This window comes from Papio anubis, unplaced genomic scaffold (genome assembly GCF_008728515.1).
Source record: "Papio anubis isolate 15944 unplaced genomic scaffold, Panubis1.0 scaffold46, whole genome shotgun sequence".
NCBI lineage: Eukaryota > Metazoa > Chordata > Mammalia > Primates > Cercopithecidae > Papio > Papio anubis.
Window position 1 is genome coordinate 70,843 of NW_022164783.1, and position 144,179 is coordinate 215,021.

The following is a 144,179-nucleotide window of genomic DNA, read 5'->3' on the forward strand; positions in this document are numbered from 1 at the left end:
CTTGGGAACATTTACCTTTGAAAATTAGTCAAACTGAATACTTATGATTTGACAACTTTTCATCATATGTTATGGTTCAATAAAATGTTTTAACAAGCAAGAGAAAAAAGATGAGAACTTACACTAAATGAGGAAAGGAGTTCATTGGAGGCCAGTCTCCATCTTGAAATTGGCTATAATTTTTTTTTTTTTTTTAAGACAGGGTCTTACTGTCACCCAGGCTGAATTGCAGTGGTCTTGAACTCCTGACCTCAGATGATCCACTTGCCTCAGCCTCCTGAAGTGCTGGGATTACAGGCATGAGCTAACAGGCCCAGAGAATTGGTCATAATTCTGATTTCAGCTTCAGCTTCAGCCTTCAAAGGGCTGAATCACCAAATGCTCACTCTAAAGTCACTTCTGGCTTCCCTGGTATTGTTCATCATCCATGATCATATGACCAATAACCATTACTTCTGATTGTTACACTGAAATATTGTCAGTGATATAAACGAGGTGCGTCATTAGATTTTCTTGCTATTTTCAAATAAAAATCAGCTAGTTAACTTACATCCTTTTTGAGCCAAGGAATTCTTTAAATATAGGAATTTAAATAACAATACAAGGCAGAATAATAGAGATTCAATTATATCATAATTCTAGTCCTTGTCGAATTGTTTGGTGTATTAGCATCCATTACATTTAAAAAACAAAAAACCGTTAAGGAGTGTATTTAAATTGTCATTATTTAATTCCATTTAGGCCAAAATTCTTTTAAGAAAAAGTCTTATTTATAAGGGAATTCTTCATATCTTGTGAGGGCAAATTAAAAGCAGAATGTCAAATCCACCATATCAAAATTGCATGAGGAAGAAAAACTCCACAGTCATGTACAATAACATTCATAGTAAATTATCCTTGATCCAGACAAAATGAAAAATAAAAAGAATATGAAGAAAAGAGGAAATTATTAGACACAAATGAGAAATTCAAACATATTTTATTCTTACCAAACTTCAAAACAACTGACTTGACGAGACAATTTTAGGAAGACAACCCTTACAGTCTCCCTCTTCCCCCAGCCCTCATGAAAGCTAAACTTTTAAACAAAAAAGCTTGTTAAAATGATGCTATATCATATACTATGAAGTATATTACATTTTCAATATTTAAAGATGAAAGGTTTTTGAAATTGATTAATCTGTGTCCTTAAAACAAAGTTCCTCCCAGAAAATATGTTACTAAAAGCCTTTTTTCCTGAATTATATTCTGTTCTGAACATAAGTCTAGTAATATTATTAAGTATGTCAGTTTAAAGTGAGTTTCTATGTAGTGCCGAAGGTTCCTGCACTATAATGACAACCACTACGAAAATTTTTTTTTTTTTTTTTTTGAGACGGAGTCTCGCTCTGTCGCCCGGGCTGGAGTGCAGTGGCCGGATCTCAGCTCACTGCAAGCTCCGCCTCCCGGGTTTACGCCATTCTCCTGCCTCAGCCTCCCGAGTAGCTGGGACTACAGGCGCCCGCCACCTCGCCCGGCTAGTTTTTTGTATTTTTTAGTAGAGACGGGGTTTCACCGTGTTAGCCAGGATGGTCTCGATCTCCTGACCTCGTGATCCGCCCGTCTCGGCCTCCCAAAGTGCTGGGATTACAGGCTTGAGCCACCGCGCCCGGCCGAAAATTTTAATAATAAAATTGTCACAATGATTTATTTTAAAATAATGTATCATACTTATTCTTAACTCCTAGAAGTTTATTCAGTGATGGTGATATTTGGCTTTCATTGAGTACTAATTTTAACACTAATGCAGTGTTTCGTTTGGGCAATACTTGTATTTTTGCTGCACATGTAATTTAAGCATATGTAGAAAGGTGAACGTCCCTGGAGCCAAGGTCTTATGGTCAAAGTATTTGATCTTCTGAAAGTCTCAACTACACCCACCTTAGAAGAAAATAAAATAACCCCCACTCAGGGCCTTTGCATTGACTGTTTGCTCTGCCTGAAGCACGTTCCCCCAGGACTTTGCATCACTAGTGCCTTATTATCATCCAGGAACTAGATCAAAGTCTCTTTTCCAGAGGCCCACTCTGACCATTCTGGTGAAAGCAGAAATACATCTGGCCCACAGTGACTTTATTTTCCCAGGTCCAGCACCCTGTTATGTCTGCTTCTCTGGAGATTTATCACTAATTGAAGAAACTGTTTTCTCTCACATTTGTTGTCTTTCTGTCTAATCAGAGGACAGCAGTGGGAATAGACTCTTCTCCTTCTTTCCTTCTCACTGGCACACTGAAAACTTCTATGCAGTAACTCCCACCACTGTCTAAGTATTCTACCCACCTGCGAGAAGAAGACGCGCTGACTCCAATATGACAGTTTTAAGACCAAACAGGATGGGCAGCAAGCCTGGCTCTACCATTCCCTAACTCGATGACTTCGGACAAATGATTCAATCTGTCCTAACTTTCTTGAAAACTAATTTTTAATAGCAATGTTTTATTCATTAAGCTATGCAGTTAGGTATACAGTCATATTAATTGTTGCATATATAATGGAAATAATATTCTTTCTATGCATGTAATATTTAATTTAAAAATATGTGAAGCGCCAGTACAAGATAACATAATTGCCAAAGGCTAGCATCCTCCCTACCTCTTTTCCTCTGTGCATTTTCAGCATGCTACCTTTCCCTGTCTAAAATGTCCTCTTGACTTCCAGCCTACTTTTCTACCCAGTAAGTTCCTACTCATCTTGTAGCCCTTCAAGGAAATCTTCCCTGCCCCACTGGAAAAGCTAGTTGCTTTAGACTTCCTTCACACCTTGTATGTGCCACATTAACCTACCATTACTGTCTGCATGCTCATCATCTCCACTCAACTGGAAGCTCATCCAGAGCACGCAGTACACCTAAGCCATTTCAATATTCTTAGGACTGACCCCAGTCTCATTTATATAGCAGGGACTTGGTGTTGACTATATTCACAAAGCAATGCACTGATGATTACCCATGTAATCTGGGACAAATTACTTAATCGCTCTGTACGGCACCTCAGTTGCTCCCTTCATGACCTACCTTATTGTTCTATTGTACCTATTACCTATTGTTGCTCCCAATATTGCCTCTTATTGGTCTATTAGGAAGTATAACTTTAAGAGCTCTGTCAGGGTGGAAGTTTTATGGTTTTTGTTCACTGATGAATATCCAGTATTTTAAACGATGCCTGACACACACAGTAGGCACCCCATAAATATTTTTAGCATGATCATTTAGTTAATCCATGTAAAGTGCTGGGCACAGCGCCTGACCTATATGTGCTCAATCAATATTAGCTATTATTAGTAACTCTTGCTATTCTCGTTAGTGTCTGCCTTGGTGAACACACACAGCAGTTGGAAAGGTGATCCCCCTTTTAAGATGATAATTCCCTGGTCACATAGCAATTCCCTTAGTCAACTGCCCCAAGCCCTTCCTTCTTCACAGACACCCCACCGCCACCTGCCTTGATTCCCAAGGAGCACAACCTCTTCTGAAGGACTCCAATCCACAGTGTTAGGAACCCTCACTGGACCCTGGTCATCCTGAGCCCCCAACTAACAAATGAGTTCCCTGGGGCTTTTTATGGCACTTCCCTCAACAATGCATAGTGGTTCCATCTACTTAATGAGCCTTATGTCACCTTATGAACCCCTGCCTTTAATATATCCTTCCCTACATACATACGCATACACAAACTCCATATTCCCATCTCTCCCTACCCCTACCACAACTCCTTTCTTTCCTTGCAGAATTCTGCTGATAATTTACTAGATACCGTCCTTGGGGCTTGGCTCAATTCAATCCACATGAAGTTCACAAACATGTATTAAGACAATCTATTTTTGAGGTATAGAAGGTACCCCAGGTGACTAACACAAAGTTCTTGTGGTCAAGGAGCCCAGAGAAGTTGAAGATACCTTCACAGTTATCTCAACCTTCAGCATTCCCCAGAGAAATGCTGCCCTCTAGGAAGTTCTCTCCAAGGAATCCCACCCCTGTCCTGTGTATTTCTTTAATCTGCAACCCTCCTGGGGCTGTGCATTGCACAGGGGGCGTGCCAATGAGTTCTGCACTTGTGCCCAATGCCCTTAGTAAATTGACCTTCCCTGAGGACTTTGGAGCCCTTGGAGGATTCTCAGCATTTGTATCTCCCAGGAGCTCCCAGGAGGCAGTTGGCACTTGATGGCTGTTTGTAGCTAAGGTACTTAGGCTGATTTTATTTAATCTTTAGTATCAGGCTGATATTTTTAAAATTCCAATTTATATAAAAGTTTTAATTCTAGTTTTTCATTTCATGGCCTGTCTTCTTTTTGGCCTCCTCAAAGCCTTTATGCAAATCCACTTGACTTTTCCATCACAAATTGTGGGTGTATTGTTTCCCTAGAATTGAAGGGAGAATTTATTCAAATTTGACCTAAAGCTATAGAGAATAAGTCACTAGCAAAAGTTTCCCCAGACACAACTATGTCTCTACCCAATACAGTAGCCCCAGAGGAATTCTTATGGCCTAGTTATATCCTCCAGGTTAGGAGGGTGGGGGTAAGAGTCGGGGGAGTTCCACATCGAATATGCTGACACTGCACTAACTATATAGCAGGCACCCTGTAATGACACCTTTGGATAACACAGAAAATGATTGTGTTCCAAGGATGAGCTGTAATGAGAGGGGAGGGTACAGAGAGCCACGGGGGGCACTGTTCCCAATCTAACAACACAACTGGGGGCAGGGGCAGGTGTGTGCTTGCTTTCAAAATAATAAATACTGCTATGGTGTTTCCGCCCAAGGCTTTTGAGGAGAGGATGAAGTTGGAAGAGCAAACAGGCATAGGTGGATTTCTAGCTCTCCTTCAAAGGTGGAAGTGGGAAGAGCAGCTTGACCAGTCTAATAGTGCATGACATTGTTCTGTCACTGACAAATATTCTACCAACAGTTTATAGACTTCCTCTTCACTGATGTTCTATTACTTGGGCAAATGACTGGACCTCTTTCAGCCTCAGTTTCTTTATCTGCAAAATGGGGATAAATCATAACACCTAACTGATTTAACAATCACATGCACAGGTAGATACACACATAGGTAATATTTTGATAAATGGATAGATGGAATGAACTTACATACCTGGCTCATAGTAAGTAAATAGTAGAGGTTACCCCTCCCCTGTTTCTCAAGTTCCCCCAACTTTTGATGGGAAAAGAAAAAAGCAAAATCAGCCCATTTGGAAAGGCAGTGAAACCCGATCTTTCACGTGCTATATGAAGACAAAATTCGTTCAGTTTAAAGAAAGAGCTCAAAGCCGCAAAGCATCATTCTATAATCCTTTACAGAATGGTGACACTTGGCTGATTTGTCAAAAATCCTTCTACATACCCACACTGGGTACTTTTAATGAATGTCAGCTTTTAAGAATCAATGACATTGACATTACTCTATGGAGCAAAGACTGACGACCCAACTTACAAATTCCCTGATGCCTGTATTAGCAAGGTGGCAAGATGAGTTTTCTGTTCACTGGTCTTGTTCTGCTGTCAGAGTCTGGGGGACTTGCATTTCAAGCAATATATCTAATCTCTTTAAATTAAATTATCTTTCTTTTGCCAGCCAGAAATTTTTTTAGAAGAATATTATCAACTAAGTGGATCAGAAAATGTGGGTTTAAGACTTGCTTCCTGGGTGAAATGATATTAAAATGAATGTTATTCCCTGGATAAATGATGTGTTGCCAGGGTCATACACTACAGCTGTTAGAAACGTTTTTAAAAGTTTGAAATCAAAGGAGGAGGGAAATATGAAATTAGAGGGAATTTCCTTCTTCAAAGGGATAGTGGGTGTAATTTAGCTTTTATCAGAGCAATGATAACTTTTCCCTCCTAAATTTGTCTTATCTACTGATATTGTTTAACTACTGATATTTAATTGTTAGAATATGTGTCAAATATTTTTCTGTATGAAAAAGATTCTCTGCCGGGCATGGTAGCTCACGCCTGTAATCCCAGCACTTTGGGAGGCCAAGGCAGGCAGATCATCTGATGTTTGGAGTTCAAGAGCAGCCTGACCAACTTGGCAAAACCCCGTCTTTACTAAAAATACAAAAGTTAGCCAGGCATGGTGGCAGGCGCCTGTAATCTCAGCTGCTCAGGAGGCTGAGGCAGTGAGAATTGCTCGAACCTGGGAGTCCGAGGTTGCAGTGAGCCGTGATCACACCACTATACTCCAGCCTGGGCAACAGAGCAAGACTCCATTAAAAAAAAAAAAAAAAAGAAAGAGAAAAAGAATAAGATTATCAGTTAACTAGTTTACTCATAAGCTGTTTTTACACTAAAATCCCCACATACCTACCACAGCTTTCTAAACAATTCCAACTTCTGCCCTCAGCCTCATCCCCTGCTCATATGACCTGTCCACAGCATACAGTTTGTTGATGGTTATAGTCACAAATATTGATTCCTATTTTGGTGTAGTAAATATCGTCTTTGAGTTCTCTCAAAACACATAATTACATTTTTTTGATTACCATGTGTTTCAAAGTTAAAATAAACTAAGTCAAATTTACTTAAAGCCTTGCATCTAGTAAGTGATAGCAGTAAGATTGAAATCCAATCTTTCCTGACACCCTAATGTAAAGCCATGCAGAAGTCACCAGCAATTCTCATTTTTACCTTTAATTTTAGGCTGCCTTCATCAGTGACGTCTAGACCAGGGGTCAACATGCCTTTTCTGTAAAAGGCACAGTAGTAAATATTTTAGGCTTTGTAAGCCATATGGTTTTTGCTTCAACTACTCAGCTCTGTGATATAACGCAAAAACAACCATAGACACTAAGTAAACAAACGAGCGTGGCTGTGTTCCAGTAAGACTATATTCATCGAAACAAGCAGCAGGCTGGATTTGGATCATGGGTTTTGTTTACTTCCTCCTTGTTTAGACCATATTTGTCAATCATGGCTTGGTTAGATTCATAACACACATTAGCCGTGCTTATACCTTATGTCCAGGACAAAGTTGTAAATGTATTGAAGTTCATAGCTGGTCTCACCCTGCCTTTCCAGCCAATCTAAGTTATCCAGCCCAATCCTAACATTAGGGAGTTTCTTTAAAGATACCTGATAACTGTTGAAGGAGGGAGGAAGGAATGTATATACCTCAAACTCTGGTCACTAGTGTCTAAATGGTATCTAGATAGTTTGAGTTCTACAGATGATAATACATACATCTCTGTTTTGAGCAGCTTCCAAAGATTTTAAAATGTTTCACTAATTTTCCCTTGAATTCACTCAATATTTATGTGAAAAGAGATGTTACAGCTAGTTACTATAGTAAATTAGATTGCTAGATTAAAATCACCAAAATTTATTTCTTGATTAGGAAATATCAAGGGCACACTTACTTTTAAGTAAAACTTTCCAGTAAATGAAGACTGAGATGATATAATGAATCCTAAAAGAGATTTTACCATGTTTGAATATTGTGGGCTTATGGAAAACCCTTAATGTGTTATGTCTTTAAAGGCAAGACAGAAAGACATTTTTACTACACTTCACCCCTCTCTCTTTCCATACCAGTTTGAAGAAAGCTGGGTTTAATGTCTGGCCATGGATATAATGTCTCAAGATATTAAATACGTTGTGCAACTTATGGTAACTCATGCCATTTTACATTTAGAAACTACTAAGTAATTAGTAAATGGCAGGCAATATTAACTCAGCTACCATCACTGTTTGTTCAGAAACTTCCAGTTCTCTAATCTAGTCAACTCCAACCCACCATTGAGAAATAGACAATAGCATTCACCCCACAACACAGTAAGAAATAAAATAACCTTGAAAAGGTGGAATTTTTTCTCCTATCAATGAACTTATACATTAGAGATTATAGTGCTCTGCAAGGTAATTATTTCTGAAGGCATATAATCTATCATATGTGGATTTATCCCCTCCAAGGGAAGGAACAAAGCTATTTCCTACCCCAGGTCAATAACACAACATATGACTTCCCCATGACCAAGGAGAACATGGATGAATTTTGAAGGTGAGATCAACAGCTCTTCAAGAAGAATATGAAATTCTATATGACTTTAGTGAAAACATCAGCTTTCTTTCTTAAGGTAATAAGAGAGAAAGCCAAGGGTATGGCAAGAATGACAGGTATCTCCATAGCCCACAGAGGAACATCAAACCACAAATCAAGAATAGTCAGGGACTGGAATTTGAGCTCAAGTTTTAGACTCTAGTGATTGACACTAAATGTAGATTTTATGAAACTTCTTAAATCTGAAAAAATTGTTTAGTGTGGAAACAGTACAATGTAGTTATTAAGAGATTAGGCTTTAGCCCCAACCATCCTTTCGTTTCGACTTTGGTTTGGTTTCAACCTTTCAACTTTGAGTGCATGTCCCAGCTCAGTGCAGTTTCAGCTGCGTGACCTCTAACAAATTACATGAGTACTTGCAGGCTCATTTTATAGATGAGGCTTTAATCTAAATGAGAGGGATAATCACAGTACTCCCCTGAAAGGGTTATGAGAATGAGTAGAATGATGCATCAAAAGCACTTGTCCAATGCCTGCAGCACAGTAAGCATATGGTAGATTTTATGAGTTACTTGCAACCAGGGTGAAATAAGGTCAACCAAAATTTCTGTCACACCGAAAGACTACATAATGCTTCAGGGCATCTCCTCTATGAGACTGACCTGACTGTGTCTGCCAGTGCTTATTTCTTCTTTTCTGACCATTGACAATTTATGCATCAAGATTTTATTGAGCACCTGCTATATTCTAGGGGCTTTTCTCACCAATGACACCTCTGTGAGCCTGAGTACTCCGAGTTATTACCTTGGAGGGAAAGAAAAATAGCTAAAGGCAGAATGTACAAAGGCTCACAACAGAGATATGAACACAATGCTACTGGAGGGAGAGTAGAAGAAGATCAAGGAAATCTAACTGGGAAAATCATGAACAGCTATCTGGAACAGGTGATGTTTGACTTGGGCACTAAAGGATGGATACGATTTCGACAGATGGAGATAAAGTAGGAAGAAGTAAATTCCAAATTGAAGGTTCAGTTGTAGAAGGGAGCAGAAGTAGGCAAGTACTGGGTCCACTTAAAGTCCAGTGCATGGGGTGAAAAGGTGGGAATAAAAGAACGTTAGTAGGAGTAGCTGGAAAGTCAGCGTGGGGCCAGAGCATGGACCCTAAGTGACAAGCTGACTCAGAAGAATCTGCTCTCCAAGAGGTTTGCTTTCTGAAGAAACACCCATCAGTGGTCAAGCAGGATGAAGAATGAGACAAGGCTAAAAATGTTAACAGTGGGAATCCACTGAGCAGAGTTTCTACAGAATAACAGGACTAGAAGCCAAATGCAGTAGATTGAGGAGTTAGAAATTGGTAAGGAAATGTGTTTTGTCTTTTTTGTTAAGAGTCTGGCTCTTAACAAAGAGCCAGTTGGAAGATTAGAGGACAGGAGACATGTAGAGTTTTTTGTTTGTTTTGTGTCAAGGAAAAGGAGGACTAAGTATATTTTAGTCTGAAGGAGGAGAACCAGAAGAGGCTGCAAAAAGAGAAAGAAATAACATATAGTAGAGCTACCTCCCATAAAAACATACATCATACTAGCCATTGAAACTTCCTTATTTTTGAGAGTTTAAATTCTGCAAGAATGAAGTTATTTCTTCTTCAGGCTTAGGAATGAAACCAGGATGACGAGTGCAAATATTGAATTATTCTGTGGTTAGAAAGGGGTAGGTTGAGAGCTGTTGAATTTCATAGACTTGAGTAGTAAAAGTGATGGGTCTTAATCTGCTCAGAATACAGGGACTAGAAAGACAAGTCTGGAAGCCTGAAGAAGGGTTGGTTCAGTCACTATGGAGAATCCAGCAGGTAGTTGACAATAAATCTATGGAGCCAGAGACCAGCTGTGGCAATGTAGACCACCAATATTTCGTGGACCACATTACCACTGCTTTCATAACTTTTTCTAGACATGGGAGATAAGAAAGCAGGCAATAGAGGATACTCAGATTGGAAGCTGTCAAGGAGGACAGGTGGACATTATTGGTAGTGAAAAGGGGTAGGGAGCAAGGAATTCTACTAGAAAAAGAAGGCATAGATGGCCACGGGGTTTTGGCCAGAAAGGAAGGGAAGTGGATCCAGAAGAGAGGTGATGGAGTAGGAGAACAGGGAGAGCTCAAGGGACTATGGTCTCAATGCTGAAGACTAACAAGTCTCACATGAGTGAGGGAATAGAGAAATGTGGAAGGTGATGGAGACTGCCCAAAAAGGGAAAACTCAGGCTTCTCGATCTTTTCTGATCCACAAATTTCTGGTACTGAGAATGTTAAAATGTTAGGTGGTCAAAGCTGGCTTGTATTAATTTCTGTGCTTAATATGTACTATCAAATATGTAAATACTTCTCAATGTAATAAGATGACAAGTTTCTTGAGGGCAGGTACAGCACAGTCCTTTTCTCATAATGCTAAAACATGTAATAGGACAAAATTTTATCATCAGTGACCATTAATTATTGATGACTTGAATTTATGTTCATTGAAAATCATAGTGCTTGCCTTCTCAAAGCCACAACTCCCCTTTTCTGTAACTGCTGAAACTTCTGCTATGAGAGAAGAAACTAGGAGATTACCTAGCCTCCTTCAGAGGCAACTGAATTCCATTTACGGCACGTAGGATGAAAGATACGCTCCTGGGTCGGTAGAACAACTCTTAGTCATTTTAACCCATCTGGGGATTAAGGAACATATACTGCTGTAATTGAGCATGGATTTTAGAAACCAATAGCCCTGGGTTCTAGTCTGAGCTCAGCCACTTATGTACAACATGACCCTCTGTCATCTACTTAGCTTCCCTAATCCTCAGGTTTCAAGCTGTCAAAAAATGTATAACCCTCATGGGATTTTTGTATAAAGCATTTAGCATACAACCTTCTACACAGTAAGCTGCCAATAACAATGGTGGCTGTGTAGAAACATGTACTTCAATGCATGTGCTACCTGAAAGATTTAAGCAAAGTTCTAGAGAATTTTTGCATGAGAAAGAGAAATCTTATATCTCTATAAATCTTAACCTCTTTTTGCATCAGTTTCTTCATCTGAAAACAACAACAACAATAATAATACCTACCTCAGAGAGATGTCATGATGATTCAAAGAGCTAATATTTGTAAACTGTTTAGAATAGTGTCTAAGGTTCTGGGTATCAGCTGTCATTTGTAGTTTCCTCTCTGCAGGAAGGTCTTTGAGCCTAATCATGTTAGATATAAATGAGTGGCCAGCATTCTATAAGATCTGGACTACAAGCCAACCTCTCAGAATGGCTTGTCTGAACAAGCTGCCATCCTTGTTACCTGGATATAATAATCTAAAAGAAAATTACAAATTCTTCTCATTATTAACTTCTTTTCAATTTCCACCAAAGTCATTCTGGCTCCTCTCCCAAGTTCACTGCACATATCTCCCCAGTTCATCTTTGCCGGGCTTCAGTGTCTTGCCCTCCCACGGTGGCAGATAATCTGTGTTTTGTCTGATAGTTCCAAGAAAGATGAGCAGTTCTACCTTTGAAGCTCCTTCTGTTTCTCAAACATGGGCATATTAGTGGGCCCATGGAGGGGTATAGTTGAAAATATCAGAATGCTTGAGTTTGGGTCCATTCTGCAATTTTCTGGTTGTATAACCTTGGGCAATTTACTTAGCCTTTATGGACCCCAGATTTCAAATTTATGAAATGAAGATGGTGCCCACAATAACTAGACTTACCTCAGAGAACTCCTTTGAGTTGCAAATGAGCTAATTTGTATAACAATATCTCACAGATGTAAATTGTTACTATAAACATTCTCACTATTCCATCTTATTTTTAGAAAATGGGGCATGTTTTGTTTATTAAAACAAGCAAAGTCCATCCAACACGGTGAGAAAAGTGAGCCACCCTCAGCCATTTCTGTGGCAGGATGGTAAAGTAGACAGTGATCATTCCTGGTTCACATCTCCCCACTTCTTTTTACTCCACCTCAGAGAAGGTGGAAGGGGATGCCATCTTCAGCCAAATTAGCCCAAAGGACTATCACAATCCGTTAGTGGACTGACAACTGCTACTTTTGGGTCAACCTCAGAGCTGAGTTGTGAAGTTATGTAACAAGAACAAGAATAGAAAATAATTTGAAGAATTAAAGAGAAAAGGGAGGTTAGCTTCTTTTCATCCCTGAAAGAAAAACTACATAGGCTACTCTTATCGTAATTGCCAAGTAGGCACATTTCAGAGAGGAAATGCTTTACTACTTTGTCCACTCTCCTTCTATTCCCATGCCTCAGCTGCCTTTCCATTCTATGTCTTGACTCTTCCTGGATTTTTTCTGGCTCCCAGAACTAGGTTTTTCAACAGGCAGGCCAAGTATATGTTTTTGGGACATTCACAAAGCAGGGACAGTGACATAAAATGCTATGGAAATACTATATTGTAATGGAAAAAAGTCAAAATTGAATTCAAGAAAAGTGACATCAGCAAGATGGTGGAATAGAAAGTCCCAGCCTTTGTTCCTCCACAGAGATACTAATAAAACAATAATACACAGACTAAAACACATTAATGAGAATTCCAGTTAACTTCAGTTAAGAAGTCACAGTGCCCCAGCAGAGCACAAAGATGAAGAAAGCCACACTGAAATGGGTAATAAGAGCAATTTCACTTTATCCATGTCAGCCTCTCCCACTAGCTGGCATAGCATAGTGCTGGGAAATAATCCCTGCTTGTGACTTCTCCCTCTTCAGGGAAAGAGAAAAGAAGCATGCGTGCAACATTCCAGTTTTTTGGAGGACTTCCCAAGGGAATGGTTTGTTTCACTTCACTCAAAATCCTCATGGAACCACATAGTTTGGATGCCTGGTGGCTGCTGAGACCAAAGGAGTTTGTCCTTTGTTTGTAACTTTACAACCACAGAACTTGCAGTACCACAGTAACAGAGGAAGCAGAAGATTATGAACCCCTGAAAAAGAAACTGGCAAGCCTCTCTGAGAAATTGCCTGCAAAGGCCCAGAGAAATCACACAGCCCCAACCCCACCCCCAACAAAAGATCCAAAGGCCCTCAGAAACTGTAGCCAAGATGATCAGTGAAGGTCTTCTCCTACACAAAACATATACATCAAAACTGGGAGAGATGGCAGTATTTTCAAATGTGCAAATCCCACAAAAAGTTATGAGATATATTAAGGAAAAGGAAAACATGGCCCAAAGATTGGCACAAAATAAGTCCCCAGAAACATCGTAAAAAAACGTAGGTACATAAGATACCTGAAAAAGAATTTGAAATTACCTTATAAAAATGCTCTATGAGCTCAAGAACATTATTTATGAACAAATGAGAATATCAATGAGATAGAAAATATTTTAAAAAACAAACTAAAATTTTGGAAATAAAGAATGCAATAACTAAACCAAAAAATTCACTAGAGGGTTTCAATGGCTGACTTGACCAAGCAAAACAAAAAAGAAGAAGTAATCTCAAAGATAGGTAATTGGAAATTATACGGCAGAAAAACAAAAAGAAATAATGAAAAGGGATAAAGGAAGCCTAAGGGACTTATGTGACACCATCAAGTGGACCAATGTGTGCAATATGGGAGTCTCAGAGGGAGAAGAGAGAGAAAAAAGTGTAGAGAACTTCTTTAAAGAAATAATGGCCAAGAACTGTCTAAATCTGGGGAAAGAAATGGGCATACAGTTTCAAAAACCCCAACAGATATTGACCTAGGATGAAACCAAAGACATTCACTCAAAACACAATAGTCAAACTGTCAAAAGTCAAAGATAAAGACTGAATTTTGAAAGCAGCAAGAAAAAAGTGAGTACTCATATACAAATATACCACGAAATTATCGGAAGGTTTCTCAGCAAAACTTTACAGAATGGTAGGGAGTGGAATGATATATTCAAAGTTCCAAAAGAATAAACTGCTAAACAAAAGTATTCTATCTGGCAAAGCTATCCTTCAAAAATGAGGGAGAAATAAAGATATTCCCAGTACATAAAATCTGAAGGCATCTGTCATCACTAGACCTGCCTTACAAGAAATGTTAAAGAGTCCTACAAATGAAAACATATAGATGCTAAACAGTAACACATAAGCCTACGAAAATATGTTTGCAGACCTAATAGGCATATACAGAACACTTAGTAAACATTCTTAAGTGCACATGGAATATTCTCCAGGAGAGATCACATGTTAGGTCATAAAACAAGTCTTAATGAATTTAAGAAGACTGAAATTATACCAAGTATATTTTCTGATCACAATGGAATTAAACTAGAAATTAATGGCAGGAGGAAAACTAGAAAATTTGGAGATATGTGGAAATTAAATAACATACTCTTGAACAATTAGTAAGCCAAAGAAGAAATCAAAAGGGAAATTAGAAAATATTTTGAGACAAATGAAAATGAAAACAAAACATACCAAAACATATACAATACAGCAAAAGTAGTGTTAAGAGGAAAGTTTACAGCAATAAACACTTTCTTCATCTGTTTGGGCTGCTGCAATAAAATGCCATTAACTGGGTGGCTTATAAATAACAGAAACTTACTACCTACAGTTTTGAAGGTTGGACTGTCCAAGATCAAGTCATAGGCAGATTCTGGTGACAGTCGGCTGCCTCCCGGTTCATAGACAGCTGTCTTTTTGCTGCAACCCCACATAGTGGAAGGATCTCTGGGTCCTTCCAATCTCTAGGTCCTTTTTTATAAGGGCACTAATCCCATCCATATGAGTTCCACCTTCATAACCTAATTATCTCCCAAAGTTCCCACCTTCAAATACAATCACATTGGGGATTAGGCGTCAATGTGTGAATTTGAAGGAGCCATAAATATTGTCTACAATGAACACCTACATTTAAAAGGAAGGAAGGTCTTCAATAAACAAACTAACTGCACACCTCAAGGACACAGGAAAAAAAGATCAAACTAATCCCTAAATTAAGATAAGGAAAGAAATAATTAAGATTACAGCAGAAATAAATAAAATATAGAATAGAAAGAGCAACAAAATGAAGACTTGTTTTTTAAGAGATCAACAAAATAAAAATCTTTAGCTATATTAACTAAGAAGAAAATAAATAACACTCCAAATCAGAAATGAAAGAGGAGACATTACAACTGACACCACAGAAATTAAAAGAATTATAAGAAATTACTATCAACAATTATACACGAAAAAAATGGGATAACCTGGAAGAAATTGATCAATTCCTAGAAACATACAACCCACCCAGACTGAATTGTGAAGAAATATAAAATCTGAGCAGACCAATAACGAGTAAGGAGATTGAATCAGTAATTGAAAACATCCAGTGAAAAGGCCAGGACCTGATAGCTTCACTGATGAATTCTATCAAACATTTAAAGTAGAGTTAATGCCAGTCCTTCTCAAACTCTTCCAAAAATGTGGAGAGAAAATAACATTTCCAAATTTATTTTATGAAGCAGTATTAACTTCATATTAAAAGATAGAAAAAGACTCTATAAGAAAAGAAAATTGCAGGCTAATATCCCTGATAAATGTATTTGCAAAAATCCTCTACAAAATACTAGCAAACCAAATTTAACAACACATTAAAAGAATCATATAGCACAATGAAGTGGGATTTATTTCTGGGATGCCAAGATGGTTTAACATATATATAGAAATCAATTCATATTATACACCACATTAACAGAAGAAAGAATAAAAATTACATCATATCAACAGAGGAGAAAAAGCATTTGACAACTTTTCATGACACAAAAACAGTCACCAAACTAGGAATAGAAGGAAATTACCTCAATGTAATAAAGGTTGTATATGAAATGTTCACAGCTAACATCACATTCAGTGGTAAAAACCTGAAAGCCTCTGCTGTAAGATCAGGAAGAAGATAAGGATGCCTACTTTTGCCACTTCAATTCAGCATAGTACTGGAGGTTCCTATCCAGAGCAATTAGGTAGGAAAAAAAAAAAAAGGCACGCAAATCAGAAAGGAAGAAGTAAAATGATCTGCTTTAGAAGATGACATGATCTCATATATAGAAAACCCTAAAGATTCCACACACAAAAATCTGATAGGACTAATCAATAAATTCAATAAACATACCCAAGTCAGGATACAAAACACACAAAAATCACTTACATTTCTATACACTAACCAGGAGCAATCCACAACAGAGATTAAGAAAACAAGCCCATTTATAAAGGAACCAAAAAGAATAAAACACTTAGGAAATAAACTCAACCAATAAGATGAAATTGTTATACACTGAAAATTATAAAACCTTGCTAAAAGAAATATTAAAAGGCACAAATAAATGGAAAGACATCTTGTGCTCGTATATTAGAAAACTTAGTAGTGTTAAAATGGTCATACTACCCAAAGCAATCTACAGATTGAATGCAATTTCTATCAAAATCTAATAGCATTTTTAACTGAAACACAAAAATAAAAAATCTAAAATTTATATTGATGTCCACAAAGGACCTGGAATAGCCAAAACAATCTTCAAAAAGAACAGCAAAGCTGGAGGTCTCATAATTGCTGCTTTCAAAACATATTATGAAGCTAGAGTAATCAAAACAGTATGGTACTGGCATAAAGACAGACATATAGTCCAATGGAACAGAATAGAGAGCCCAGAAGTAAAACCACATATATACAATCAACTGATTTTCACAACAGTGCCAAGAACATACAATGCAGAAAAAACAGTCTGTTCAACAAATGGTGTTGCTAAAACTGGATCTCCATATACAAAAGAATAAAATTGGGCCCTTACTTTATACCATTCTCAAAAATCAGACCAAAATTGATGAAGAACTTGAACATAAGACCTGAAACAATGATGCTACTAGAAGAAAACATTTCTTGGATATGACACCAAATGTACAGGCAACAAAAGCAAAAATAGACTAATGGTACTACAGCAAATTAAAAAGCTTCTTCCTGCACAAAAAAGGGAACAATCAATAGAACAATGAGACAATCTATAGAATGGAAGAAAATATTTTAAAACCATATGTCTGATAAGGGGTTAATATTCAAAATATATAAGAAACTCCTACAACCCAAAAGAAAAGCAAACAAAGACACAGAAAGCTTGATTGAACAATAGGCAAAGGACTTGAATGGACATTTCTCCAAAGAAGACATACAAATGGGCAACAGGTATGTGGAAAGCTGTTCAGTACCATTAATTATCAGGGAAATGCAAATGAAAAGCACAATGAGGTCTCACCTCACACCTGTTATGATGGCCACAATCAAAAAACAAAAAACAAAACAGAAAATAAGTGTTGGCAAGGATGTAGAGAAATTGGAATACTTACGTATTTTTGGTGGGAATATAAAATGGTGCAGCTGCTATGGAAAACAGCTGAAGTGTCCTAAAAAAAATAAAAATAGAACTACCATATGCAATCAGGATCTCAAAGAGATATTTGTACTCCCAAGTTCATTGCAGCATTATTCATAATAGCCAAGAGGTGGGAACAACCAAATGCCCACCAAAGAATGAACAGATAAAGAAAATGTGATATATATATATATATCTCACAGAATATTATTCAGCCATAAAAAAGGAGATTTTGTCATATGCTACAACGTGGATGAACCTTGAGGACATTATGCTAAGTGAAATAAACCAATCACAGAAGGACAAATACTGTCTGATTTCATTTACAGGTATCAAACTCACAGCAACAGAAAGTAGAATGGTGGCTGCCTGGGGATGGGGGAGGAAGAAATGGGGAGTTGCTGTTCAATGGGTATAGAGTTTCAGTTAGGCATGAAGCAAAAGTTCCAGGTATCTGCTCTGCAACATTACAACATTGTCCTTATAGTTAACTATAATATACTCTATATTTAAAATTGTATGACAGTAGATTTTGTGTTTTCTTATTACCACACAAACCCCCTACAAAACTAGGTTCAACTTGCTTACCCTAATTGTCTAGTATAGGATGCTGTTTATTTTGCATTGCATACGGAGGGCAGGGACCACTGTATTTTCAGTGCTTGGGGCTTCCATGTGGTAAAGCACTGCCTCTGGCCTGCTTCCCCCAGTCTTCAGGCCCACTGGTCCCTCAGGGCCTTGTTTCAGAATGGTGAAGCTGATAAATAAATGATGCCAAAGCATTTGTGACTTCCAGGGCTTTCTGATGGGAGCCCTACCCAAAAAACACTCGTGAATCTTAACAGGTGACTTCAAAGGCATAGATAGGTAAAATCAAGGGAGAATTCCAGGCACCTTTATAGGTCAGAAAAGTAGATAATTGTAGGGGCAAGTCTTTCCACTTGCCCCAAATCTTACTGCATTAGTGGCTGTGGTTAATCCCGGAGTCTGTCCTTACAGACTATTTTCATTTAACTCTCCAATAATAAGTTTGCCACTAAAGCTGGTGAGTAAGGGTTGGGGAAACACATCATCCGAGTCCTTTACTTCCACTTGATCTTCAGTTATCCACAGAAAGTAACCCTAGGCACCTTTCCTACTGTGCTGTTAGTTTATTTTCTTTCTATAGTCAGTACCCAAATACATAATTTTTCCTCTTCTTAGTTTGTAAACGGCTCAGTCACTAGGAAAAAAAAAAAGCACAGTGATTACTAATGGGAGATGCCACTAAGGTTCCAGCTGTGAACAGGAGAAATCCAAGATGACCCATCATCTAAATGTCAATGCAAACACCATGCCATTCAGAATGAAACAAGGAAGCCTGCGTGCAGACAGCCAGAATACATTACCAATTGCATATTTAGCTCCAGAACTCGTGAATCTTTGCAAAGAAATTTAGGGCCTTCTCGCTTGATTAAATAGCCGGTGATGGAGGATTCAGTTGTTCCCCACAATAGTTGCATGCAAATAATAGATTCCCATGGGCTGCAGCATACAGAGCCCTTAGGGGCTGTACATTTTTAAGTAATTCTGCCATTGTTTTTGCATAGTAATTGGAAATGTACATTCTATTGGAATGTGATTCTTATTAGACGAGAAGGTAGCTGCTCTCTGCTACAGGATTCTATTCATTTAGGGTCACCAGGACTTAAAAACAGATGAAGAGTCTGCATTTATGCGCTAAATGAGGATCTGCCTTAAACACCAGCAAGTTTCTAGCCTGTATTAAAAGCTAACTCGCACTCTCTACTTTCATCTGCCTCTTTTCCCAGCTTCCTATTATTTATTTAGCCTGATTCTGCTTTGTGAATAAGTGACTCCCTAATGACTGAGTAGTAACTAGAGTTAAATTAGTCATGTAAGAGTGGCAAATTAGTAAATGGCACCCCAGCTACCAGAGAGGAGCCATATCACTCTATGTGTTTAAAGGACTATTACCATTTAGGAGTCAGGAGCTGTCCTGTGCATACAATGAGTCCTCAGTGGTCCCACTCACAGTATGACATAGGATTTGGCCAGGATGGCAAGCTAGGGGGCGGGGGAGGCAGTCATTTATCTATATCCTCCCACTCATTTCCCCTGTACTTCTCAGATGTTTAGGTGAAAGGTGGCCTAGGTCAGGGTCACCGAATAAAGCTGATGGTCTCATAGGAAAGATCAAGTCTGTGATGCCGTTAAACTCTGCTAACACAAATGAGGACACTCAGCCAGTCATTTAGAGGAGGAAGGGGAATAGAAGTTCTTCGCATTCTTGTTATGCAAAGGATGGGGCTTGGGCCAGCAGCACCTGCATCACCAAGGAGCTTATTTCTTAGACCTAAGAGCTATGGTCTTTAGCCCCTCCTCAGACTTCCTGAATTGGAATCTGCATTTTCACAGACCCCAGGTGGTTTTCACACACATTGATGTTTGGGAAGCACTGTCTTAAATCTCTAAATATCAGCACCCAAAACACAGAGACCCTGTGAGTTTCAGTCAATCCTATATTAGCAGTGTCTGAATCAGTGCCTGGTGCATAGTAGACACTCAAATATGTGTGGAGTGAATTGAATGGGAATGAAGAAAGAAAAGGAAAAAAAATCTTCATGGCAACATAAAATAACTTCTGTAGCAACAATAAAAAAAGGAGGGAGGAGAAATCAAGTTCTAAAGTAAAAATGAAAATCAAAGAAAGCAGCCAGAAATCATCCAGGGAGATGCACCTGGCTGGTGGAGATGGGCTGTGGCCCCACCTGCTGGCCAGAGTCGCTGGAGTGCCATCCTTGTCCACGACCTTCATTCATGAGTCTCTGCCTCTCCCACACTTTGCCTTAGGAGGCTGGCCCCTATCTTGCACACTCAGGCCTATTAGCCATGGTTCTCTCTCCCATACAGCCCAATCAGGTTACTTCAGAGCCAAAGCGTAAATGGACCAATGTAAACTCTTTGCAATGTGTTCAAAGTTCTGAGCTCCTGGTTTAAATGGAAAGAAGGTCAATGATGATTTATAAACACCAGTCTCCTGGGGGCTTCATGTGCCCAGAGCTTGAGCTTTCCACTTAGGACCCAACATGTTTAGAGAGAGAAAATAAGTCACTGTATTTGGATAAGCAAAAAACAAAACAAACAAACCAACAAAAAACAACCACAACCCCTGCTTTGCTGCTCAATTCCTTTTCATCTGGTCTTAAGAGAGTATAGCCACCTCTTAAAAAGGCAGCAAATTTAGTGTATATGAGACTGGGGGATATGGGGGAGAAGGGTATATCTGTTCAGAAAAGTATGGATTTTCCTTCACATAAGAAAATGAAATAGAATAATTCAGCACCCAAATCCTGTTAGTCCAAAGATCGATTGTTTTCTAGATTTCTTAATGAGATTGGACTGAGAATTACAAGCTGAGTAGATGTACTGTAGTGAGGTGCTTTTGATATGATAATTGATAATATTTATTAGAATCACATGGGCACTCTGCTGAACTCTTTATATGCAGTATCTCCTGCAGTCCTCACAACAACCCAATAAGATAAGAATTATTACTATCACCTTTTCACATGTGAGAGCTGCAGCACAGAGAGGTTAAGCAACTTACCAAGAGTCACACAGCTTGGTAAATATGTAGGTAGTAGAAAATATAGGACTCAAACCCAGGTCTGTGTGGTTGCAAGCCAGTGCATTTAACTGTTCCGCTATCCTGCATCTCTCTTATGTTTCCTTAATAAAGTGAAATTGAATGAAATGTGGAAATCAAAGCCAGAGAGAGAGCACAAGATGGCAAATTACCCCATATGGGTAGGACTTATACACTGTATAAAGAGAAAAGGCTTTTGAGGAGGATGATGATTTTAGATAACTATTCGCAAGGTTGAATTCACCTCTTCTGACTACTCAGAGACAATTTTTTAGACTTCAAGAGTTGTTTAGCAAATGGATCTTAGTGACCCAGGGAAAGAAAAAGCTGTTCTTAAGAAGGAAAAAATGTATTATTTTCCAGTGGTGGATTAGGAGCTACCATTGATTTGAGAAGAGGAATGGTCCCTAAAACCCAGCAAGACAAGACAATAAGAGACAGTCACAACTCTGTCTATACCTGGTTTTACTAGGCTCGTTGAGCCAGGGCCAGTTGTTAGTATAACTCCATGTAAACTGTAATCACCACTTCTCTGATGTGATCAAGCTCACGGTGGAAGGGATCCTGCTGTCTAATGTGACTAGCCTCTCCGACTTCATTTTCATAGCTGAACTGAGGTAGATCTCTTCCTGCAATGCAGTTTAATAATTGTTTTCAGCAATCCTAGAAACTAAAAGTAGCATATGAAAATTTGCAATGCATATAATTATATTATGATTGGAGACTCCAAAATAAGTCATGGCATTTATTTATTCATGCACTACATACTCTGTGGTCCCCTGGGAAAAGAAATGTTTAAATTAAGATGTATTATAAGACAGATTCCAGTGTCTTATGCACTGAATTACAACTCACTAGCGTGTAGCTTTTACACTATAATTGCTCTCTCACTCTGACCTTGACTCTGAACATTTTTACAAAATATTTGTCCCCTAAGCCTCACCCCAATTTCAAGAAGCCCATATCATCATCATCACCATCATCATCATCATCATCATCACATATAATTTAATTTCACTTTTAATTCATCTCTGGCCAAGAAGATCTAGTAACTTGACAGGGGAGAAACATCAAAAGGAAACTCACAATACATGCAAATATAAATTAAAATCCACCTTGCTTTGTTATAATTTTCATTCTAAAAACATGTACATAATTCATGATGGAGGATGGGGGGACTAGTAGATGCAGGGCTGGAGACAACTTTTTAATAGTGAACAGTGCCATGAAAACAGTTTTTTTTTCTAATGAGCCAAGAGAATGAGGGAGAAACTCAAAGAGGCCACGTCAGTTTGATCTTTCACTTCTACATCTTTGGAAAAAAAAAGAAAATAAAAGAGAAGTTTCCTCTTTGAACTTTCTGAAATGACCCTACATTTAATGAACTATAGTGTCAAACATTTGAAACGTTTAAGAAATCTTGCTCTTTTGTTTAACACACAAGGTGGTGTTAGAAAAAAAATACTCAGCAGATAGTCACATTCCTAACCTTACTTTTCTATGAGGAAAAGAAAAAGGCATTGAACTCTATGGGGGCGCCCGGACTGCTGTTTAACTGCACTTCCACCTTGCCCAAGGACGAGATTCGCCTTCAGGAGGTGAGCCCTTGATCCAGCCAAAGGGGAATGGCCACTGCGAGAGCGGGTCCCTTCTTTTACCTAGACACAAGTGCAAACTTAATGAATCCTCTCCCCTACCACATGCCCCAGACGGTGAGGGGAAAGCGGAGTGCACCTGCTGCATCTCCCTTCATATCACGTTGCTGATATGAAAAATAGTTTGCTATTTTGGAACCCCCTGGCAGCCAGAGTGAATCGCCGAGGGCCCCAAGCTCGTTTATCTTGTGTCAGAAGCAAAGCCAAATGAACGCCACCTCGCCCAGCACCTGAAGAATGGGAAGAAGCTCAGAGACAGTAAAAATAACCAAGGGCTCAGGAAACAGTGCCGAGACAAGCGGCCTGTACAGGTTAAGTAGGGCTTCTCACAACCCACTCTGACTTTTAGAACTCTACACTTTGGGACAGGAAGGGGAGTGCTTTTTCAACTAAGCAGACTTTGTGGGTCTAAGGTCTAGGATGCAGGGGGCCGTTCCTGCCCAGTTTCCTGCAGTTTTGGTGAGCTGTGGCTGTGATGGGGAATAACTGAAACCCCCGGTGGCATCTGGTGTCAGCTGGACTGCGACTGGAGATGGGAAATAGATAGGTGCCATTCCTCAAGAACTGGGCAAATCAATCATCCATCCAATATCACACTCCCTCCCCTTCCACAAACCAGAGAATGGCTGAGGCTGAGATCATGTGATTGAGAATGATCCAAAAGGTTTATTTCTTTTTAAAGTGGAGAGACAGAGAGAGATCAGAGATGCTGGGGAAGGCTTATGGCAGAGGCAGAGTTGGTACCAGATTTTTAAGAATGGATAGAATTGAGATGGGTGAAGAGGAATGATGAAGGTGTATCAGTGGGGGGAAAGTAAAGACAAATAGATAGTGGTGAGAATGAGCTTGCTCCTTGCAGAGTTGAGCAATTCTAAGGAAGGTTCGAGGGGGCATGTTCAATGTGCAAATTCTTGGGCCTTGTGCTAGACCTACTGAATCAGAATCTCTGTAGCCCAGGGGTCTATGTTTTACAAATTCTCCAGATATTTCTTTGCACATGATAAATTTGAGATGAGGGCTGAGGACAGAATGTCAAGACCTGCCCAAATGGAGGAGAAGGTGGCCTGGGGAGACCCATGTTCTGCAGATATGAGGCGCAAGCTTGTTGAGTGACACAGATTGGCGTGAGTCCTTACCTTCCTTCCTGCTTGGTTCTGTCGTGTCCTGATTGTCATCCTGAGGAATAAGTTAGGCTTTATGAAGTGATGAGGAAAGTCACTTCACAAACATTAAAAGCACAACTCAACAAAGAGGCAGGTCTTTTTGGTTTTCTTCAGTCCCAAATCCTGGGGCATTGCTAGGTGTGTGGCAGGCATGAGAAAATATTTGAGATTTTGTATAAAGACTACTGGCCTAAGATTTTCATCGGTCAGCAAATTCACTTAGAAGTTGAAAAATATGTAATTTTCTAAAATGTATCTCTTTTCAAAACAAAAGCAAATCCTAAAAAATAAAACCTCATGAGATTATGATCATACAATTCCTTTCCAATAATTGAGTCATAGAGATTCCAAAAATATGATAAGTCCTGGCACATAAAGAATGTGCAGGTCCACAGAACAGTGTAGAAGCTGAAATTGACCTTACCTAAGCCTCTAGTCAGCCTGGTTGGGTTCATGAGGAACCTTCTACCCCTACCCCATATCATCTCAAACATTGAAAGCTCTCATGTTGAGAGGCCTGGAAGCCGCCAAACTTTTTTTTAGAAGAATCCTATGGCTCCACAGGAAGAAATTCTCCCTCAGAGAAAATACTACAGTAATGTGTCTAGAATAATAATAATAGACAAATCACTCGATTGCTGCTTTAGTTCCTGACATGTTGAAATTGAAAAAATAATAGTAACTCCTTTTACGATCGTCAGGTTACTTAAGTGACTTAATAAACGTAAAGTGGTGGCTGGGCGCAGTGGCTCACGCCTGTAATCCCAGCACTTTGGGAGGCCAAGACAGGTGGATCACGAGGTCAGGAGTTTAAGACAAGCCTAGCCAAGAGGGTGAAACCCCATCTCTACTAAAAATACAAAAATTAGCCAGGCATGGTGGTGGGTGTCTGTAGTCCTAGCTACTCAGGAGGCTGAGGCAGAGAATTGCTTGAACCTGGGAGGCAGAGGTTGCAGTGAGCTGAGATTGCACTACTGCACTCCAGTCTGGATGACAGAGTGAGAGACCATCACACACACACACAAAAGCAAACTGGTTAAAACAGTGACTGGCATATTTAAGTGGTTTATTTTACTTGATTCTCACATAAGCCCTAGAAAATCTGCATGACTGTCATTCCAGTTTTACAGATGGGGAAAATGAGGGTTGGCAGGATTAAGTAACTTGCTAGTGGTCATAGAGCCATTGTTCATATGCAGGGATCATGCTTTTAACCACTTGGCTATATTGCCCAATCAACACCAACATGACTATGCCCTGAAAATAGAAACCCAGACACATGTAAGTGGGAAATAATCCACACAATTATATAATAATATATACTATGAACAACTGTAGACAGCACTTTTCCCAGGGCGATCTAGGCACCTTTCTACAAAAGTAAGAAGGAGAGCTTAATGCTGATGATGGTTGTCATCTTCCATAACTCCCTAAAAAAAATCAAAGTCCGCTTGGAGACCTCCCTCTGTTATTCAGCTACTCTACCAATTCCTTATGTAACCTAATCAGATCACTCGAATCCTGGCACCCCAGCCAGCTGACTCTCAGCTGAGCCAATATCAAAAAAAAATTGTGTTTTAATGATGCCACCCTCTCATGGGACTTGTCCTGGAATTTGAGCCTGGAGGGAAGTCTCTTCCTCTAGGCATTGAATTCAACTGTCTTTGGTGGCACAGCTACCATAGTGAAGGTGTGATATTCTGCACTGCAGTGGACACTTAACGCCTTCTCTCAAAGCATCCCCCATGTGAACTGCCATTGTCACTCATGGGTCTTTCTATTAAAATTCTACCTATCTTTCAAGGACTGAGACAATGCCTACTTCTCCTCTTCTTTCTAGAATGGTATGTGGTATGTATATGTATACCACATACTGCCATTTTTCTGAATATAAACCACTTTAGAGTAGGGTCAGCACTGATAGGAGAGGTGAAATGGATTTGCTGTTGTTGATTTGGGGCTGAAAATCTTATTTTACAATTATTTACTTATGTATTTATTTCTTTTTGAAACAGAGTCTCATTCTGTCACCCAGGATGGAGTGTGCTGGTGCCATCTCAGCTCACTGCAAACTCTGCCTCCCAGGCTCAAGAGCTCCTCCGACCTCAGCCTCCTGAGTAGCTGAGACCACAGATGCGTGCCATCATGCTTGGTTAATTTTTGTATTTTTGGTATAGATGGGGCTTCACCATGCTTCACCTATCACCTGGGCTGGTCTCAAACTCCTAAGCTCAAGCAATCCTCCCACTTTGGCCTCCCAGAGTGCTGGGATTATAGGTGTGAGCCACCGCACCTGGCCTACTTATTTATTATCAACTTATTTATATATTACCAACTTCTTTGTACTCCCCATAGCACAGCACAGAACACAGGAGCTGCTATTAATAATTAGTTCAAAGCAATTTAATTCATGAGCCATGTCCTCAGGGAGCTTCTATTCTATTCAGGAGGCCAGTCATAGATTCTGGAAAAGTTAAAGATTGAACTTAAACATGAATACAAGAACTGGCACAGAGCATTACAGCATTGCCCCTACAATAGTCAATCAGGTGTGCAGAATAAGAGAAAGGAGTCCTTTCGACAATTTAGAAGGGTACAGGGGAGAAGTGGACCTAACCTTCACCCCTAGCAGTGAGTCAATTTGCACAGAGAGGATGTAACAGCTTACCTGGAATTGATGGTAAGAAGATCAGACCAGATAAATTGCTAAGATCTTTCCCATCTGAGAGCCTATCATTCTGTGGACCAGACCTAAACTAAAGGATTCAGTACCAAATTGTGTCTCTGAGGTGGATTTTTTCACAAAGTTTGAAATTTGACATTTGGGACACGTATCTAGCAGATGCAGATTTTTACCAGCTTGTGCTGTTGATTCCAAAAAATTCATCAGTAGATGTTAAAATCTTGAGCTAAATAACTTATCTGAGAGGAATGTTGTAGTAAGACTTCTCAATAACTTAGTTCTTAGGGTACAGGAATTTGCCTGATCCTTTTCTGAGAACAGGTTGGCACTGAGGAAGGACAGTAATATCTGGTCATTATTAAGTGCCTGCTGGGAAGTAGCACTTTTAAAAATTTAATTGACACTATTTTATTTAATCCTCACAACTCTATCAAGTAGCCACTATTATTATTCCCATTTTTCAGATAATGAAATTAAATGAGAAATTAAATGATTAGTAAGCAGTGGAGATGGAATTCATGTACAAATCTCTATCTCCAGAGCCTAAACACTTGTCTCTAAGTTACATTGAATGAAAAGCATTTAAAACAAAAAATGTGAGTGTTATAGACGAACAACCACCACCACCACTGAGCATTTGTTATGTCTCAGGCTCTGTGCCAGGCATTTTATGTATATTATATGTGGTTCTTACAACCCTATAAAGTAGAAATTATGTTCACTTGTAATAAATAGGAAACCCAGGTAAGTAATTTGCTAGCAAATGTTCCTTTTAGGATGCACGACCAGATGCTTTGGTGCCAAAGCCTTAATATTCAAATTCTAAATTTGCAATTTACTTTCTGTGGCCTTAAGCATGTTCCTCCTTTAATAAACTTCAGTTTTTCTTATCTTTTGAAAAAGAAGGGACAAATATTCCTACCATATACAGTCACTGTATATGTATATTAACTTAACTTGGAAAGGTGAATGTGTCTAACAAAATGCCTAGTGCAGAATGACTGTTTAGTAAATGCTGTTGAATCATGGAGGTAGAGGTTTCAGAAGGGGCAGTACCTCTGAAAGGAAAAGATATCACAAGGAAAAAGATAACATAGAAATCATAGAGGAAGTCAGGAACTACCTCAGGTCTGCCAGGAACCAGAAAAACTGAAGCCACAAATATATTGACCTAAGAGACCTTTAGTGACCTCAATAAGCAAAACATGGTTCTAGAATTACTCAGAAGAACAAAAAATATCTTACAGGCTCCCAAAACCTTGAAACAGTAAATATGCTGGGTTCATTAACACTAGAATTTAATACTTTTCTACAATTTCAGGTTGACGTTTCAGCATTCCTGGTGTCAATCATGTACTGTAATTAAATAGTGTGATAACAGTGAGATTACATAGGCTAGAAATAAATGTGGGTCTTCGGTGAATGATCCAAATCTGATATAGTTGAAAGGTACGAGAAGGCATTGAGATCTTAGGGCATGGAGCCCCTCTTCAGCTTTAAGGAAAATCTGCCCAAGTCAGCAGAAACAGAAAGTTTACCATCTGCTTGTTGGCTTCTGACATGGTTATTTCAGTTCAATTCCAAAAGGAACGTTGTTTTCAATAAAATTATTTATAGAGTATCTCAAAATTATTTTTATTTGTGAATAAATAAAACAAGATGTTATTTAGCAAAATTTAGCCCATTGGTTTCAAATACTGTGTCCTATCTTTCTGCAAGCAATACAATCTGGGGACAATAACAATCCTTGGATTTGGGGACCAAGGACATGCAACAGGGCACTTCAACTTTTTCAAATGTCCCAAACTGCCATTCCTGTGGAAATAGGATGCATAAGGCGTACAGCAAATGTAGCCAGAGAACTGGAATAAGTCTGGAACAAGTGGCTTGAGGCAGATCTTCAATCCTATTGAGTTCCATGGTGTGGATGAGTCACACGTGCTTCACAAATTGGAAGTATTGCTGCAATGGAAGAGGATGGCTTTTTGTAACCAAAGTCAGGTAACGCAAATCCAGATGCAACGTGTATGCTTCGGGTATTCAGATTACAGGTAGACATTCACAGGAGGACCACGTGAAACAAGCTTCAAGCTCAGAAATCCCTCACAGTTCTGTAGACAGTGCCTTCAATGTATCACCTTCTCCCCACCACAGGTTGCAGATCTCCTTTCTTGACAGGGTTATACAGAATGACTAACTTGATTTTCCAGAACAGGCTAATATCCACTTCTGGAAATAGTTAACCTGAGGGAAACTTTGTGTAAGGTGACTGTGACTGTTTGCAGAAGGTATAGCCTGGGTATAGCTTGTGTTGGTATGGATTGTCTGTGAATTCTTTGCAGGTGTTTTGTTCCTGGATCCTTACAAAAGCTACGTGCAGGCAACAGTTCATGGATACTGGCCTATGGCTATTCTTCCACTATCATACACAGAACTTCATCTTACACAACCAGTGGTTTGCCTAAGGAAGATTAATTCATAATAAATTTGTTTCTGATACTGAAACACCTGAACTACTTGAACACCATTATTTTATCCTTGACTATACCTTATTCTTATAATTCAGACTTGCTTCAAAGGTTCGTTTGCACTCAAGCCTTTTGTTCTCAGAATAAATAGAGTCATGCATGACTTAACGACAGACATATATTGTGAGAAATGTGTTGTGCAGTTATTTCTTCCTTGTGAGAAAAGCATCAAGTGTACTTAAACAAACCTAGATGGTATAGCCTATATCTAGGCTATATGCTATAGCCCATTGCTCCCAGGCTACAAGCCTGTACAGCATGTTACTATAGTGAATACTCCAGGCAATTATAACACAATGTTAAGTATTTGTGTCTAAACATTCCTAAGGAAACAAATATGGTATTATAATCTTATAGGGCCACCATTGTATATGCAGTCTGTCATTGGACTGAAATGTCAATGTGTTCCATGATGGTGCTCCTATTACAGAAGAATGTTAAAATATAATTCTGAATGCTGCTGTTAGACATCAGTCTTTATGTCCATGTTTCTTCAACCATTTGGTAAATTCCTGATGAAAAACAAATGAGAACACCACTCTCTGAGTTTTTGTATGTATATAGTACTTTGCCACAACCTTTATACTTGAACATCAGTGTGGTTGGGCATCAATTCCATTGCTTATTATTTATGTCCTTGAGTATTCTAAATACGTTTCTTCATTGTCTTCAGGTTAAAGCGCTGTTTTTGAAAAGACTGATGACAAACTGATTTTTTTTAAATACGTTTCTTCATTGTCTTCAGGTTAAAGTGCTGTTTTTGAAAAGACTGACGACAAACTGATTTTTTCCCCCCTCTCTTGTGAATGCCAGTATCTACATCTGGGTGCTCATAAAGAAATCTTTTCTTAAATTTTTAAGCCAGTTTGGCCACTGTGAATTGATTTTCTCAGTAATAGCATGCCCTTTTCCAGTGTATATTTTCTATTTACTTTTATTTCAGGAAAGCTTGATTGAATTATAGTTTTTAATATTAATTAATATTAATATTAATTATTTTCCATACTTCAGTTTCTTCTTTGAAACTTCTTTGAAAACTCCTATTATACACGCATTGGATCTTCCCTGTCTAGTTTCTGTGTCACTGTCTACTATAGTAGTTTGGTTAGTATGGCTCAATGCTTGGCATTTGTAGGGATATCTTTTCACTTGGTTTTGTTGTAGATATACCGTACATGGTGTTTTGGCTTTGTTATCTTACTCTGACTTTTTATAATGGGTGGTTCCAGAGATTTAAAAACTGTTGCCTTGACACTGCCATTTCCCAGAGTCCTCTTAATACCATTTTAAATAATATAATTCTGGAAATATAACTACTAACTTTAAAAAAAAACTACTGACACATGCAACATGGATTAATCTCTAAAAGAGTATATTCAGTAAAATGAAACAGACATGCAAAAAAAGCATATGCTGTATGATTTCTTTTATAAAAAGTTGATGAACAGAAAACTAATATATGCTGGTATAAACTGGAATATGGTTATTTACGTAGGAGAGGTAATTAACAGAAAAGGCCATGGAGGAACTTTCTGGGGTGATGAAAATATTGTATAACTTGATCTGGTAGTAGTTATATGGGGACATAAATGTAAAAACTTTAGCTGTACATTTTATATTTACATACTTCATTCTACGTAAATTATACCGCTGTTGAGATATAATAATTAAAATGCATTTAAAAACGTAATTCAGTGCCCCCAAAGGAATTTCAAACTACATTCTAGTTTCCTTCAAATTAGCCCAACACCTAGAACCTAATAGGGGTTCAATCAATATTTGTTAAGTGAATGAAATAAGGAACCACCCACTGAAGTTACAAATGACCTCATCTTTCACTACTATGTGTCAGCATCTTTTCCAAAATTGAATCTCTCCATCCAAAATTGATCTCACCATTAGACAATATGCTGATAACCACAAAAGGCCACAGTCATTCATTCTAATTTAGAGAATTTGGATCATGTATCTACCATATTTTAGGTAGTATTTTAGGCACCACTAGGTATAAAATTATGAAGTCAACTATTCCTTGCCCTCAAGGTTTGATATGGTTTGGCTCTGTGTCCCCACCCAAATCTCACCTTGAATTGTAATAATCCCCACATGTCAAGGGTGAGACCAGGTGCAGGTAATTGGATCATGGAGGCGGTTTCCCCCATACTGTTCTCGTGATAATGAGTGAGTCTCACAAGATCTGATGGCTTTCTTTATAAGCATCTGGTATTTCCCCTGCTTGCACTCACTCCATCCTGCTGCCCTGTGAAGAAGGTGTCTGCTTCTCCTTTGCCTTCCACCATGATTATAAATTTCCTGAGGCTTCCCTAGCAATGTGGAACTGTGAGTCAATTAAACCTCTTTCTGTTATAAATTACCCAGTCTTGGATATTTCTTCACAGCAGTGTGAGAGCTGACTAATACAAGGTTCTTATAATATAGTCCAATCTTTTAAATAGTACTTAATCTATAAATCTTAAATAGGAAGATCTTCTCCTAATAGATAAGAAAAAGATGGCAAATTACAGACTTTGTAATCATTATTACCAAAAAATATTTGTCAATGCACAGCTACAAAAAAATCAGCCAAATACTAGACAACACTAGGAAGGAAATACTGAGTAAGAATGAGAATTTGAATATTAGTAGTGCTAGTTGGATGCTGGTGACAAAATACAATATTGGGAGGGGAACATTTGCTTCAATTCTCAGTGCCCCAAAGACTAGCAATTTTGGAAACAATGGAAAACAATACCCTGGACATGGTGTTCTCATGATGACTACCTTCAGCACTGGCTGGACCATCAGCCAGGTGCCTTTGAGTATTCCCATTCTTGCCTAATTAAACCAGTGACATCAGGATAAATAACAGTACATGGAGTTTTCATAAGTGTAGATTCAGAGCAAATAAATAAAAGGCAATGTTTCTTCACACAGCTAGGAATCAAAACAGGGAACTTATTGATTCAAAATGACATATTAGCTGAGATGATACCCTGTAAATTAATAGCTGGATAATATAGACTTAGACTAAAGATGTAGGAGAGGTTGTTTGATTTCTGTTCCTACCCTCTTGATGTTAGCATTGACAATCTTCAATATGCTGTTGAAGCAAAATATACTGTTAGAGCATATTTTGAGCTGAATGGAACATGTGTCCCACCCTGAATCCCGTGTCTTGTGCTCAGTTAACACTCCAAGGGTGACATGAGACAAGAACTCTTATGAGAATAGGAAAGAGTAAGTTAATATTATTCCTCCTCCCATCAGCTCCTAGAGCCTCTTCTGAAAGGCCAAATAAGCATCTTTTACATTCGACCATTCTCCCTGAACATTAAAATATTCAATATGGGGATAACAAATAAGAAACACCCGTCAAAGGCAAAGGTATCTTTGGTAACTTCTCTTTTTCTGGCTAAGGGGCAAAGTAACTTGGAAAAATGAGCCAATAGATTAACAAGGTTCTAAATCATTCTTAAGTCAGTACTGCAATTAATTTACTGTCACAAGCCACCAAAATATTTATAGCTATTTTTCAAACCTTAATGCAGATAGAAAGTAGCTTTTACAAATAGCAATTAAATACATCACTGATGTTAATTATAATAATTTGCATTAATAGAGAGGAAGTAATTTTAGATTTCCTAGCCAAAGATCACAGACTGCTGACTATGCTGCCTACTCTAGGTGAAAAGTATCACTTCAGTCATGTACCATGAGAGTCAAGTGGCTGATATGGCTTTTAGAATTTATGACTGATTAACTCAGCTAGTTACTACACTTCTAAGGAAATTAATTTTAATGATGTGACATTCACTTGAGTCAGTTAGAACTAGTCTATCTATCCAAGGAGAGAACAGACCTATGCTCTCATCTTGATTCTTCCACTTTCTAACTGTGATGAGCCTGGATACTTGACTTCAGGGAGCCTTCATCCATCAAATGGGAACAATAAGATCGTTTTAGCTTCCCCTGCATTCCTTTGATATAACTTCCAACTCTATATAACCCTCTGATTCCAACATATTCTCGCTCAAAAAACAGGGTCAGCCACCTTGAAATTCTGGCCACAAGAGATGCTGGGTGAGCTTAATGCAACAAATCCTTACCTTCATTGTGAAAGCATTTCAAAGCCATCTTTCTGTTCAGAGACAGTGTTCTGGGCTGGAAGGAATCGTTCTTTCCTAATTGAAACAATGGAGTTAATTAGTGGGAAAAAGATGCAATTCCCCAAATTAGGTTCTGGCAAGGACATTTTGATTCAGGATTGCCAAGAAATCCTTAGTGGCCACAGAAAGGCCATTTCTACACTAGCAAAGCAAAATGTACCTTGGCGAAAGCTCCACAGAGTAGTAACAATGTAGGTATTTTCTCAAAACATCAAGCCACACACTGGAGTGTTAAGAATATAACTGCCAAAAAATATTTTGCATATATAATTCACTTAATCACAGAAATAATCTTTGCTAAAACACAAAATCACCCCCAAATAATTGTTTATTTATTCAGGATGACATAGACCATCATTACACCATGTTAGGGTTATTGGCACACTCTCATTAATAGTTCTTCTTGAAAAACAAAAGTATAACCTCACTGGCCTTGATTTACAAAGGTATCTCATCTTTACAAAATGAAGAGATAAGAATATATGATTCTCAGCAGCTGTTTGGTGGTAACAATAACACTCAAGTGTGAGTTAGTGGACAGACTATGGTGACTTTTATAGTTAATATTTAATGATCTTACACTGACATCCAGAATATACAAGTAACTCTAACAAATAAACAAATCAGCAAGAAAAAAAAATCCCATCAAAAGAGGACAAATGACATGGATAGACATTTCTTAAAAGAAGATTTACAAATGGCCAACAAATATATGACAAAATGTTCAACATCGCTAATCATCAGGGAAATGTAAATTAAAACCACAATGAGATATGACCTTATTCCTGCAAAAATGGATATTATTAAAAAGTCAAAAAACAATAGATGTCAAGGTGGATGTGGTGAAGAGGCAGAACTTGTGCACTGCATAAGAACTGAAAGTAGATCTACCATTCAATCCAGCAATCCCACTACTGGGTATCTACCCAAAGGAAAAGAAGCCATTATATCAAAAAGACACCTGCACACATGTGTTTATTGCAGCATAATTTACAATTGCAAAGATATGGAACCAACCCAGTGCCCATCAACCAATGAGTGAATAAAGAAAATGTGTTAAATATACACCATGGAATACTACTCAGCTGTAAAACAGAATGAAATAATGTATTTTGCAGCAACTTGGATGGAGCTGGAGGCCATTATTCTAAGTGAAGTAACTCAGGAATGGAAAACCAAATGCCATATATTGTCACTTATAAGTGGGAGCTAAGCTATGAGTATGCAACGGCATACAAGTGATATAATGGGCTGTGGGGACTCAGAAGGGAGGCGGCAAGGGATCAAAAAACTATACATTGGATACCATGTATACTACTTGGGTGATGGGTACACTAAAATCTCAGACTTCACCACTATACAATTCATCCATGTAACCAAAAACCACTTGTACCCCAAAAGCTATTGAAATAAAAAAATATATAAAAAGAAAAAAATACTTAACGATCCTACGGTATGTGCAGGCATGGTGTTAAACCTGAGAGAGAGAGAAGAGAGAAGTATTTACCTTCTATGGAATCAACCATATATTTAGAAAGACAATGTCAATAAGGAATATCATACAACAATGTATAATATACATTAGTTCATGTTATACAGACTATGAGTCAAAAATTCTCCAGCTCTTTCCCAAGTAGGAGCCCCTTTTCATTTTCTTCAAGTCTTACAATTAGCTATAGGAAAAGGAAGAAGAAAGAGCCATGGCAATGTTTCTTTCAATCAAATATACAAGGCTTTGAGCACAACCAGATTTTGGAAAATCCTGCCATGGGAACTTATGCAACAGTAAAATGGAGAATGGAAAAATTGTGAAAAGTGAGAGAGATTGGAGGAAGACTCATTGAAGTCTGGCTGTAACCAAAAGTTCCCAAAACATGAGGTTCAGCCACCTAGTGTCTTGCCAAGTCCTATTTAAGGGGCCAGAAGGACCAGGAAAGACGTGATGCTTTCAAAGGCCAAGCCAGGCCAGAAGAGGTTGCCCAGCAGGCTTGAGAGCTTGCTGAGAGAGATCTAGAAAATAGATCTGTTTAGAGGGAGAGATCAAGGAAAGCAACCAAGAAATGCACAGAGAAATGAGACCAAGTGAAGCTCAGCTTCAAAGGACTGGGTCACAAGGTAAGAAGTTGGTAAGACCAGAACAGGAAGTATTAAAGGCAAAGTAAGTTAGGCAATTAATTCAAAACCGAGATCCAAACAATGGTAGGGTTTGAGAGTCCTGTTCCAATCTAGTGCCCACTTTGCCGCTTCCATATGCATGTAACATTTCAAAGAATAGAGAAACATTGAAAAACCAGAAGTAGAAAGTCTGCAGAATAAAACATTTTAAAAATAAAATCAACAGCAAATGCAACCAGATTTATCTAATAGGACATTTTGCAATAAAAATCTTTTCACTATCCCAGCCAATTCTTTTCTAGTCACTTTTTTAGACTTCTTCATTGTTTTGGGCTGTTTTATGTCATTTTTATCAAAACTTATTTTCCTAACCTGCCTTCTATGAGAACTTGAATATATAGAAAACCATATGAATTATATTCCAACAATATTATCTAGGTAAAAGGACATCCAAATATAATGCAAAAAAATGGGCCAGATGGAGTCAGGAGGGACCTAGCACCGCTTTTGTCTCATGACATGGACCCTAGCATTTGACCTCACGATTGCCTCATTGTTCTACCATTTTCATGTGCAATGACTTCATTTGATTTGTGTATTTTCTGTATATTCTCTGCAAATCATTCAACTAGCGACCAATTTCTGACTTCCACGTTATAACCATCAGAGTATTTGACGTAACTTAGGTCATGTGGTTAACCCAATCCTACCTTCATTTTATACCTGCAAACCAGAGTCTTATGTAAGGTTCTGTGTAATGCTCAAGGATAGAACCTACAGAACGGATTAGGAGGGTTCCAGTTCATCACACCCAACTTGAAGCTATATGTCTTTTAAAATGCATTTTATAGTATTTCTAGCACCTGCAGAAAAATCATCAAATACGTCAAAAATGATTGAATTTGACAGGTTTAGTGCCACTAATTAAGCTTAATATTGACTATAACTTCATCATAAAGTAAAATCACCTTTGTTTCATTTGCTTAATGTCAAGGCTCTTCAATTAAACATATATTGAACATCTACAATGTTTCAGGCCCTGCTAGGTACTGGGAGCATTAACTATGAATAAGATATTGTTGCCATCCTCAAATCATTCCCAGTCTAGCAAAGGGAGATGGATCCATAAACCCATGACTAAACTACAATGTAAGGCTATTGTTGCAGAAAGAAAAAGAGAAATATATATATACACATATAATTCTTTAAAAACAAAAATAAGGAAGCAACTTTTAAATTCTACTGGTATCTGGATGGGAGAAGGAAAGGAAAACTACAGGGAAGGGAAGAATATCTGTCTTTTATTATTAAATTATTTTGTCATCTGACCTATCAGACTTACTCATTTCTATTTATTCCATGGACCTAAAATTCTTTATATATTACGCTATACAAGGCACTTTTTAATAAATTATCCTATTCCAAGATCACAAAAGCCTTCTGAGTAAAACAGTTGAGAGATTGTACCCATTTTGTAGATCAAACCATGAAGAAGAGAGAGAGATGAACTCAAGTTTGGGAATCAAAGCAATCAAGTCTAAAATATACCTAATTCTGCCCCTTTTTGAGTTTCCCTTGGAAAGAATGGTAAGGAGAAAAACAAAACCCCACGAGTCTAGATTCTGTGAGCTGTGAAAACAGATTCTCCTCCTCTGCCATGATCAACCATCAAACCCATCCTCACCCAGCCAGACTTCTGTTAAATGCTCGCTGCCACCCCGGGTTGTAAATTATTTAAATAATTAACAAGCGCTCTAGATGTAATGCTGTGAATGGCCTTGTGATCTGGGAAGACAGTTACACCTTTGGAGATCTTTAGCAAATAAACTGAAAACTCGGCTCTGTGAATTTTCTTTCTGCCATAATTAGCAGCAGATGGACGACTTTTATGGAGCCACCTGTCAGCAGGAAGACTCTCCTTACAGTTTCTGGTTTCTAGAAGGAGCAGGATTAAAATAGACCAGCGCCGTTTGCTTGAAGTACTCTTAAGGGCCCCAGATGTAATCGGATCTGCCGGAGACTGACAGGATTCAAGAGGCAGCCACTCCTCATGGCGCTGGCTCACCTGTGAGGCACGAGGCAAGAATAAGACAGAACATTATTTCTCAGCAAGTCTGGGCAGCCGATCATTTCCGAAAACTTGGAGAGCAAGCCGGGAGTCAGCCTGTGCTGTAACGTTCCATTTTACTAACCTTTTTATCCAATTTGAAAATACAAATAGAGCTCTCAGGGTGTAATTAGCGGCAATGACTCTTAATACCTGCTTTCCAAATTTGACCTTAATGGACATTCATTAAAATGGGCTCTGACTTCATAGCCACGTTAGCAGAAAATGGAAAAGTCCATCTATCACTGTCAGTTCCCATTTTCTGCATAATCATTCCTGGAAGAAAGAGGCCTGCAAGTGTACATGGGGGTGGTGGAATTAGCTAAAGAGGAATTTCAGAAAACCATGGCAAGAGCTGGTGTTTGAGTTTCCCTGAGGAGCTCTGGTGCCTAGAGAGCGGTGTAGTGCAGAGTCCCGGCCTGCCATCAGAGATGTGGGTGCTCCATCTTGGCCTTGCTGTGTGAGCTGAGGGGAATCCGTGTTTTTATCACGTCTATAAAACAAAGATAATCATACCACACCTACTGCACAAGGTTTTCTGGGGATCAACTGGAATAATGTATACAAAAGTGCCTTGAAAAGCAAACATCGCTATGTCATTGCAGAAGTTTTTTTGTTTTTTTTTTTAAGAATGACAGTATCGATGACAATGAGAAGAAGGCAATAAAACAATCATAGGTTTTGATAAGTTCACTCAGGGGAAATGAGGATGCGCTGATCCTGTGCTTGCAGAATACATTTCAGATGGGTTCCTTGTATCAGTTGTAAGTGAATGAGGCGTGTGTCCAATACAGGGAGGGCTGAGGAGGGTGGGGTGGGGGGTAAGACTGAGTGAGCACCTGAACGCGGAGCAGAGACTGCGTGAGGAAGGAGAGCACTGGACAAGGAGTCCCAGGACACCAGACCCTGCCGGGCCCTGACCATCACTTATTATCATTTTAATCCTATGATTCTGTGACTTTCTGGTATCAATTAAAATAAACAATCATTGTTTTATGGAAGGGGCAAAAGGCAGGAGGGTAATCAAGGGAGTTGAGAACAAGTTGGTTTCTGTTTTAAATAGGCACTAGAAGAAGCTATTTGAGGCAGATACTAATTATGAAGCTTCAAAGTAGATTCCCTTCCCTGGCCCATAGACTTCCTAATTCCTTTGTCAATGAAGAGTTTAGGCCCACAAGAACAAAAGAGTTCCCCTTGGAGTTTGAAAGAGGCAAATGTTGAGGAAATTAAAGGAAAAACAATTCTACACAGTGGGTGGGCAAGGGAAGGAGCTAAAGCACTGAAAAGGAGACACAGGATTTAAATTCACCTAAAAATCTCCAGGGTGAATTTTTCATCCAATTTAATTTGGATAATTGAAGAGCCATCTGCTCTAAGTCACGCTGCCTGAACCTTATCTGATGTGAGATTTGTTTGAAGCTTCTGACCCTCGCTGCAGCCTCTCCAAATTCAGTTTCAGCCTCCGTTCACCAAGCACTTGTTATGTATCAGGCCCTGTACTAGGTGTTTCCAAGAACCTTACTGACTTTAATCTTCTTAATGAAAATACCATAAGGAAAGTATTTATAGTTCCAGTTTTACACAGGAGGAAACTGGGGCTCAAACAAAGTACTTATCCAGAACCAAAAGTTAGGATTTAAACCTAACTACCCCGAGTTGCAATCCAATTCTTTTTCCATTGCTGTATAGGTGATGGCAGCAAAACCTAGTTCTCCCTTCTAAATGACCATTGTTGAAAGCCATTTCCTGATTTGCTGACATGCAATTGTTTTCGATTGTTGCTTGGTTATTTTACCTATTTCAATGTCACTTTCTATCATTTAAGTGCAATATTACTTTGTACACATTTTGGTTATTCGGTGCTCTATGGTAATCGTTGTGTCCCCTGGGCTTAGGATTAAAGCAGATATTTGTAAATGTCTGATGAAAGAATGAATGATTAGAAGAAACTTAGTCTACAACGTTGCTCAGATGTGAGGATCCCAGATATGAGACTGAGAAGAACCAGGACTCAGGTGCATTCTGGCAACTGGCCACCTGCAAGGCCCGCAGACGGTATGCCACCATTTTGTTTTGGGCTTCTGGCCCATCTGAGCCACGACAGAGAACAGAAACCATCACATTCACAGGGCACAGCTGAACTTACGAAAAGCCCCTGGTTTGCCTCATGTCGGTGTTCAGAAATGTGCCTTCCCAGCTCCTTGTGATGGGGGCTATGTCCTTAAGTGACATGCGTTTTTCTCCCTGTTGTAAAAATAGCTGAACTTGACATACTGTGTTCATTTCAGTTTAATGACAACTTCAGTTTACAAAAAAGTAGTGCCAACTGCAGGCTCAAACATCTTTGTTTGTGTAATGGCAGCATGTAAATGATGCCAAACACAGTCCAGAATCCTGTTCCTAAATTGATTACATTCATTCTTGTGGAAGGAAAGAATGAAGTAGCATTTACTGAGCACCTATCATGCGTCAGGAATTTCACATGCATTTTGTCATTTAATTTGATGAGGAAGATGTTATTACCTCCATTTTAAAGATGAGAATACTGAGACCCGGAAAGGTTATCTCATTTGACCAAGGTCACTTGATAGTGAGTGGCAGATGTGGGATTCAAACCCAGATCTGCCATCACAGTGGAAGCTCCTTCCAAACCCCAAAAATCCCCCTGCGGCTCAGATGCCAAAACAGAGCCCAGACGTATTGAGGAGCGATTAGGAAAGGCTGGACGGAGGAGGAAGGAGAGGAAATCGTTTCCCATAAGGTCATAGAGATCCTATGTTCAGAACCAGGAGCTATGCCAAATGGTTTAGATTCTGTGCTAACAGCTGTGTCACTTTGGAAAAATGGCTTCACTACCCCTGGCCTTAATTAAGCTCCCCACGTGGGATGGAACAGTGTTGGTGGTGCTGAGACTTTCTCTAACTCCCTCCTTCTGCCTCCTCCTGGGAGAATATCCCTCTTTTTCAAGTAGGTGAGCTTTGGTGTCCATTGTACTTACTGCTAAATGACATTTCCATAGAAAAATGTAAAGCTTTTTTCATATCTAGCTGGCCCCTATACCATTTGCCACTAATGGACCTGAAAGTGATGGCCCTGACCAAAGGTCCAGCTTCAGCTCCACCCTTGGAAAAAGAACAGAGTAACAACAGAAGGCAGAAGGGCTGAAGAAAGGGAGGCTCCTGGCCTAGGCTGTCCTGATGAATGGAGGGACATGAGGGTGGCAAAGGCTGAATGAAGCTGGGCAGATCTCTTCCATTTCCCTACCCACGGCACGGGGCTCCCAGGATGGTGCCAGCCTCCTGCAGGGGCTAGGGCAAGATGATAGTCGTCGTAGGATAAGAAACCTGTACTCTACACGCTGTCATATCATACTACGTCATTCTCTCTTTCCTTTTCTTCTAGTAAAAATCCAACTTACTGTCCCAAAGTAAGGGGAGGGGAAATTTGTCCATACAAAGAAGGTGTCACCTCTGAGTATTCTTCCTCCCTGCATCTTAGAAGATTGTGGGTGCAACTCTTTCATGATCTTCTCCAGACTTTGAAATGACATTGCATTGTATCTGCCACCATGGTTTTGGCCAACTCATATCTCTGCATTGGAAAACTTCCGCTATGCTTCCAAAAGGCAGAACAGAAAAGGTCTTGAAAAACTGGTCGGCTTCTTTCCTCCAAATCACATCTGAAGGGAATGGAGATGAGGCGTTACCTTTTCACTGGCCTTCTGCCAAGAGAAGCTGACTAAGGGAGCCATCAGATGTCTCTCTACAAAGGCTGCGCTCCAGTGGGCATACTCTCTTGCTCCCTGACGCCAAGGACTTCTCATTCAGGAATAGCCTCCTCTGAGGAGATGCTTCCCCTGCACTTCTGGAGCTTCAGGGGATCGCTCTGCCCCATGACTGGATCTCCCTTCCAGCGCACAAAGGGTGCCCGCCGCTGAGCTGCAAGAGCTGATTATTTCTTCATAAAACAGGAGATCTGTGGAGAGGCTGGTGGAGAGGCAGAGCAGGGGGAGAAAGGGAACATTTGTGAAGGGGAACATAAATAGTTAATTTGATGATGATTTAGAATGACTGTGGTTGCTGTTTGAGATAAAAAAGCTGCAGTGAGTTCAGAAAATACTAAAATAGGGCCTCATACAGGCATTTCATCTAGATTTAATAAGACTGATTATTAAGAGCATATTTCATGATGATTAAGAATTCTGACAGTCTCCCATCCACCAACTTTAATGTGCACCACAAAAATTAAAATACTTATTTATACAACTAACCTGCTAATAAGTTCATTTTGAGAAATTCTCTGAACTTGTACATGCTTTAACTTTTTACACAGGGAAGACAAAGACTCTGAGATGGTAGGATGTGGAAGCCAGAGGCAAACATATGAGAAATTGCAGTCAGAGTCCCCTGCCCGTAGCTGGGTTATCAAAAAAAAAAAAAAAAAAAAGTCAAGTCCCCCATCTCCCTCCATCTCTTGATGGACACACACATGCACATAGACTTGGGTCTGTCAGCTGCCACCTCACTTCCTCTCTACTCTCTCAGGGCTGGGGGCACTGAGGCCCATCCCCCTGGCCCATTCCCTTGCCTCCAATCTGCTCCTAAGCTGATCTTAATTGGAAACAGGAAGAACCAAAATAGCCCATACCCTGCTTCAGGAAGTTCCTAGTAGAGAGACAGTCTCCTCACTCCCAATCATTGAGCTGCTTCCTTTGCAAGAATGCCTGCCTTACTTTCACCACTATTCCATGAACAAGGAGCAAGCTCTGGGGCATGAAAGCCCCTACACACAGCTGCTGCCATCTCCAGGGCTAGCCCATAGCTGAGTCTGCAGGACCAGCCTCCTACCTCAGTCCACGCCAACTGGTCTGGCTGGCTTCCTTGACTAGTCCCCAGCTTGAGGCTCCATTGTGAACTCCAGCGTGCTTGATGGAGGCCCTAGTTTTTTATGTCTCCCCTCCCAGAGACTTACTTAGCATCCCCTTGTACTCCTAGGCACTGGCTGGCCCCTGCCAGATATGGGCAGATCTCCACCCATTTGCTCAGTCAAGGACTAAAGAAAGAAACACTCAAGTCATCCAGATTTTGAATACTAGCCCTGCCCCACAATGGCTGTGGGATTTAGGTAAGTTCTTTAATGTTTCCAAGTCTCATATTTTCCCTAAAAAATAGCGCCTACCTCATAGGCTGTTGTGAGCATTAAATAAATTGATCTCAGTAAAAATGTTTAGCACAGAACCTCCTGATACACAGTAAATACCTGATCAATGGTACCTTTTAATATGACTAATGATATCATTTATCAATGATTAATCTAATACTTGGCCTCCCTTGCTTAGTGTTTACGGCTCTATCCTTTGCTGAGCTGTATTTTGGATTGGAAATCATTTCTTCAGCCACCATCTCACTGCAACATGGCTTCCTGCCAGCCTTCACCATTGTAATGTTACCAAGGTCCCAGCATGGTTTGCATCCTGGGACCAACTGAATTACTATCACAAAAGGGTTCTTTCTTCTTTGCTATTCCTGTCACCAATCTGCAAACCATGGGCCTCAGCATTGGCTGAAATGTCTTGACTTCTCCCATAGGACCTCACAGAGTAGAAACTTAATGCACTTTGACTGTTGAAATGTATTTGGGCTTTCATGCCACAGCACTGGGCCCTGGTGTGCCAACTGCTGCAGCTCTCCCCAGTAAACGTTCCTTTCCTTCCCCAAGTTCATCTCCTGCTCCTTCTCGGCATACTGTGATTCTTTCCCATGTTTCTTTTGGCCTCGTCTATGCCTGTGCACATCCAATGATCTCCCTAGCCCTGGCTGAGCCCAGCTGGTGGCATCCAGAACTGTATTGGGTTAAATGGTGGTCCCCAAAAGATATGTCCATAACCTATTTGCCAGAACCTACAAATATGACCTTCTCTGGAAAAAGAGTCTTTGCTGGACTCTTTGTTTAGGATCTTGAGATGAGATCCTCTGAAGCCCTAAATCCAATGACAGGTATCCTTATAAAAGAAAGGCAGAGGGAGATTTGCCACTCAGACATGCAGGGAGAAGGCTACATGAAAACAGAGGCAGATGCTGGAGACATGCATCCCCAAGCCAAGCAACCCCTGGAGCTACCAGAAGCTGGAAGAGGCAAAGAAGGATTCTCCCCTAGAGCCTTTAGAGGAAGCCCTGCAGATGTCTTGGTGTTGGACTTTGGGACTCCACAATTATGAGAGAATAAATTCCTATTGTTTTAAGCCACCCAGTAGATGATCATTTGTTATGGCAGCCACAGGAAACTAATATAAGAGCTAAAGACATGTGGGTCGTTAGTCAGTAGCTGTGGTTACATGAAGCTACGAAATGCCCAGTCTTCCAGTTCACCAAAGGCTGATGAAGGACAGCTGAGATAACTCATATGAGCTAGATCAGAGGGCAGGAAACGCTGCTACTAACCTGGATTCTGAGGAGTAGAGTATGACAATGGCCCATATGTATACCTTGTAAAGAAGGCCCCCATGGGGAAAACATGAAGGTTGACTTAGAAATATTTAGATAAATGGTGTCCATTTGCTCTCTTGCCCTAATCCCCACAGATGTTAGGACAGGCTGGCTGTGGAGACAGCAGCCAAGCTCAAGTGTGGAGTTCTGTACACCAGGGTTTTCCTCTCCAGTGGCGTTACAAGTTTGGGCGAGTGAGTTTACATCTCTGAAATTCAGTTTCTTCATTGTAAAATGGGACAATTGATCCTTTCCTTGTGAGTTAAAGGTTAGAAACAGCAGAGGACCTAGCTCTGTACGGATACCTATGTTTTTCACCAACACGCAGTATAAGGAATATTTTTTATATTATCAATATTTTCAGGTATAACAAGACCTCTCATTTCTTGTACTTCGTTTTTTTCTCGCTCCTTCCAAAGGAAAACTAGAGAGGCTAGTAATTGAAAAAGTGATAAAGTACTAATTCTACATTAAGCATTTAAGAAGGAGGCCTCTGTGGACTTCACCCATGGCCATTATCATAGAATCATGAAATGTTAGTGCCAGAGAGTCTTTAGTAACCACCTAATTCCAGTCCTTCATTGTGCAGATGGGGAAATGGAGGCACTGGGGGAAGGAAGTTGCCCCAGTCATTCAGCACTTCTGTTAGTTAACTAAGCTGGTGTCAGCGATTGTGCCTCCTGATCCCTGGCCCTAAACTCATTTTATTCCGTCAGACTGCGATGATGCAGCAAGCACTGTGCATGGTTCTGTCTCCCAAGGACTGAGGGAGACTCTGTCTGGCATGGTTAAGGCCAGGTTAACATAAAAATTCAGCTTTGTGAGCCAAGGTCCAAAAATCCATTTTAAGACTTCCCTCTTGAAAAGCAAAGATTAACATTTCTGTTGAAACATACCTACCCTACATTCATCAGAAGCAAAACAATTTGTTGTTCTCTTGTAATTTATATCAAAGACTATTGTGGGAGAATTAGTTGGGTTTCATCTTTTTAAATGTCAGCCCACATGACCCATATCTGTGTAGGCATGTGAATATAGGGTTATAACAACATTTGAAAGGATCTTAAAAAAGTGTTTTGCCACAGTTAAAGTGTGATCAAAACACATCAGTTCAGGAGTCACGATATTTATCATTTTAATATTAATAATGCCATTTTGCATAAAGCACCATACAAGAAATAATTCTATTAGGACTATAAAGATTTCCATGCTGGAAAAAAAGGGGTAAAATATTCAGAATGTGTCAGAGAGACAGAGAGAGAAAGAGAGAGAGAGAGACAGAGAGAACCAGCAGTGCCACTAACACAGAATCCAATTTCTTTTCTTTGCAGATATTTAAGGCAACCATGCATTCCCAAAGATAGGGACAGAAATCGACAAGGAAAAGGAGCAATTTATTTATGAGTCATCTATCCTGCAAGTCAGTAAATGAAACCTATCCAAAAAGAAACTGTGTCTTATGGCTTATGGCCCTGTAAATTAAGCTTACTCAAATTCTGACAGGATACTTAGAACGAAACCTTCTGAATTAGGAGCTGGTCAAGGGGAACACACGGATGGCATTTCCTACAGCCTGATATGACATACGTAAGCCGTATCTTTATATGCAGGACAAAATGGATATAAAAGGAAACTTAGTGAGAAACACAAGCATCGTCTCAGTGGGAGCAGGGAGAGCTCTTTCAAAGAGCTTCTCTGGGTGGGTTGTTGAGAGCCAGGCTGTGTGGCAATGGAGCTTTGGTCACAGGTTTTAGAGACAGAATGTACAAGTTTGAATCCCATATCTGGCCTGTGCTGGCTATGTGAGCATGGCTAAATTATTTCAGCTCCCTGCTTCAGTTTCCTCTTCTAGACAGTGGGAATTATACAAGCACCTACCTGACAGGGTGGTTATGACAGTTAAATGAGATAAAAATCTGTGCAGAGTTTAAGCACCACGCTCAGTAAACATTAGTTAGTATTATTATGATGATTTGGGTTTCACTCCATTATTCCCCAGAGGCAATACGGTGAATAGGTCAGACAACCTGGACCTGAGAGGTGGCACCATCATTTATTTAAGCAATGAAATTCTAGTTTCCGGTTCTTCATCTGTAAAATTGGAATAATGCAACAACATGGACATGGAGGCAGTCAACCCTAAATCCAAATTGTAGACCTGCCATTTATGAATTGCCTGCCTTCACCTCAGCCATAAAATGGGTACAGTAAATCTTGCTTTGCAGCTTTGTCCTAGGAGTAAGTAAAACACCACATGTGGGATATACCCTAAACAAATCAGACACTCAACAAAATCTACTTCCCATTTTCGTTTTCCCTTCCTTCAGGCACTTCAAGGAGAGAATATCTTCCTCAATTCTCAAACAACACACGTTTTTAAAAAGTACTGTTACATATACAGAAAATATCTCAAGAATTTCAAAACAATACTTATTTCCTCTTATATCTTCACCTTCAGAGTGTGTCCTAGGAAGAAACGCTCAGCACGTGTTTTTGCTTTATTTCCGTGGCTTGTGTAAGTATTCCAAGTCACAATGTATATTTAACAAACTGGTCTTCCAGCTCCCTTCACAGAATGGTTGCTTTCTTCTGCAGAGGTTCAACCATTTAGTACCATTCAAGCACATTCTCCACGCCATACAAATGCCATCCCAGGAAGATGTTTAAGATTTCTCCATGAAGTGGGAACTTGAAAGTTTAGAATTGTTCCAGTTACCAACTAGGTTTTAGAGACCAAGAAATCTCAAACTTGAGAATTCAATGCAGCTATCACTTTTCCAAAAGCATAATAAATTTAGCTTTCATTTGCTTGCTTCGGAGACTCCCCCAATAGTGCAGCCTCGTCCCTGATCAATGGCAGAACATGAGGAGAACGTCTAGATCCCATTGCTTTGTGGGATTAAGACTTTGCAATTCTTCTGTTTCATAGGAATCAATGAAACCAACCCCAACGTACAATGATGACCAAAGACACTCCCATGCCAAAAGGGGAACCAAGCAATAGTTTCTTCCTCAGTAATACAAGTCATCCGGCAATCCTTGTTTAAAATCCCTGTCTGTACAACTGGAGATGGATGCCAGAAGCTAGAAATGGCTGGACCACTTCTGGTGGAAATTTCAGGACTCAAGTTGCAGGTAAGATCATGCTATACCCTTTCCCAAAAATTCTGACTTCCCACTTGATAAAACCTAGACCCTCCAGTGTAGTATTTCAGCTCTTCATGGTTTGGCTTCCCTTAGCTTTCTCAGTCATTCCTTCAAAGACATGAAGCTTCCATCATACCCGCAGCTTACCACTCCCCAGGCACCATGCACGCCTTCATTCTTCCGTATTTTCCATCTTCACCGGTTCCCATGAAGGTCCTTCCTATTCTTTCACAATTGAGTTCCTATATATCTTGCAAAAGTCAGCTCCAAAGTCACTTATCTACCACATGAAAACTTCCCTGATCTCCCCTGTTGAAATGGTTTGCTCATATATCATGTCATGTTCCTGCTTAAAACATCCCAAAGGGGCTGTGCATAATGACTCACACCTGTAATCCCAGCACTTTGGGATGCTGAGGTGGAAGTATTGCTTGAGCCCAGGAGTCCAAGACCAGCCTGGGCAACATAGCAAGACCCTGTCTCTATAAAAAAATATAAAAATTAGCAGAGCATGATGGCACACGTCTCTAGTCCCAGCTACTTGGGAGGTTGAGGCCAGGGAGGAATTGCTCGGGCCCAGGAGTTCAAGGTTACAGTGAGCTATGATCTCGCCACTGCACTCCAGACTGGGCGATAGAGCAAGACCCCACCTTCAAAGAAATCCTGAAGGCTTGCCATTGAATAACAACCTATAGACCAAAACCCAAACTGACCCCTTCACAGTCTGGCTGCAGCCTCATTCTAGGCAGTGCTCCTCACTCTCTGGATTCCGGCCTCCGTGGCTTTTCTTTCATTTTCTAACAGGAACGAGGTTACCCCTCACCACTGGGCCTCTGTACATGCTGTGCCTTCTGCCTGGAGTTCCCTTATTGTCCTTGCCCTCTTCATCCAATTAACTCCCATTTTTCCTTCTTTAAGATCTCAGTTCGGGCATCATTTCCTTAGGGAAGCTTCCGAGATCCTGTGACAAGACCCAACATCCCCTGTCATAGTCTCTACATTTGCTATAGCACCATGTCTCCCCACCTTACGACCCACATCTCAGTCATAATTTTATATGGTTTGACTTAATTGATGTCTGTCTCCACCCTAGGCAGGAACTCTGTCTGTGTTTGCTCAGCCATGGATCCTGGGACCTAATGTAGTATCTGACATGGGATGGGCACACCATCAATATTTGTTAGATGAGTAAATGATGACACCGAGGAACACAGGGCAGGCTCACCCTTCTACAGTGTTAGTGTCACTGTACAGCTCTGACAAGATAGGGACCACAATTCCATATCATTGCCCTTTTACTACTTATAATGAGTTGCTCGTTTGTCTGAGTCCTCTGAAAGGCAAGAGCTGCTTGTCATCTTTTTTTTTTTTTTTTTTTTTTTGAGATGGAGTTTCACTCTGTCGCCAGGCTGGAGTGCAGTGGTGTGATCTCGACTGACTGCAACCTCTGCCTCCCGGGTTCAAGCGATTCTCCTGCCTCAGCCTCCCAAGTAGCTGGAACTACAGGCATGCACCACCACGCCCAGCTAATTTTTGTGTTTTTAGTAGAGACGGGGTTTCACCATGTTGGCCAGGATGGTCTCTGTCTCTGGACCTCATGATCCACCCACCTCAGCCTCCCACAGTGCTGGGATTACAGGCCTGAGCCACCACAACCGGTCTTGTCATCGTTTTTTATCTTACCTTCCTACACCTAGGTTCTAGCACAGTGCCTGGCACCAATAGGTGTCAACTGACTTTGCTGAAATGCAAGTAGCCTGGGTTGCCTGGCATGCACATTGCTTGCTCCATTTGTGTAACTATGAAAGTCATGTCAGCCATCCATAGATAAGGCAGGATTTATAGCAGCAGCCACAGTGGGTTTCAAGGACTTTGCAGGCCAGAGAGGGAAGGAGGCATCACAGAGAAGCTACAGATCCCAAGAGCAAGGGGACCAAGCAAAATCAAAGTCTTGCTGATGAAGCAGCACAGCCACGTGCCTCAGACAGATCGCAGAACCCCAGGGGGTCCAAGGGAGCGCCAGAGCCTCCATTCAATGAGCAGTTGTAGAGTGAATTCTGCTGGCCAGGGAGTTTTCTCTGGGTGTGATTCATGCAGTTCACAAAGACCAAAAACCTACTTTGTGGCTTACAGCAACCTTCCCCTCCTTCAAAAAATGCACCTATGCATATGCACAAAAAATATGCTTTTAATTTCAGGCATTTCTGGACATATAAGGCATATGCATAACTTATTAAGTTATGCAGTCCAGGTTAAGAATGCCCTATTTAATGTATAAAGTGCAAAAAAAAAAAAATCCTCTGAATATATTAAAAGATATTTAGATTTTGCAGGGTTAACTTTTTTTTCTTCCTTTTTTTTTGGGGGGGGGGGGGCGGGGTGGAATTTTGCTCTTTTTGCCCAGGCTGGAAGGCAATGGTGCGATTTCAGCTCACTACCACTTCTACCTCCCAGGTTCAAGCAATTCTCCTGTCAGTCTCCCAAGTAGCTGGGATTACAAGCATGTGCCACCACGCCTGGCTAATTTTTTGTATTTTTACTAGAGATGGGGTTTCACCATGTTGGTCAGCTGGTCTTGAACTTCAGACCTCAGGTGATCCACCCACCTCGGCCTCCCAAAGTGCTGGGATTGTAGGCGTGAGTCACCACCCCCGGCCTCTTTTCTTTCTCTTAACATTGGACAGAATTTACCCAGATGTTAGATTCAAAGCATTTTTAGTTACAGAAGAGAAAGGCAGTGACAGTCTGATGTTTTTCCTGCCTGTATTACAAAGAATAATGTAGTATTAATTTCATTGAGTCCAAATCAGAAAAATGGAAGAAAATTTTGAAAGTGTTAGTTTAGGAATTTGTATCCCAGAAAGAATTCAGGATTTAGTCCAAATTGCAGAAAATAATAAAAACTCAGAAACCACAGACTAGTATCTAACAGCAGTTGAGAGTCAGCGTCTCTGACAATACTTGCAGTTTTTTAGAATGTCTGTCCCTGCTATGTTCGCCTGTTAAAATGGGCCTAGGTGGCAAATAATATTGTTGCTGCACTTTATACAAATAACCAGGCCAGCATAATAAGACTAAAACTTATTTTGTAAATAAATGTGTCCTACCATGATGTGTCTTTAGTAAACACAGGGACTAGAGACAGAAATATTATGATTCAAGAAAATAAACAAAAAAGCTGTTCTCTCTTAGGCTCACCCAGGTTGCAAAAAATAATGGTTTAACGGAGACCTGTATGTCCTAAGCCAAAACTGGGACATATTGCCTGACTAGGGATTTATGCTTCTTTTTTGTTTTCTGGGTGCCATGAGCAATCCTGAAGGTGATGTTTCTGTGCCAAAATACCAGGATTTTTAGTACCTGATAGTTTTTGTGAGGACAAAGAGACAGAATAGTTGAAATTAGGGCTGCCCCAGAAAACCTGGGCCACATGATTAACTTCATTAAACTAAATCACTTCAAATCAGGTGGGTATACACCTGGATTGCTCAATGAACTAGTTGATTAAATCTCAAAGACTGTCAAATTGTGAATAGGGGCGTGGAGGCGGGGTGGAGGGACCACAGTCAGAGAGGAATTTCTGGACTGAGTCAGGGAGGGGTGAGCAAAGCTGTGCAGGGAGGAAGCCATACCCAGGGACCCAGGGTCATGTTTGAGGGCGGGTAGTCAAGGCAGAAGCAATGGCCAGAACCCGAGGGAGCAGGGAAGGATCAAGAAACACAGAGGACCTGAGACGGAGACATCCAGGCTTAGTAACACCCACTTGCTGGAAGTCAGGGTAGCGGGAGGTCTGCTGTCAGGCCAAGTGTCCACAGCTGTCAGGAAGTACAAGCTGCGAGGAGATCCTGGAGGCAAGGCCACACCCACCTCCAATGCCACTGCCTAGGAAGTGGTCAGCCTGGGCCCAAGCACAGCAACTGGGAGCCATCTGACAGGAGCTTAGGTAGGAAGGACATGGCCCGGCAGACAAGTCTACCTCCTACATGGAAAGAGGGGCATGCTTGAGGCTGGAAGGAAACTTCTGGAACACCTAGGAGACTTCCAACAATTTTTGCTTACAAAATGAAGCAGCATAAAATCACGGAATGAGGTTGGCTTTGAAGCCTGACTTTGTCACTTACTAGCTGTGTGATCCTGGAAAAGTCACTTACATCAGGGCAACCACAGAATGCCTCTTGCCAGTCCTGGTTTATGTCTGTTGAATTTTTAAGAAAGAATTTTATTCTTAAGAGTTTTTGAGTATAATTATTTTGTAAGTTCAAAAATATAAAACCAATTTTTTTTTCAGATAATAAATACTTTATAAGTCTTTTTAGCACTCTTTTTCACTGTCCAAAGTGTCCCAAGTTGGGTGACTTATCTCTAAGCTTTGGTTTACCTATCTGGAAATAAGAAAATCAATTCTTTTGAAGGTTTTTTATGGATCATACAGAACCCAGAAGAATATTTAGAATTCTCTTTTTCATGCTAATTTCCTCCTCTGGCTTTCTTAGAAACCTGTATTTGGGGGGGATGAGAAGATGGTGGTCTCAGCAGGAAAGAGGGGTGAGGGAGCTGGAGTGAAGCCCCTCTAGAGGCCTTGTGTTCCCCTGAGGCCCACTGGCAGTCCTCACAGCTGCAACTTCTACTTGAGTTTAAGGAGATGGAAAAGCTCCCAGGGACAGAGATGGAAAAGCAGCCAGCGCTTCCGACAAGTTCACCTAATCTTGAGGCTGGGTTCACTTAATCCAACACCAGGTCTCTGACATTTCTTTGGTTCCTGCTCTTCCACGTACCACACCCCACAGCAGCCTCATCTCAGCTGAGTTCTTGCACTTTGCCCCCGACCTGACTCCCGAGACAAGATGGTGCTACCCCTCATTGTGCAGACTGATGCCACCCACTTCTCAAAGCAACTGCAGGCATGGCACTTGCTAGTCCTGGAGTTACCAAGAGAGAAAGACCTGGGCCCTGTCTGCCAGCAGTGACCTACCTTCTCTGGGGACCTCTGTGGCTATCTTCAGCCCACAACCTAGCCTCTGCAGTGCACCCAGCACTGGCTGGTGTTAGAGCAGAGGGAAATCAACATGCAGATGTCACTTGTGTCCTGGGGACTCCTCAACATGTGCTACCCATCAGGTCAAGCACTTCAGGGTCAGGGAAGTGACAACATGGTGGCCCAGATTTGTGACAGGACCCCAGACTGTGGCTGAGGGCCCAAAGCACAGTCTGAGCAGGCAGGAGAGTTTTATTTAAATCATCTCTTCGCAATACTTCAGGAACAATTCAATTTAAAATCGTTCAGCATCCCAGATGACTAGGGGAAGAAAAAACCCATTAGCTGCTCTTTGAAATTAGCAGTAAATGTCCCACAATGTGTGTGTGTGTGTGTGTGAGAGAGATGTGTGTTTGGTAGATGAAAAAAAAAAAACAATCTTTCTGCACACTGAGCAGATTATATTATCAGAAGATTTCTCATAAACTATTCTGAAAATACTGCTCTTGGAAGCCTCACAAAGTGATTATTTAGGCAATAGGACAGGGGTCTGGACTGGTCCCCTGTAGAGCTGGAATTTCCTTTCACAATCAGGCCTGTCCTATCCAGAGGGTTATTTTCCAGGCAGTGAGGAAATGCTTCTGAGAGGACGGCCTGTCCCAGCTTTCACTCAGATCAAGCAGACCTCTGGAAAGAAAGTTCCAGGCTCAGGTCGGCCTGGGCGGCAGGTTTCCCACATTCACACTGGGTTCTCAGCCTGTGGACTGGCCTGCTGACAGCTCATGGCTGAAGTCAGAGCAGGGGGAGTGCTCCAGGCTGAGGACATCTGTGAAGGTCACAAAAACAACAGTTTGGCATTTCCAAGGAGCGTGCAAGGACTCCTTCACTCGAACTTGAGCTACTCTTTGCTTTGAAATCTTCGCATCAGTCTCTGCTTTCTCTAGTCCCTGCCTCTCCGGGTGCAGTTCTGTTCCACTAAATGTGTGTGTTAGCCAGAGTGGTCCAGAGAGTATTTTAGATGTCTCCCCTCCACTGGCTGGTGGGATCTGAAATTATTCTGCTGCCTGGACTCCATTTTCTTATGTCAACTTCTCCTACTCTGGATTGGCCCAGTGTGTACAGCAGCTGGGCTATTCCTTCCTTGAACCCCAGCCCATTTTCCTAGGACCCTGGCATTAGGCCTTGTCTTGGCCAACCCTCTCCTGCAGAGGACTAAATCCCGAGTCCTGTTTCTGTAGCAACAACATAGGGTCCTGATCACCCAGAAAAGGCTACCCAGCACATGGCATCAAATGTCACTACCACCAGGGAATTCCTGTGGGCATACACTGCCCTCAGATCAGACCCTATGATACCCGTGCAACCTGAATCAAGCCCAAGTATGCCATGTACCTTTGGACGCCATGATTTGAACTCCAGCACCCCCTCAAAGCCAGCCTACACCTGGGGCAGTCCCCTTGGCTTTGATCCATACTTCCTGGCCTGGCCCATCAGGTCCCCACAACCTGGTCCATGATCATTTCTCCTGCTTCATTGCTTACTGCTCCCCACATCCTCCATACCCCAGAAACACAGAACGACTGCAGTTTTCCAAGCATGCCACGCTGTTTTATTCTTGTCTCTCTTCCCACCCTCCTCCTGCAAGTTGAAAATGGCACCAGGGTGAGGCCAGGGAGGTCTGTGCTCTGGAAATCTATCCTCTAAGGTACCAAAAGAAATACATGAAAGAAGAGCTGTCAATTCAAGACTCCTAAATTTTCATGAGTGCTCTTTTATTGCACAAAACACTGCATTATGCCACGATAGAGATTGCCACAGACCTGGGTTGCATTACAGACCTGAGAAAACCAACACCCCAAAGTCAAAGAGCTATTGATTTTTATCAATGCTTCCAATCCTCTATGAAATTAGATTTCTTGACATTCCTGGGGTTCCTAAGAAGTAGGTTTTTTGTTTAAGTCTAAAGGTTTGGCGTAGTCCTCCCATGAGCCTTTCTGCTCAGTGGCTTGAACACAACACAGCCCCTGAGAGATCTCCAGCGATTCCTTCTGTAGAAACAATGTCACAGCTTCCTCCTTATCACCCTACCTATTGAACTGCCCCAGCTTGGCTTATTCACCAAATCCATTCACAGCCCCGAGAGCCCCAAGAATTTCTCCACAATAACACACTTTGCAGTCCCCAGCCTCTCCTCTGTTCATCCGCCCACTGCCGTGCCGAAGGCATCAGCGGGTAACTTCAGACTTTATGCTGAAGAGAAGAAAAGCACCAAGTTCAAGCGAGCATTATGATTGTTGCTGCTTCTACAGGAAAATGGTCCCCACGTGAGGGTCAGTTCATATTCAGCATCTCAGTGGTATGCCTTCCTTCTATCAAAAGGCTGCTCCTCTGATCCCACGAAGAAAAGAACTGGAGAAGATGGAGTTGGATGTAAATGGAGAGAAAATTAATGAAGTCATTTCTCTGAGGAGTACAAACCCTATTTCTTATTATTTCCCATCCACCACCCTATCCATTGACTTACACCCTGCATAAACTGCTGAGCCTTGTGTGAGCCACTTAAGCTTTCTCTTCCTGGGCTTCTTATCTATCAGATGAAGGTATGAATATTTGCTCCAACTACTTAATGAGGACAGATGTCACGAGACAATATCATCGGAACTGCTCTTGAAGACATTCATAAGCCCTGAGAAACAATGCTTCGCCAAGGCCGTCTTCACTATAAGCCTATGGATGCAATGTCATATTAATCATGTTCCTGTTCAAACGGAAATAATTCCATTTCAGTGTAGCACACATTTGTTGGACTGATCACTGGGGATGGAGACATGAGAAATTCACAGAGTCTCTGCCTTTCCTGTGTTCTCTGTCTACTTACAAATAATTGCCATAGAGAGCTATGAGTGGCAGGGGAGCAGGCAGGAGAGTATGGTTAATCCTGCCAGGGAATTCAGGGCAGAATTTACAGAGAAGGTGAGCTCTGAGCTGTCTGTTGAAGGTTGAAAAGATGAAAATTTTATTTAGGTTAAAATATTCACTGAGGAATTAAAGGCCACTGAAGGAATGTTTAAGATGGAAGGGATCTGTGGGGTCGTGGAAGAACTAGAAAATTGAGGTCAAGGTTTAAAACCACCAGTCTGTCATTACAACAATGATAGCAGAATGCCAAGAAAATGGATTCTCAAATTATCAGCTGAGGCAGCCAGCAGCCACCCTCTCCACCCACTGCAGGGAGCTGTACTCACCCCACCGTGACTGAGAGTAATACTGAATGTTTATACAGCACCAGGCACCCTTCAAAGGGCAGGCATTTGTATCATTTGCTCCTGTAGAGGCCATGCCCTCTATCAATATCAAAAGTATTTGCAAAGGACATATATTTATCCCAGAACCAATCATCCCATTTGTCAAACAAATCCAAGTTTATTAGGACTGATGTTGCAAATAATTTTCTAATTATGTAAAGGAATAAAATCTGTTTAATTAATCTCTAGGCTTTACTTGCATTATAAGAATAAAATCTGTTTTTATCTTATTATGGGCTTGCTATTTTCAACAACTACCAAGAAGGGGAACATTGAAAATTGTTAGATATGGCAGAACTAATTCATCTAACAAGGTCAATGTCCAATGGCAATTCTGGAAATTCCATGGAATGTAACAAAACTCCCAACTCATGATACAAGATAGACTTATACAGAGGGGGATTCCATTTCAATTCAACTAACTGTAGTCAGTATGCCCTGCTTTAGCATAAGTCTCCAGCCTGCCCTGCACAACACTCTAGTTCTTTATTTTATGTGTGTGCGTGTGTGTGTTTGCGTGTGTGGAGAGAACCAAATACTTCCCATGTTGTATATACACCTTGCTATTTAATATTCCTTTGCTCTTCATTCCTTCTTGTATCTCAGTCCTGTAATCATTTTTTTCTTTTAAGAGTACATTTTTAGCAATTCCCTGAATGAGGGTCTGCTGGTAGTAAAAATCTGTATTTTTTAGTTTTGCTTTGTTTGCCTAATTTTTAAATTATTATTATTTTGCCCTCATTCACTTAGTTTATAATTTTAGGTTGAGAGTTACTTTCTTTCAAAGGCATTGGTGATATCATCATACTCTACCAGCTTACAACATTACTGTTGAGAAGACTTCCTTGGGCTGACAGTCCTTCGTAGGCAATCTCTATTTTCACCTGGGCAGTTTCTAGGTTCCTTGGACTGTAGTTTTACTATGATGTATTTTGGTGTAGATTTCTTTTATTTATCCTGCGTAGAGTTTATTAGATATCCTGAATCAAAGGATCTGAGTCTTTCTTAGAAGTTGTTTATTCTCTATACCTTTTAGAGTTCTGCTTAGACCTCACTCTTGCCTCATTTGTCTTTTAACGTCTCTGTCATTTTCATGTATCTTCCTCTCTGTGCTGAATTTTGTGTATTTCTCTCAGTTTCAGTTCACTAATTTTCTCTTTGGCTGTGGCTAATCTAGTCTTGGGGGTCAAAGGAACTGGAAGATAGGGCCATTTAAGTTTTTATGCTTTTGTATTGAGATAAAATTCACATAGTGTACAAGCACAAATCTTTAAATGGACAGCCTGATGACACTTCAGGTGTACACACTCAGGTAGCCACCATCTATGTCAAGATGTAGAATACCTCCAGCACCCCAGAGGCCCTCCTGCTAGCCACTTCTCTATCAGTACCCTACTGCATGAGGTCACCTCTATTCTGACGACAATCAACATAGATTAGCTTTGCTTGTTTTTGAACTTTCTATACATGGACTTATATATTACATATGCTCTGTATCTGGCCTGTTTGGCTTCATATTTTGACTATGATGTTTATCCATGGTGTTGCATTAGCAATATTTTTCTCTTTGCATTGTATTGTAACATTCCATTATATGAATATATCACAATTTACTCACTCCTTCTGCTATTGATGAATTTTTGCATTTTTTTTTAGTTTAGGGCCATTATTTCACTGAATTTTTTATTTCAATGACCATTTCTTTTTATTTCTAGACATTCTATTTAGTCCTTCTTCAGGTATGACAGGTCATCTTTGATAGCCTTTCACTCCTTATTCATAGTTTTGCTTTTCTATTTTATTTCTTTAAATGTATTAAACATGTTAAACATTCAAGGTCATTATTTGCTGTTACTGGCTGTCTCTGATGACTCTCACTCATGATGCTTTATTTTCTTGTATGTTTTGTCATTTCTGAGTTCATGCTCGCTGGAACTCAGCCTACGAAAATTCTTTATGAATGAATTGAATCTGAGTTCCTTTAGAAATTTGTGTTCACTCCTGCTGAGTCTGCTTTAAATTTGAATTCTTAGCTTGTGGTTATTCAGACCATGCAAACACTGTGAATTCAGGCCTTGAACCTATGTTAAAGCTGGTATATCACCACATTCTCCACCCTTCAAGAATCAGTTTAAATCAGTCAGGGTTCTTTGCCATCTGCCTCTATGGCATAGATATTTTTTTCTAATTCACTCTTTCCCTGAGAATGTTGTCCTTTGTCAGTCCCAGCTTTACCACAGGAGTACACCACTGGCTTCTCTCCCAACTGAGATCTTTTTATTTGCCTCCCTTAGACATAGGAACAGCTACCGAAGCCAGAGCTCCTGGTTAACCCGAAATTTCTTGGTAGTCAGCAACTTTGACCATCACTTACCTCTCTGGACTCCTGCTCCCCTTCCATTCTCAACCACGGGGAGTTTCCCTTGCTTTCTGGTATGCTCAACTTTTATTTTAAAATTATCATATATCAACATTTTGTTAAGTATATTTAGATAGTCTAGCTGTTTTGTCAAGCATATTTAGGTAGTTAGGTAACTAGTTCACTGCCTCTCCAACCATAGTAGTCTGCTCAAGCTCTCTAATCTTCAGTTTTCACCAAGTCAGACAGAATGTCCTTTAATGTTTATCTTTCAAAATACCCCTTAAACATCTCCTCTCTGTTCTCCTGCCTCCCCACTCTACAGTGTATTCCTCTCTTCTAGGTACTTCTTGGTATCTTTATCAAAGATATTATTTCATCCCACAGGCCTGCCTCTGTCACTGAATTCTACCAGATTTGAAGCTTCCACGGGTCAGGGCTATGTGTATGCCTGGCTCAGAACCTGCTACAGAACCTGGTGCAGAAGGAACTATACTAATGCTTATTGGAATGAACTGAGCTGATGGTCTAACAAAAACAACATGTCCCTAGGGCACTGAATTCTGAAATCCTCAAACCCCCATTAAAGGTATCTGTGGAAACTGTAAGGAAACTGCATATACAAAAGGGACCTCTCCACACAAGGTCTGTGGCATCAAAACTGCAATCAAAATCCAGAATCTGATGACACACAGCAGTAGCAGCAGTAAACACGGCTGATCCTGGATGGATGCCATCATCTCATTCCCATGGAATCTGATTATTACATTTTTGTTTTGAGCCCCAAGTTTCAGGGTATGAAAGTATTATCATACTATTTCTTAAGATATTTACAAAGAGCTAAGGAATTTTTCCTGTTTCCGTGGATTTTATTATAATGCTGACATTTATATTGAAATCACAGGAGGACAAGAAGTACTTTTGAAAAATTATTTTCACCAGACTCTTTATTGTATTTCCCAGAATGGCTAGCATTGAGTAATGGGTTGTATCGTAATGTGTGTGTGGCTGGATACCAGATACCAAGGTCCTCAAAAACCCTACAGCATTTTCTCTCTTCATGAAATAAAATGGGACATAACATACGGTTGAGCAAAACGTAAACTACAAAAACCATTAATATGGTAACTAAATTGAATGTAAGCCTGAAATTTATTACCTGAGTGAGTTTGTGGGGTGATACCACCACAATCTTGTTTCAAGGGTAAACAAGATCAACTTAGATGGTCCTTTAGAATGACAGCCATTGGATAGGGCTGCAGATGCCTTTATTGGGGTATCTTAAGTATTGCATAAATTCTAATGGATGTATCAGCTTTTTCTTCAGGCCGTGCCAGCCTGTGTACCCAAACAAATAAATAAATAAAGTAAAGATAAAAGTAAAACCAGTCATTCCATAGCTCAGCCCTCACCAGCTACTAGAATGCTATCTCTGGTGAGTCCTCCTTTAGATTGAAGGGCTGGACATGGAGGGTGGGAAGGCGACAACTTAAGAGTGTATGGTCCCTGATGTGTCATGTCACCTCTGGTACCATCTGATACCACAGTCACACCAAGAAGGTGTCTAACTGCTCCCAAGTAAAAGCTGAGTACCCAGTGCAACTTGACAAAAGATGCTTTCCTCCAGCATCCTTCCAAACCTGTGACTATACAGCAGCTATGCAGAGCCACCGTGGCTGACTTTTTAAAACCTAGGTGGTAGATTATTCCTGCATTGCATCCAAGTTTTTCATGTGCCTGCTTTACTCCCTCCAGCAGCCTCCTCCCACACTGACTCTGAGAGGGGTCATGTGACTTCCTTTGGCCATGGAAACAACAGCAGACATTCAAAATGTGGAAACGTTAAAAGTACTTGCACACTGGGGTTTGTTCTCTCTCTTCTAGTTCTTGGAACTCTTCTCCCACCACAAGAATAAACCCAGATTAGCACCCTAGAAAATGAAAGACCAAATGAATCATCCCCGCAGAACATCCCATCAGACCAACAAGCCCCAGCAGATCTGGCAGCTGACTTTATACATAACCCAGCCAGGATCAAAAGAAGAATCACAGAGCTGAGCCCAGCCTGGTCTGCCAATTTACAGAATCATGAGCTAAATAAATGGTTGAGGGTTTAAGTCACTGGATATCAGGGTAGACTGTTAAAGCTAACTTATATAGCCTTTTACAAAGATGTAAAAAAATAAAATACATTCATGGAATGGCTGGTAAAAGAGTTAAGAGTATGCAGAAAGCAAAACCCTAGACTTTATACAAGAGACTATGAACCCTTCAAGAGGCATAAGACCTAATACTTGGTTATCATCTCCTTGGTATAATTTCATGAGGTTGTTATAAAGCCCATTTGTTCCAAATATCTCTCTCTCCAGTGAACCTCCTGTCTACATGAAAACTTGCTGAAATTCCCAAGTAGTGTCCTGTAAAGGGGACAGGGCCATGTAATAGTTAAGAGCTCTGGAATCAGACACTAAAATCAACACTATATTCCTCTTCAGTTTCATCCTTTGCGAATCAGGGAGATAAGAGCACCTGCTTCATAGAGCTGTTGTTGTAAAGATTAAATAATGCCTATTCAGTGTTTGGTGCAATGCCCAACACATATCAGTGCTCAAAAAATTAGCTTGTCTTATTAGGTTGAGAGTCAATCCAAATAATTAGCAACCATCTATTACTTATCACAGGATAGGCATTACCCTTAATGCCTCTATGTACACTACCCCATTTAATCTTCTTAATATCATTGTGAAGTGGCTATTATGCTCCCATCTTAGAGATGAGGAAACCCAGGCACAGAGAGATTAAGTAGCTTGCCTGGTGTTGCACAACTGGGAGGTGGCAGCCACTGACCCCAATCCTCATGCTGTCTCCCAGCCCATCTTCGCTTCATAGTTAAGAGCTAAGTTCTAGTCTGTGTGCACTGGGAATTCAAGTCTCACTCTTTGAGACAGCAATTACAAAGCCTTTCCAAAATGTGGTTCCACACTGCGTTTTTATCATTTTAATAGGCCTTCAGTACTTTGTCTGTACTGGGCACTGCCTGGAATATTTTCCCCACAATCCTCTCCCACCTCTTATTTAAAATAATTCTTATCATTTTAGGTGTAGTTCCAAAACTACACACTGGTAAAATGTTCTTAGATTTTCCTAGTGGATAAAGGTGTGAGTCCTGGAGTCAGACTAGCTCTTCTGGAATCCCAGCTTCTACTACTGCCAGCTACTAATTGTGTGAACCTGGGCAAGACACAACTTCTCTACATCTTGGTTTCCTCATCTTCAAAATGTAAGAAATGATGCCATTTCACAGATATGGATGGATAAATAGATGGATAGATAGACAGGCAGCTAGCCAAGCACAGTGATTGCCTTAATCCAACCATGAGTTCTTACTCTAGGCATTTAAGCTCCCTGATGGAAATTCAGTTTGTTCAGTCATAGTTCAAACTTTAATGTGTTGGACCACATTGATAATTTTCAATGACTGTTGTTCAGTGTTTGACAATGACTCTCTTTTTTCAAATAAATTCATACGTGGATACTAAAACATGAAACAGATTACCTGCAGAGTGGCTGTGGTTGAAAAGGGCTGTGAAAGGCAGATCTTAGCCTCCTTCCCCCAAGACTTTTCGGGCACCTCTGAGAACACCTGGAGAACACTTTGAGCCCCCAGCTGGACATGCCCTCTTGTACTTCAGACTTCTCCTTAGAGAGGAGCCAGATTCCTGACTTCCCATCCCCCAGGTGAATCTTACTCCCAAAACTAACCTGTAAAACATGAAGAAAGATATTTCTGAAGGGCAAAATCAGTCCTCAAATCCCCAGAAAATTCTGCAGGGAAAAAGGATGAGTAATGTTCAATCGACAGCCCTAACATAGAATGATTCTGGTGGTGTAACTGTGGCTTTATGAATTCAGCCCTCTTGAATTGTTCTCTCAATTGTAAGACGTGGAGACATTTGGTTCCTGTTAGCTAACCATGAGCCTAAAATCTTGCAGCTGCCAACTAGTTTTAGGTATCAGTAAGAATTGACAAAGATTTGTAGTAATGAGGATATAGGAGCTACCTGAAAATTTCAAAAATCTCAAATGTCCATGTTCAGTCTGAGACACCAAAATCCTTCGCAACTGATAGGAATGACATCAGTGGAAGAACTTAAGCTCATCAGAACTCTAATTGGCAGATGTATAGGTCTTTGTTGAATAAACAAATTACTGCTTCATAAAATCAAGTTGTTTCGTACATCAAACCTCTTTAAACATAGCATCTGTTGAGAAATCACCATAGAAAATGTTTATCAAGCGCTCACTTTGTACCAGGTGATTTCTATTCCTACCTCATCAAGCCTGTGAAGCAAGCGTTAATGTCTTTGCAAATGAAGAAACCAAGTCAGGAAGGCTACATTGATTTTGTATGGTCCTACAGCAAGCAAATAATGGCACAAGACTTAAAACTGTTGCCTCTTTCATTCTTCACATTTCACACCTTACTCTGCACTGGAACGCTTCTCTGCTGATGAAAAGACTGCTGTCTAATTCCCCAGCCTCCAAGAGTGACCATTGAATGAATTCTTTAATAATATGACTTCTTTCAGGGTATTTCTTGCAATGCATAGAAATCACCCGGACAGGTGTTAAAATGCAGATAGAGCCATGAGATTCTGATTCAGTGGGGCCCGGAGTGAGGCCTGGGAATGCCCATTGGAACTAGCACAAGAGATGATTCTGGTGCAAGTGGACTTCAGTCCCTACTTTGAAAACATTGCCTCTAGGATGTAATCAATGTTCCCAATAAAGAATGTCTTCATAGAGTATTGGGCTCGACTTTTATTTTTCTGTCTGAAAAGTTTCCAAAGAGTTAGAAGCTTCTACATCAAGAGTTGCTCCTTAGAGTTAATAGGGATGGAACGTGGCTGATATAGAGGGCAATCCTAAATTTGTTCCGGTCTCCCATCACCCCAGCCAGGAAGATGTCACTAATTCTCAAGGCTAGCTGTCCCAAGACAGTGCATGAATAGGAAGAGAAAGAAAGGGCACTCCTGTCTTTCCTCTTTGAAACATAAAAGGTAAAGACTGCAAGGAGAATGCTGATGGTGACAGATGTAAGAAGTTTATTATATACTGCAGAGATCCAGATTAGGAAAAGCTTTCTAAATCCAATTTTTCTACTTAAAGCAGAAAGCAAATAAGTCCATCCCGGTGTGCCACCCGTTTCACAGAACTCATTGACAGTAAGTCTGTAGGCTGTTTGGGAACCTGGCCACAGTGCCAAGTAGATGGAGTTTTGAGGATGTAATCATGGAACTAATCTTTTGCACTTAAAAAGAATCTGATTAGGGTGAAGCCTGGTGGGAAGATGCTTTGCTGAGTTTTAGGGCAAAGTGACCAGAGACTGCGGAATCTGAATGGGATGGGGAGGGTCCCAGCAGGCAGGATAGAAGTGACCTTGTCTTCGAAGTGCTAACAGATGACACCTGCACCATTCCTTTTCTATTTTCTCTCCAAATTTCACATTAAATTGAGTGTCAGATGGCAAGGTGCTGTCAAGATTAACTGGAGCACTCAAACAAATGCCTTTTACAAGCTCTCACTTCCTAGATGATCAAACTAATCATTTTATCTGCCTGGTTGATAACTTCTGTTTCTCCAAATTTGAAAATAAAGTCAGAAGAATTCTGGGAAGATGGCTAAGTAGTGAAAGTACAAAGAAATCTTTTTCCCAGAGATTCCTTAAAGTACCTGTTACACCTTAGAAGACTTTTGTGTAGCCACAATGAGAAGCAAGAAACAACCATATGCAGATGCTGGTGGGAATTTATGAAGTGGTGGGTTAACGATTAAAAATCAGTGACTGTCAAGCTAACTTCTTGCAGTCCCATGTATCTTTCTCCAACTCCAGTCAGCATTTGGGTCACTATCCTGAAGCATGTGTACTTTCTATACAGGAGGTTCAAATATCGTTTGAATCTACATTTTCTTAAACCAAAAGACCTCTCAGTCTCACTGGAAGATTCCTTCTGCTTCTGTGGATCCAGGATCTTAGAAGGCCATCAGCTTCTGGCTGACATTTCCCTTCCAACTAAAATAAGAATTACTCCTGCAATGGGGACTTTCTCCTCAATCTGAATGCTGTGAGTTGCCTAGAGCTCTGTTCTCCAATCTGACAGCTACTAGCTACATGTGGCTATTCAAATTCAAATTCAAATTAATTACAATTAAATCTAAAATTCAGATCCTCAGTCACACTAGCCACATTTCAAGTGCTTAATAGCCACATGTGGCTACTCTATTGGACAGAGCAAATATAATAGTGTGATGATACAGTATCATTTCAGTAACTTTGTTTGACAGTGCTGACATGGAGGTTTGGAAGTACTTGGAGCTGAGCATCCAATTCTTTCTATAAGACAGGAATTGCTTTGTTTGACCTGAGAAAAGGAATGCACAGTGCTTGGGCAGAACATGAAGTGGCTGATGGCGAACCTCATTTCTTGACTCCTTGCCTTTACGGGGTCAACATTTCTCCTTGCTTGAGAATGAACCAATAGGAAAAGAATAAAATGAAGTCTATGGTAACAGTCAGGTTGGGCATGATGGCTCACATCTGTAATCTCAGCACTTCAGGAAGCCAAGGCAAGAGTATCACTTGAGCCCAGAAATTTGAGACTACCCTGGGCAACATATAGAGACCCCATCTCAACAAAAATATTTAAAAATTAGCTGGGCATGGTGGCATGTGCTGGTAGTCCCAGCTACTTAGGAGGCTGAGGTGGGAGAATCGCTTGCATCTGGGAGGTTGAAGCTGCAGTGGGAGCTGTGCTTTTGCCACTGCACTCCAATCTGGGTGGCAGAGTAAGACTCTGAGGAAAGGACAGGAAAGGAAAAGGGAAAGGGAAAGGACCCAGTGAAAGACAGTAAGAACGAATTCTTGCAGCGTCAGAATAGAATTCTTTCTTTGAAATTGATTTGCTCCAAAACAATATCAATATTAGGAAAGCAACTGCTTCCTGTTCTCAACAGGATAACATTGGATATGACTCTAGTCGAATCAAAAAAGGCTGCTCAAAAAAAAAAAAAAAAAAAAAAAAGACTGCTCCAAAATAAAATTGCAGTAGCCAAATAGCAACTGTCTTTTGATTAATGAAGCAGAGAATAAGCTTAAGAAACACTCCTACAATTCGGAGGAAGTGAAGGAAGAGACGAAATAGGTTGTCCACGAGGAAAAACAGAACGACAGTTCATTTCACACACAGGGACACACACACACACACACACACACACACACACAGCTTATACACTGTAATTCTTGATGAAATCTGCAGCAGCTTTCAGTCCTGATTGATCTACAAATAATGAGACTTTCAGCTATGAAAATTCCCACCTATAAAATAAGATAACAAAAAAATTATGGGATAAGTGAAGAGACCAACAATTTGAAAGACGTGAACCAAGCTGAAAATTTTGAGGGAAATAGTTCCAATTGAAACAGACTGAATTCAGGAAATTATATATCATGCTTCTTGAATATATATATTTGCATATTCAATAAAACAAGAGCAAATGTAGCATCTGGAAAATACAGAAAAGTTATTGCATAATACAGAAGAGTTATTGGAAAATGTTTTAAATCATTCTATCTTTTAAAAAGAATTGAATAAAAGTAGTGAGCAGCAAAAAAGATACTAAAAAAAAGGCAAAGAGGAAATAATATAAAAGACAGGCTGGTGAAATTCTTTTATAGCTAAAAGCACAAATGTAAATTTCAAGAGAACACATAAGAAGCAAAGAAAATGGATTCAGTAAATCTAATTCTTTTATACCAGCATTTGACAGGGAAAGAAAACCCAAACTAGCAATAATCAGATTTTTTTTTTATTAAGGAAGTTTGAATACGCATTTAGCAATACAAGAACCCCATTAAAATGACAGTAAAGGATGAAATATAAAGTTGAGGAAATCTCACAAAAAGTAAACAAGAACACAAAGAGATAGAAAATAAAGGGAAAATGTAAGAAAATCAGAAGACTAGTTCGGGTATTATAATATTTGAGTAATAGTGGTTTCGTAAGGTATTGAAAAAAAAGAAAGTCATAGCAATAGAGATTGCAATAATAGAATTCTAAACACAAATACCACAAGTTAGAATACAGTGAGGCAATGCCTTTCCAACCTATAATTGTATGCCCAGCCAAATTTTCAGGTAAATATATAAGGACAATAAAGACATTTTCACACAGCAAAGGTCTCAAACATTTTACTTCCACGGATTCTTTCTCAGGTAGTTTCTAGAATACATGCTTGATTAAAATAAAGGAAAAAATCAACTAAGAGAAGAAATGGAATTGAGGAAACGGATTCCGTACAAACCAGGAGCTAAGGAACCCCTCTTAGCTGCGGACTCCAAGACAACAGCTTTGTAGCCGGCCTTTGGGCAGCCAGTGCAGTTTGAAACTGACCAGAAGATTCCAGGAAAGGAGACAAAATGGACAGAATAGTTAATTTGCTGAACACAGCTGCGATAGCCCATAGCATCATGCATGCATCAGATATTTCAGTTTTCCTTCCTCTGGGCTCACAGTAATAGTGCACGTTTCTCTTGAAATTAGAGATGGCAATGTGACTGACTCTGGCTAATGGTGCAACAGGAATCCTGTAAGAGCTAGTGCCTGACCACGTTCCCCTTCCGCGGGCGTCAGCAATTACCTGCGCTCCCGAAGATAGAGGCTCATCTGCCTAGGACCTAGAGTAAAGGGGTAAGGAGCAGAGACCCTGCCAACTCGCAGCGCACTCGTAAAGCGAAAAGGAAATAAGCCTCTGATATTAGAGTCCTCTGATTCTCTAGTGTTGTTCATTATAATATAGCTTAGCTTAGCCTACCCTGATTAATACCAAAATGAAAGGAGCCGTAGAAAACCAGTGTAAAGTTTGGAATTGACTTGGAATTATATCCAGAGAAAGGTAAGCAAATGAATAAATAAGATAAACATTGGCTCCAGAGAAAACAAAATGCAGCTCAAGAAAGGAAAAGTAATCATATTAGATGGTTGGTTGTGAAGAGTTTTCTAATCATAAACTGGCTTATATTCAGTACCTACAAATTGGTATATTAAAATATTACTGATTGGTGAAAATCTGCTGCCGGAGCCCGTTTCATCCTAAATTCTTCCCAAGGCACCCTAGGTCCTTCTCATAAATGAGGAACTAGAGGATGAATGACTGGCATAGTAAGAGTCTTGGAGGATCCTGTGTGGTTGGTGCCTATAAATATTTTGTTCAATATTTTGAATAATACCCCTTGTCATCATAAGATAAATAATAAAAATGACCTACTCAAAACATTAATATATTAAAGTAGGATAATGGGGAACAGAGCATGTGCGTGTGTATGGAAGGAATGAGGAGGAGGAGTGCTAAAACAACTTCGATAATGAGAAAGCGACAGAAAATGCCAAAAACCGAAGACTCAAGAAGTAATAAAATAAGCATGTTATTGAAAAATATGGACATGAAAGAACTAAATGATATGAAAGTAGAAAGCCTCAGAGAAGTAGAAAATTATAGGGGGGGGATTGGCTGGTGGGAAGAGGGATGCTTTTCACAGCAAGCTTTGTAGAGTTATTAGACCCTTTAAATAATGTGCACATAAAACTTTGAAAAAAATAAAAGCTACATTTTAAACAGACGCTACAGGCTTTTAAAAGAATAGCAGAAAATTTTTCCTAGAAAGATGTGACTCTATTTTTAAAAGAACCAACTGAGTTGAAACACTATTATTGTTGAAGAATTTGACCTAAGTGTAACCAGGGGAAATACACATTTTGAGGATAAAAAGGAAATCTTTAGTTTTCCAGATTGAAGGAAAATGATTACAAAGGAAAGAGAAGATAGGCATCAGATTACTAATTTTATTTAATAATTCTACTGCTTATTTCCTAATCATTTGTGGGCATTCAGCTTTTGTGTTTGGACTTATAAATAAATAAAACCAGTTCCTGGATATTTTTTAAAATTACAAACAAAATCTATGGCATATGAAATCAGGGAGAAAACCAAAATACTTTTTTTAACTGAAAGGATCTATGGCATACAATATATACGTTAGAAGAATGAGAATATTGTTATATTTGAAAACATTAAAGAAATTAATAATATTCTGAAAAAAACTACCAAAATTAATTTAATATAAAACTTAAAAATTATAATAAATAGGCCAGGTGAGGTGGCTCACATCTGTAATCCCAGCACTTTGGGAGGCCAAGGTGGGCGAATCACGAGGTCAGGAGTTCAAGACCAGCCTGGCCAACATGGTGAAACCCTGTCTCTACTAACAATACAAAAAATTAGCTGGGTGTAGTGATGGGTGCCTGTAATCCCAGTTACTCGGGAGGCTGAGGCAGGAGAATCACTTGAACTCAGGAGGCAGAGGTTGTAGTGAACCAAGACTGTCCCACTGCACTCCAGCGTGGGTGACAGAGTGAGACTCCATCTCAAAAAAAAAAGTATATATATATAAAAAATAAGCAAAGATAAAGATGTTTAAACAGACAGCTGTGCCTCTCTCAAATCTCTGGCATAAGTTTCTCTTATTGGTGAGATTTTTAAAACTTTAAGAACAAACAAAAAAGACCATTACAAATGTCTATAAAATTTGATGAACATAAAATAATGAAAAGCTACACAGTTCCAAGCAAGTATAAAAATGACACAAAACCTGCAATATGCAGGATAAAAACTTATAAACCAATATCATTTATAAATATAGATATAAAAATCTCAACTATAATTGTAAATGAAATTTGAAAGCTAACTTAAAGACCTGACTATTATAATCAAATAGGGATTATTGCTGGGAGGCAAGGGCAGATTAGCACCAGAAATTACAATAATTTTAGCAATATGCCAAGTAAGAAAAATCATATAATCTTATCATAAAAAGATAAAAATATAGCAGATAAAATTCAATACCCACTATTTATAAAACATCTTCAAGTAGTGAAAATAGAAGCATGTCTCCCTCAACATATAAACATTTGATTTAAATCAAGAGGCAATATCATGCTTAAAGCTGATGCCATTAAAGACAGTACTAGTAAAATCAGGCACAAAACAAATATATTCATAGAGAGGTTCTGGCCAGTAAAAAGAGGGAGATGGAAAAAAAAGTTTTATATATATTTTAAGGGAAATAGGAAAATTACTACTATTTAAAACAATCCATTGAAAAAAGTATTTGAGCTAATTTTTAAAATCAATAAAATTGCCAGATAAAGATATAGAACATTTCACAGAGGATGAAAAAATCCATTCCCAATAGAACCAAAAATATAAACTACTAAGATAGAATCTTAATGGGAAATGTGTGACCTAGATTGGGAGAAGTGGGGGTAGAAGCCTCAAGTGTTTTACTGAGAGATATAAAATAAAATCTGACTAATGGAAAGACTCAGCATGTTCCTTTATGAAAAGTCTAAATATTTTAAGGATGCCAATTCTTTCCAATTAACATATTATGCTTTAAAGCAATTTCAATAAATATCCCAATAGGGGTTTTATTTGTTTGTTTGTTTGTTTGTTTAAACTGGATCCAATTATGGTAAAGTTAATTTGGAAAAATAATCAAGTGTAAGAAAATTTAATTATATTAAAAACATAAAATGCGATGAAAGAAGCCCTTCACAAAACTAGAACACAAAGTAAAATGTCAATAATTAAAACATTCTGGTACTGATGCAAAAATAAACAGCTTAACCAAATCATAGAATAAATAGAAACTGGAAGAAAATACAAGATTACCACTCAATAGAAAAGGAATGATTTCTCAACAGGCTGGCATCCAATCTGGTTGCATAAGGGCCCCAGAGCAGCAGAACACTTTGGACACACGGAAGGGGACATTTTCTTAGCATGACCTTACTAAGTGGGAACTTGCACACCATCAGCCAAGTGCTGCTACACATCCTTCCTTAACATGTTATCTAGCTTCGTTTTCACCAGAATAGCTTAATGAATCAGAAACCAAACTCAACAGAACACTCTGACCTGGCTTCCTTGATCCACCTCTCTCAACTCTGCTTCTTCCCAGCACTGGGCTTTATCTCCCAAATTCCTCTCTATCTTGTCAGCCCTTAACTCCAACTCACCCCTTTTGACTAACTTGCACTAATAAAACAGCGTTGTCATAACTGGGTAACTGTTTATATTATCATATACCACAGATAAATTCTGAATAAGATACATTCTAATGAGATAAATTCTGAACGAATTAGTTGACTAAAAAGAAAATTAGAAAAATTAAAAGTCTAAAAGTGAATATTTATGAGAATTCTTAAGATATGAGGTACTACGCTATAAAATGATGAATGTGTTACAAAGTAAAAGATCAACAAGTACAACTACCTGAAGACCTAAAGTGTTATATATCTAAAGCAGAGTGTAAAATAAAGCAAATAACAGGTTCACAAAACCTGATGAATAAAGCATAGGATGAATAGTATAATTATATAAAGAACTCATAAAATTATTTTAAAGCACTAATAATATCCCGATAAATATGTAGATAAAGGGCATGAACAGATAGTTCATGTAAGACAGTATACTACAGTATTAGTAAATATTTATAAAAAAATATTCAATTCACTTAAAGAAATAGAAATTGAAACCAATTATTCACCTGATTTTGATAAAAAACTGGTAATACCCATTATTGATACAGCCTCAGGAAAATTGATATTCTTAATATTGCTAGTGGCCATAAAATTATTACAATATATTTGTAAAGCAATTTGGCACTCTTAATCAAAAGCTCTCAAAATATTTTTAATTCAGTAATTACACTTCTGGGAATCTAGCCTAAGAAAATAATCTGATGCCTGGAAAAATATTGATACATGAAGATGTGCAACTCAGTATTATAACTGCAAAGACATGAAACTATATAAAAAGTAAAAATAGTAAATTATGATCAGCCCACTGGAATTACATTTGAAGCACCAATCAAAATCATGGTTACAAGAGTTATGTGGTAACATGGAAAATATGCATAATTTTAGCTGATTACAACTATGAAAAAAACACAAGGCAAAGTACTATAAGGATATACATACTAATATTAATACTACTATTAATAATAATACATTAAGCACCAACTCTGTGCCAGACACTTTCTACATTCTTTCTAATCTTCATACCAACTCTAGGAAATAGAGAAGCAGGTAACAAGGTAATAACTAGCAAGAGCTGCTGGCATCTTCCCTGGAAGGCACAAATGTACCCACATCACCCTTTACCCGGCTAGTTGCACACAGTGCCTTCTGCTATCCGTGCTCTCCAGAAATTGCTCTCAGCTGAAGAGCTCAAGATCACACCTCATTGCCAGGGCAAACTGTACCCAACTTCTGGTCATTGCAGAGGTATAAGGAACCAGATCCTTTGTCCCAGCTGGGGACAATGCCAAAAGGCCATCCCAGCCTCTGAGCTCTTTCTTGTGTGGTTGGCTGGGGCCTCTGTTAAAACTGCACTGCAGCCCAGATTCTCCTTCTACTGATCCCGCTGCCTACCCTACCCCGATGAGACTGATCCTCAGAGTTTTTTCTACTAAAATCCCTACACACTCATCTCTGTCTCAGAATGTGCTATTGGAGGATCTCAACCTACAACAGGTACTACCAGGAAAGGTCCAGGACAGTAGACACTAAAATAGAATTTGGGAGTCAGATCAAGGACACCATCAGGGCAGGTGGAGGAGCACAGACTGCACCTAGCACAAGTTTGCTGCACAACTGCTAAAATGTTCACAAGTGGTGAACTGGGGTGGTATACCGGTGGAAGTGCAATAGTCAGCTGTTGAGGAAATATAGGGGAAATAAGGATTTAAAGAACAATGGAATTGAATGGCTGTTGCTGGTGACAATTGAAACTGTAGAGAAAGATGGTGATGGTGATCATCAATTAAAAGCTGGATGAAAACCAGAAGGCTTCCTTGGCGGATGGAAAGAAAACTGACAATCAGGACTGAGATCCAGAGAAGGTTAAGTTCTCAACACAGGCAAAATTGGGGCCTTGATTGGGAAAGAGTGGGACCCTGACATGATGGGGTCAACTGGGTTGGTACACTAACATGTTTTGATCCCTAGATTCCCCTGAACCATTGGACCTGCAAAGGTGTCCAACTCTTCCCTATTTAAGGTGAGCACTTCCATTACTTGCAGATGATACAGAGGCTTCCCTCACCAGACAGTGTATTCACTCCAAACCCAAGAATGTGTCTCTAATTTTCCTCATGCCCAACAAACAGGGTCAAGTCAAAATATAACCTAGGATTTAAGGCTAGAAATTATAGTAAGAAACGAGAACTAATAGCCTATGCAAATGAAAGGGACAGAAGAAAAAGAACTTATAACAGTGGGAATTCTTTGATTCTCTTTGCATCTCTACATCTGAGGGTTTCTATTGCCCACTAACTTCCACTGCCCTCTCCTGCTTATCCTATGACTGGCCCCTGGTCCTTGCCTTCCCTATCCAACTTACTGATTATTTAGTTAAAAGGCACCCTTCCTGCCTGCCTGCCAGCCAAAATCAAGTATTTTGGTCCAAATCTTGTGCCCACACCAGGAGGGTACAGAGCCAGACCAAATAAAGGCGATGCATGGCACTGAAACTTAGCTCTTTGGCCCATGGCCCTCCAGCCAATGCTCTGCAGATCTGGTCAGGAATGATAAGTGTTATTGGCAAGTCACAATTATGGGACCTAATAGTCCATATCAAGTAGTGTTTACTTTTTGAAAATTCATTTTCCTATAAATCAACCTAAGGTTGCATTGAAACCACTTAAGATTGCATTTAAAATAATTTATCATCCATACGTTAACAGTAATGGCAATATTTGTCTTGATATTTTAACATCAATGTAGTCTGCTTAAACTATTTCAAAGGTTCTTTTATCCACTATTTTCCAGTGCTATGTGATCCAAACCGAGATAACCCTCTACTATCAGAGATTGCATGAAAATCAAAAACAAAGAAAAATCAATAAAATATCTTGGGGGTGGTTTCAGAAGTATGACATGCAATGATACTACTTTAATGTTAGCATAGCCTGCATTAGGCCGGGCACTGTGGCTCACACCTATAATCCCAGCACTTTGGGAGGCCAAGGCAGGTGGATCACCTGAGATCATGAGTTCAAGACCACCCTGACCAACATGGAGAAATCTCATCTCTACTAAAAATACAAAATTAGCCGGGCATGGTGGCACATGCCTGTAATCACAGCTACGTGAGAGACTGAGTCATGAGCATCGCTTGAACCTGGGAGGCGGAGGTTGCAGGGAGCCGAGATTGTGCCATTGTACTCCAGCTTGGGCAACAAGAGTGAAACTCCGTCTCAAAAAAAAAAAAAAAAAAAAGGAATAGCCTGCATTACAGGAGAAATAAATTTGAAATAACTGGTACTTCTTAATTTTCTAATCTGGCAACTCTCCTATATGAATTATTCTTTTACATTTTAATTTTTTTTTACATCTCTTTTACTCATGTACATGCTCAACCAAAATGACTTATTTCTAACTTTGGACAGTAACTGCTTTCAGAAAATGTAAAGTTGTTGCAAAAGAATAGGTAGCTAAGATTCAGAATTTTTCAATATGGGAACTTGTATATTATGTGTCCAATACTTCAATTTAACTTGGTTATGATACTAAAACCATTTCTCACTGCTCTAACCAGCTAAGGAGATCATCTGAGCAGCAGGGAGATGAATACTCAGGTGTCACATGGGAGAAGCATCATTGCTGTAGCAGCATCCATCTTGTTTAAGCCCTCCAGCACTAGAGATTTCACATACATGATATACTTTTTGCTCATAACTGAGGTGGCTAAAGAATTGGTGCTGAATATATAGCATCAGCAAAACAAAACATGATATATTTTATGCTTGCCAATAAAAGAATAATCTGTTCTTGGTCTCTAGAAAAATAGAAGTTGGGGAACACCTTGATTCAAAAATATTCTTCAACATCTTATAATTTCCATTTAAATTGTTAGAAGACAGCACAGTTAGTCTATCTTCCAATATAATCTTTAATATATCTTATCTGTGAATATGTGTTGGAAGTTGTCAATGGAAGAGTGATCATCTAATACCTCAGCTGATAATTGATTTATCTTCCCTTAACCAAGTTGCATAAGCTAATGAAAACAAAAGAATATATAATTGCCATATACATGTATGTACCTAAAACATAGCCTTGAAATGACAATATTATGGGGATAACATATGAAACAAGATCTATGGTTGAAAATATATTTCTCTCAGAAACTGATAACATAGAGAATAAATAAAATATAAAAAAATTTAATAACACAATTAATAGAAGTTTATACCAAATGTAGAACATAAATTTATTTTGAGAACAAATGGAACCTTCAGAAAAATTATCTAGGTACTGGACTTCAAAGAAAGCTTTTATAAATTTTAAAAAGTTAACATTTTATAGTCTATTTCTGTGACCCCAATGCAGATATCAATTACAAAATGATAGATTTATGAAAACTCCTATATGTCTATCTCATACCTTTGGGTTAAAGAGATGATCATATGGGGAATTATGAAATACAATCATTGCTCTTATACTATAGTTTATACATTTCTGCAAAACTACCATGTCATGGAATTTCACACAATAAAAATAACAGGACGCAAGGAGAAAAATAAGTAAGGATTTATAGCAGGCAAAACTTCTATGCATGGCTCCTAATATCTTATGCTCTAATTTCTGGTACCTCTGAATTTAATGATATATCATTCCCATAATTCTGACATGCTGCATGGCACAATGGACCTTAAAGTGGGAGATTACCCAGGTGGGCCTAATTTAATCATATGAGCTCTTAAAAGGAGAGAATTTTCTCTGCATAGTGGCAGCAGACAAACATAGAAGATGAAGTCAGACAGGTTGGAAGTGTGAGAAGAATGACATGAGCCACTGCTGACTTGAAGATGGAGGGGGCCCTGAGAGAAGGAATGTGGCAGCCCCAGGAGCAGAGAGCAGAGACCAACTGCAAGGATATGGGGATCTAATTTCTACAACAGAAGAAAACCAAATTCACTAACCAGTGAGCATGGAAAAGGACCCTTATCTCCAGAACTACAACCCCAAGGAGACCTTGATTTTAGCTTGGTGAGACATTAAGCAGAGAATCCAGCCATACCATGCTGGACTTCTGACCTATGGAAACGTTTGTGTTGTTTTAAATGACTATATTTGTGGTAATTTGTTACATAGCAACAGAAAACTAAGGAGTGAGACAATAAAAATATGTACAGTTTTGTAAGTAACATGCTAAAATAACTAACACATTCGAAATTGCTACCCAGTTTAAACTCCTTAAATACTTAATAAATATTATAATATAACATGTGTTTTCTTTCATTTTTGGCTATAGACTTCCATACATCTTTATTAGATTCTACCTGTTAATTTTGTTATTCAAACTATTGGCACCTTTGCTAATTTTTTTGCCTGTTGGACCTATCAGTAAACAAAAAAATGAATTGAAATCTCCCAATGTGGTAGGGGATTTATCGGTTATCCCTATGGCTTTATCAACTTTTGCTTTATATATTTTAAGGCTATTTTGTTAATTGCATACATGTTTAGAATTGTCACATCCTCTTCTTGATGGATCAAACTTTTTAAAACATTGTATGTTACCCTTTCTAACCCTAATGTTGCTTTCTTGTTTTAAAACCTACTTTTTCTTTTTCAATGGTTTTCTTTTGGTTAATATTTATCCAGTATATCTTTTCCCATGCTTTTATTTGAAATTTTTCTAGTTCATTCTGTTTTAGTCTCATAAAACACATAAAACTTTAGGTTTTTAAACCTAATCTAGTAATCTCTGTCTTCTAACTTGGGGATTTAGTTAGATGATTTATGTTTATAATGAGTATGCAAGGATTTGTTGCTATAACTTTAGTTTCTACTTTCAATTTACTAAATTGTTTAGTTTTTTATTAGTCTTCTTTCTTGCCTTTTAAAAAGAAAAATTGATACCTATAGCACTTCCCTAACAAAATAAGACCTTTATCCTGTTCTCATATCCCTTGGTCTCTACCCACCCACATTCTCATATTCCAAACTTCCCTCTCAGTGATACTACATAGAATTTTAGTAATGAATTATTAAGCATATACTTTCTCTTTTCCTTTTGCTTAGCTTTTCTTTAGAGTCAAAAAATACCCAACCTTTGCTGAAATACTTGATCATCCTTATTTTATATATCTCTTGCAATATCTGCAGGATTTGTTTCTCTACTGATTTGAATACTTCCTTCCAAAGTTTTTTCAATATGGATCGTTGTGGTTTAAGCCCCATTCACAGCCTTGTAGGCCTGAAAATACTTTTATGTTTTTGTATTTAAATAATAATATGTCTGGATACAAAACTTTTTGTTTAATATATTATGGGTCCTTATAAGAGAAAGACGGGAGGATTAGATACATGGAGATGCAGAGAGGAAGGTCATGTGAAGATGGAGACAGAGATTGGATTCATGCAACCCCATGCCAAGAAATGCCAGGGATTGCTGGAAACCACCAGAAGTGAGGAGAAAGGCAAGGAAAGGAGTCTCCTTCAGAGCTTCCAGAAGGAAGCGACCCTGCTGACATGTTGATTTTAGACTTCTGACCTCCAAAATTGTGAGAGAATAAATTTCTGTTGTTTTAAGGTACTTAGCTTATAGTTGTTTGTTAAGGCAGCCCTTGCAAACTATTATGTAGAGATTAGCATCTGTTAATTGTTTCTTCCCATGAGACCAGGCCATAGTTTCCTGGTTCTTAATATGTTGAGCAATTTTGGATTGTATCCTAGATGTTGTAAATATTAAGTTGTAAATACTCTGGATTATGTTATATTTATCCAAAGAGTATAGGCATTTTTGTTTTAGTACACTACTAATTTGATTCAACTTAGACTAGAAACTATCACACTTGAGGTGGGGAGAGAGCATTCAGACCTCAGTTCCGTTCTTTAAGCTTTAGCTGTATTATGCTTCCAATTTGTCCCATGCATTCATGAAACTCAGCCAGAAACTTGGACTGAGTTTGAACACAGAATTTGGAGCTTCTCTTTTTTGGTTCTTTTCTTTTCAGGGTTTCCCCCTCATACTCTGGCTGCCCTGGTTGATCTGAGCTCTTTCAAGTGGTTCCTCTGTCCAAAACTTCAGAGGGGTTTGTTTTAGAATTTTAGCTGCCACAGAGCCATGGAACTTACTCTATGGAAGTTGCTTGCTTTGAGATTCAGCACGTCTCTAAAATCTACTTATCTGACTTCAGTCTTGAAAGCCTTCAAGGAATTGTTTTAGAGAGTTTGTCTAGGATTTATAGATTTTGTTTATGGGAGAACTGGCTTGTTAGATGCCTGCTTCTCCAAACTTAGAGCAGAACTTAGCCTCAGTGCTTTTTTAAAACTCTTTAGGTGATTCTAATGTAAAAGGTAGAAAACTGCTGTTGTAAGGTTGAATCTAGGCTTGATTTAGGAGTGGAAGTCAATAGCCATGTTAACAAGCCATCTACACAAGAACTGGAAACCAAGATAGAACAGGGGCTCATGCTCGTTTGCCTCTGGTTCAAGAGCCCAAGCTCTTAGGGACTCTCTTATAATTGGTTGAAATCAAAAGAAGTAACTTTAGTTTCAAGACAAAGTAATTATGTAAATATTTTATCCTTTTTGAGATTAGGACTCAAGATTCTGTGTTTCCCTCCTTTAAAGCCAGTCTGGCTTGATATTCATTTTTTGAAGTAATGTAAACCATATATTTATTTACATTCATAGTCCCATCACACCATCCATTGAAAAACAAGAACAAAAACAGAAGCCAACTTAAGCCTTTTATAAGCAGATATTCCTCCATGAATATCAGCAATCTGTATTTACAACTATGCTGTTCAGAGCAGTGTGGGCAACACAGTGTTTGACAGAGTTAAATCAGTAAATGCTGCATTTAACAAATGGCTAGTAGTAATTAATAGCTTCCATGTGAAATCTCATATTCTTAATAGTAGAAAGAATCTTTCCCAAATCCCCTAAAGGCAACTTCATCAACCATTATTTCCTTTGTCACTTAAAAAGGAAAATAGCCTAGGCAAACTCCAATTTGAAGCTGTTCGTCTCAGCCCCTGCCTTGCATCAAAATTGAAAACATAATTTCCAGCCCATCTTCACAAATGGAATTGTTGTTATTATTCAGTTTTCCATATGTGAGGAGCTGTCACCTCTGTCAACTTCAGCACATCTCCATTTGTGACTCCAAACCAGACTTACAGGTCTGAACACACGCTGTGCATCTCAAGTGAAGAGGTAATTTCTCTCCTAATGCACCAAGAGCCCTACTGATAAGAGCCAAGTCCCTGGCTTGAATATTTGCTCCTATCATCTCCTAATAACATATTAATGCATCTAATGTCCTCCACATATGCCAGACATCTCTGCTTTTTGGATATTTCCTGACAGGAGATCCAAGTATTGTTATTACTTAGTGCCAGTGGGATGCCACTTAGGATAAGATTATATTTGATTTTCAGTCCTGCTTCATGGTAACCAGCCTCTGGCTGCTATAGTTTTGCTCAGACATCCTCTCTCACCCTAACTATGACCATGACTCATCCTTTCTTACGTAGAACAAAGTCTATTCCTCTGTAGTTTCTATCCATTCCAGGGGCTCACCAGCTGGGAATAGACAAACAAGATTTGGCATCAGAAACCACCTGAGACCCAGCAGATAACTTCAGGGGTGGGCGTGGAGGTTGTTACAGATAGCCCACGCAAAAGGCATCAACTAATAATCTTCCTAAGCATAATAACAAAACCAAAACAAAACACAGTGAGTATTTCCAAATTCTAGGAGTGAAAAAACTTATCTCAGGAGTGAAGACAATTTTTGAAGTTATGGGTCTGCTGTGGGTTTTTTGCAAAGAAGGAAAGGGACTGAAACAAAGAACTAAACTGATCTGCATGACAAAGCAGGTCATTTGGAGGGAGAAGCTATTGCATCATAAACTGAGTGGAGGGTTCATTGGGATATCAGTAAGAGGAAGTGCCAAAGGAGGCAGATATGTGGGGAGGCAGAGTTGAAGTAAGAGAGAAGATGAAATGCAGGCGGGGGGTTCTGCTCTAAATGAATTAAGGCATTGGCCCTTCCCATCACATAGGATGGTGCATGTCACTGATGGTCTTCGGGAGCAGAGCATCTGAACATGTCTTCATTTCCCATCCCCCTAGTGCTCCCTGGTCCTCAAGTACTCAAGTGTGTTAGACACAAGAGTCCTGGGATGTGGTGGGGAAGCCTGTGCCCATACTTGGGCTAATGAGTGGTGGGGAGGACAGTGTTGCTTTTGCTCTTCATCTCCTGTGGTTAGCTTGAAGTGGCAGCAGAGAACCTTGAGAGGATGATGGTCTCAGAGCACCAGCCACAAAGTGAAAGGAGCAAGTGCTGGTGAGTTACAAAATGACAAGGAGCATAAAACAGACTACTCTTTCCTCTAAAACAGTCCACCCTGGACTCTTCTATGATGTGTCTAGGAAACAGGAAGGGAGTGATAACTAAGTTATACTGAGTACAGGTGGTAAGCAAGGATGTGTCACGGGAAGTCAAACATGGGATACAAAAATCTGAAATCAGACAAGGAGGGCTCAGATGCATTTTACCTAACTGCTCACCAGGTGCTACAAGGCTTTTATTGACTCAGCTGCTGGTAAGTTTTCTCTTGTCTTGAGTTCAGATACCATCTCTTCTTGATGTGTTTGCAAAACAGCCTCTTAACCAGAAAAGACATCTAACCAAGGCAAAAAAAAAAAAAAAATTAATTAAAAAAAAAATCATCTTTCTATATAGCAAGATCCCTAGCCACTGAGTTCTTTGAGAGCAAACAATATTTAACCTCCCCTAGCAACTCTAAGATTATTGAAATTCAACCCTAAAGAAGCCCCTCAAAGCAATCAGTGCAGAGAAGCAACTCTTTAGTTTTCCTTCAAAGGCTCTCTGAAGCTAACAGGCGGACGTAGCAAGGACAGATGTTCTAAAAAACTGCAAGTATTGTCAGGGACTTTGACTCTAAACTGGTTAGAAATAAGAAGGGAGGCCGGGCGCGGTGGCTCAAGCCTGTAATCCCAGCACTTTGGGAGGCCGAGGCGGGTGGATCACGAGATCAGGAGATCGAGACTATCCTGGCTAACATGGTGAAACCCCGTCTCTACTAAAAATACAAAAAACTAGCCGGGCGTGGTGGCGGACGCCTGTAGTCTCAGCTACTTGGGAGGCTGAGGCGGGAGAATGGCGTGAACCCGGGAGGCGGAGCTTGCAGTGAGCCGAGATCACGCCATTGCACTCCAGCCTGGGAGACACAGCGAGACTCCGTCTCAAAAAAAAAAAAAAAAAAAAAAAAAGAGAAATAAGAAGGGAGTTAATGTTTGTTGAAGTCCTACTTTGGGCCAGACTATGTCAGGCATTTTCACACACACTTGATCACTCTGTCCTTACAACTCCTCTTTAAAGTAGGCATTATAAGGAAAAGGGGGCTTAAGTCAGGAAGGGAGCGCATTGGCCTTCAGGTCTAACACCAAAGCCTATGGTCTTTCTACATTGTCATCCTGTTTCAGAAGGTGCACACATCACAAAGGCACAGCTCAATGACTGTTCACAGGACATGGCGGTATCTCTGGATGACCATAGAATATTCCTGTGGTTCCAAGCTGAGGGTTGCGAACTTTTTGTGCATCATGACTTTAATTGAGTGGGTCTTGATCAACATTTTTTAAATAAAATCAAATAGCATAGAAAATATTACAGTACCTTGCGCAAAGTGTAGGTAAGAAATAATTTGTGAAAATGTGTATGTGAAAGAGTTTATTTCAAAACACTTCAAAGACAGTTAATATAAATTAAGATAGAAGCTATTGAATAGCAATCTTAGGACATTTTATGGGTCTCACAGTGTTCCTCATGCCATGGAAGTCAGCAAATATCTTGAACCAATCTGATTCAAAGAGAGAAGCTTAGAAAAGAATGCCTATAGCCAAAATTTCTGCAACATCCCAAGCCCCACATTACTAGTTCCAACCCCCATCCAACACCTTCCCATAACCCCTGTGTCCACGAAGAGGAAGGAGGAGTGGGCAGGTGGACCCCATCTATGTTGGAAAGCTATGTTGGGCAGGAACCCCTGGTCCTAGAAGGCTCTGACCTCACCTTCTCCACTGGCCATGAGGGTCCTTATAGGCCTCATCCTGCCATGTGCCTGACCCTTTGATGTTCCAGATAGGCCACAACCAGTCACCACAGGCCTAACCTCAAAAACTCTGACTTTCATATGCCAGGTAGGAAAAAAACAGATCACCTTCCCCTTTCTCACCAGTGACCTTTCTGGCAGCCACTGGGCAGAGTGTTTATCTAACAAAGGTATCCCAGCTTTATCTGGACTGGCTAGAAGCACTCTGCAGGTGTTTGTCCTGTCAACACTTTCCTGCCTTGAGACACTCTCTAGCAATGATGGGGGAGGGGGATACTTTGGAACACGTTCCATGCCACCCTCTCCAAGTTTATCATTAATTCTGTTTAATATGACACCTCTGTGTGCTATTATAACTACAGTAAGCATTTGCCTTCCATTCCTTCCACACTCCCCATTTTTCAAGCATCTCTGAGCAAGGCTCTTGGCAGTAGATATACAGTATTGGCAGAAAACAGAGGAAATGATCCTTGCTCATAACAGTAATTCCTCACATTTATATACAGCTTCATAATTGACAAAGCACATTCCGTGCTTTATCTCAATTTATCATCAGTACAGTAGGCACTAACCTAACACTCAGAATTCTTAGAACCTCAAAAATCCCAGAGGCTAAGCAATTTGCCCATGCTCACAGGGAAGTAGGCACTGGAATTGGAACTGAAGCCTGACCCTGCTAACTCTAACAGGGCTCACTGCAGACAAGCCCACCATTCTGGGGCCATAATAACAATAAAAATCACTGACACTACAGAGAATGGGATGGGCTCTGCTCTCTGTTGAGCATGGTCCACAGAGCATCTAATTTGTTCTTTGTAGCAGCTCCCTAAGGAGTATTATTTGGCCCATTTAGAAGGTGAGTTAAGAGAAGCTTCAAAATAGTACGTGCACTTGTCCAAGGAACCTAGGCTAGAAAGGGGCCCAGCTGGGACTTGGGCCCAGGCAGATCATGTTCTACACCTATCTTATACTTAGTCCTTCCCTAGTCCTATAACTCATTAGATTCTCTTTACATTCTTCAGGCTATTTACGGTAGGTGTTATTATTCCTTTTTACAGATGAGGAATTGAGGCCTAGAAGAAAATGTTGATAGACAGATTTTCAAGGGTTGGAAAGGATACCAAAGGTCAATTATTATTATTTCACTTCTTTTTTTTTTTTTTTTTTTTTTTGTAAGAGACGAGGAAATGAGCCTAGAGACAGGCAGTAAATCTCCTATGTCACACAGCTCATTAGTGATAGAGCCTGGATGCAAACTCAAGTCCCCTGAGTCAGTGTTTCTGTCTCAGAAGGCTTCTCCAGGTTCTCAGTGGGAGAATAGCATTTCTGTGCTATTGATTTAATTTCCCCGAGCCTCAGCGTATTCGTGTGTTCAGGTTGCCATAAATAAAATATCAAAAACTGGGTGACCTAAACAACAGACATTTATTTACTCACTGTTCTGGAGGCTGGAAGTCCAAGATCAAGGTGTTGGCAGGTCTGGTTTCTCCCAACACCTCTCTCCTTGGCTTGCAAATGGCTATCTTCTGGCTGTGTCCTCACAAGTCCTTTTCTCTCTTCACACCTGTGCTCCTGCACTCTCTCCCTCTTCTTGTAAGGACACCAGTTCTATAGAATTAGGGCCCCACCCATTATGATCTCATTTAACATTAATTACCTCTTTAAAGGCCTATTTTCATATACTGTCACACTGAGGGTTAGGGCTTCAACCTATGAATTTTGGGGGGAACATAATTCACTCCATAATATTCAGTTTCCTGATCTCTACCATGGGGACACTGTTATACCTCTCACTTACCACCCTTCCAAGACTATTGTGAGGATTAAGTAAATAAGAAAGTATCTGACACTATGCCCAGTCAGGGCAAAGGCCTGATTCATGGAAGTTTGCTTCTGCCCTGCACTCCAAGTTGGGTAGACAGTGGAGGATGGAGGATGGAAAAAGCGCAAATGCAACACTCAGAAGCCAGAGTCTTGCTGGTGTCAGGGGAATAACAAGTTATTGAGAGTAAGAAAGCAACTTACTGTTCGTTATGCTTCCAATTGCTACAGTTGGCATATTATATTAAAGACACTTAGAGTTGGAGAGAAGAAAGCTGCTTTGCAGGCATAAAGAACTTCACAGCAGCAGAGATTTTAGCATGCTTCATGCTGATTGACAGGATGTCTTCTCTTTAAGTGAGAGGCTGTCAGGCACCATATTGTTAAGAGCTTATCAAATTTGTACACAGGATATTCTTTATTGCATCATTCCCTCAGATCCTTGCAGTATTTATGTAAAATCAAATGGAGAGTCATGCTAAATACTGGACACTATGTGACAAGATCTCCATGTCTCATCTTTTTAGAGACCAATGACCATATAATTTGCACTACAGGAATGGTGCAAAACCAAACAGGGCCCTTTCTTGGGTTTTAATGCTTGTCTAGGTGTCCTTACTCTCTACTTAAAGGAGACAAATACAAAGGAAAGATGCACACCAGTGACAGTAGACACATTAAATATTTCTTCAGGGGAACTATGAAGAAATCATAAAAAAGGGAGGTATAGGTGCCCATGAACCAGGGTTCTCACACCAGCTCAGTCCCTGACTGCCGTGTACCTCAAGTAGTTACCTAAACTCTCAGTTCTCAGTTTGCTCACTGGCAAAATGAGGTGGCACGCTGAATGATCTCCAAGGCACCACCCAATCTGAACCATCCAAACAATGCCAAGAAGATCATTTCCCCACACCCGGGACTTTCTCCTTCTCTCTGTGTATCCATCTCAGTTCCTTCTCCACTCCCCATGGTGCTAGAGTCTCCTCTTGAGCCCTGAACTCACTCCTGGGTGTCAGTCCTGTGTCTCCAAGGGATCCATAGAAATCCCCACTATCACTGAACTGCAAGAGGCTTAAACATGGATTTCAATCTGTTTAAGTTGTTTACTCAAGATGAGACAAATCCATTGTCCTTACAGAGCTTAGAATCTCTCTAGCCTGACTGAAGTTTGCCATCCTTACAGCCTAGTGGCGGCAATCCTTAACTGCCCAGCTTCCGTATGCCAGGAATAGTGAGAGATTCAGAGAGGTCAGGCAGCCTCTGCCCAAAGAGGGCAGGCCAGGCAGAAGGTGGCAATGCCACATCCTCCAATTCTGCCTCCAGTTCTGTCAGTGGAAACCACCGTGGAATAGAGGGAAGACCACAGACCTTGGATTCAGATAGGGCTGAGTTTGAAACCTGCTCTCAGCACTTCATCACTTCTTTAATTCCCAAGGACTGATCGGGCATTACCTCTGTATCACGACATTTTGAAGATACACAGATGCATAAGACACTCCTGGCTTTCAAGAAGCTCTGCAGCCAGCTGTGTGACCCTGAAAAGAATCATCGACCTCTCTGAGGCAGAACTTCTCCTATTTTAATTAGGATACTATCCCCCTCTTAGGGCTGCTGTGAGCTAAACAGGATAAATGGAGCATGAGGTTTCTCTTCCGTACTTTCTCTCCCTTACCAGCCCACGCTGATTTCCCACTGTCTTCCCAGGGACTTCAGGCCTGATTACTCTCTGGCGTTGCCACCTTCTGTCTGGCCTGCCCTCTTTGGGCAGAGTCTGCCTGACCTCTCTGGATCTCTCACCATTCCTAGCACACAGAAGGTGTGCCGTTAAGGATTGCAGCCATTGCGCTGTAAGGATGGCAAACTTCAGGCTCGAGAGATTCTAAGCTCCCTGGACAACAAATTTGTCTTTTCCTTTTGTCCTCAGTGCTAAACACCTAGCCCAACCCATAGTGGGTACTGAATAAATAATAATTTTCATCCTAACTCAGAGAGGAGCCTGGATGCTCACGGTTCTTCATTTAAATACAGGAGCCCTCATCTCCCTCTTGCATGTGTCAAAGAAAATGAACAACGTGATTTAGATGAACAACAGGGAAGCCAACGCAATTCCCCCAACTTCCCATCACAATTACTAATAGACTCATTCCTTCATTTATCCCTCTCTTATATTTTCATTGTTCCATAAAGAATGAAATGTGCTGATGAAAACTCACAAAGGTGCTGAAGCCAACTGAAAAGGCAAAGAGGGGAAAAAAAAGATTTTTAGGAAAGAATGAAGCACAATAGCAGGAATAATAAACCAAGACACCAGGAAAATCTCTGCCAGGTGGCCACAAACGGTTTTCTATTTCTGTCCTTGTCAAATGCCTCGTTGGATGAGGCCACACACAAATACTTCCGCTCTGACAAGGGATACTTTGTGAGCAGAGTCCTTCATTAGTTCTGCTATATCAGGTGAAGTTCATGTTCCTCTGGGCAGTTTTATTAGCACTTGAAATCCCGGAAACCCTTAAACCAAGTCACCATCACACTGATCATTATTAGCATTGCTCAAAGTACACATTCTGAAAACTCATATTAAAAATGCCCTGATCATTTCCAACTAAAGAGTTTTTAGCCCAAGGAACTTGGCACATCTGCTTTAGAAGTCAGTCATCTATGAGAGGCTTTTCTCTCCTGTATAATCTGTAGGCAGAGAGCAATAGCCCAGCAGGCTTTCCTTTATCTTTGGAAAAAAAGAGTCAAAATTACATTTATGAAACAATCCTTAAAATAACTTGGAGAACATCTGGTTCTAGTGAGTGGTTCAGGTCAAGATGACAGTCAGCAATTAGTTAACCATAGGAAACAGATGGATTTTCAAGTCCATTTGTCAAGAATTATTTGTGTTAGGTGTCCCTGCCTCCACGTTTCCCTGTCTCAACTGGAAATATGACAGTGGCAGGGGAGAAATCAATGTGAACAATACAGGACCAGGTGGTCATGGTAGAAGACATGTACATGAGCTGGGCCTCAAAGGCTGAGCAGAAACTGGATAGAGGGAGGAGAGGGAAAAGCATTAGAGGGGCTAGAAAGTAAAGAAGGACTTGGAGTAACCCTGATTCACCCAACTGACCTTCTACCAGATGCCAGATGGGCAATTCTAGAGACAAAGGGACAGAGGCAGATTATCCATGATGCTGATAAAGCTCAAGGTTATATAATTTTTATAAAATTTGCAAAAGATAGTTTGACTTCAGTTAGTTTACTGGTATTGCTTCCTAATCCAATTTACCCACCATGATCTTCCCCCCTCAGAATTAAAGGCTACTGGAGGAATCTTGGGCACTTGGAGGATGTAACTTCTGGGAAGCTGAGTTAGGGAAACACATTTCAGTTTAGCAAAGTCTTTTTATGTGGAATGTGGTCACTCCCAAGCATAACTGAATGATCACTGGCCATGGGCACCTCTAGGAACAGTCCTAACATCATCAGTTCAAGGAGTATGGGGAGTTAGTCCATGAACCAAAAAAGTGAAATGCCCTGAAATCTTACAGTTCACACAGGAAAGAAGCTTGATTGATGTTTTCCCAAACTTGATGAAAATCTTAACAATTTACATGAATTCGTGGTGAGAGAGCTCACAAATCACCACCTCCTTGGGACCAAGTCACTGGATTTTTGCTTTGTCCTTTCGGGGAGGTCAGGGTTCTCTGCTGTTGTTTCTTGAGGGTATGCATCTATGTCTTTGCATTGAAGGATCAGTATGTATTCCAGTTTTCCCTATCCATCTTGTTGGGTTTTTATTGGATATATTCTCCTAGTGAATCTTTACCACTATGTCACTGCCTCCTTTTTGGCTCTAGGTGATACCTTAAACCCAGGTTCGCCTTGGCTCCGGTAAATGATTAGAGCACTTCCTGTCCTGAATTGGCGAGGTCCCACAGGCATTATCTCAGCAGGGTGGGAAGACTGGTTTAGGGGTTCATGCCCAGGGGACCAGCAGAACGTACCTCCTATGGCATGGTGCTGCTAAGCAGCCACTCTGACGAGGCATCTCATTTGGCCAAGTTACACAGCGGATTTTCCAGGATTGGGGATAGTCATCCTACCTTCTCCCTTTGTCTCTGGCTGTCCTCGGGGACAGTTCTTTCTCCCTTCAGACAGTCATGATGCTTTGTGGGGTAAGGGCAAGATAGACCTCCTGCAAGTACACCCAGGATGGTGGAGAAGCTGGTTGACCACCTCAATCTCACTTTTTCCAGTGTAGAAACCAGTTGGCGGGGAGATTTTCCACATGCTTGGTGCTGAGCAGAATGTTGGGGAGGAATGTTGAAGTTGTGGAGGTCCAATTATCCTATTGTTTGCTCACAGTTGTATTATTTCTCTGGGGCCCCAGGAACTATCTCATTCTCATAGTTGAGTCTGGGTTGTTGCTGATGAAAATCCCAATGCTGTATATTTGTTTTGAGTTTTCTGTGGAGGAGAGTGAAGCCAGCTTGCTCTATGCTGCCATTTTGGGCTGGTCCTTTAAAAATTTATGTGATGAGTTGTGAAGTTGAAGGAAACTCTTCTACATCACAAATAATGAAAATAATTTTCAATCAACTATGATAAAGAACAAATTATCCTTCTGCTTTCTCTGCAATATTATAAGATCACTATCCTAGGAAAAAGTAATCAGAGTATGAAACCAAAAGAATATAAAGGAAAGAGGTTTATCAGTTGATTTATTGATTAAAATAATGAACAATTTCCCCAAAGTTTGCGATGTCTGGTATTTCCCAGCTTTTAAATGTGTAAGTTGTTATGATTTCTTCTCTCATTCTAAATAGATATTTTTAGGCCTAATTTTATATTCTTTTTCTTAAAGTGAGCGCCTCCCCAAGATGAACAGAATAACACATGAAATGTGTTACCAAAGAAACACAAGAGGGATCTCCTATGTAAGCCTGGGATGCTGGAAACAAAGGCCACATGGGGAGAGAAAAGAAGAACATCTGGGCAGGTGTCCCCTAAAATGACAGGGCTTGGTGTGGAATAATAGTAGCAGGAGTCAAGGCTACCCATAGCAGACAGATCTGGGGCTGTCTTATAGCCCAGGTTGGTGGTTGGGTTCTGTTTTACCCATCACAAGACATTCTTCTTTTGTTCTCAAGTAATCAAGGCCTCTGAGTTCTGCAACTTCTATCCATGTTTTCCTCTCTTGCTGTTTTCTCTAGGGCATGTTTTCACTTGCCAAAAATTTAAAAATAAATGTAATCACCTTCTATATTAGTAGCAAATTATATGCAACCAATATACGCTGTTCTAACATTTGTCCCATTATTAACACCCGTGAAGTGAAACACCTTTTCCTCAATGTGTCCTCACAGAGGACCTCTGTCACAGATCTGGCATGTATCCTTAAATGACATCCTGCCCAGTATCTGTGGAGGCTCTCCTGAGAAAGGACATAAGGACTGCCCATTCACCTGCCTTCTATAGTTACAACCTAACTTCCTCATGAACATATTGCTGTTGATTCAAACATCTTCATTCTATAGCATGCCCCCCTAAAAGTAAAACAAACAGATAATCACACATTATCTCTTTGTTTAATTTTTTTGGGGGGGGAGCATTTAATAGTAATTACATTTCGGCAAGCATTTTCTTTGTAGAAGGATCTTTAATAGTGTCTCCGAAAATGAAAAAAGAACATTTATTATGTACCTACAGTGTGTTGCACCTTGTGTAAATACTACATTTATTTCTCATACCAACCTTGTACAATAGGTATCATTATCCCTGAGAGATTAATTAACTTGCCCAAGATCACACAGCTAGCTAGAAGTAATTGGATTTGCCTGACCTGAAAGCAATGCTAGTGTTAGCACTTTCATCGACTTTCCTCTCTACCCCTGTCTTCCTTACCTCTCTATTTGGGTTTCTTTACCTACAAGTGGTTGAACATAAAATAGTGTCACTTTGGGGAATGTTCCCTAAAAGTCAGGGGCAGCAGATTTTTAATTTTCTTTCTCATTGGCCCACACTTAGTGAAGTCAAGTCTTTGAGTTGATCTTCAGTTGAAAGTATGGAGGAAAACTTAATTTTAAATCAGAATTTTGCCAAGAACAAGCCTACCTTTTCAAGGCTCACCCAACATTCAGTGTTGACAAGCCACCTTTTAAAGGGAGCTGGAATGGCAGGGTTGAGACATTCTAAACCAGGCACCACAAAGGCTCCTATTAAAAAGGAAGAACAGAATCCCCTGCCTCCCGCTGCAGATGCCATTCGCTCCAGGGACTGGATGTCAGAACAAGCCAAAGCAGGTTTCATTCATCCTTGTCCAAACCCCAGGGAGCCAGGGCACTTTATTCAAGGCAGAATATTCAAAGTCTTCACCATTTGCCTCCTCGGCCATCTCCCTCCAGCCAGGTGGCCAGCAGATTCTGATTGATCCCAACAATGTTTCTTCTCATATCTGAATTTCACAAGCATGTGAGAAGTCTCAGGTGTGAGTTTTTCCCCTACTGCTTCTAATAAACCAGGTCCTCACACTTGAAATAAAGCCCGCATCAAGAGACTCTCCCTGGCTAGCCATGCAGCTTCTCGGCAGGTGATTCCACTCTTCGGGGGCTTTCAGAACTTCAGAATCTATAATCAGACGCTTGGAATGACAGCAAATGAAGTGACCCCAGAGGAAATTTGCTTCCCCTTTTGTGGGATGTTAGCTGCTTTAGAATGCTCAGAGGGACACTCTTCTGGCTAAAGGAATCTTTGGGGGAATAAGAACTGAGGAAGATGGGGCCAAGAGATTTCATTATTGCTGGCAAGAAGTGCAGGTGGGGGGTCCTGCCTGGGAGGACCCCTGCTGTCCTGGGTGCCACACTTCTAGAGCTTTAACAACCACAGCAGACCCGTTGTGAAGGAAAGCCAGATGATCAAGGGTAGGCAGCCTCTGTTGTGTTAGAAAAGGTATTAAATGACACAGCTTCCTCAGTCTGAAAAGATCAGGACTCAGAAACAATCCAATCAAAGTCTCTTCAGATAATGATTAAGAGGAGTGAGAAGTTGTACATGGCCTTGTTCAGCTAACCCTACACATGGGGACTAGGGAGCAGCCTCCAAATTGGAAGGAAGCCATTTGGGAAAAATTGAAAGGAAATGTAACTTTACACAGCAGGTAGGAAACTTATGGGACTTACTAGCCCTTGAGGTGGTACAGGCCATTTATAAATAGAATCAAAGCATGTTTAGAAGAACGTGTGAAATAAGAGATCCATTGTGGACCAGTGAGGGAAGTCAGGATATTTGACTAGGGTTTGCCATGATCTTTTGAAGTTGACCTAATAGATGTGTTGTTATCAAACACAGCACAGGTGGATGACATTCACAAACACGACACACATTCCCATGGGTATCTCCAAATTTTGGCCTCTGCCACTGGCAAACCACGAGCTGTACCTCTACCCTTTATTACCTAATGAAACAAGGATACTGAAATGCATGAGAATCAAAGTAACCTAGTGTGGCTATAACCTGAAATTTCTTAGCGAACAGATGAACTCCAAATTTCACCTCAAGTGTTCTCTGGGCTTTTGTCCTGCATATATATTCTGTCTCACTTATGCAGCCATGGCTGTGAAGCACACCAGGATCTCAATGATAAGACTTCAGGCACAAGAGAGTTAACTGAGTCTGCGCAGAGATTGTAATGCTCTAAGAGGGAAGAAATCATGGCCATGGAATTCATTACTGTTAAATTGACACATGCGCAAAATATTTAATTAACTAATTATCCAAAATAGATTTTATCCCTCACTTGCCAAGCCCACTGAACCTAAGGGATACACAAGCAGTGGCAATCATAATGTCCAAGAGGACCTGAAAATTTGAGGGTGTGATTTGAGCTGAACTTGGTCTATGGGGAGACTGCTTAAATAGGCAGAGTTCCATGTCTGCTAGCAATTTCCACTACAAACAGATTCTTCCAAATAGGCACAGAATCATTTCAGTAGCTAGGCTTTCAAGCGCAGCATCCTGGTCCCCTGAAGAGGCTAAAAGGAACAAGGCAGGGACTTGGGTACCAACTAGATCATCAGACCACCGATTTGATCTCTGGATGTGATGATGAGCTGAAAAACTCACCAGAACTAAAAACTCTTTTTAAATGGGAAGATTCCAGGGTATCTAGATCTAAAGGCTCAAAGTGAATAAGGTTGTATTGATGAGCTCCCCAAGGCAGATGAGATACCAGGTCTGCAGACAATTCCAGACTGACTCAACCACCCCAGTAATTTTCTGAGACACTGCAAGGCATGGATCTCTGTACTCTCTATGACCATGTACAAGTCTCTTAAACTTTCTTTAACTTGGTTTTGTAATCTTTAGAATGGAAATCATAAATAGTACTCTGCAATGTTATTCTAAAGATTATGTAATATATCTATGAGGACTCTTGTATAGCCCCTCGCATATCATAGGAACTTAATATATGTTGACTATTATTATTTAATGCTTCCCAACTCAGCTAGACCAGGCACAGTGCAAGTGCTGAGACCTTGCCCTGGAAACTCATACAATCATGAAATCAGTTCCACAGAACTTAACTGGCTTAATTGCTGACATCTCTGATGGCTATTTTGTCATTGACTATACCCAAGTCAAAAACATAATGTGGATCTTGAGACAGAGGGTAGTTAGGTCCTTCTAGAACAGTGAAAATTTAGCAGGTTGTTATGGGTTGAATTGTGTTCTCCAAAAATTCATATGTTGACATCTTAACCCCCAGTACATCAGAATGTGACCCTATTTGGAAACAGGGTCATTACAGATGTAATTAAGAGAGGCAATTTTGGTTTTAAGGTGGCAGAGAACATGGCTGAATTGTGTTCTACTGTTTGTGGAAGGTAGAATTTGTAAGTTGTAAACGTGGCTATTTAGCTGAGGAGATTCATAAGCAAAGTGTTGAAGGTGTGGCCTGGTTTCTCCTTGCTACTTACACTAAAATGTGAGAGGAGAAAGATAAATTGAAACAGGAGCTGCTAAGCAAAAAGAAATCAGAATTTGAAGATCAGGAAAATTCGCAACTTAGATATAGTACAAAAAAATTAAAAAGTATGCTCTGGAAAAGCACCAAGGGTGTGGCTGAACAGGTGTTTGCTATAGAAACTAGGTGGACCCAGTCAGCCATCTCAACAAAAATGTTGCCAAGTTGGATGGAAGAGGACAGAGACAGGAAAAAAAAAAAAACAACGAAGGAAAGATGCTGGACTTCTGGGCTTCTATGGGCAGCAAATGGGCTTATAGAGATGTCTGGTTACAGATATATGTCATCTTTCAAGAAGAAGGAAGAAAGACCCCAAGAGTGGGGCCACCTCCTTGGTTCCGGAGGGAGAAGCCACCTCCTCCATTCTAAATGGCAGAACCATTACCTAGGGTGGAGTGGGTGAGGTCGCTGCCCTGGCGTGCCTAGAGGATGGAACATTCAACCAAAGAGGATTATCCTCAAGCCTTAAAATCAAATAGAATTTACCCTGCTAGGTTTCAGGCTCACTTAGAACCCATAACCCTTATTTTGTCTTCTGATTTCTCCCTTTTGGAATGGAATATCTATCCTATATCTGTAACACCATTGTATTTTAGAAGCAAATAACTTGTATCACAGGTTCACAGACACAGAGGAATTTTGCCCCAGGGATGAATCATACCCTGAGTACCACCCAGACCTAATTTAGATAATATGTGAATGAGATTTTGGACTTTGACTTGATGCTGGGATGGGATAACTATATTTTGCATGTGAGAAGGAAGTGAATGTAGGGGTGTCAGAAGGCATACCGTTATGGGTTAAATTGTCCTCCCCACTCCCCTCAAAATCTACATGTTGAAGTATTAACTCCCAAAACCTCAGAATGTGACCTTATTTGGAAATTGAGTCATTATAGATATGGTTAGTTAAGAAGAAGCCATACTGGAGCAGGGTCCCAAGACCATGGGAACCCACCTCTTGCATCAGTGTGACCTGGATGTGAGATCTGGAGTCAAAGATCATTTTGAAGCTTTAAAATTTGACTGCCCCGCTGGATTTCAGACTTGCATGGAGCCTGTCACCCCTTTGTTTTGGCCAATTTCTCCCTTTGGATTGGCTGTATTTACCCAATACCCCCATTGTATCTAGGAAGTAACTAGCCTGCTTTTGATTTTACAGGCTCATAGGTAGAAGAAACTTCCCTTGTCTCAGATAAGACTTTGGACTGTGGACTTTTGGGTTAATGCTGAAAAGAATTAAGACGTTTGGAGACTGTCGGGATGGCATGATTGGTTTTGAAATGTGAGGACATGAGATTTGGAGGGGCCAGGGGCAGAATAATATGATTTGGCTGTGTCTCCATCTAAATCTCAACTTGAATGGTATGTCCCAGAATTCCCACATGTTGTGGGAGAGACCCAGGGGGAGGTAATTGAATCTTGGGGGCCAGTCTTTCCCATGCTATTCTTGTGATAGTGAATAAGTCTCATAAGATCTATGGGTTTATCAGGGGTTTCAGCTTTTGCTTCTTCCTCATTTTCTCCTGCTGCTGCCACATAAGAAGTACCTTTTGCCTGCCGCCATGATTCTGAGGCCTCCCCAGCCATGAGGAACTGTAAGTCCAATTAAACCTCTTTTGCTTCCCAGTTTTAGGTATGCCTTTATCAGCTGCATGAAAACAGACTCATACAGACCCCTAATCAAATTGTACTGGTGTCCTTATAAAAAGAGAAAATTTGGATGTAGACATGCACACAGAGAAAATACCATGTAAAGATTGGAGTTATGCTGCTACAAGCCAAGGAACTACTAGAAGGTGGGAAAAAAGCCTGGAATGGCTCTGTCCCTAGAAACCTGGGAACATGGCCCTTCCAACACCTTGACCTCGAACTTCTAGCCTCTAGAACTGTGAGACAATACATTTCTATTGTTTAAGCCACTCAATTCTCAGTTTTCAGTACTTTGTTACAGGAGCCCTAGCAAATGAATATACAGGTTTATATGAAACAGCTAAACACAAATAATTAAAAATATACTTGATGAGATTATCCTGGGAAAGTTGCCATTAGAAAGAAAATTAAACTCCTCACTTACGAGCAATTGAATGTTGTCTACCTGGAATGGTTTAGTCTTTCTGAAATTATTAGTGACTTGTTAAGAATGAATGATTACATTACACAGCAGATTAAGATGAGAAATAACCTATTTTGAAAAACTCCAAACTAGAATACAAAGTTGTCTACACATTCATACCAAATTCTGTGAATCAATGAGCGAAGGAACTATGGAAAATCTGAGAGCTTTTGTATAAAGTAATGATATAGAGGACATAGACACAGACACACACATATACTACATGCATGAACACACACACACACACGGTTGTCCATTGGTATCCTCAGAGGATTGGTTCTATGAGCCTTCACAGACACCAAAATCCATGAATTCCCAAGTCCCTAATATAAAATAAAGTAGTATTTGCATATAACCTATACTTATCCTCCCATATACTCTAAATCATCTCTAGATTATTTCTAGTACCTAATACAATGTAAATGGTAGGTAAATAGTTGTTATACTATATTATTTTTATTTGTATTATGTTTTATTATTATATTATTATTATTTTTATCATTTTTCTCAAAATTTTTACATTTCTTTTTATTTTGTTGAATCTGAAGATGTGGAACATAGATATGGACGGTCAAATGTACATCTATGTATACATACATATATACTCATACATTATCTTAAAGCAATACTATCTTCTCAATGTTAAAGAAGTTTATCACTCTAAATATTGATGAGTGTTTACCTTTCTCAGCCTCCAGTCCTTGTCTTTTCTAGCATTGCTCTGTTTTGAAGCTAAGCTGGCTAGCAGGGACTGCTCCCAGAAGCACCTGTTATCAAAGGGCTCATCGCTTCCTGTTGATTCCGGGGACCAACAGCCATCTAGAACATTCAGCCATTACAATTCGGACCTGGAGAAACAAGTCCAGAAAATAGCTGCACGTTAGATCAAATCATTTTGAAGAAAACAAAAAAAAAAGGAGATCAGGAGCAACTAACAGAGTGAGAGGAATTGATTCTTTCCTCACAAATGAAGTCAAGTTTATTCATTCCTGCCCTTTTTTAAGGACAATTAATGGGAATTTCTAAAACTCAGAATGTCGAAATCATTACTGGCTGATCACTTGAAGCAAGAATGCAGCTGTTATGATTAATGGCTGAATTTTAAATATTTCAGTGGGATCAAGGAAATCTCCACACTACCGTGTACTCCACAGCTTGTCATATGTGCCTCCCCAGGATGCTACAGAGAATGTGATGACATCTCAACAGGTTCTTTCCTCGCTAAAATATTGTGTAATTCCAAGATAAAATCTTAACTAAAACGCAAATTCACTCATTCATCAGCCAGCATGAGGCGGGAAAGTGTAGTACAAAGAGTATTTATGAACCTGGAAGGAAAAAAATGAATCTTGATCTCTGCTTTGTCATTTTATGCAATCCTAGGTGCACTGTTCAAATACTCTGAGTCTCGATGGTCTCATCTGCAAAAGAGAACTGGGAATGAGAAAGTTTTCCTTTCCTGATATGCAGAGAGTCTATGCAAACTATTAAGTGCTATTCAAATGTAAGGTATTAGTACCTGCTACTTTCAAGGAACATGGACATTGATGAAACAGAATAAGGAGTAAGGAGTACTAAGGTTTTAAGAATACACAGACCTGGCCTGCCCTCAGGGAGATTTCAGGCTCATGGACACATAATTCATTTTACAGATAATCATAATTTCAGGTAGAAAATGTAAATACCATAGAGGTGGGGTCACTTCGGGCTTGGGGGCTGGTAAAGAATTAACAAAGACTCCAGGGAATACATGATACTGTGATAAAGGCAGCTGAAACCTGGAGGTCATGCTTTCTGAATTTTGCCAAGTTTGGGGAGTCAGAAGGGAAACCAAAGCCACTGAGGGAACGTGAAACCTTCCAATTCCCTCGTCGATGCAGGAACCCAGTGTTCTTGTGAAGCCGCCTGAAAGCATGGCAAAAATAGAACAGGTCAAGTGTGTCTCCATATCAAACCATTTCCATCTCTCCAGCGTTGCTAAAATTGAAAGTCAGGGTGACATCTGGATGGGGATGATATGCCCTTGTTGTTGTCTATCAAATGCTTTAAAAACCCCCAAATGCTCTGACTCCCAAAATGAAGAAAATCAGACTGGCATGGTGGATAAGTCTGTTGTAATTTGTCTAAAAGAAGAAATGGAAAAATATAAAGAAATAGTTAACTAGATGGACACAGTGGGGGACCATGCCTTGCCTTCTCCCCTGGAGCATGAGAGTCCTGCAGGACCTCCAGCCCAGTCCACCCTCACACCTCACCAGGTTAATCTCCTTCAAATGCAGTTCTGATCACATCTCCAATATGCTCAAGGACTTAGGCATGGCTCCCTGGTGCCTACAAAATTAAGCTCACATTTTTAAAATTAAAATCTGCCACAACAGGGTCCTAACCAATCTTTGCAACATTATCTTCTTTATTCATCTTTATTATCTCTTCTCTTTTTTCCAGTCTAACTGACAGCATACCCTCCCCTGAACCTGCTCTGAGTGCTCCTGCCCGCTGCTCAGGTTTTTGTTCTCTGGTTCTTAAGGGCCTCTCTGTCCCACAACTACCTTCTGAAATTGTAACCATTGTACAAAGTCCAATTCGAATTTCATCCCAATCTGATTAAACAATCATTTGCTGAGCCTCTTCCATGAGATTTTTCCACTGAGTCACTGAAGATGAAAGATGAGTAGGACCTCTCCTGCCTTCAAGTTGCCTCCTAAGAAAAAGGAGGACAGACACATAAACAATTAACCATAAGGCATTGTGCTGGTATGTATAGTGCATTGTGCAGACATGGATGGACTTCGAAAATTTAATTATTACTTCCGCTGTGGAGAAGGATCATGGTAAGGCTCAGAAGAGGTAGCACTTCAGCTACAAGGTAGAACAGTGGATTTCTAGGTAAAGACGAGAGGACGGTGTAAGCCAAGGCACAGAGGCAAAGACAAAACATAGTCAAGGACAAGGACAAGGTTCCAGATTGTTGGATCCTGGAGTGTGTGGAGAAGGAATGAGACCTGACTATAGAAAGGAATTCTGGAACCAAGAATGGTCAGCTTTCCAAGGCATGAGTTCAGACTGTAGCCCATAGATGTGGGGGTATTTTCAAGGCTGAGTTTAAGAGTGATGTCGTATTACATGGTTGATACCACCTGACAACTCTGGTAGTAGTATTGAGGGCAGACTGAGGACAAGGACAGCAGTTAGGAAGCTGTTAATAGTCCACACAAGACATAATCAGGACTTTTAGCACAATAGAGGCAGTATAAATTAAAGAGGGGGGTATATACAAGAAACTCTCTTCTATTGGGAGTCTCCTACTCTACCCCTCCTCCTGGTGTAGATATTACTTCTTCCTGCTATTTCATTTAAGCCACAGCTCATATTTTTATGCATATTAGCATTTTTGACTCATATCATATTGAATTCTGTTTTATCCTCGCAATTTAAAATAAAAAGTTCCTGAGTCTGATTTATAGTAGGTGCTCAAGAAATAAATGAAGAAGGGATATGCATAAAATTGTCTCAGGATGGTTCTGTTGCAGGAAATTAAATCCCACTCAATGTAACTCAAGGAAAGGGAGGTTTATTACTGAGATATAGGGAGAGCTCACAGAAACTGGAGGCAGGAAATAGAATCAGGCCCCAAGAAGGACATGATACTTCTTGGTTCAGGGAAAATTACAAACCAGTTCCCAGGCTCTGGGTCTCTCAGTTCAAATTCTCAAAAGAGAAGATCTATCTATACCAGGAAGAGTCAACTGTGGCCAGAAAGAAGTGAGGCCCCATGATACAAACATGGCAAAAAGAGTCTACCCTTAGGCTAGGGTTGATTGTTTCTCACCTGTAGAAGACACCTTTGCTAGAGATAGTAATGCTTTTAAAAATACTTCACAAATGTTGGTCTCAACTAGGCAGAAACCTCAAATCCTGTGAAATAGGGATGGATTTTTTTTTTTTAATCTCTCTTTTACCAGCAAGTAAAGAGGCTCAGAGAAGCTAAGTGATTTGCTCAATATCACACACAAACTCACCGGGAGAGCAAAATACCTAAAACCAGGAATCTACCTTCCTCAAACCCAAGACTATTTTGATCACTTTCAAAACATTTCTTTCCATTCATTCACTGACCAATATTTGCTAAGTATGTGTGTGTGTGTATATATACGTACAGATGTGTGTATATATATGTATATATACGTATATATGTATGTGTATATATGTATACACACACACACACACACACACACGGGCTAACTCTTGCGCTTGAGATTAGAGAGGTGAATTCTTAAAAATCATTTTACCTATGCTAATCACTGAAGCGACAAGGTGATATCTTTCAGTTTACCACTCAAGAAATGTGACAAACGGGAGAATAGTTTATTAAAGTACTGAAACTTCTCCTGAAAGTTTCTATAATTAGTGCAGGTACTTAGTGATATTCTAAAGTTATTTTATTCGGCAATAATATTTAAGATTAATATATTCCTCTGGTATCTATAGTAACCGGTCTTTCGGCATAGTATTAAGGTTGGGGATTTATTTATATTTAGGCTTTACCCAGGAGGAAGATTTTTGTATAATTTATTGCTACATTTAGAGAGCATAAAACCTTTAGGCCACAATGTGTAGTTAATATTCAGAATTAAGTCAGTTTATTATGCATCAACTGGTAGGTCAAATTCAGCTTTGTGTGCTATAATTTATAATACAGGTTTTTGCCTGGAGCAACATGGAAGCCCTGAAGCAGTGCTGTGAATTATTACAACTAAATCGGGTACTACCTGCCAAAATATACGCCATTGCTTGTATTTCTATTGCACGAAGACTATAAACATGATTTCCAAGAGCTCTGTGCTGCAAGGACATCTAAATAAAATATCAGTTTCATGACCGGTGTCAGCATTTAGAAACTTATTTCCTGTACTTGCAGTGCTGCAGGTCCGGGTTTCTGTGGCAATTCACATCTTAGCCACTTACAAAATGGCAGTTTATAGGTTTTATGACTACACCATGTAAACGTATTTCTCTCTTTTAATGGGTGCACAAACTACACTGCAGTATAAGCACTATTAAAACTATTTGGAAAGCAACCGTAAATATGGCATTTAATAAGCCAAGATATTTTAATAAAAGATTTAATGCATGCTTAAACTATATTACAGATTTCTTTCCCTGAATACCATTTGTGTTTTTGATAACTGTTTACCTAGTTCCTTGGCTAGGATTTTGAAACTAAAACATGAACAAGCTCTTTTTGGACTGTGGCTTTCAACTGCCTTAATTCCAGGGGATATTTTATTGTCTGCACTAAGTCTAGCAAATGCAGTCACCTCTTGATTATGTATGAGTGAGTTTCCTATTTTATGGATCTGTAAAAATTATAGAAAATCATTTTAATCTAAACATTCCAAAGTAGGAGAAGGTTAAGTAAACTCTGGGACATAGAGTCTATGTATATGGCCATTTACATGATGTTTACAAAGAGCATTTAATCAATTTTTAAAAATTGTTGAATTCCGGCCTAGCGTTCCCTGGTGAAGGTCAAAGTCCAAAAAGAATGACACAAAAACAAGTGAAGGAAGCTAACCTACTGTAAAATTACATCACACATTCCAGGCACTGGGGAGATGAAATAGGTTTCAATAATACACGTCTCTCTCTTCTGTCTAAAAGGGGTGCCCAGGAGTCCATGCAATTGGCATTAGCGGAAAAAAAATCAGCCAAGAAGGAAAAGACAATGGGGAACAGATTTTGCCCTAACCTTAACCCTGATTCTAAAAAATTTAGACATTTCTAATAGTCATAACTGACCAAAAGTCTTCAAATAGAACAGTGAGGGCAAAGCCCCTGGGGTGGGAATCAGTTGGCATGTACTAGGGACACCGAGAAGGTCTTTATTTGTAAGGAGAAGAGTCCTGACTCCACCTTTTCATAATCTAGCAACTTTAGTCCAAGATACTAAATTTTTAGTAACCTTTAGTAGAGTACTTTTTAAGATTCTACTAAGTAAACCTTAGTTCTATAAAGAAACAGAAATTTTAAAAAAGGGAAAATAAAATCTTTCTATGGACACACCATTTGTCAATAAGAACCAAAGTAAAGGAATGGAATTTAAAATCAAATCAGGAAGTTGAACACAAATCAAGCTTTAAGAACTACTAGATAAAACCAGGATCTCTCCCTTTTTTTCTCAGTTAGCATATCAGGGATTGCCTGTAGCTGGGAGCCTATGTCATCAATGCTGCTCTCCCTATCTAGGGATTCCAGGGAAGACACAATCTGTGATGTCAGCATCAGCTGTCTGCTGTGATGCAGCAGACAGAAGGCAGACAGGCAGAGACAGCCATCCAAATAACAGTGGTCCTCTGGGTGGCTCAGTTGGATGACATTTAGGATCTTTTCAGCACTGCAATTCTATACAACTATGCCTCCTGACTAAAAGGACAGGTTGTACCACTTACTCAACAGACATGTACAAGAACATTCACCACCATGGCACACTGCTTCCAAAATGGCAGGAAGCAACTTCAAAGCAGCGATTGTAGTTAATATGTGTTTTATGTCCTTTTGGCTTGAGTATGAAGCACACAGGTGTGGGGAGAGATTACCCCTGCCAGCCACAGGGGCCCATCCTGGCCCAGAGGAGCAGTTGCCGCTTGTCACCTGCAATAGGTGCTCTGAGCACGTCTTTGAAGGAGAAATTTGGCTCATGCCGTGAACATATTTGCTTGCCTGACTAAAGAAAACAGGTGTGTAACCACCTCATGTAAGGGAAGTCGCTGCTCCATGGGCCATGTGATGAGCAAGCTGGAGCAGGTGTGCAGCCTGGCAGGCAGACCCCAGACATGCTCCCGGAAAGATATTGGGCAACAACTGCAGCGTGGTAACTGGCTGTTCCTTTGTGCTTGCCTCACAAGCCATGAGACTGAGAACATGCCAAAAACCTTGCTACTCCCACATCAGAGAGAACTGCACACCGCAGCCAGTAGGTTTGGGATCAAAGGCATATGAACTTTAGGGCAAGTAATCACCAACTTGAGGGTCGCCGTGCTTCAGGAGACCCCCAAAGTTCTCATTCATACAGCTTATGTATAGAAAAAATTTGATAGAGCTTTTTCCAAATTTTACAACAATTCTAGAAATTTATGATATTGCCAATAACTGTGTATGAAAATGAAACTAACTTTTCCAAACCACAAATAACAAAAATTACATTTTGATCAAATATGGTAAAGAAAAGAGTGAACTACCTATTTTCTCTTTAGAAAATACTATAAACTTGTCATATGAAGAAGATGTCAACCACAGAGATGTATAAGGCAGTTAATAAAGTATATTGTTATTTTTCTGGATTTGTATAATGTTTGTGGTATTTGTCAGCTTTCTGAATCCATAATTTGCTGTGACTTTTTTCCTTGTTCTAAATAAATATTCACTATTTTACCTAACTTTGTATGTAGTTGACATATTATTTTTCTTAAAGAGGGGCCTTCCAAAGTATATAGGCTTCAGATTCTACAAAATCTTGATCTGCCCCGGTTCAAAAGTTAACAGCAGGAATGGAAATTACATGTTAAAAATAAGGCAGCATGAGAAAGAAAACATTTAAAAGAATCAAATTTGAAACCTAGAAATAAACATATGGAGTCAGTGAAAAAAATTCCATGGGTGAGTTGAACAGAAAACTAGACAAAACCTTTGAGAAATTAATTATAAGAACAGATATAAGGAAACTGCTCAGAATGCAACACAAGGAGAAAATATGAAAAAGGGTTGAATACGTGGAAGATATAATAATAATGTGCAAATATACATTAGGAATTCCAGAACATAGGAAATGAAAAAATAGAAAAGAGTTAATATTCAAAGGGATAATATTTAAGAATTTTCCAGAATTTAAGAAAGAAATCCTCATATGGCAGGAACATAAAAATTTTTAGACAAATAAATTAAAAGAAACCCACCTCTACACACATAGTAATAGAATGGTAAAGTGTTATAAACAAAGCCATTCAGAAACAGAGAAATTAACAAGCAATAACATTAAGCTAAGACTTTCTACCACAACAAAAGATTCCAGAAGACAATGGAGTATGTTATCTAACTAAACCAACATTCAAGAGTGAGCACAAAACAATGGTGTTTTCAGAAAAAGACAGAGAGTTTACTAAACAAATCCTTTTTGAAAGATCTGCTAAAAGTGTATTTTAAGAAGGAAAGCGAACCCCAAATGATAAAAAGGCTTCAAAAGTAACACTAAGCAAATATATTGGCAAATATCTTTTGAATATTTCTAAAATATCCAAATAAGATTTCTCTTATTTAGATTGCTTTTGGAAACATCTAAATGAGCACTGAGTGCTAATCATAATAACAACGACAAGAGTGGGAAGAAGCCAGGTGCAGTGGTGAGCATCTGCCATCCCAGCTACTGAGGAGGTTGAAGTGAGGATCCCTTGAGCTCAGGAATTCAAGTCCAACCTGGGCAACAGAGTGAGACCCTCATCTCTTGTGGGAAGAAATCAAGGAGGAACTTAAATACTGGAGAAAAATAAAATGAATAGTGTCGGTGCAGAGATTAAAGCTTAAGTTCTTATATTGTCTTGGAAGAGAGTGAAGGTTAATGAATGAGGGTTAGAGTTTTGCAAAATCATAAAATGCATGTTCATACAGAAATCAATAGCCTTCACATACATAATAACCAGTTATAGAAAATAATGGTTAAGAAATTTATAATAGCAAAAGATTAAATATATAGGAAAAATCCAACAAGAAATGTGCAAAATCTCTATAAATAAAACTTTAAACCTTTTGGAAGACACAAAAGTAAACTTAAACAAATAGAAAGAATCTATTCTTGAGTAGGATGACTTAACATCATAAAAATTGTCAGTTCTCCCTTTGTTATTTTATCTTGTTTTATTTTTTTATATACAACAGAAATTTATTGCATACAGTTTTGGAGGCTAAGAAGTCCAAGATCAAAGTGCCAGCAGATTCAATGTCTGGTGAGGGCTCGCTGCTTCACGGATGGCACCTCTTGCTGTGTCCTTTCAAGGTGGAAGAGGCAAGGGAGTTCACTCAACCTTTTCAGGTTTGATTTTTTGTTTTTGTTTTTGATTTTTTCTGAGACAAGTTATCCCCTGCCGCCCAGGCTAGAGTGCAGTGGCACGATCATGACTCACTGCAGCCTCAACATCCCTGGTCTCAGCTGATCCTCCCACCTCAACCTTTAGAGTAGCTGGGTCTATAGGCATGCGCCACCACTCTCCCAGCTAATTTTTTGTATTTTTTGTAGAGATGGGGTTCCACCATGTTGTCCCTTTGTTAATTTATAAATTTAATGTTAACTCAATAAAATTCCAACAAGCATTTTTAAGGAGTTAGACCAGTCGATACTAAAATTCATATGAGGAACATACGTGAGAATAGTCAGGAAAGCACTTCAAAAAACAACAGAGGCTGGGCATGGTGGTTCATGACTATAATCCCAGCACTTTGGGAGGCCGAGGTGGGTGGATTACATGTGGTCAGGAGTTTGAGACCAGCCTATCAATATGGTGAAACTCCATCTCTACTAAAATTATAAAAATTAGCGTGACATGGTGGCGTGCGCCTGTAGTCCCAGCTACTCGGGAGGCTGGAGGCAGGAGAATCGCTTGAACCCGGGAGGTGGAGGTTGCAGTGAGCCAAGATCACGCCACTACACTCCAACCTGGGCAACAGAACGAGACTCGGTCTCAAAAAACAACAACAACAACAACGACAACAGAAAAATGAAAATAACTGGGGGGAACTAACTCTGTCAGACAGACATTAAACCATAATGTAAAACCCATATAATTAAAGCAGTACGGTATTGGCTCATGTACAGACAAATAGACCAGTGAAATATAATAGAAAGCTCAGGAATGAATCCAAGTACACGTGGAATATTAGTGTATTAAAAGTATGACATCTAAAGTAACTGGGTCAAAGATGGACTTTTGTTTTTTGGATTTTTTTAATTTTTAAAAATTTTTTGTTTTGTTTCTTCCTTTAAAGACAGACTTTTGAATACATGGTGCTTAGGAAACTGGAGAAACTGGATAGCCATTTGGAATGAAAAAAAAGCAAGATCCATGCCTCATTCAATAAATAAAAATGTTTCATAAAATAAATAAAAAATAAGTTTCAAATAAACATAAATTATAAAATAGAACCATACAAGTACATATATATATGTTTATGTATAGTCACTTTTCCCATGCTTAGGTTAAAGAGAAAGTCACCCATATATATGTTATATATTAAAAGTATTCTAATTATGACTCAAAATCCAGAGGTAACAAAATAATAGATTGATAAATGTTTCTATAGAATTTTAAAATAAGAATAAACATTTATTATTAAAATTCTAACTATTTATGGGAAAGACAAAACATAAGCCAAGTTAAAAGACAAGTGACAGAGAAAATATTTTCAGCAGATATTACAGATAGGGCTAATATCACTAATATATAAAGAACTTTTAAAAATCGAGGGACAAGGTACCAAAACTGCAATACAAAAATGTGAAAAAGATATGAACAATTTACCAAAAGAAAGATATAAATATGACCCTCAAACATAAAAAGATATTAAACTCACTCATAAGTACAGAAATGCAAATTAAAATGACATACCATTTCTTATCAGATTAGCGAAGATTAAAAAGACTACTTCTGTTGACAAAACTGTGATGAAAAAGGAAACAATTGCTCTCAAACACTGCTGTGAAAATGGAAATCACTACAGTCCTTTTGGAGTTCACAATATCTAATAAATTACACATGCACTTACCTTTTAATGTAATAATTCCACTCTTAGGAAGTTACCCTGAAGACATACCTCCATCAATACAAAAGTACACATGCATGAGGTTATTCATTGCCACATTCTTTGTAATTGCAAAATACTGGAAACAGTTTAAATACTCACACACAGAAGAGTAATTGAATGAACTCTGGTACATTCACGCTATGGAAATCTATGCAGCCATAGGAAGAAAGAGGAAGATCTCTATGAACTGTCATGGAGCAGTGTCCTAGTTTTGTCTACTAAGAGAATCTAGAAGCAATGTACATCTAGCAACCATATCTTGTTTAAAAATTTGGTCTCCAATAATAGGAACCAGAACTCCTTGGAGAAATGGCAGACTTTAGGGCTGGAGCAGGAACAGCACAAGGTGAGCCTGAAACATCTCATGTTGCCAAAAAGTAAAGAAATGCTCAAAAACTGATGGGGGCATATCCATAGGAGCCAACTTGAAAATGCTCCCAATGGCCAAATCTGAAACATTTTAAGCAATAACATAATTAATGATTATAATGGATTATGGCCCATAGAAAAAACAAGCGAGGACACAATAAGAATAAAAAGATGAATAAGGAAATGCAAAAAGGGAACAACTCTTCCTTACAGTATATTTTAGTTAATAAAAATAAAAGAAGTGATGGTGATAGAAACATTACCATTTTGCAAACACTATAATAAGTGTTGCAGGCAAGAATCATCAATGGATGCTAAAAGCGACAGATAAGAGTATGATGATGAAAATCAGCATGCTTTCCTGTTTCAAGGCATCTTCCTACAAGATATATCTCAATTGGAAAGGAAAAATGGTAACATTACAGTGGAAAAACCTGACAGACATCACCATAACCAAGTGACCAAAGTTAACATCACCAGTAATGAGACAAATAGGTATCGTAGTACTGAGAACCCATCGTATTTGTGGTATTCATGCCCAAAATGCAAAACTTGAATTTAATCATGACAAAACATTAGATGAATCCAAAGTGAAGATCATTCTACAGAATGTATTTGGCTAGTATTCTTCAGAATGTCGAGATCATGAAAGATAAGGAAAAAGCAAGAAACTGTCCCAGATTAGAGGAGACTAAAGAGATAAAACAACTAAATGTAATACATGATACTGGATTAAACCCTGGTCCAGGTAAAGGACATTAGGGGGACAACTGGAAAAATGCAAATAAGACCTATAAATTAGTTAATAGTATTATATCAATGTTAATGTCTTAGTTTGGATCACTTTACTGTGATTATGTGAGATGTTACTATCTGCGGTTGAAGAAGGATATGTTGGAATTCTTTGTACTATTTTTGCAACCTTTTGTAAGTATAAAATTATTACAAAATGAAAATTAAGAAATAAAAAATACATTCAAAAGATCACATATTAAAATTTCAGAAATACCAGGAATACCACCAGAAAATAAAAACAAAAAAAATAGAGAAAACGAAAGCAATCCAACAGAAAACAGGAAGCAGGGTGGGTCGGGGGTGGGAAGAAGCAAAGAAAAAACTTGTTAAATACAAAACACAAAATGAAATAGCAGAAATAAAACCAAATATATCAGTAATCACAACAGATTCATTATAAAAAACAGAGACACCTAGATGAAGTTTTGAACACAGCAATATTCTGTTCTGTTTGTTTGTTGTTTGAGAGAGAGTCTCACTCTGTCACCCAGACTGGAATGCAATGGCAAAATCTCGGCTCACTGCAACCTCCACCTCCCAGGTTCCAGTGATTCTCCTGCCTCAGCCTCCCGAGTAGCTGGGATTACAGGCAGCTGCCACCATGCCTGGCTAATTTCTTTTTCGTATTTTTAGTAGAGACCAGGTTTCACCCTGTTAGCCAGGCTGGTCTCGAACTGCACATTTAAAGCAAGGTTGAATATGAAGGAATTAATAAGTAAAATTTGAACAAAAGTCATTAAAATATATATGTGATATATGTATATATCATATAAAGGAATATATTTCAAAATAATTAACACTAACTTTTATGACTAACAGACCTCTGAAATCCCAGCAGGTTAATATAAAAAGATTCATTTCTCACTTACATAAAGTCAGTATAAGTTAGGAGGGCTGCTTATGTATTTTAGCTATGTCATTTGAAATGTAAGACCTCACAGATCACCATGGTAGGGGAGGAGAGAAATGAACGAGGCACTGCAGAGCCACACTTTTCCTCACAGTTTTGAAGGAGCATACTTTTCCTCACAACCCATTCTCCAGAACAGGTCCCATGGCCCAACCTGAGAGCAAGAATGTGGAGTACTAACTCTCTCTACCACAAAGGGGGAACACCATGATGACAAAAGGGAAAAACCACCCAGGAGATATACCAGTCATGAATTGTGTGTGCCCAACAGTATCTGCTTAGGTAAAGTGAAAAATGACAGAATTACATTAAGTTGACAAATCAACATGGCTAGCAGGAATTTTTTCACACATTTATCAGTAAGCAATTGTATTAGTCCATTCCCACATGGCTATAAAAAAAACACCTGAGACTGGGTAATGTATAAAGAAAAGAGGTTTAATCGGCTCACAGTTCTATAGGCTGTACAGGAAGTATAGCGGCCTCTGCTTCTGGAGAGACCTCCGGAAGCTTCCAATCATGGTGGAAGGTAAAGGGGGAGTGAGGCATCTCACATGGTGGGAGAAGGAGCAAGAGAGAGAAGGGAAGTGCTACACACTTTTAAACAACCAGCTCTCATGAGAACTTACTATCATGAGGACGGTACAAAGTGGTGGTTGACGCTAAACCATTCACGAGAAACCACCCCCATGATCCAATCATGTTCCACCAGGCCCCACCTCCAACAGTGGGGATTACAATTTGACACGAGATTTGGGTAGGGACACAGATCCAAACCGTATCAGCAATCAAGCAGACAAAAAAAATTAGCAAAGGCATAGATTTGAACAGCACTAATATCAATCTTGATCTAACAATGACACATAGAACCCAAGTGGAAAATACATATTCTTTTCACACACGCATAAGTTCAGTACCTACTAGGTCATAAAGGTTGTTTTAGAAATTGCATAGACTCTATGTTAAGAAGAACTCATAAATCAATAACAAAATAATTAAAATAAAATTGAATAAAAAATCATAAATTTGGAAAGCAAAAATCACATGTTTAGGTAACCAATGAGTTTGTTTGTTTGAGACATTCTTGCTCTGTCACCCAGGCTGGAGTGCAGTGGCACAATCTTGGCTCACTGCAACCTCTGCCTCCCGGGTTCAAGCGATTCTCCTGTCTCAGCCTCCAGAGTAGCTGGGATTACAAGCGTGTGTCACTAAGCCCGCCTAATTTTTATATTTTTAGTAGAGGTAGGGGTTTCACTGTGTTGTCCAGGCTGATCTCGAACTCCTGACCTCAAGTGATCCACCAGCCTTGGCCTCCCTAAGTGCTGGGATTAAAGGCATGAGCCACCACACCCGGCCACCAATGAGTTAAAGAAAAAAAAAATCACAATGGAGGTTATAAAATATTTGGAACTGAATAACAACGAAAGCACTATATATCAAATTTATGGGAGTCAATGAAGACAAGAATTATAGAGAAATTTATAGTCTTAAATCCGTGTGTTAAATATTGAAAATAGATGAGTTAAGTATTCAAAAAGTAAGAAAAAGAAAAACAGATTAAATTAAAAGAAAATAGAAAAGAATAAATGAGAGTAAAAGCAATGGGAAAAACTATTAATGATCTGCAAAATTAAAAGCTGGTAGTTGCATTACTAATAGAACAGGAAAATCTCAAGCAAGGATGCCCGATTAGAAAGAGAAAGGGATGAACTACACATACAAAAAAGAATACTACAAAAAACTGAATTCTTATACATTCAAAAACTTAGATAACATGAAAAATTATATATAAGTATATAGATAAAAACAGAAATAGGTATGTATACTCAAACATACATAGATATGCGTATACATGCAAAATTTACCCAAGAAAACATAAGAACATCTGAATAAACCAATCACCATTAAGTAAACTGAACTGCTAGTCAATAGTTGGTTTTCCATATAGAAAGAGATAAAATTGAATACCCAGCTCATACTGTACACAAAAATAAACTCCAGAAAAATTAAATGCCTATAAGTAAAAAAATCCCAAACTTTTATAATTATCATAATATAATGTAAAAGAATATGTTTAGGAATTTAGAGTAAAGACTAATATCTTAAGCCCTCAAAAAAGCAAAAATCGTAAAGAAACAAATTGATAAACTTGACTACATAGAGATTAAAATTTCTAAATTACAATACACAGCAAAACACACAAGTAACAAACTGGAAGAAGATAGTTTGCTAGTGATATGGATTTGAATGCAGGATACAATTCCTATAATCATTAAGAAAAAAGACAAACATACCATTAGAAAAATTAGTCAAAATATATGAATGAGCAATGCACAGAGGAAACATAATGTCCCTAACAATTGGTCAAATGCAAAGTTTAAACTATAAGGTATCATCAGGTAAGCTAAATAATACCAAATGTGGAAGAGATTATGAGGAAACATTTGCTCTCATACAGTGCTGGTAGGAGCATAAATTGATACAATCACTTTGAAGAGGAATTTGGTAATTAAAAATGTGACTATCTTTTAGTTCAACAATTTCATTCCTAGTCAGATATCTTCCAATCTCATCACATTCTCATCCTCCTGAAAAAGAAAACCAAACCAAATCCAAATGGCTTTACAAGTTATTTTATCAAACCCTAAAAAGAAAAGAAAACCCAGAGAATCTCATCCTATATTAACCAAACAGTTTCAAGAAATTGGGGAAAAGTGAAAAATTATCCTGTTCATTTTATATGGTAACTTTGTTATAAAAGATAGGATAACTTTGATACCAAAACCAGAAATTCTCACATGTCCTTACAAGAAGAATAGTACAAAAATGCTCACTGCAATATTAGTCGAAATAGCCAATATTTACAAAATGGAAATTTCCATTAGTAAGGAAATGGATACATTATAGAATGTTCTCATTATGGACTACTACGCAGCAGTTAAAATGAATGAACTACTACTCAGTCATAAAAAGGAACAAATTAATGGCATTTACAGCAACACAGATGGAATTGGAGACTATTATTCCAAGTGAAGTAACTCAGGAACGGAAAATCAAACATAGTATGTTCTCACTCATAAGTAGGAGCTAAGCCATGAGGATGCAAAGGCATAAGAATGACACAGTGGACTCTGAGGACTCAGAGGGAAAGGGTGGGAAGGGGGTGAGGAATAAAAGACTACAACTTGGGTTGTAGTCTTTATACTGCTTGGGTGACAGGTGCACCAAACTCTCACAAATCACCACTAAAGAACTTACTCATGTAAGCAAATACCACCTATTTCCCAAAAACCTATGGAAGTAAAAATTTTTTTAAAAAAGTTAAATGAACTAGAGCCATGTGTATCAACGTAGACGGCAAAAACACAAAAATGACAAAAATAAGTTAAGAACACTAAAGTTGGTATATTTGTGTAAAACAATAGGTTGCTACATGTTCTATACATGCACGCACACACACACACATACACACACACCACACCGCACCAAATACACTTTAGTGGAGAGGAAAGGAGGAAAATGAAATCAGGGAGAGGTACAATAAGCTTCAACTTGGCTGGAGAAAAAAGTGAAAGATTCAAACAAAACCAAGTTTTCTCTGACTCTTTCTGCCCAGTCCAGTGCCCCTAGTCAGGGCCTTCCCCAGGATACCAGTGCAGGAACAGCATTTTCTTTCACCAAATTTGAATCATTTGCACATATTGCATCATCAGTAAATCAGCCAGCATCCCATAGGGCACTTTGATGCAGCCAAAATATTTTAAGTTTCTCATCCTTCTCCCTTTCTAAAGACCAAAAGACTACAGCTGGCTGCTCTGGCTTCTGGCAGCCATGAGAATTCTTTTATTATTGCCTGGGACCCCGGCAAACAAACATCTCTAGTCTTCTCTTTCCTTTCCAGGCTCTGCATTCATCTTCCGAGACCTGACCACATACAAAAGTTAGTGTGCCCTGCTTCTCCTTGGAGGGCCCAGTGCCTTGGTGGGAAATTCCTTCTGGACAGTACAGCATAGAATTCAGAGTGCAGTCTCTAGAGTCCTACTCTGTCTGTGTCTGTGGACAAGGCACCTCACTTCTATGTGCCTCAATTTCAGCCTCCATGAAATGGAAATAAATATAGGACCTCCTGGGAAATGTTTTGGGAAGCTTAAGTAATAAGAGCTCACCTTTGGTACATGCTTACTCTGTGTCAGTTACCAAGCTAAATGCTCCACCTGTTTTATCTAGCCCTCTCAGCAATGCAATGAGGTAGACATTTTTGTCTCTCCTTTCAACAGACGGAGAAATGAAAATATTCTGTTTAAAGTCACACAGTCAGAAAGCAGCTTTGGTTTTGGGTCTTTGACCATTATGCTACATTGCCTCCCTGTCTAAGTGAGACAAGAAGAACCTCATGCAGTATTTCACAGAGTGCTTGGGATACAAAAAACACTCTACAAGGGTTAGATGTTGTAGTCGAGAGCCATACTCAGGCTATGCAGCATATAAACACGAAGTTTCCAGGTCCCGTCCATCAAGTGGGTCACTGATCATGACTCACTCCTGCAGACAAACCTGTGAGAGAGATCTGCTTATGAAAGGAAGTGTAAGACAGGTAAGAGAGCTGTCTATTTTCATCACTATGGCTCTGCCCCCATAAACCCATTCCATGAGCTTTCTGGCAGTAAGGATCACAGCCTAGCAATGAGCATCTGCCTTAACTTGCTTGTTTCATAGTCTTTAGTCGTCTAAGCATCATAATATTGCAAGCTCTTCAAAGGTAGCGACTTCTCATGTGTCACCTCCTCCCTGCCCACCTCAGCCTCTCTGTTTTCACTGATGATGTGCTTATTTTGTCTTAAATCAATAAATGGTTAGATTATTTAGAGATAAGTTGTTTCAACCTAAAAGACTGAGAATCTATGGAATAAGTCGAATTTTTGAAGTAAGGAGTCAACTGGGATGCTGCTTTGGTGTCTGTGGAAACTGAAGAATAAATTAATAGGAAATTCCTCCCTAAACTAACTGATTCAATAAATAGAGAACACTTACATCAATTTCAGTATGCTCACATAAAGGAATATTATACAATCAATAAAAATTATAGTTATAAATAAGAGGGTTTGTTTGTTTGTTTGTTTGTTTTGAGATAGGGTCTTGCTCTGTCACTCAGACTGGAACTCAGTGGCTCAATCTCAGCTCAATGAAACCTCTACCTCTTGGGTTCAAATGATTTTCATGCCTCAGCCTCCGGAGTAGTTGGAATTACAGGCACACATTACCATACTCTGCTAATTTTCATATTTTTAGTAGAGACAGCGTTTCTCCATGTTGCTGAGGCTGGTCTGGAACTCCTGGCCTCAAGTGATCCACCTGCCTTGGCCTCCCAAAGTGTTGGGATTACAGGAGTGAACCACCCGCACCCGATCAAGAGCTTTTAATAACAGATGTTAAAGCAAACTAAATATGGCCTAAGAAGGACTCTGTACTTCTATATTTGAGCCCTTGTGGATGAAGAGTAACTTAGCTTAATAGTCTGACAAAATTGAAAACCTAACTTAATAGTATGCACCTGTAACAATGTCTGAGTGTTGGCCAGTCCCAACGGCCATACTTCAACCACTCAAAGACTACTGAATGTTCAAACTATTCAAATAAGGCAAACACCGAGCTGTAACCAACCTCACTCTTTCTGTACCTCATTTCTAATTTCTTTATGTCATCTTATTTTGTGTATAAATTTGTTCTGACCATGAGGCACCCCTGGAGTCTCTGTGAATCTGGTGTGATTCTGGGGGCTGCCCGAATCATGAATCGTTCATTACTCAATGAAACTCTTTTAAATTTAATTCAGCTGAAATTTTTCTTTTATCATAGAGAAGAATGTTTATGATACAATGTTAAGCAGAAAAGTAGGATACATAATTACACATAAAATGCAATCTCAGCTGTACAGAACATAAGCACAGAAGAAAGAATGGAAGGAAGTATGGTAAATTCACAGTATTTGTCTGAATGGTGAGATTCTGAATGATTTGTACTTTTTCTTCAGACTTTTCTGTGCTTCTAAAATTTTACAATAAGCATTTACTTATTGTATTAACTGAAAATGTTAACTTTTCAAATGGTTCCTTCATAGAATGCAGCTTCCTAGGCACACTGGTACCTCCTCTTCTCCCTCCACCAAAGACAGTGAAAGAATGGAGTCTGAAAGCTTGATCTGGGCTTTCACTCTCCCAGCCACTGGTTAGAGGAGCTTGGCTGAGCTCTTGTAAGCTTCAGTTTCTTCTTTAGATAAATAGGAATATAGGAATAATAGCTCCTCCTTACCCAGATATTGTTAAGGACCACCTGTGATGGAACAGAAGTAGAAGCACTTTGTAAATCCAAGTACCATCTAAACCTTAGCTGGTTGTATTTGCTCTGCTGTGATAGCACAGTTTTTTACTATTGTACCCCCGCCCCCAACACACACACACACACACACACACACACGCACATACACACACACACATTGACTCATATAGGCCTTTCCACCTCTACATGCTTTTATGGGAGAGAACACTTACCATGGCTGCCTTTTATCTCCTCCTATCCCAGGCCACACACTGCTAGTCTCGCCTCTCCAGTGGCCTGCTGCTGAGGGGCCCAGAGCCACACCTGCTTATCTTAGGTGGTAGCGGGTGGGGGTGGTTATTGTTGGAACAGAAGAAGGGTGACATCATCCTGGGTGCTGCTCATGAAGTGACCACAGGGCAGGGGCAGCCAAAGGCAAGTGCAGAAAGAAAAGCAAACACAGGAAAGGAAGCACCAGAGTCGAGAGCAGGGAGGGTGACATTTCAGGAACTGCAGCTTCTATAGCTCTAGGCTCCCCATAGGGACCTGCCAGTTCTAGACAGAGAAAGCTTTGTTGCTCATCTGGTTGACCTCTCAAGATTAGCCCTGTTGGTCAGAACTCAACGCACCATCCAGAGCAACACCTTAGTGAACTGTAGCTTTTTATAAACCTTATATATTGCAAAATATTTGGACATATATTTTCTCTCTTGATCCTCACAACACTGCTATGAGAAGTGTATCTTCTCCATCCTAGATCCGGGATAATTTAAATGCATTATTCAAGGTTACACATTCTACTACCAATAATTCATTTGGATCGTAGCTAATCTAACTATGCCTGGTGCTAATTCTTCTAGTCTCCAGGTGACAAATGTCTTGCTATGTAAAGACCCAGCTCTGTTTTTTTGTTTTAATAAATTGTAGGAATTATATATAATACTTGGAGTTGGCCAGAAACAGTGGCTCACACCTGTAATCCCAGCACTTTGGGAGGCTGAGGTGGGTGGATCACCTGAGGTCAGGAGTTCAAGACCAACCTGGCCAACATGGGGAAACCCCATCTCTACTAAAAAAAAAAAAAAAGAAAATACAAAAATTAGCTGCATATCATGGCAGGAGCTTGAGGCAGGGGAATCACTTGAACCCAGGAGGCAGAGGTTGCACTGAGTTGAGATCGCATCATTGCATTCCAGCCTGGACAACACAGTGAGACTTTTAAAAAAAAGGAGTCATTCATTCATTTCCATAGTTATTAAGAGCCCATAGTGCATCAAACACTGTTCCTTGCAACAGAGGGTTGGAAGAATAAGGATGAATTATACAGGACTGGTATCTCACTATCTTTCTCTTCCTCTTTCTTTACAGCAAAAATACATCTGTCAAACCTCTCTCCTCTCTACTCTTTCATTATCTCTCTCCTGGACTGTTTCAGCAGGCTCATAAGTGGTCCGCCAGCCTGCAGCCCTGCCCTGTGCTTGTCTATCTTTTTATAACCACTCAGGGCCATCCCTAACCCTCTGGGTTAGCCCTCCACTTGTTCAATATGGCTGCTGGATAAAAAACAAGATCTTAAGATGGGCTGCAGGGGTCCCTCTGGGTCTGTGCCCTCCCTCAGCCACCATGTCTTTTCCATTCTCCCTGAATTTTAATACTGTCCTTCTGGTAGGCAACCACTCCCAGGCCTCCAACACAGCTGCCTTTGCCCATTCCCAGCATTTGCATACACAACTTTCTCTGCCTGGCTTACTCCTTTCTTAGTCTTGCCTAGCAAATCTCTATTTAGCTTTTACAACAGAGCTCAGATGGTCCCTTCTTCTACTATACATTTCTGATAGTCTTCCCTAACTCGCAGAAGCCCCCATCTCCTCATGTGGAGTTAACTTCTTGTCATGTTGTACTATAAACCTTTTATTATTATTATTATCATTATTATTATTATTTTCTAGTCAGAGTCTCACTGTGTCACCCAGGCTGGAGTGCAGTGGTGCAATCTCAGCTCACTGCAACTTCTGCCTTCCGGGTTCAAGCGATTCCCCGGCTTCAGCCTCCCAAGTAGCTGAGACTACAGGCCCCCACCACCACGCCCAGCTAATTTTTATATTTTTAGTAGAGATGGGGTTTCACCATGTTGGCCAGGCTGGTTGAAAACTCCTGATCTCAGGTGATCCACACTCCTTGGCCTCCCAAAGTGCTGGGATGACAGGCGTGAGCCACCTCGCCCGGCCCATATAAACCTTTTAAACCTGTTTTTCTATCCTTCTAGATGAATCCCCTAAAGAGATTATAGTCACATCTTAACTCCTAGCTCACAGTTTGCCTGGCACATAGTAGAGACTCAATAGTTTTAAATTGGATTAATTGAATTGAGAGAACAAACTGTATTTTTAATCATAACTTACTCCTCACCTAAGAAGACAAATCTTCTGTTGTCTTCATATATCCTTTAGCCTGGCAGGGGGCAGGGAGGAGAAGGGAGCTTGTGATTCCGTAGGTTTCACAAGAGTTTGAATGTTTGTGTCCCCTCCAAAATTCATGTTGAATAAGAACATGGTAATATTCAAAGGTGGTGCAATATTTCAATGTAACACAAGCCCCGGCTTACAATGTTTCAACTTTACCATAATGCAAAAGTGATACGCATTGAGTAGAAACTGTACTTAACCATACAACCATTCTGTTTTTTCCTTTTAGTACAGTATTCAATAAATCACATGAGATAGTCAACACTTTATTATAAAATAAGCTTTGTGTTGATGATTTTGCCACCTATAGGCTAATGTAAGTGTTCTCAGCACACGTAAGGCAGGCTAGGCTAAACTATATATGTTTGATAGGTTACACGTATTAAATGTATTTTTGACTTAATATTTTCAACTTACAATGGGTTTATCAGGACACAGCCCCATTATAAGTTGAGGAGCATCAGAAGTATTAAGAGGTGGGGCCTTTAGAAAGTGATTAGGCCATGAGGGTTCCTGCCTCATGAATGAGATTAAGGCCTTTATAAAAGGGGCTTTCTGGCCAGGCAGTGGCTCATGCCTGCAATCTCAGCACTTTGGGAGGCCAAGGCGGGCGGATCACCTGAGGTCAAGAGTTTGAGACCAGCCTTGCCAACATGGTGAAACCCCGTCTCTACTAAAAATACAAAATTAGCTGGGCGTGGTGGTGCACTCTTATAATCCCAGCTACTTGGGAGGATGAGGCAAGAGAATTGCTTGAACCCAGGAGGCGGAGGTTGCAGTGAGCCAGGATCATAACACTGCACTGAAGACTCTGTCTCAAAAAAAAAAAGAACAGAGGCTTTCTATAGCATTTGCCATTTTTGTCCTTACATTCCTTTTGTTATGTGAGGGCATAACATTCATCCCTTCTGAAGGATGCAGCAACAAGGTGCCGTCTTAGAAGCAGAGTGGGGGCCATCTCCAGACATCAAACCTGCTGGCTCCCTGACCTTGGACTTCTCAGCCTCCAGAATTGTGAAAAATACATTCTATTTTTTAAACAAATTATCCAGTATATTCTATTGTGTTATAGCAGCACAAACGGACTAAGACAACATATTATCTGTTTTAATGTGTTAAACTTAAAACCATTCTTTATGCTCATCCATGTTCATTACATGTTTGTTGAAAGTAAATTTTGTGTGCATGTGTGTGTGAATTTTAATTTTGTGGATTTTGTGAATTTTTAATGTTGTGAATTGTGTGAAAGTGAATTTTTGTGTGTGTGAATTTTTAAAAGCAGCAGTTTTTGAACATCTACTACCAGCTCTGCCCTAGGGGGTATACAGCAGGATTAGACGTGCTCTGTACCTGCAAGGACACAAGGCTGTCCTCGAGAATAGGATCTGAGCGCTTGGGCAGGAGAATGCTGGAGCCAGAAGTCCAAGTTTGGGGAAGAATGAACAGTAAGGAGGAACCACTGAATCCAGGGGGACAGACAAGCTATCTCAGGGATAGGAAGGTAGGGCCAAGAACACAAATTCAAACCTTGAGTCCTGGGCTCCCTGAGGTCTAAGCAGAGGAAGAAGAGCATTCTAGAGTAGAGTGCAAATTGCAGCAGAGAGGTCAGAGGCAGAAAAGACAATCACATTGGACAGTAAGACATATTCTCTAAGTGCAGACTGGTTGGACTCTAACTATCAAGAGGCAGGGGCCATTTCTACAACTCGTTTTATAGGTCAGTAAGTATTTTTCCACTGTTGTATTTTCACCAACGGATTGACAAGAAGACACAAACAGGTTGGGTGAGGCCCTTAAGCCAGAGCAGATCCATTTCTCTCCATCAAGGTAAGAACAGGAGGAGGGGCAAGTCTCCACCCCTGCACCTCCAAAGTCAGCTCCCTGGGTGTTATTCAGCACCACCACATCAGTATTCCAACCCCAGAGTTCCTCCAAATACCCATGTAAACATTCATTTGTATTTAAATTGTGCTCCTCTGGATTCAGACTCTTTCTCTGAAAACTCTAACAATCCAATTATCAAGAAAACCAACATGTCATTTCTAAGCCTGGTGGTAGAGACCTTCTCCTCTCCCAGGAAACTCCTTGTTCAGCATGAAGCAGCTTCAGGTGTCCCAGTCTGGATAGGTTTGGTCAGCATCCCAGCACATTCAAGGAAAAAACTGAAAATATTTGTGTTCCTTAGTAGGAAAGGATGAGGGTCAAGGAAGCATGCTAGCAAACCATTGCATTCATTTTAATGCGTAGAGAGGGAAGGGTGGTCAAGGAAAACTTTAGAGAAGAAAAGCCTTGTAAAAACTGCTGGAGGTGCTGCAAAGAGCTCTGCTCTGGAATTAGACAGAGCTGGCTTTGAATCCCAGCATGGTGGCTTCTTAGCTCTCTGAGCTTCAATTCATCTACATCTCTATACAGCGAGGTCAAAGGGTTTCAGTGACCTGGGCTAATACGTGCCTTGTATGGTTGTCTTGATGATTAAATGAAGCAATGTATATGAATATTCCTGGCACAAAGTGGACATTCAGGAAATGCTTTTCCCTTCCTTGTGAAGGCTGGGAATGCTGATTGGTAGAAAGTGAACTAAATCTATTCGCTCTGCAGTATCAGTGGGATGTTCCCTCCCTACTTACTAGAAACTAAACCAAGTCAAAGGAAGAAAATGGAGAAAACAAAGAAAGGGCTAGGAGAAAAACAATTAACACAAACATTTCAAGTTCTGCATACACGAGTCAGAGCTCCCACACCCAAGCAGACCTTGGTGTCATAGATTCCAGATTGCAACTGTAGCAGACAGCCAAACTATTAGGTCACTCTTCTTGAGGATCTCACATGGCTAAGGAGTATTCTTTCTAACAGATGTTTAAAACCCAAATACTTTCAACGACCTTCAGCCAACATCTCCATAGAATCTGGTTGGCCAAGATGCCTTCACTTACCCCCTTCTTGTCAGCCAGCCCGACAACCTCCTTCAGTGGAGGGAAGAAGAATCCTTCCACTAGATATTTTGGGAGTGGGTTAGATGAAGAAATTGGGACACAGCGAAGAACCTGGCCAAGAAGCATGAAAAGCTGATCTTATTACTGTTCTCCTTGGATGTGGTTTGAAACCTGTCCCATCTCAGGCTGCTCATTTCCTCATTAGTAAAACAAAGATATTACCCATGTAGCTCACACATGTCTGGGCCAGGAGTAATAGGGGCTTACATTCATGTAGCCCCCAAGCATATTCACATCCTTTTTTTTTTTAAGATCTTCACAATATTGTTGAAAGGAAAGCTGGGAAAATGGCAGTTTCTCCCCTTCACAGCTGAGGCATCTGAAATTCAGAGAATTTAAGTGTCTTCTCAAGAGCAAGTCAGGAGTAGAACTGGCCCCAATCCCAATGCCCATTCCACTCCAACCCACTGCCAATTTTTTGCTATAAAAATGCAATTGATTGTAAAGTATTCATAAAATATGGTGTTTCTTTTTATATAATTTTATTGTTTCTCATTTTAACCAAAGTATTGCATATTCATCATAGAAAATTTAGAAAGAACAAATAAGTAAAGGGAAGAAAATCATGATTACCCGTAACTTCACTGAAATATAATGTTGTTTAAAGAAAAAGTAAAAAGATAATATGCCATTGTGCTAATCACCTAATATTCAATCCTGAGATCACCAAAGATGATAGGGTTCAAGAGTTACACCGGGCAGCGACCAGAGACTATGCTCTTGGGGAGGGAGAGGCTCATGAGGAGAGCTGTAGCAGCAGTTAAAGGAAAAAGTAGTGTCGGAGTTTTAATGCAGACAGATCTGTATGCTGTGGGGAAAGGCCAGCGGAGAGGGATGCAGCTGCTGCTCCAGCAGGGAAAGAAGAGAGCTGGAGTGACCCCCCTCTCAAGAGGTAGGGCCCATGTGGAGAAACAGCACTATTGACTTTTTGTCCATATTATCAGGAGAGACACAGGGTGGAAGATGGGAGAGATGGTGATGGGTCTCTAGAAGTTCTTTACTGATTTCCTCTTTGTGAAATTGTTTTCTTTAGTGATGGAGGAGGCAAGGTCTATCTGAAAGTATAAGGAAGATAACTGAGGGTTTCAGGAGACAAGGAGAGAGTAGAAACAGTTGTCTCCGATAAAGAAAGAGAAAACAGTAGTGAGGGCTCTGGTGAAGACCTCAGTCTGGTCTTATGTTTTCTCCAGCTACACAGGCATAGGCTTGGAGTAGATAACGAGTTGGATATAATCAGCCTGTGGCTAAGCAAGCCAGAATGAAGATCTAGGAGAGAAACTAGGAAGGTGGAGGTGTGCAAAGGAAGTGAAATGGTAAGGAAAAAAGAGAAGGTTTCTGGAAATTTCGAGAGAGACATAATGTTGGTGGATCCATGGCTAATAGGTGAAGAAGGGCTATTGGAGCTTGTGTAGAAAAGCATGTGAGCTAGAAAGAGAGGAGTGGTCAGGAGATGAGTGTTTAAAATTGTGATTGCTGGTGGCACTGCAGTTATTAATAATGACAAGGTCTAGGCTTTGACCTTGAAAGTGAGCAGCTGAACTAGGGTAGGACAGAATCATCGGCAAGACAAGATCAGGGAATTGAGAGGACCAAGAAAAGTAAAGATTCTTTAATTCACCTTTAAAAATGTATTGGGAGCATCGTGTATATTTATAATGAAATTACCAAGAATTAAGATGGAATAGTGTTGGAGACTGTAAAGTGAGACAGAACTTAAAATTGTGGAGAAAATGTGGTAGTGACCCAAAGATAAGGAGAAGACTTTGCACTATACATTACTGGGTATTGGATCTTGGAACCCTGACATTCAAAAGCACTTATATGTGATGTTACTTAATTTGGTTTTTTTGTTTGTTTGTTTGTTTGTTTAAGGCAGAGTCTCACTCTGCTGCCCAGGCTGGAGTGCAATGGCATGATCTCAGTTCATTGCAGCATTTACCTCCTGGGTACAAGTGATTCTAGTGCCTCAGCCTCCCAAGTAGCTAGGATTACAGGCATGCACTACCACTCCGGGCTAATTTTTGTATTTTTTGTAGAGACGGGGTTTTACCATGTTGCCCAGGCTGGTCTTGAACTCTTGACATCAAGAGATCTGCCCGCCTCAGCCTCCCAAAGTGCTGGGATTACAGACATGAGCAACAGCACCCGGCCTGATATGACTTAATTTGAAATTATTTAGGAATAGAAATTTTTTTCCAATGGATTAAGAAAAGCAAATAAATGAGCAAAGAATATAAAATCTTAAAATGCATACATTCTCAGCCTCCTCCATTGAAGAAATTCTATCATTTTAAGGTGTAGAGCTTCCACTAAAGAGTAATGAGTTTTGTTACCGCAGACATTTAAATTACTGGTGATCACCCTGAACTAGTGGAAGTTTTGTTAAAGCAGGTCAATTTCCCTTAAAATGTAGGGGTTTGTTTTGTTTTGTTTTGTTTTGTTTTTGAGACAGAGTCTCGCTGTGTCGCCCAGGCTGGAGTGCAGTGGCATGATCTTGGCTCACTGCAGCCTCCACCTTCTGGGTTCAAGCGATTCTCATGCCTCAGCCTCCCCAGTAGCTGTAGCTGGGATTACAGGTTTGTGCTACTACACCTGGCTCAGAGGAGATGCTTTTTTTTTTTTTTTCCTTTGTGTTGTTTTTTGAAACAGAGTCTCGCTCTGTCACCCAGGCTGGATTGCAGTGGTGCGATATTGGCCCACTGCAACCTCCACCTCTCAGGTTCAAATGATTCTCCTGCCTCAGCCTCCTGAGTGGCTGGGACCACAGGTGCCTGCCACCACACCCGGCTACTTTCTGTATTTTTAGTAAAGATGGGGTTTCACCATATTGGCCAGGCTGGTCTCAAACTCCTGACCTCAGATAATTCACCTGTCTCAGCCTCCCAAAATGCTGAGATTACAGGCATGAGCCACCGCGCATGGCCAGAAATGCTTCTTAAACTCAGATGTGGAGGGTGAACATGAGGATAAACTTGTAAAAACATGTCAGGGAATACCATTACAAAGATACAAGAGTAACAGACTTAGAAGTTCAGAGAGTGGCAACTAACTCCCAGCAGGTTGAAGAGAAGACACCATGAGGATAGGTAAAAGAAGAGTCTAGAACAGTAGCTCTCAATCCTTAGCTTGCAATAACATCAACTGTGTTGCTTGCTGAAATGCAGGTCCCTCCCAATCTGATGCACGCCAGCTTAGTACTTCGCGAACTCCTCGTCTAAAGAAGTAGAGAGTGCCAGCCCACGATGGGCTCAGGGCATGGTACAGAGCTTAGATTTTAATCTCTACAAGATGGGAAATTATTGAAGCATTTCTCACCAAATGTACCAGAGGAAAAACAAGTGTGTCTTCATGGCTAAATGTATTTCAAATCCACATTTTCCCCCTCTTAGCCTAAGCAAGGAGCTTTCCAACATTCCAGGAAACTATAACCTTCCTTGGTATCATTAACAGATATTAGAAATAGGATCTAGCACACAGGAGGTTCTTAATAAACGCTAAATAAATAAATAATAAGTAAATAAAATGTGGTTTATATAATACTGTCACCTCCACTCAATATCACTCCAAAATTAATATTGCTTTCTTTTAAAGGCCTTATATATTCCTAAAGTTCCTTTTCAAACTCTAAACCCATTCAGAAAGCCTTTGGATTCAGCATGCCTTCCTTCACCAAATTTATAGGAAGGACAATCTTGAGCCATCTGGTGCCTATTTAATTTTTAACCACCTCTCCCTTGAAATATTTCTTTCTTCATTCTTATTTTGTCCTAAAAACTTGGCTATGAGCTAAACTGCACCATCTGTGACTTCCAGTAAATACAACTGTTGCTAATGAAATTACCCAGTTTCATCATTTTGATTTAAATGCCTTGCCTGTTTTTCTTCTGACCTTTTGTTGCTTGCCATCAAACTCAAGCTTTTGTGAATTCAGATACATACGTCCATGTAGGTCAGTCTTGAGGAATAAATCTTCTCTGTGAAGCACAAGAACCTGGGCCAAGCCCGCTCAGCAGGCTGACATGGGAGGTGGGGGCCGGGGCTGTGCAGAGAAATATAGATGGCACTTGTGCCCGTCCGCTCAATGTGCGCAGGGCCCCAGGGCAGACCCCTGCCATGTGACCAAGTGGCCACTCGGTCTGGCTCTCCGGCCTCCCATTTGTTAGGATGCTGATGATATTAATGAGTTGGGGTGTTGGAGCCCATTCCTTGGCCTTTGGTGTCGGTTCCTCCCTGCACAGGAGTGCTTGACCTGATTGAAGAAAAGGAAAGTTCAGAGATTCTAAACTTTGCCCAAGTGGAGAGAAGGCCTTCCAGAAAAGGAGAAACTTTTGAAGAAATCAGGTCCTTTCACTGCCCAGGACAATGCTTTCATTTAGGTAGCAAACCACTGTTTTTATCATGACCCTATCAAGGGAATAAAAGAGAATGAAAGACGTTCGTCCATCAAGTCATTCAGTCATCAAATTGTTATCAGTACTATTGTCTATATATCAGATAATTAAATAGTGGAGGTTATTACTAGTAATTGCATTGGCTAACACTCATTGAGTCTTCACTATGTAGCAGGCACCGTGCTATGCCCCTTACCTAATCAGTTCATTTAACCCTCATAACAATCCTATAGCTGGGAACTGTTATTATTCCCACATGACAGTGAAGAAGTGAGGCTTAAAGAGGTTAAGCCACTTGTCCAGAGTCCCACAGATTCTAACTCATGCTCATAAACTTGCTGCTTTATTACTTTGCATTTACTGGTGCTCTCTTCCATGCCAGATACTGTGCTGGGAACTGGGGATGCAAAAATGACAAAGATGTAGTCCTTGCCCACTTTCCAGGGAATCAAGAGATAAAAATGCAAATATGCCATCTGAGTGAAGCTACAACAAAGTAGGAAAAATATTCTGGGGTCGCAGAAAGAGAAGGGATTCTGTCTGGGGGAGCCAAGGAAAGATTCACAGCAAGGAGACATGAGATCTAGGTTCGAAGGGAGATGGTGGCCCTGGCAGAAGGAAAGAGACATCCAAAGGAGTGGAAGTGTATGAACAACGGGCCAAGGGGAAGGAGCTTCTGTGTGGGTGAGGATGGGTGGGAGGGTTAAAGGACTGAGTGGTGTCCTTGCCCAGACTGAAGAGACTGGGATGGTGGGGGGAGTCAACCCCACAACTTTACACAAAAACTGTCTGTCAGTGGGTCTCTACAATCACCAGAGGTGGGGTGGAAGTGGGGTGGAAGGTGGGGATGGGGTAGAAGGTGTCTCCAAAGCATCCCAGCACATCTGGTTAGCATTTAACCTAAGAAGCAGCAGGACTCAGCTTTCATTGCTGAATTTTCATTAGCCTTAAGGACTCGCCTGTGCCCTCAAGGTGGTTAAACGCTCAGGACAGTGAGGATATACCCAATAGGCCCAAAGGAGGTTAAGCTGCAGCGCCACAACTCCCCGATTGTCCGTTATCTTCACTTTAATCTCTCCCTCTCTTCTAACTTCAGGATGCTGCTCCTAATGACCGGGAAGGAGATCTGTAAGTCAAAGCTATTTTTAGTTCCACCAACAGTAAAGATATGTTCATTCTCCGTAAGTGTGTCATCAATGTAGTATGACTTCAGTGAAGACAAAATCTTCACAATTCCAAACGCACCCCCCGCCCCCGATGCTGTCATCAGTTTCCACATCGCTTCCTTCTTAGGACCAGGCTTTAAAGGCTAATGCTGATAAGAGAACCCTACCGAGAAGGACTGACACCAGGAACAACTTCATCAGGAGCATGCATCAGATCAGCCAATCTCCTCCTAGGACCCTGGGGAAAGGGACAGGTGGGACCAAAAAAGCTTTCTTGTCCTGGAACAAGGGTCAGTAAATACTTTCTCTAGAGGACCTGACAGTAAATATTTTAGGCTCTGTGGGCCACTTGGTCTTTGTCACAACTACATAATTCTGCTATTGTAGCATGAACACAGCCATGGACAACGGGTGAATGAATGAATGAATGAATGTGACTGTGCTCCAATAAAACTTTATTTGCAAAAATTGGGCATGCAGGCCAGATTTGGTCCACTGGCCATAGTTTGCTAACCACTAAGACAGGTCAATGGGCACCTGTACAGAGAAATAGGATGTCAATCTGAAAAGAGCTCATGGGATGCTGAAAGTGGGATCTACCTAATGAATTTGGTTGCGGTCAGCCCCCAAACATGTTACAGCTCCCCGAGGGTGCTTGTGGGAACAGTCCCCTTTTCTGACCTCCAAGACACAGCCTCAGTGTCATCCTGGCTTCATTCCTCATTTTCAATTAATCCAATCTACCACTAATGCTGTGGGGCGACAGCATTTTCAATTAATCCAGTATATTGCTATTTTCTCCAATGAAATCTCTAAAACCATCTAAAGCTCAAGAGGTTAAGAAATATGTTCATAGTTATCTACATAGCAGTAAGTGACAAAGCCAGGACTTAAACCACGTATGTCAGACACTAAAAACAGATGAACATCCTCACTGCATCTTTACTTTCCAGGAGCCCCTGGGAAATATGTTTGGCATAAAGCCGGCCATGGCAGCCTCACACGGCATCTCTGGGAACCCTTCCCAATGACCCTCACCTTCTGTACTCATAGCTGAACCCCCTGCCGACCCCAAGGGAGATACTCAAGAAATAAGACCCATGTTTAAATATAAGTGCAGGTGGTTGTGGGTGCTGGGATTCCAGGCATACAGTCAAACTGTACTATGTAAATAGATAAGTCAGAATGTGAGCTTTTAAATCAAAGGTGTAAGTTTAAAAGTAACTTTGTAAGAAGGTTAAATCGAAAGTTAAATTTTTAATTTTAAGAGCAGGGTCTGAAACAAGTGTCTATGAGTCGGCAGGAGAAAAAACTATTATTTTATAATAGCCGAACTTTAATGATACATACGTTGTCAACTTCTGAAAATGTTTGAGGTGGCTTAAATATACATGTAAGTGATTAAGACAGTGGTAAAAGAATAACCTAAGTAGTAAAAGGGGAGAGATGGTTGAACCATGCTGCCAGAGAGTTCACAATCACATGGCGTAATCACAATCACTTAGGCCTCAACAAACACTGTTCTCTCTGGTGCAAAACTCTAAAGCTGTGGCCCTCAAAACTTAGGGTGCCCAGGAATGACCTGGAAAGCCTACGTTAAACAGATGACTGGGATCCCTCTGCAGATTCTGACATAGTAGGTCCTGCCTGGCCCCAAAAATCATTGTTTTCCACACACATTCCTGGTAGTTTTGATGAAGATGGTTTAGTGATCATCCATGACAAATGCTGATTTTCGAGAACTTCATGGCAGGCTCTCTGAACAACACAATCATCGTCATTGTCTCAAGAAGAAACTTAAGCAAAGAAATATTCTTTGAGTGACTTTTCAAAGAACTCAATCCTTGGTAAAAACATTGAGGACAGAGGATTCTATCACTGCCCTGGGAGGACGTTTCCTTCAGGAACTAAGGAAGTTTAGTGCAGATCCTACCTTTCTGGTAATCCCACTCTCTTCAGAGACGGAGCTTGGAGAGCCGAGGTGAATGCATGGTTGGTTTCAGATCTTCATGGTGGGTCTCCACGTTGCCTCCAGAAGAGTGACTCAGTCTGGATCTCTCCACAATATAAGGCCACATGCTTCCCACGTGGACGGTCAAGACACTGGGGTCACAGGGTCCTCTTTCTCCTCTACTCTTTACATCTTGTCATAGCCCCTAAAAAAATCTAATTCCTCTAAGCACCACTCTGCTTGCCCCTCTGAATGCCTGCTGCTCCGGGTGTCCTCTGTGCACCCCAATCTCTCCCTAGTCTACCTCTCTGTGCCCAAGAGACAGGGCATATGGATCCCACCAACAGCTCCTGTGCCTTCTGAACTCTGGTTCCTATTCTACTGAGTCAAAGGGTGGCACCTGCTGCAGTTATTCCTCTGCCAAAGGCTGGGTTCTGAGTGGCCATCCTCTCCAGGTTGTAGTGACAGCCCTCTCCTGTCCCTCTGCAAGCCCAAGAGGTAACAGTTCCCCCATTGATTTTAGCCCTGGGATAGGGCATTTCCTTCGGTGGCGGTCTTTCACCTTACCCGTGCTTTTGTAAATAGTCCTGCTCCTCAATTTCCCCATGCTATGAGCATGGAAAGAGAGATGAAGCTATACTACCGAGAAATAAAAAGGGACCTACTTCACAGTAATTAAAGAAACCCTCATGTGTCTGGGAACGGTAACAACATTATTCGGTAGAAAGGGAGCAACTGAAAACAAAATCATTAGTGGAACTTCGTGCCACAGTTCTAGCAACTATCCCTGCTTCTGTGCGTCTAGGCTATAAATGAGATGATTAATATGAGAGCATATTAAATCTTATTTTTAAAAGGGTCAAAAGTAGTAAATACCTAAAGGAGTGAATTGTGTAAGCAAAACCAATTTTTCTCATCTGTAAAACTTATTATTTTTATTATTATCCTTCAATTTGAACAGTTTACCTATAGGGAGATTGCCTGAAACTATTGCTACAGAATAAAAGATGAAACACTCCTGATTATTGTAAATACAAAATTGCATGCAGGATTGTGTAAAGACAATGCCAGGTTGGACTGCCAGAATGAACCAACAGCGCGTGATGTGCTTCCCCGTGCAGAGAGCCTATGAATGGACGTGCAGTCAGGGAGGTTTCACATCACAAAGTTTCCTATCCCAGAAAAGCAGATGTTCATAGCTCTAGGAATGGAATGCGACCCTTGTGGAGAGCCCGTAAATGGACGCATGGGGGGCGTCTGTCCATATGGATAAGATAGGGCTATACATGCCCTCATCTTGCCACAGCTCTTCTAGGCCTCTTTAGGGTTAAGGCATACTCCCTTCTGAGAATTTCTGGTCTAACCAGTTGTCTAGCTTCATGTCCTGTTTCTGTGGATTGTTTGTAACCAGCTTTTGCTGTATCTGTTACTGCTGATTAATATCTTGCTAATCATAGGTTATGGAAAGACTGTGTTTCCGTTTTAAGGCTCTGTTAGAAATTACTGATGCACACACTATATTGTAAATTCTTATCTCTGTATATTGTACTTCTGCATACAGATGTTATGTTAAAGAATTACTTCATCCCCATGTGACCATCTCACCTCATAATCAAATGACCCTAAATCCCTCACTAACCTACCCCTGCCCTCACTGAACTTAATAATAAATGCTGGCATATCCAGTGCATTGTTGGCACTGCGGGACCAGAAGGTGGTGACTCCCCTGGACCCAGTTTTCACTATCTTTTGTGTGTCTATTATTTCTCGACCTGCCGATCCTCCTGGAAACAAAGAGAGAGCCCCGTTGCATTGTGGGCTGCCGGTCAGATCCCACAATATTTACCAGGTGCTCTTACATGTGTTTTCTTATTTGATGTGTATCTCACACCAGCCTTGGAAAGGGGACAGGACTGTTCCCCTTTATAATGCGGAGAATGATGCTCTGAAACTTTAAGGCATTTGCTCACAAACTCACAGAAGTGATCCAGGCGGATGTTCAGGGCTCTACCCATCATATAAGCCTAATTCAGAGGAGGTTTGCAGTTCTGGGGGCCAATAGGTTTCACACAACAGTCAGTTTGCATTGGTTGGTAGTAACTGTGCTGTGTTGAGAGGATTCTGAGGCTGTCTGGACTCAAGAGAAAAGAGTATCTTAACTAGCAATGTCTGGCAAGACATAGAATTGAGGAGCAATACCATGCCTCCTACAGATTTTCTGCCTTGGCACAGTGTTTGAGATCATGGGCTTTGGAGGGATGAAGGCCTGAGTCAGCACCTGACTCGGTCTCCCCACTCAACCTTCTGAGTCTTGGTTTTCTCATCTGCTATCAAAGGCCATAATATTAACTTTCCCACAGAATTGTTTCTTTTTGTTCTTAACCCAAACTTATTTTCACATGAAAAGAAGCACCACCCTTATCTAAAAGAACAAATCGTGCAGAGAAATCTATGAACAGCATCCATTCTAGACTTAACAATTCAATCAATAAAAGTAGCAAAGTACAGGAGGGGATGAGCTGGGCTTCGAGTTAGGAATGCTGGCATCTGTCCCAGTTTTCCCTTCATAATTTGTTCTAGGGCTATGGAGATGCCCGTAAAGGACTCTCATTCCTATTGCAAGACAAAGAGAATGCAATCCAATGCAATGTTTCAATCATGGAGTCTTTATTGGACACAGGCTGGCATGAGTTGACGGTACTTGAAAATCAGCAAGGTACTTTCCAAAATAATATATAAGCCTTTCTTAAAAGTAGGTCCTGTTTGTCAGTCTTGATGAGTTCTGTCTGACCTATGTAATCATCGGCACATGAGTTCGTTTTTTAAATAACGGTTTCTTAATCTAGAAAATGAGATTGTTGGAACATAAGTTTTTTAAAAAGAGTAATTCTCCTACTGGGAAAAGGAGTATGAGAACTATGTTTGTCAATTTCCTAACTTTCTTGGTATTATATTGTCTTTGTAGTAATGAAAATAATAGTAATAATATCATAATTTAATATCTTTTTGAACCCTTTAGAATCAATTTATTTTTCTCTTCTTATCTTTCTGGTGGCTTTGATTACCTCTCTTACTTTTTAAAATTTGTGTAACACTTCTATTTTTGTAAGCATTCGTTTTCCTTGCAGAATGCAGCGCGTGAGCATTACTTGCATGCTTTGTTCATGATAATAACTGAGATAGGCCAGAAAACCTCCCATCCTGAAATATATCCTCCTCACGCATGAAACTCCATGTTTCTAATAGTGGAATCCGTCCCTCTGACTTGTGTTGTCTTTGCAGCTACAAATGCTCATGGGAGGAACAACAGCTTCAGTCCCTAAACCTTGGTGCAGCTGAGTTTATTAGAGATTTTCCAGACCTTAATAAGAGCCTGTGACAGTACTAAGACCCTGGGGATGGTGAGAAGAAGGCTGGAACCAGGAGGCTGCTGCGTTTTACAGGATACTGGAGCGCAGGTCTCAATCAAAGGCTAGAGTTCAGAAAGACATGCCTCTCAGATCCCTCTACCTTTAAGCATTTTTTTAAATTAATAATTGCATATTGACCATTAAAACCATCACATGTATAGGAGTTTGTTGTCTAAAATTTGTATTATAGATACAATTGAAATGTTTAGCAATCTTTATAAGTAAGAAAATCATTACTACTTGGGTCAGAAGCAATGCAAGTCAAGTTTAGGTCTATGGCTTTTGTTCCTGATCAGTAATATATAGATGATTTGCATTCTCTTACCCTCTCTAAATCTGGAAAGATGCACTTCATAGTGTCTCTAATCTCACACATTTTAACTTGCACTTTTAATTGTTGAAAATGTCATTCTGAAATCCAACAATGAATGAATGAATGTGTATATACTCATCATATACGTGTACACATGCACAAATAAAACCTGTATCTCAGAGCCCACATATCTTGTTTAAGCTGCTCTTTCAGGAAGATTTATGACACTCTGCTTTACAAAGAAAGTTTAAAAGAGAGAAAGAAAACGAAATGAAACAGTGACTGTTCCCTAGTGCAATTACTCTGTCAAATACTCCCCTAGGGAAAGGAATTTGCTCTTATTGTGAAATAAATTAATATAGAAACCAGACTCCTGAGGTAACTTTTCTTTATCCCCAGGCAGTATTTTCCCACTACTGCTCTCAAAATTCACTTTTGGTGATACACATATGGGAGGTTGGAAATAGCTAGAAATTATACGTTTGAATTTTAAATATATTCCCATTTCCATAAATGTTAGCAGCTCCCCAAATTATCAGGGAGTACACAATTGTTTAGAGATCTCCTGCCTCAGAAATCAATTGCTTGTTCTCTTCACCCTCGGTGGGGGGTGGAGGAGGAGAGGGAGCACTTTCTCTTACAATCTTTTCAATCCCACAAATCAGAATTTCTTTCCCAGAAGCTGTCACTTGCCCAGAAAATGTGGAATGACAAGGCCCATTGGGCTGCAAGAAGAGTGTAGACACGCCCAAGCTTAGTTAGTCCTTTTCCCAAAATCCACAACTCAGCATTCACTGGGAACCTTCACTCCCCACATGCCAGCTCAAGCCCTTCGTGATTCCTAATTAGGGGTTCACTGCTCAATTAGTGCCCCATTAGCCTTGTACCATGTTAACTTCAAACCACTGGTCATGTTTCTCTTCACTTCAGCCATATTATGAATGGATAGAACTTACAATCAATCATGGAAACCCTTGCCAGCTGAAATTCACTCTAATCTTAAAACAACATAAGAGCAGTATATGTAAAATCAGTGAGGGACTGTCTTAACCAAACTACAGAGCAAAGCAGGGCCTTTTAGGAGGTCGCTATTCAAGGGGGAAAAATCTGGAATATATAGTGCAAATAAATATCAGGCACATGGAAATGAAGATAATGACTAAATGCTTCATGCTGACCTTTATGATTTGAGAGTCTGTGCCTTCCCTTTCTATGTCATGGAAGCCTTACTGATGAACAGGTAGAAACCTCTTTTTGTTGCTTCCTAGGGACAGACATTTCCATCTCTAAGTTATTTCACTTAGAAACAACTAATATTTATTGAGCTCTTACTTTGTACCAGGCTTTAGTCTATGGGCTTTATATGTTTTAACTTGTTTAATTCACACTGTGCTGAAAGTTATCTTTCCTCTCTCCATTCAATAGGAAAGAAAACTGAGGCTTAAAGACCATAGATACCACTGCACAGAGTAGAAAGCAAGAAGACCCTGAAGACGAGAGGTTCTACGTCCTATGCTACATTGTCTACTAGAAGGATTTTAAAATGCCAACAGGTTTAATAACAGTAAGTATCTTATCTATCATTTATTAAGTGTCTACTACAGTATGTTCTTTTGTGCACATGCACGTGTGTGTGTGTGTGTGTAAGTATAGTGTGTCTGCACTCTTATTTTCCGAACGATGCTGGCTCTTACACACACAAATGAAATAATGTTGGCAGGATAATGAACTGATTAAGAGCACAAGCTGTGGAGTCAGACTCTCAGATCAAACCTCAGCTCCACCACGGCTAGTTGTGTGACCTTGTACAAATTACTTGAACTTTCTAAGCCTCATCTATAAAAATGAAGGCAATAATGGCAACTACTTGGTGGGGTGGTTGTGAGGATGAAAGGAAATAATCTCAGGGAAGGGCTTAGAATGGAGCCCAGTGCATAGTAAAAGTTAAATGAATACTGTAATTATTTTCCTCTGTTGACAGAGAAGAGATTTTTATAGTCAATAGGTAGGCTGGCCTGTATGACTCCTCACTAAAAATATAACTGGTTACATTGTGGTTTCACACCAATAAGCACTAAGAGATGGGAGACTTTTCTTTTTTTATAGTGTTGATTTAGTTTGGCTTCGTTGGGCAGTTCAAAAAGCATATCTTTTGACCCATTCCCGGTATTCTCTGCAAATTGCATGGACTAAAGGAGACAAATCCAGCGAAGGGTGAGAAAGGGCTATAGAAACAGAAAGGAACGCAAAAAACATTGTCTAATTCTAAGAAATTATAAACCACTTTCACTAAAAGCAACATTAAGGCATCATATTCTATTAATTCTTATTATAAACAACACATTCTCAGCATACAGAATTTAGAAAACAGAGAAAGGCACAAAAATTTTTTAAAAACTAAAAGAAGAAAAGAAAAATCAACCTCATAATCTTATCACTGTTGATTTTTTGAGGATAGATAATGAGTCAGGAAATACTGGCATGGACACACCAATGGAGAACAGAGGTGTCCCTTCTGATTGGCTGGAGCCAGCTACAACAATTCCCAAATACTCCCACAATCACCCAAGGCTTGTGCACTCTTTGTATTCATATGTGTTTGTTTGTGGAAACACATTCAATATATAGGTTCATTCAGATTTTAAAATTGCTTTTATCACTTATACAATGAACTTTTCCTGTCATTAGACATTCTTTAAGGGCATGATTTTAAAATCATCTACTGATAATGCAATCGAGTTGATATCATGATCTATTGAGACATTCTATTAGTGTTCAATATTCATGTAGCTTCCAATTTTTGTTATCATAAATATCTTTTGTACATAAACCTTTGAGTAGCTAATGTTATAATCTGAAGCACGTATTTACTTACATGCCAAAATAACATTTTAATTTTAGCACAAGCTGTTACTTCTACAAGTTCCTGGGTTATTTGGTATGTTTGTGGGGATTCTGCTACTAGGAATGAAATTCACACTTGCCTTACATATACCATTAAATGTAAATGAGTGTAAAAGTGTTCTATAAATGGTAAGTTTCTATACAGCTATGTCATTATGATTATTGATGATAGCATTAGTATCATCAACCACAGGTATTACAAACTCTCTGCTTTCTATCTTGACTTTTAGACTTGTAGGGCTTTTAAGTCCTAATAACAGACTTAACTAAATAACAGTAAAACTGAACTTGTCTGCCTGCAGATGAAGATATTGCATATCTTTTTCCTGATCCCCATTTGATGACCCCACCATTGCAAACCCCCACATTTTGGTGTAACAAGCACCTGGACACATCTCACTAAACATGTGGCCAGGTAAAAGCAAAAAGGAAAGTAAAATGGGCTGGGCATGGTGGTTCATGCCTGTAATCCCAGCACTTTGGGAGGCTGAGGCAGGTGGATTGCTTGAGCTCAGGAGTTCGAGACCAGCCTGGGCAACATGGTGAAACCCCATCTCCATAAAAAATTTGCCAGGCGTGGTGGCATGCACCTGTAGTCCCAGCTACTCGGGAGGCTGAAGTAGAAGGATCGCTTGAGCACAGAAGGTGGAGGTGGCAGTGAGCCAAGATCAGGCCACTGCACTCCAGCCTGGGTGACAGAGTGAAACTCGGTCTCACAAAGAAAGGGAAGTAAAAGGGACATCCATTGCTGGCTATCCAGCACACATTCACCCTCCTTCTGGACAGAATACTGTTATTTTTTGTCCCATTATCACCCATGTGGCTTGAAGAGTGTTGGGGTGAGCTCCCTGAGGGCTTCAGCCACTCAGCCTGTGCCATCCCCAGCCACAGTGACTGGCTCAGGGGCATACAGCCCAACGTCAGCCAGTGAGACCAGGGAGTTTCCAGGAAAGTGAAACTATTCCCTTTTTCAATAAAACTACCAGAAGAGACCATCACTTTTCCTCTAAATTTGTTGATGTGAACACCTGGAACTGTTGATGTCATCTTGGTACCAGAAGAGAGAAGCCTAGCTCCTTCTAGAAACTGTATTGTGGAATCTGAGGATGAAGCCAACACTACACAGGCCAAGCAGAGATAGCAGCAAACTAAGACAAGCTTTTCGTTCTAGAAAGATGGGCCGACTAAAGACACGCTCAAAATTTTCCTAAGTGTCTAGAAATTCTGGGTATACATTATTTCTGTAATGAAAGTCTGAGCTCACACAGAAGGGTAAAGTGTGTGTGTGTGTGTGTGTGTGTGTGTGTGTGTGTGTGTGTGTAGAGAGCAAAAGAGAGAGAGAGGGAGAGAGACCAAGTCAGAAGTTAGCATGCTTACTCTTAATTCTATTAAATATACTAGGCTGAAGATGGTAGAGTGATTTAAAAAATAGGTAAAGATCCCAAAGGTGAGCTCAGATCTCCCTGGTGAAGCCACTTAGGAGATAATGATGCAGTTAATTAAGTGATTGCCATCACTATCTTTCTAAATGGTCAAGGAGAACCCTTAAGGAATGGGGAAGCCTGACTACCACTGCAGAGGGAATTGAAGATGGGTTTAGCAGAAGAGAAGGTAGATGGCAGAAATGGAAGGAAATCATTCCGAGGCCCTGAAAAGAAGATATCTGCTTGGTTACCTAATAATGTCTACTATTTTTTAATGACAATGTTTAGTACTTTTAAGCAAGAGGATTTTATGCTGATTCTCATATTTATGCCTATAATCTTTGCCATATGTTAATAAGATTGTCTGCACATAAGATGATCAATTATTTTCAGCAGCTTGTATCTTAAATGTTATGCTGGTCATCTTGATTATGAGCTTAAATACCAGGCTGGTGATGGATTCCCCTTTTTAACTTTTCTCTTTTAAAATGAGCAAAATTAGGAAATCGAAATACACCCCATATAGATTTTTCAATACTTAGTGAAAGTTAGTAATGACACAACTGTAGCCAGGCTGGCATTTAAACACATCATTTGCTGGCTTAATTCCAAAGTGATTTCTTGTCCCTTAAAAAATTTGGAACATATAAAAATTATATCAGCATCAATTTTTTAAATCATTTTTTGTTAAAATTAATCTTTCTCAATTTCAGTGCATTGGTATTATAACCTAGTATCTTTTTTAGTCTCATATTTCTTCATTAATATTCATTGAAAGTATCTGCTACTTCAATAAACCCACACTAACTTTTTATTACATATTCATAAGTATTACTTTTAAAGGCTTTGAGCTACTTCCACCTTCAATGAAAATAATAATTTGTGCTTCATAGTAATGCAAGTGACTCCTCAGAGATGCACTAAAGTAATGAATCGGGATTGGAGGTCCTGCACTTCTCCATTCTGCTGAGGAACATCACATTGTCTTTGCTTTAATCAGCAGTCTTCTTGACTGATGGAGGTCCAAGAATTAAGACCAGAACTGATTACTTCAATCCAAAACAAGGTTTCTTAACACAACGCCTTGGCAAAACCTCAAGAATTGTGAAAATCTTCACTGGAACACAGGATTGGGGGTACAGGCAGGTAGATGCATGTTTCTGATGATAAAGTCCATAGTTCTTATCAGACTCTCAAAGGAGTTTTGAGGATAATGGTGATGGTGGTAGTGATGATGGTAGTAGTGACAAAGATAATAATTTTTAGCCTCCAGATTATGAAATTATATTTTGCCTGAATTATCTTCAGGAGGAGGCAGTTTGTAGGAGTTGATAATTGTTGAAGATATTAAGTGAGTATGTGATGGTTCATATTTTCTATAATAAAAGGTTTTTAAGGATAAATAAATAAATGTTGCTTGAGTCTGAGTGTACCCATTTTGGGGGCCTGTGATGCCCATTGAGTGTAATCTTCCAGTGCCAAATGGTGGGTCTCAATTAAGAAGGGAAAAGAAAAGAAAAAAAAAGAACTGCTACTAATGACATGATCAAACGCATTTTGCAATAGTTCTGGCCTACTGTGCAAAAAAGAGCCCAAAGGTGCCTCACACACAAATGACCTCATGATTTCTGTCTCTGCTCCAAACAGGAAGTATGCAGTCATGCAAGTCAGAGTCAGAGACCCTAGCACCAAAGGCAATCCACACCTGGCCTCTGGTCAAGCCATCTCTCTATAGTTTCCTTAGATACTCTAAGGCCAGGACCAAGCTGCCTGTCTGAAGGGCCACCAAGAAAATCTATAGCTTCCCTGTAGGATGTAGAATTTGGGGGCACCACCACCAACAACAACAAAAACCTATGTGGGAATTGGCCTGGGTGTGGCGTTTGCCCTGGTGTGTGACTTTTTGCACTACTTCTATTTGGCATTCCGGCATTGTCCCCATCCATCACCAGCCTCCCTCTCTCTGGGCTGGTTTCCTGTCTGAAGTCTTCACCATCTAGCTCATGTAGCTGGTTGGCCTTCATTTGGGCATTCATTTATTCACTCAGCAAATATCTACCAGCTCCCAGGAGGCCTGGACTAGAAGCTGTGCAGTCACAAAGAAAAGATCACAGCCCCTTGCTGCTAACAAGCTCATGTTCCAGGCTCTGGATACATGAATACAGGCATACCTTAGAGATATTGTGGATTGAGTTCCAGGCTGCTGTGATAAAGTAAATGTTGCAATAAAACGAGTCACATGAATACTTTTATTTACCGGTGCATATAAAAGTCATATTTACACTAAAATAAAGCATTCTATTAAGAATGAAATAGCCTTATGTCTAAAACAAATTTGTACATACGCTAATTTTATATTTTATTGCTAAAAAATGCTAATGATTGGCTGGGCACGGTGGCTCACACCTCTAACTCCAGCACTTTGAGAGGCCAAGGTGGGCGAATCATTTGAGCCCAGGAGTTTAAGACCAGCCTGAGCAACATAGCAAAACCCCATCTATTAAAAAAAAAAAAAAAAAATCCAAAACTTAGCCAGGTGTGGTAGGGCGCATCTGTAGTCTTACCTGTTTGGGAGGCAGAGGTAGGAGGAACCGTTGAGGCTGGGAGGTTGAGGATGCAGTAAGCTATGATTGTGCCACTGCATTCCAGGGTGACAAAGTAAGATCCTGTCTGAGAAATAAAATAAAATAATTTAAAAATTAAAAAATGCTAACAATCATCTAAGCCTTATCATCTTTTTGCTGGAGGAAGATCTTGGCTAGACGTTGATGGCTGCTTGCTGATCCAGGTGGCAGTTGCTGAAGGCTGGGATGGCTCTGGCAATTTTTAAAAATAACACAACAATTAAGGTTTTCTTTCACAACTAGCATATGATGCTGTTTGATAGCATTTTACCCACAGTAGAACTTCTTTCAAAATTGAAGTCCATCCTCTTAAACCCTGCCATTGCTCTATCAACTACGTTTATGTAACATTCTAAATCTTTTGTTGTCATTCCAACAATGTTCACTACATCTTTACCAGAAATAGATTCTACTTTTTTCCTTCTCCATAAGAAACAATTCCCCATCTATTCAAATTTTATCATGTGGTTGCAGAAATTCAGTCACATCTTCAAGCTCCATTTCTAATTCTAGTTCTCTTGGTATTTCTACCACATCTGAAGTTACTTTCTCCACTGAAGTCTTGAACCCCTCAAAGTCATCCATGAAAACTGGAGTCAACTTATTTCAAACTTCTGCTAATATTGTTATTTTGACCTCCTCCCACGAATCAGAAATGTTCTTAATGGCATCTAGAATGGTGAATCCTTTCCAGAAGTTTCTCAATTTACTTTGTGCAGATCCATCAGAGGAATTACTATCTATGGCAGCTATAGCCTTATAAAATGTAATTCTTAAATAATAAGACTTGAAAGTCAAAATGCTTCAATGATGCATGGGCTACAAAATATATGTTATGTTAGCAGGCATGAAAAGAAACATGAATATCCTTGCGCATCTCCATCAGAGTTCTAGGGTTTTGGTGTATTGTTAATAAGCAGTAGTATTTCTAAAGGAATATTTTCTTCTAAGCGGTAGGTCTCGACAGTGGGCTTAAAATATTCAGCAGTTAAGGTTAGAAGCAGATGTGCTGTCATCTAGGCTTTGTTGTTTCATTTATAGAGCACAGGCAGAGTAGATGTAACATCATTCATAAGAGCCCTAGGATTTTCTGAATGGCAAATGAGCATTGGCTTCAACTTAAAGTCACCAGCTGCATTAGCCCCTAACAAGAGAGTCAGCCTGCCCTTTGAAGATTTGAAGCTAGGCATTGACTTCTTTCTCTAGCTATGAAAGTCCTAGATGGCATCTTCTTCCAAAAAAAAAAAAAAAAGGCTGTTTTGCCTATATTGAAAATCTGTTGTTCAGTGTAGCCACCTTCCTCAAATATCTTAGCTAGATCTTCTGGATAACTTGCAGCAGCTTCTCCATCAGCACTTGCTGCTCTACCTTGCACTTTGATGTTATGGAGACAACTTATTTCCTTAAACCTCTTGAACCAACCTATGCTAGCTTCAAACATTTCTTCTGCTTCCTCACCTCTCCCAGCCTTCGTGGAATTGAAAAGAGCTGGGCTGTGCTCTGGATTAGGCTTTGGCTTAAGAAAATGTTGGGGCTGGTTTGATCTTCTCTCCAAACCACCAAACTTTCTTCATATAAGCAATAAGGCTGCTTCACTTTCTCAGCATTAGTACGTTCATTGAAGTGGCTCTTTTAATTTCCTTCAAGAAATTTTTCTTCGCATGCACAACTTTGCTAACTATTTTGTGCAAAAGGCCTAGCTTTTGGCCTATCTCAGCTTTTGACATGCTTCCTCAATAAGCTGACTCATTTCTAGCTTTTAATTTAAAGTGAGAGACACACAACTCTTCCTTTCATTTGAACACTAAGAAGAGGTCATTGTAGGGATATTAATTGGCCTAATTTCAATATTGTTGTGTCTTAGGCGATAGTGAGGACTGAGGAAAGGGAGAGAGATGAGGGAATGGTAGACTGGTGGAGCACTCAGAATACCAACAATATTTATTAACTATGCCAACCTATATAAGCATGGTTTATGGTGCCATAAAACAATTACAATAGTAATGTCCAAGATCACTAATCCCAGATCACCATAATAGATATAATAATAAAAAAATCTGAAATATTGCAAGAATTACCAAAATGTGACATAGAGACACAAAGTGAGCACAGGCCGTTGGAAAAATGGCACCGATAGACTTGCTCAGCGCAGGGTTGCCACAAAGCTTCAATGTATAAAAAACAGTATCTGCAAAGTGCAATAAAGCAAAGCATGATAAAATGAGATATGCCTGCATTTAGCTTGAAAATCACCAGACCAAGCCCTAAGAGAGCCCACTGCTTCTGCAAACACTGTTATAATACTTGCCTGAAATCTCAGGGTCCTCGCAGGGTAAGGAGATTCCGGTACCTCTGAGTTACACCCTTGGTTTGAGTTACACTCCTAAGTAGGTTCCTCAAAAACCAACATTCTTACCCTACCTCGAGAAATAGGCAATGTCCCCATAAAGGACCACTGTATGTTTCTGAAATATATTACTCATAAACAAATCCAAGGCCTCAAAGTCATTACTCCAAAGGAATATAAAGTGGCAGGGAACTCTGCTCCCCACTCAATTTTACCTGCACTAAATTTCACCTGCACTAAATTCCTAGGATAATGACTCTCTCCCAGGAGCACATTTCCATAAAGGCGTGGCTCAGACTCCCCTAGTGGGATGTGGAGACAACATGTAGTTTAAGAAAACATATTCAATAATATGTTTTTATGGTTGAAAAATGAAAAACACAAGCATTATTTTCATAGCATGAATGACTTGGCATAATGGTATTTTTTTTAACACCTACAAAGTGCCAGGCCCTATGCCTTGTGCCCTACATGTCTCATGTAATCCTCATGACAATTTGATGAAATATTCATTTCTACTTTCTGATAGATGAAAAACGGAGACTTCGAGAATTTCACAAGAGTAGTAGTACCAAAGCTAAGATCAGGCTTCTGACATTTATTCTACGTGCCTTAGAGGTATCTTGTGAAAATCATTTTTTTTCCCTGCAAAATTCTCTTAGGATGCTCAGATGAACTTTGAACATCAAGTTGAGCCTCTGGGATATTAGAAACCATCTGCCCACCATTACTTCACTTGTGACAGGTGGCAAGAGTTAGAGAAGAACAGTAAGTAGTATTTTTAAGAATCTGTTGATCCATTCCACATTTATTGAGCATCTACTATGTGTCAGATGCTATTGGGATACTGAGTGGAAACACCACATTTGTCCCTCTCCACCTGCACTTGGAAATAAGCTGTCAGATGCCCTTGAAACACTAAAACTCCTACAGAATAACTGTGACACTAGCCACACTTGTCTTCCACGTCCTGTGTCTGCTCTGTGGTTTTTACAACCTTTTTTCCTCAGAAACACAAAGCTCTCATGCTCTCTTCCTCTCCACCCTTCAAAATCTACTTTAAGGAAAGATCACCATCAATCATTTACACATCAGTAGGAGTTTCTTTTCTGAAGGGCATCTCCCAGGGCTTTTAAAACTCACTTTCAATGGGAAAAATAGATCGGTTCCTTATGAAAGAAATTCCAAATACTCACAAGCGTGCTGAAATTATAACTTTGAAATAGCCAAGCACCTTCCCAGATTCATATTTCATCCATGGAGGGATTTGGTGGAAAGCAAATTTGAGAAATGGTAAAAGAAAAACCTATTATAACCCCAAACTCTATTATTGAGACCTCTCCTTTGTCATGTCTTCTTTATCTATTGGAAGAAGCTGCCTTGTTACTTTTCCGAGCTCTCCAGCATGATCTTTGCAAGACCATTATTTTTAAAATTTCACCTGCACTAAATTCCTAGGACAGTGATTCGCTCCCAGGAGCACGTTTTCTTAAAGGAGTGGCTCAAACTCCCCTGGTGGGATGTGGAGACAACATGTAATTTAAGAAAATATATTCAATAATATGTTTTTATGGTTGAAAAAATGAAAAACACAACCATTATTTTCATAGCATGGACATAAACGTCTAAAAATTGTCTTCACTGATGGAGATAAACAGAATATACTGATTTTAAGTAGAAATGGTGGAAGTAAGGGTGAGACAACGAGTGTCTCAAAATCTTGGCAGTGAAGGAAGGGAGTTTTAGGTACGTCCAATAAAGCATGGGCTTTAAAACACTGGCCTGTTCTCTCCTCAGTTTACGTGTCAAATTAGTGAATAAATAAATGGGTCTAAAATACATCATCCTCTTAGTACTTGCTATGGACTGAATGCTTGTATTCCTTCCTCCCCCTGCAAAAATGTGTATGCTGAAGCCCTAGCCCTCAATGAGACGGTATCTGGAGGTGGGACCTTTGAGAGGCAATGTGGCCATGAGGGTATAGGTCTCGTGAATGGGGTTAGTGCCCTCATAACAAAAGACACAAGAGAGATGATCTCTCACTCTGCCATGTGAGGATACAAGAAGATAGGTGTCTACAAGACAGGAAAAAACGTCCATTGGAACTCGACCATGTTGGCACTCTGATATTGAACTTCTAGCCTTCAGAATTGTGAGAAACAAACGCCTGTTGTTTAACCCACCCAGTCTACAGTTGTCGTTAGATAGCAGTCTGAGCTAGCTAAGACAGTCAAAAATTTTTGTACATGCTTTACTACGCTCAGATCCCTTTAGTTAAACTTTCTGCAACTCCAGAGGAACTAGCCCTGGTGGAACTAATCACAGCTTAACCCTGAGTAATTGTTTTAGATCTTCCAGTATATTTCAGCTTCTGTGGTGGTCATTACCCCACATAAAGGAGAAAGATGGACTAGTGTGCCTGACTCCAAGATCCATAACCAGTGTGACCAGTAAAACCTACCACAATGAGTCAGAAGCCTTGAGGACTAACTTGAATCTTTATGACCCAGGTATCCTGGATCCATGCCAATGGCATACAAACTAGAGTCCCTATGCAGCAAGGCAGCTTTTGGTGTGCTTTTTTGTTTGTTTCTGTTTTTGAGACAGAGTCTCACTCTGTTGCCCAGGCTGGAGTGCAGTGGTGCCATCTTGGCTCACTGAAATCTCCATCTCCTGAGTTCAAGCAATCCTCCCACCTAAGCCTCCCAAGTAGCCAGGACTACAGATATGGGCCACCATGCCCAGCTAAATCTTATTCTTATTCTTATTATTATTATTATTATTTTTTTTTAGGAACCTGCTACCCAGCCCTGTTACCCAGGCTTGTCTTAAACTCCTGATCTCAAGTGATCCACGTGCCTTGGCCTCCAAAAGTGCTGGGACTACAGGTGTGAGCCACCACACCTGGCCCTCCAGCATGCATAATTTTACAGAAAATGTGAGTATCATCTCCATGTCACCTCTGCTTTAGTCTCCTCACACCGCTCCCTGATAAAATACCTCCACCAACAACCTAGCCAACAGCTCCCCAGCAGCAGTGATGCCAGGAATGAGCATTTAGTGACACCCAGGGGATCCAGGGGATCTATCACAAGAAGCTGGTGGGCCTCCTCCCCTAGCAGCTTCAGAGCAACACACCAGGAGAGCTGGAATCCATTCAAATGGGTGTGAATGGCTGGAGAGATGCCCAAGAAAGCGCAATTTGTGGATTGTTCCTTCTGTCCTGTCGTTTTGTTTGGCTTTCCTGGAAATCTGAGGACAGAGAGTGCTAAATGAATGGTGGGACCTGCAAACAGCCAGGCTGGCTGGCGACCACTTGTCTGGGCAGGGACTGATCGCTTGTAGAGCAGAGAGGATGGGCCACAGCCAGGTACAAATGAGCCCCTCCCCTCCAGGGCAGGGCAAGTACAACAAGCCCAGAGAAAGCAGCAACATTTGGGGACTCAAGAAACTGATACTCGATGAAGAGAAGGGAAATCAACTTTTCCTTCAAATTTCACAAAAAGTTTGCCCCTCAAACTTTGCATATCAATCTCCTAGGGAGAGTCCTAAAGCACAGATTCTGACTCAGTTGGTCCGGGTGGCGCCTGAGACGCTGCATTCCTAGAAAGCTCCCAGGTGAGGCTGCTGCTGCCGGTTACTGGATTTTATTTTGAGGCAAGATAGCACATGCAACGATTCAGATAGGAAGCCCTGAAGTGGGAGTTGGGGAGGAGAGGAGGGAGAGGAATAAGGTAAAAACCTACCTGATATTTTATGCACTTGTGTATTATTCAGTTTTTTCCATTGTGTCCTATCTTTGTAATTTAAAAATGGTCAAATACATAATCTAGTTCTCTTTGTTTTTTTAAGAAAAGAAAAAGGATCATCTCTGGGTTTTTGTTTGTTTGTTTTTCTTTTTCTTTTCACGAAGTCAGAATGTGCTCACACTGTGCCTCAGGGAATGACTAGGGAATTCTGGGCCAGTGCAATCTTACACACACACAGATGGGGCCTAGGAGGCTCTTTCTGAATAGAAGGGTGGTCACAGTAATGGTGAGATCTCTACTAGATCTGTGCTTCACACACCAAGGAGTATGGTCGGTCACATACCAAGGGGGCCCAAAACCCTGGCTATTCGTAGGCTTGGGTGGGGAGTGGTTACCATGCATAATTTAACTGGTAAATAATTTAAAACATTATTTAAATCAAAACAAACATGTAACAGAATCCAGACATTAAATACATTTTGCAGACAAAACAGGCACTTGAAATAATATTGCTTCTTGCCCCAATCTTTCCCATGGTATAAGAGCATCTTGGTAGAAAAATTGGAGAAATGTTGGCACGTGTAAACCACAGTGTGGCTGAAACTAATGATCTCACAGCTATCTCTGGGCATGCAAACAGAGAAACGGCCCCAGCAACAGGAGCATTTCCCAGAACTAGGACATCCATTCGGTCATCATGGTGAGTTTCACTGTCCTGTCCCACCTAGGAGTCACTCCTCAGCTCTACAATCTAACGTTTTCACCTGAGCTAAACATCACTAAAAACTTGTCCCACAAATACAACATGTCTACACTTAAACTCATTTCAAAGATTCCTGGGCTCTACACCTCACCCCTTTCTAATTTGATCCTCTTTTCATGTTCTGTTGATCTCCAGAGAAGTGTGACAAACCCCTCCCCAGCTTTTTCTCTCCTTTGCCCACAAGATCTGGTCTGCCAATCCTGCCATCTCCTATGATGCCAGCAATCTCCAATCTCCTCTCTCCACCTTGTCTCATCCGGACTATTGCCGTGGCCTCCAAGCCAGTCTCCCTGTCCCAGGCTTTCCCCACCTCAGTATTCTCTCCATGCACTGGGGGCTGGGGTGATCTTCCTAAAACATGAACCCAGACATGTCCTTTTCTGTTTAAGAGTTTTAGGTGACTCCCATGCTTTCTCTGCATCCTTCTTTCTGGATCAAAATGCCCAAACCAAACTTTATAAAAAGGCCTTTATAATGTG

The 144,179-nt window shown here is 40.0% G+C and overlaps 2 long non-coding RNA genes across 7 annotated transcripts; one reads left to right on the forward strand and one right to left on the reverse strand.

The window, feature by feature from the left end:
- Nucleotides 1–18,097: 18,097 nt before the first annotated feature.
- On the reverse strand, nucleotides 18,098–92,863 carry LOC110743691. Of its 6 annotated transcripts, XR_002523079.2 has the most exons (7): nucleotides 86,930–92,863; nucleotides 40,937–41,454; nucleotides 36,072–37,426; nucleotides 33,407–33,489; nucleotides 33,187–33,261; nucleotides 21,511–21,680; nucleotides 18,098–18,624 (listed from the first exon to the last, which is right to left on the reverse strand). It is a non-coding gene; the product is annotated as an uncharacterized LOC110743691 (long non-coding RNA). The 6 variants fall into 6 exon arrangements; XR_002523076.2 differs by lacking the exons at nucleotides 18,098–18,624; nucleotides 21,511–21,680 and adding an exon at nucleotides 24,852–25,126; XR_002523077.2 differs by lacking the exons at nucleotides 18,098–18,624; nucleotides 21,511–21,680; nucleotides 33,407–33,489 and adding an exon at nucleotides 24,853–25,126 and having other exon boundaries at nucleotides 40,937–41,083; nucleotides 41,175–41,454.
- Nucleotides 92,864–128,505: 35,642 nt separating this feature from the next.
- Nucleotides 128,506–142,019, forward strand: LOC116273197. The gene is made up of 3 exons (XR_004181648.1): nucleotides 128,506–128,882; nucleotides 131,315–131,453; nucleotides 141,982–142,019. It is a non-coding gene; the product is annotated as an uncharacterized LOC116273197 (long non-coding RNA).
- The last annotated feature ends 2,160 nt before the right edge of the window (nucleotides 142,020–144,179 follow it).